The sequence below is a fragment of the Sander vitreus genome, chromosome 1, assembly GCF_031162955.1.
Source record: "Sander vitreus isolate 19-12246 chromosome 1, sanVit1, whole genome shotgun sequence".
In the NCBI taxonomy this organism is placed as follows: Eukaryota; Metazoa; Chordata; class Actinopteri; order Perciformes; family Percidae; genus Sander; species Sander vitreus.
In genome coordinates, this window is record NC_135855.1 from 24,891,003 (window position 1) to 25,023,362 (window position 132,360).

The 132,360-nt window shown below is 39.8% G+C and overlaps 7 protein-coding genes across 10 annotated transcripts; all 7 read left to right on the forward strand.

Moving 5' to 3' along the window:
• The first annotated feature begins 1,684 nt into the window (after positions 1 to 1,684).
• LOC144517702 (C-type lectin domain family 18 member A-like) lies at positions 1,685 to 15,269 on the forward strand. The gene is made up of 12 exons (XM_078249830.1): positions 1,685 to 1,812; positions 2,980 to 3,071; positions 8,262 to 8,495; positions 8,633 to 8,730; positions 8,961 to 9,082; positions 9,438 to 9,545; positions 9,683 to 9,775; positions 10,309 to 10,415; positions 10,491 to 10,620; positions 10,764 to 10,860; positions 11,561 to 11,652; positions 13,751 to 15,269. Exons 1-12 carry the CDS (start codon positions 1,701 to 1,703, stop codon positions 13,786 to 13,788), a joined length of 1,323 nt encoding a protein of 440 aa, XP_078105956.1. The 5' UTR covers positions 1,685 to 1,700; the 3' UTR covers positions 13,789 to 15,269.
• A 21,807-nt stretch (positions 15,270 to 37,076) lies between these two features.
• On the forward strand, positions 37,077 to 85,298 carry LOC144517711 (heterogeneous nuclear ribonucleoprotein C-like 1). The gene is made up of 7 exons (XM_078249842.1): positions 37,077 to 37,300; positions 42,554 to 42,629; positions 76,543 to 76,593; positions 80,712 to 80,878; positions 82,312 to 82,425; positions 83,404 to 83,561; positions 84,063 to 85,298. The coding sequence occupies exons 1-7, from the start codon at positions 37,279 to 37,281 to the stop codon at positions 84,099 to 84,101; spliced, it is 627 nt and encodes a 208-aa protein (XP_078105968.1). The 5' UTR covers positions 37,077 to 37,278; the 3' UTR covers positions 84,102 to 85,298.
• A 1,163-nt stretch (positions 85,299 to 86,461) lies between these two features.
• On the forward strand, positions 86,462 to 88,210 carry uraha (urate (5-hydroxyiso-) hydrolase a). Its single transcript, XM_078257722.1, has 4 exons — positions 86,462 to 86,515; positions 87,502 to 87,641; positions 87,772 to 87,907; positions 88,121 to 88,210. The coding sequence occupies exons 1-4, from the start codon at positions 86,462 to 86,464 to the stop codon at positions 88,208 to 88,210; spliced, it is 420 nt and encodes a 139-aa protein (XP_078113848.1).
• Positions 88,211 to 88,917: 707 nt separating this feature from the next.
• Positions 88,918 to 94,620, forward strand: pdcd5 (programmed cell death 5). Its single transcript, XM_078249851.1, has 6 exons — positions 88,918 to 89,106; positions 90,808 to 90,851; positions 92,096 to 92,157; positions 92,346 to 92,437; positions 92,532 to 92,603; positions 93,685 to 94,620. Exons 1-6 carry the CDS (start codon positions 89,041 to 89,043, stop codon positions 93,730 to 93,732), a joined length of 384 nt encoding a protein of 127 aa, XP_078105977.1. The 5' UTR covers positions 88,918 to 89,040; the 3' UTR covers positions 93,733 to 94,620.
• A 927-nt stretch (positions 94,621 to 95,547) lies between these two features.
• mvda (mevalonate (diphospho) decarboxylase a) lies at positions 95,548 to 100,802 on the forward strand. Its single transcript, XM_078249861.1, has 10 exons — positions 95,548 to 95,760; positions 96,003 to 96,073; positions 97,225 to 97,339; positions 97,451 to 97,597; positions 97,790 to 97,989; positions 98,229 to 98,303; positions 98,444 to 98,662; positions 99,231 to 99,346; positions 99,561 to 99,669; positions 100,118 to 100,802. Exons 1-10 carry the CDS (start codon positions 95,700 to 95,702, stop codon positions 100,196 to 100,198), a joined length of 1,194 nt encoding a protein of 397 aa, XP_078105987.1. The 5' UTR covers positions 95,548 to 95,699; the 3' UTR covers positions 100,199 to 100,802.
• Positions 100,803 to 102,890: 2,088 nt separating this feature from the next.
• cyba (cytochrome b-245, alpha polypeptide) lies at positions 102,891 to 106,908 on the forward strand. The gene is made up of 6 exons (XM_078249868.1): positions 102,891 to 103,031; positions 103,322 to 103,391; positions 104,055 to 104,129; positions 104,250 to 104,333; positions 104,459 to 104,540; positions 104,827 to 106,908. The coding sequence occupies exons 1-6, from the start codon at positions 102,974 to 102,976 to the stop codon at positions 105,016 to 105,018; spliced, it is 561 nt and encodes a 186-aa protein (XP_078105994.1). The 5' UTR covers positions 102,891 to 102,973; the 3' UTR covers positions 105,019 to 106,908.
• Positions 106,909 to 108,379: 1,471 nt separating this feature from the next.
• Positions 108,380 to 129,000, forward strand: tcf25 (TCF25 ribosome quality control complex subunit). 4 transcript variants are annotated; one of them, XM_078249876.1, is made up of 18 exons: positions 108,380 to 108,717; positions 109,924 to 110,076; positions 110,181 to 110,252; positions 110,511 to 110,635; positions 111,889 to 111,954; positions 112,068 to 112,150; positions 114,007 to 114,137; positions 114,634 to 114,733; positions 115,870 to 115,963; positions 116,099 to 116,191; positions 119,599 to 119,704; positions 119,771 to 119,948; positions 123,147 to 123,234; positions 123,574 to 123,732; positions 123,818 to 123,908; positions 124,416 to 124,495; positions 124,635 to 124,710; positions 128,494 to 129,000. In XM_078249876.1, exons 1-18 carry the CDS (start codon positions 108,514 to 108,516, stop codon positions 128,659 to 128,661), a joined length of 2,067 nt encoding a protein of 688 aa, XP_078106002.1. In that variant the 5' UTR covers positions 108,380 to 108,513; the 3' UTR covers positions 128,662 to 129,000. The 4 variants fall into 4 exon arrangements, with proteins under 4 accessions (XP_078106002.1, XP_078106015.1, XP_078106009.1 ...); XM_078249889.1 differs by having other exon boundaries at positions 119,789 to 119,948; XM_078249883.1 differs by having other exon boundaries at positions 109,924 to 110,070.
• The last annotated feature ends 3,360 nt before the right edge of the window (positions 129,001 to 132,360 follow it).

The following is a 132,360-nucleotide window of genomic DNA, read 5'->3' on the forward strand; positions in this document are numbered from 1 at the left end:
TCTTCAGCTGACATAAACAGCAACAGTCAGTACAGTACATATATAATACCATTTGTACGTCTGTGGGTGTGGTGTATATGGAGTATAGAAACCTGTATGTGAATTTGCTATTGAGAAATGTTTATCAGGCAGTCAGGTTGCATCTATCCTGGCTGACAATCCCAGCAAAGTAAATATGGCTTTTAAATTACTTTAGTTGTCTGTATCATTAGGATCTTATTTTAGTCAGCGGCTATGAAGGAAGTAAAATTGCATCAATTGGGAAATCTGATCTTATAAATGACATGGTAAAGATGCTAGTGTGTCTCAGTGTGAGTTTGCAACTGAACTATGCTGCTGCAGAGAAAGTGTGTAGATGGACTTTGTTCAGCCAACACCACTGCAGTTCAGAGAGTAGCCTAATGATGAGGCTCGGGCTCATAAGTACTGCTTTGAGCTCAAGCAGGAAGTACTCTTACGGTAGTTCCTCTGGTTGTTGGATTCACCTGAGAAATCATCTTAGTGGGTGGCCGTGTCTGACTGAGCGCAGATTGTGTGCATAGCTGTTGTTTGGCTCATCTGGGTCAGACAGTCCCTTACCGATGCAGCAAAATCAAAGAGATAAGAAATAACTGGGGACTGAAATACATTCTGCCCACAGGGGAGAGAAATGAGTGTGAGTCTATTGTGTCACTCTGCAGTCATCCCACAATGTGCGAAGCATGATTCATGCTTCCCACACTGGGTCCGTAATAAAAACATTGTCACCATCATATCCAAACAGACATCCAGATAGTTTCATCCTGTACCTTTCCACACTCACACATATCTGGTCATTGTGTACCACTTACTGTAAAGTTCTGCCACCTCATAGTCTGCTACACTTTGGAAGAAAGGGTCATCTGTAGTGATTCATCGAAATGATGGACGTCAGTTTCTCAAAACAAACTTCCCCTCATTTAACAATGATGAACACTCACGCTTGACCAAGAGTTAAGCTCTCTTTTGTCAGGTGTTGTGGGGGGTACATGTACATCTATAACAACACATTTGTAAGCTGATAATGAGATTTGTGTTTTAAATCTATGTATGACAATAGCTGAAAAATAAATGTAGTGCACTCTAAAAGGGGACATATATAACCTTCATATAGATATGCAACAATTTCAGAAACCAAACTATGGTCAGAAAATCATAATATAAGGAAATGAGTATAAGTGCATTTGATTAAATCATGTATACATATTTTTGAAGTTACTTTTGTTAGTTTAATAAAACAGTAGCCTTGCCAAAATGTAGCCTGCAGGTATATAGAATATGTTGTCTTTTTGTCTGAAAACATTTGAACCTGCAATATTCTTTTTTTATTCTTTTTTAAGGAGCGGTCAATATGAACTTTCTATATTATCCTCCATTGTTCCTGCATATTTGGAATCACTACAAAACGTTTAAGATGGTTTTTAACTGGTCGAAAAGCACTTGCTTACTTTCCAAAAAAAGAAGGATTAGAGGAATACACTGATGATTTAATAAAATATTAAAAGGTCATCAAAACTCTACTGTATAATGAATAGTGGACTCTCTTTGAGGTGAGCCATGTGCTCTGCGCTGCAGACCGGCGTGAAAGCTGTTGAAGTGAAAAGAGGGAGGAGAAGAGCAGGAAGGCAGGATAACTGTGAGCAGAGTGGTCACTGTTGTTGGAGACACTTCAGGAGTTCACAATGGGGTCTAGAACAGCGTCCAAGTTTGTCGTTTTGTGCCTGCTGCTCCCGTTTATCCACGCGAACCGGATTATCCCAGAAACACCGGAGCTCCAGAAGTCCGCCATCCCCGGTAAATACACTTCAAGCTGTGCGCGAGTCAGGTGGCCACGAGGGACAGTAGCCTACTCTAGAATTTGTAGTGCAGGATACACTTTATCAACTAGAACACATTGTGACTGCTAAATAGAATTTAGACATTTTTCCTTGATGTTATTTAAGTTATAGCAGTTATAGTAAGTGTAAGAGAATACTGTTTTATTAGTGGAAGTTTTTGCAATCAAGTGTAAGCTGGGGACTCGAGTGGACTTTCTTAGCTGTCCAAATCCATCTGGCAAAGCACCAGCAGCACAACTTTTCTGTCACTGGCTGCTGTGCTGCAGAAGTTTGGCATCAGCTTAAAATGACCATTTTGATGGCATTTTGCCAAACACAAGGCAAAAGTATCAACCCATCACTGGGGAACTGATTCTCTATACTCTAACTTTTTGGTGAAATGTGCTCAGATGTAGGCTTATAAGTAACTTAAATAAATGAAATAAGTTAATTAGAGCAAAGCAGATTAAAGTCTAGTCTGAAATGTCATTAATCCACAATATGTCCTTTAATGATTTAAGGATATCAGGCCTAATTTAATGTAATATGGGATTTATTTGACATTGGCAACACTTAACTTTAACCCCTTTATCTATGAGAAGTGTACAAAGCTATAATACATTATATAACTAAGCAGAAATAAGGACATTTTGTCCGTGTATTAATGTACAGTACACTGCGAAAAAGAACAAGAATACAGAGATAATATTGCCCGAATATTTCAAGACATGATTCAAATATAAATATATACATAGTGGATATTATTTGATCATAGAGGCAGATTTCATGTTCGGAGCTTATCCAACTCCAGAATGGGACCCATTATACTGCTAGAATCTGGAGTTTATGTCAGCCCAGATATTATAGCTAGTGATATGCATATGTAGGCTACATGGCAAAAATTATAAAAATTTAGTTAGGAATTTTGATTAAACTTTGTTTAACCCTGCTGACCCTTGAGTTGAATTGTTAGTGACAGACTGTATTAACCCATGCTCCAAACTCACACACACACACACACACACACACACACACACACACACACACACACACTCAAACATCCCGCCAACACATTTGCATTCTGTTGCCATGGTGACGGCAGTAGAGGCACAGTTACTAAATGAGCGTTTCTGTTTTCTTCCAGTGCTCGGGGTGAAGGAGCACTCGCAGATTGTTGCCCAGCACAATAGACTGCGCAGCCGAGTCAAACCCATGGCAGCTGACATGCAAAAAATGGTTTGTGGCATACATTGTCTGCTTCTTAAGTGTGTGTTTGAATGGCATGAATGCTGTCACATAAATGTGAGTTTATGGTAGTTTTACACTGTCTCCACGGTAACTGCTGATTCTCACACCAAAGTCTTCCTCTGCAGCACATATTTGTCTTTTGTCAAGAGTTACTGTTCTGTACTGTAGACTCCCTCTCCCTCCACTCATGGAAGTTATTTGGCCATGCGTGGCAAACTTAACCAAAATGCTTTTGAGTTCAAATGAGCTTGCAGCTGGCAGTGCAAAGCCCAGAGAAAAACAGTAACGATGATGATGTTGTTGTCAGTAATGATCAGACATGTGTTGTGTGTTGTTTTATCTGGATGTGAGGCAACTGTTTTGAACAGCTTGCAGTGCCAAAAGTCCGGAAATTTGGTTCAGAGCTCTGTTTTTACTGTTTTTCAATCTGACTGCACCAGGTACAGTAGCAGCATAGTCACAGACAAAGCACAATATCAATAACATGTTTACAGTTATCCCACGACAACATTCAAGACCAGGAAGGACACTTTCAAAACCACCACAGTATTTCCAGTGGTGGATGAAGTGTTCAGATCTTTTACTTAACTTAAAAGTAGCAATACCACCTTGCAAAATACTCTGTTACAAGTAAAAGTCCTGCATTCAAAATCATACTAAAGTAAAAGTACAAAATAATTAGTATTAAAATTAACTTAAAGTAACAAAAGTAAAAGTACTTATTATGCAGAAAGGCCCATTTCAGATTCATATATCATATTTCTGGATATAAATTAGTGATGCATTAATGTTTGTCACTTTAATGTTGTAGCTGGTTAAGGTAAGGATGCGTTTGATAACTTTATATACTGCAGAGTAGCTTAATCTATTAAATCGTAATGTATTAGTTGATTTATAATTTTTATTAATTTATGTGAATCTGCAAAGTAACTAAATCTGTCAGATACATGTAGTGGAGTGAAAAGTACAATATTTGTCTCTAAAATGTAGTGGAGTAATGGAAAATTGTACTTAAAGAGATATTTGCAGCGCACAGAGCTCCAAGCAGCTGAGGTCTGCCGAGATCCGCCAGATGGAACGGAGACAATGTACATCAATCAATAAATGTATTATTTGTGTTGCTGCAGGCATAAAGCATAAAAACATAGATACATGTATAAAAAGCACACAGAATACACAGCAGATTACAGTATGGCATACAGTACAAAAATTATATGAGCAAGACATATCATCACCCTATCATCAACAACAACAAGCTACAAGTACAGTGTGCACTCTTACGTTCATCCTATCTTCCTCATAATCATAATCATAATCACATCATCATCATCATCATCATCACCAACAACTTAGTCATATTCCACCAATAGTTGTTTCACAAAATCTTCCTTTTTTTAAAGTGAAATCACTAAATAAAGGCATGGATAAAGGTTTTTAGTTGAACTGTCTTCCTCTGTGGTGCTAATAGCCCCAACAGTGTGAAATAATAGTGTTAGTGCATCATTTGTTTTGCTCTGCTGCAGGATGAATGATAGTGGACAGTCAGAACGAAGCCAAAACCAATTAGCCGCGTGTGGGCTTATGAGGGTCGCACAGTGAAATGAATTCTTTTTTCTTTTTTTTTACCAGAATAAGAATGAAACTAAGCAACATTTTAATTTGTTACTCTTTTAGTACTGATGATCAACATATACAGGTGAAATACTGTACACAAAATAGAGGGTTCAAGTGTTGCTGAATGTGCAGCAATTCTTAATATTCATTTGTAACTCAGGTTCTCTAATCCCGCTCTCTGCAAAACACCCCAGCTACAGTAAATCCTCTCCCTATCTTATTCCATCTATTGCTTCGCCATACAGTACTTATCTGCACAACTGTCTCGCATGTATGTGATTATGACGGAGAGGTAACGATGGATAATGGAATTCACAATGCACTAGCTATCCTCCGGGCCTAATATGAGATTTGTGCCAGGGCAAACTGTCACTTTGTCATAGATTACATCCTCAAAGCCACTCGTACAGACTGAGCCCCCTTTCTTCGACTGCTCTTCAGCCTCGTAGAACTGTTCTCAACTGATAAGGCAGTAATGAGAAAAAGAGGATGTGGATAATAATTCTGCATTCTCAACTCTGCTATTACAGGTAATTTCCCGACGAAAACCCTCAGAGCAAGCTTTGTCAAGCTGAAGAGGCATATTAAAGAGCTTTACTGATAAACGTTAAGAGGCTCAAGGCTTCGGCTGTGTTTGTGAATGTCTGAATAAGGTTTTTTTTCACATAGGAACGAACTAGTGGCGAGATTGTGGTGAAGTGATTATAATATAGACCTTTAGGCTTTGCTTTCAGGGTGAGATAAATGACCAATATTTTAGGAATGAATGATGCTCCTCCCTTTCGTACCCCTGTCTGCAGGGTTTCTTTGAGCTCTTGAGAAAGTATAATGAGGTCACACAGACAGAAATTAAAGTACTTACTTTTGATATGTAAATCATGACTTCTGTTTGTGAGATTGTATTTTATTAATCTCTCTCAGAACTTCTCAAGCTCCAGCACTTCAGTATAACGCAGTTAGGGTGGAAAAAACAGATCTGCAGAGCTTCACAGTAAAATATGGAGCTTTATTGATTTAGCTAATTTGGTACACAACAGTGAGCAGTTGTTGATAGTGCCACAAAGATAGATAGACGGATAAACTCTACTTTTTCTTAATGAGACAGATACAACATGACATGCTTTGAAATGAAATGTCATGGATGAAATATTGCCCGGTGACCTCTGATGGCATCAAAGTGTGAGCCGATTATGGCTGGCTGACATCAGAGAGCAGAGTGAACAATGATCTCGGGGGGGCTTTGCCTTCCTACACCACACATCAGTGTCATACCTCTGATGTCATTTCTCCAAACTCTGTCTAACCGTACACAAAAATACATTTGATTAGATTATTTAGAGGTTCCATTCATTGCTTCTTTAACCTAAAAGAGAGCCTACTGGTTCAAGAGTGTACCACTTTCTAACAAGGTACCATTTATAAAGGGTTTATAAGTAACTACATTTTTCTTATGATACATATACAGACTCCAGAGGTCCCATCCAAACTGTTTAGCTGCAGATTTCAGACATTTTTTCAACAAAACGAGGTGGTTTTTATGGAAGCCCATTTTCTCCACTGGAGGCAGAGAGACCAAAGTAATATCAACCCTCTGTTAAACTCCCATTGAGAAACAAGTTGACCACACAAAGTAACAGAGCGTTACTGGGATTAGGAACGGTGATTATGGAATTTCCACCTTTCACTATAAATTACTGAAAAATATATCACATTACTGCAGTTAGTTACTAAATAATGCGTTATTACCCAACACTACTCCTACTAATCTACAAAGCATTAGTAAATCATGTACTAACCCCTGATGAAGCTATTATTTACAATTGATAAACCCTAAATGAAGTGTGTCTTATTAGAAAGTGCTACCCAAAAGAGTTTAAAGTGGCCATATTATGCTCATTTTCAGGTTCATAATTGTATTTTGAGGTTGTACCAGAATAGGTTTACATGGTTTAATTTTCAAAAAACACCATATTTTTGTTCTACTGCACATTGCTGCAGCTCCTCCTTTCACACGCTGTCAAGTTTCTGTTTTAGCTACAGAGTGAGACCTCTTAACTTCTGTAACATCTCTGTTGTCAGTCGCACATGCGCATTACCTAGGTAAGGATTACATGAGCTAGCTCCAACTTCGGCCTGTACAAGGCAGGATTAGCCGGGAGACTTCTTCTAAACTAAGGCGCACTTCCAACTTTGCGTGGAATACCTGCAGAACAGGGACATGTAAGTAGTTCTATACAATTTATTTTGTAGATTAGGGTGAATTTGTGTGTTGTAGCAGTGTTTTGCCATTGAGAACGAGCTAGCATGCTAGCGCTAGCATGCTAACAGTTAGCCCCCTAGGCCCCTCGTCCCGGCTAGTGACGTAGAAAGCCGTGCAGATTTTTAACAGCTTGCCCAGAGACTGAAGGGAGAACACATTCAGAAATCATATCTTACTCAAAACAGCATGGATGGGTTTTTTTCAAAGTTTGTATGCGTGTGGAAGTACCAGAGACACAAAATAACACCCCAAATCCCAGAAAAAGTGTTTTTTTCATAATATGGGCACTTTAAAACTAATCAGTCAGAGGTATAATACCATAAAATTAAAGATGGTGAAAAGGTGAGAAAGTTGAAATGCAAAACTTGAATCTGTAACTGTCCACCTTTTCTCATGGTGAGAGTATCTGAATGCGATGTTTGTACTACAGCAAATTTGGCCGAGTGATTGATTGTGGAAAGTTTGTGTGTTGTTTATGATTATTGGGTTACAAACCCCCCAATAATCAAAACTGGCCAGTGCAACCCACCCCAAAAACGTATTATCATTTCCTTTACATAAATAAAGACATTTGCACCATATGTTGATGCAGAAAAGGCACACATTGAATGCAGAAAATTATGTGTTTGACGTTCAAAATTTCAATTTTGCGTAAAAGTGGAGATCTCTACCCCCCCAATGTTGAACCCAAAGTTCCCCCCTGAACAGACCCCACTAACATATTTTGATCAATAAATGAGTTGATGATGGAATTATTGATGTGATTGCTAACTAATTATTAATTTCAATAAATAATTGATTATTCATTATTTATGTGGAATTGGCTAGGACTCACCTAAATGTATGTAATGTAATGAATTAAACGGCTTTAGAATTTCCTTCATTAAAGTCCCAGGAATGTGGTGTGGGTGTGAATGCTGTGAAAAATATTAATGGTCTAATCTGACAGAATTGATAACAGAACATGATAAATATACTCTGAAGGTTTGTTGGACCCCAATACTGAAAAGTATACAGGAAGAGTTGAAAACCTTTGATTTTATCAAACAGATCTGCTTTTAAACAATTTAATCAAAATACAGAGAACGCTTCTGAAACACAAAAATGTATTACGGTAATGTTCTTGCTGGTTAGTATTAGACCTCCCCTGTCTGCATGTAAGATCCTGACAGAGAGGGCTAAAATATGTGCAACAAAATTAAATTTTCCCTGAGTTTTACTGTAATTGTTAAGGAGTTTTACTGTAATTGTTAAAAATGAAAGATGTGTAATGATATCATTAAATATTATTATTGTCTTTATAGGAGTGGAATGAGAAGTTGGCGTTACTTGCGAAGGAGAGGGCAGCATCGTGTCACACAGACTCGCCTCCTCAACACTCCTCATCTTTCAGACACGTTGGCTGGAACACACATCTCTCTGCTTATGGTGTCACATCATTTTCTGATGCCATTCACTCTTGGTTTGAGGAGGGGAAAGATTTTCTCTACTTGAGTGGGCAATGTAGGGAGAACGCCACCTGTCAACACTATACACAGGTATTACCAAGCAGATACAAACTGTACCTATGTTTGTGTGGAGTCAAACTTACTACATACACCTCACAGACATTCATATTTGTGTTTTTTCTTTAAAAGTGCTGATGTAGTGTGTCCAACCTTGTGTTGTTGTGTAGTTGGTGTGGGCCTCTTCGGGTCATGTGGGCTGTGCCAGCCAGCTGTGTCTGAGAGAAGGAGACCTCTGGGAGATGTTTGTCTGTGCATATTACCCTGGGTAACAATTACACACTTTTGAAATTAAATGTTAAATTCATCTGGGAACAGCATATTATAAAATTGGCAAATTAATGTAATATTTAAAAAAAAAAAACGAACCGTTTTATCTGCAATCCAGCTCACAAATCATTATGCTTGTTGAAACCCCCCCTGCTGCTACTCTAGATCTTGTGTGATTGTGTGTCTTTTAGTTTATGTGTTCTGCAGTATATATTTGTGTTGATGCAGGGGTAACTGGGAGGTGAATGGTCAGCTGGTGATGCCTTATAAGATGGGCCTGTACTGCTCTCTCTGCACCTCTTCAATGTCTGGCTGCTTTAGACTGTGGGACCATGTTGGTGGATTATGTGGTAAGACATTGGTATGTCATACTTATTGTATTTTAAAGGGATAAAAATGGAATTTACCACAACTACTACTACCTCTAATGTTGTTATGTCCATTACGTTCCTCAAGGCCATTTCTCATCTACCATCAATGTTATGTTTTGTTCACTGTTTGCCATTCATGAAGCATTTTGCGTGTTCCATGGTATTCTGCTTATATCATTCAACTAGAATCACAGTTCTGCTGTGGTGATGTTGACAACTTATTTAGGTAAAATGATCAGATGTACAATTTCAAGATGCTCATATTGCATGTGCATGTTTTTTGTGTGCGTTTGTTGGTGTGCCTGTGTTGGTGTGCATGCACATTTGTTGTCAGAGATTCCAAAGAATCCGTGTCGAATGAGCTGTGGTCAGCACGGCCATCTTAACATCTCATCCTGCAAGTGCACGTGTGACCCGGGCTTTACCGGACGCCTCTGCCAGGGTACCTCTTATCAACATCAAGTGTAGTAGTATTGAGATTGTATACATATTGCTATCAGGCCTCATTAAATTGGTCTGTTTTCTTGAATGTTCTTAGCAGAGAGGCAGGTTTCACTGTACCACGTGTCTGTTTTTCAGTACGGTGCAGTGTGCAGTGTGTACACGGTCGTTTCAAAGAAGAAGAATGCTCTTGCTTGTGTGATGTTGGCTATGGTGGTGCTGAGTGTGCAGGTAAGTGCACTGTACGTCTTTGTGTTTCATATACATACCTCAGCAATTTGTACTCCTCGACACAGGAATGGTTTCAATTTCAAAACGGATGCACACACATCCTGAGGAAATTCATTTGGTTGCTGCTACATTCTGTCTTTATCTTAAGGGATGCCACGTTTGGTGACATGATGAAAACACGGTGAAAGAACCAGCTTATTGACTTGTTAATGGTGTCAACAAAGACCATTTAGCAGTAATGACATTTGCAGTATATATCAAGTAGTGGCACAGTTTTACACCTTACTCTGTAAATTATATTTCTGTGCATCTTCTAGCTCAATAGGCAACAGAATTATTTCCTGTAACTTGATATGGGTTTCTTTTATTAATCTCCCTGGACATGATTCTGCAAATGTCATTAACATTTACATCTGCAAAGGCTTAAAAGATTACAACACATTTAAGTCTGTTCATTGAACCTGAGTCATAATGCATGGTCAGCATCATTATTGTTAATTTTCGGTGTATTTTGGTGGCTTGTGTACCAACAGAGAAAGTGCAGTTTCCCTTCCACAGCTGTGATGTGATGATAGATGGTGATTGCTTCATGGTGTCATCAGAAGCTGACTCCTACTATGGAGCCAAGAGTCACTGTCAGGTGAGAGACAGGTGTGTGTTACGAGGACTTTCATTCTGCTTTCAGTGTGACTATTTCTTTGGTTTACTTCACCAGGAACGAGCAGGTATTCTAGCTCAGATCCACAATCAGAAGGTTCAGGACATCCTGGCGTTTTATCTCAGTCAACTGGAGACAAGCAACGAGGTCACCAACTCTGACTTTGAGACACGAAATTTCTGGATTGGTACAGTCTTTCATCTTGTTCATTCAAATAAATGTTTTCTAACACCGGGAAGTACTACCAGATTAGATTGCAGGCTCTGCTGTCCTTTGGACCAGATGTACTACCAGGTGGAAGTAAAAAACAGCAATGTTTTCACTTCATAGGTTTGACATATAAGCCTCTGAAAGACTCATTTCGCTGGGACACAGGAGAGATCCCTAGATTCAGCAGCTTTGCCTTTGGGCAACCTGACAACCAAGGGTAAGAGACACATTTACTAACAGACATTAGCTACTGCAGAGTACATCATAAACAGAGAGCCAAGTGAAATGGAGCTAAACAAACAAACAAAACACAGATCATCTGAAAGGTAGAAAATTACTTTTTTCGTTGGGCTATTTTTTTTTAATCTACAGATGTAACGCTTTTGGATCTACATGTATGACTTGAAGACTACTGCAAGAGCTACATACTGTAGTTTGGTCTTTCATTAGTTTTCATGTTAAAATGACATTATCCACTGTCTCAAATAAATTACATTTTATATATGGACGAACCAGGACAGTGACGTTGGCTGACCTGCAAAGTTCACTCTGACCACTAGATGCCTCTCTCTTTCTGTGTCTCCCTCACTCCATTCCTCTGTTCTATCTATCAGTTATAACCAATTTCACAATAAACTATTATATCAGTAAGAACTACTTTTAAACATGTAGTTATGCATAAATGACTATACTAATGTCTGATTTCTATATGTGAGACTGAATCTATTTGGCCAAATTTAGAAATCTGTGTTTGTTTGCTTTGTGAGTTTCTGTAGTAAAAACTACAAAATCCTCTGTTTCATACCACTTCATCAGAAATTCAAACAAACAAAACTGGTCTGACATTTCTTCCTGATTTAACTTTACAGTAAAGCTTTCTAATCAGTAGCTCACTCCCTTACTCCTTCTCTGTCTAGCTTTGGAAACTGTGTCGAGCTGCAGGCGTCAAGTGCCTTTAACTGGAACGACCAGCGATGTAAAACGCAGAACCGATACATTTGCCTGCATGGTAAGGCTCCTTCTGTGACAGGGTGGATGAAAGTGTTGAGGTGATGAAGGTTGAGTTCTCTTTTGTACAAATGACCACCCAATGTGATCGCCCTAAAAATGTGACATTTGATATAGGCGATAATAGGAATTCAGAATAGTTAACACTTGCCATTGTCGACTTTGGGCATAAAACCAAATAGCTTATCACTGATACTGTTGCTTTTTCTCTTGACTCTGAAAACTATACACATTTGGCTGAATGGTTGGTTGGCTACATTTCTTCAACTGCAGCATGTCCACTGTTGATTTGCTAGGGAGACTGGCTTGTCCTCTCATATTTCCCTCTAAACTTGGCATTCTACTGTATGTCCAGCTGCAACTGATGCGCAAAACCACCAGGCTCCATTTTCCTTGCCTGAGTATGATTGGTGCTGATGGTGGTGACTGGCCATTCTAGGAAAGGTGCACAGGGATCCTGGGAGGTGGCTGACCTATTCCCCACTAAAATAGATTCTGACTCCTGCAGTCTGTTTCCAGTCATGTTCGGCCATTTTTACCACCAGAAACAACCATCAACTTCTCAAGGGATAATACCTTTTAGCAAACAATTTTCTTTCATTCATCTTTCAATTTTACATCCAACAAAACTATCCAACTGATGAATGGAAGTTTAGTATTCTCTCAACATTTAGGTCCAGTTTGGTCCACCAACTTCTTTTTTTGTTATTGATAATTTTGGAGCATTGTATGCCGTTATTAGAGATGACAGTAGAGAATACCAGAGATGCTGTGGTTTGTGGTCAGTACCTTAACCCCTAAGCCAAGTAGGCGCCCTAGTCCACCAACTCCTGAGAAAAATATGTGGGTGTTTGACTTTTTTTTTGAGAGAGATATGAGACTTAGCCACAAAGTAAATGTGAAGGCCAGAAAACTAAAACAGTGAATCAAAAGTGCGGGCTGCAGATTTGGGTGGTCAGTTCAGCGTTATAAGTAAGTCTTTCACATTACACATTGATTTAATTCAGCGTTTAATGTAAAAAAAATATTACTTATTAGAGCTTTACAGTGTTTTGTATTTGTTTAGATAGTAGCACCTGCTGTGGTCTACTGTGTCCAGACAATTAGTAGTACCTATTTCACAGCCTCTGTCACTGATAATCACAGCAGGGTGATGTCTAAAATGTTAATCCAGTGTGTCCACAACATTGAAAGATCTGTGTGATCCTGCCTACACATTCAAACATGGCACTCAGTCTAAATCAATGAAACTCAATTGCTCGCCATTCAGAGCCTTTGAGCAATCAATATGCGTCAGCTCCACAAAGGCCTGCAGTGTTTAGACACACACATACCACTTACATTGATCGTAAGGAATGAGACGGTGGCAGATATTTAGTTTTATCCACTTGAGTGCATCTTTGCAAGTGGTTGATGTGTAATCTGGTATTGATCACTCATAGCTGAATGAGCGATCTACTTTGAATGTGGTCAGGATACCGTTTTTACAACCGGCTTTTTGAAGACCTCTTAATGTCTCCCTTTTTGTAGTTTGTGTTAGTGTAAAACAGGACTAGCAGATCATGATCAAGAGAGGGTTTAAGGGTCAGATTATATATCAGATGTAGTTAATCTGTAGTAGTATAGAGGTCATTAACAAAGCTAAACCTATGTGAATATCCTTACATCAATCATTTCCCCACCCTTCCTCTCGAGAAATAAAAGCAACCTTTCACTGAAGCAACAAAGAGTAAAATGCATAAATTCAGCTGATTATAAGAATACAGAGCCCTCCTTCTCCCATCAGATTAATTTCCGGCCTTCATTGCTGTGTTGTGTTAATTGGTGATAAAATGATAAGTGGCTATCACACAGCCCGAGGCAGACACTAAGCTATGTTTCTCCAGAGTACTGTGTGTGTTTCCATATGCATTAAAAGGAGTCAATGTCGTGTTTTACATTATTAACAGTTTAATCACTGCCAGATTTGAGTAGAATTGAAGAATTATTGGGGATGTATGAACACACTTAACGGTTTTCCTTTGTTTGGTGCTTTTGTGCGCAACATGCCAAATCCATACATATTTGTATTGTTTCTAAAGGTTGTGTGTGTTTCACAGCTGCAGAGCACATTGCCCGGTGGGAGGATGGCAGGTGACCTGGATTTCTCAAAGGGGGTGAAACTAGGTGTGCAGTATGTGTTAAATGTTGGTTAGGACAATGGCCACTAATGTTTTTTTTTATTTCAATTATTGTACACAGATCAATATAGTTTTGATGTACTGTATATACTGTACATGTTTGAATGTGTAATGCAAATGTGTAAAGGGTTCTACGTTACTTTACAAATTTTACTAAAATTTGTTGTTTCACCCTTATGTTTAAGATATTCAAGGAGGAATCGTGTTTAGTCTATGATAGTATACTGCTTTTGTATTTTCATTTTTTACAGTGTGGTAAATGCAGTAAATGTGTGAAGTAAATCCAGACTAAATTCCAGCCAGGATTTAAACCCAATACTTCTACAAAACAACAGGGATGTTGTTTTGGGTTACCATTACACACCACAGGATTTTTTCTGTGTGTAGGTATACAAGTGTATATGTGATTTGGTTTTGCTTTGTGTGTGTATATGGGGTTTTAAATGTGGATCAGGTCAGTGAGTGTTTAATGGACCCGAGGTATGAGGTCCGACACCAGACTGCCCTCTCAGTGAACAGAGGAGGATCCTGCTGGATGGTAGATGATGATACTCTCAGAGGGAAGAAAGGGATAAAGGCTGCAGATAATGGGGTCACACCAACATGCAGAGCTGCAGCGAAATGGTGCAAATGAACAAAACAGGGATGTGGTCGCAGGATTAAACAGCTGGGAGCAAGAGGAGCAAACCAATACCGTAATTGTCTTTGAGCTCGACTGAGTTTCCACTTTAAAGAACACATTTTAGATTTTCCCTCTGCAAGTTAACAGTGCTTCGACATGATGCTTAAAGCCATCCTCAAACATCTCATGTCACGTCACATGCACCTGGCTCACACTGCATTCACAAAAAACAGGCTGGTCAGGTTTGTTTAATATTAAAATGGGCTCTAATGTACCCTATACGGTCAGCTTGAAGAAATAGTTCAAACTATTTTGGGGGAATTACATTTATTTAGTTGTTTACTGAGAATTAGACAGAAAATCGATACCACTCTCATGTCTTTACAGTAAATATGGGGCAGCAGCCAGTTAGCATAGCTTAGCATAACTGATATCAGGGGGCAAAAAGCTAGTCAGCTGACAGTTAGCTGTTTGACCCGGTTTCCAATCTTTATGCTAAACTAAACTAACCATCCTGTGGGTCCAGCCTCATATTAGTGAGTTGTCTCAATGGCATCTTTGGAAACGTTGAGCTCTTTAGCCTACTAGAAAATGTAATTGCTGTTGATATGAACAATGTGTGGCTGCACAACATGCATTTGTAATGACTGAGCTACTGATGGATCAAAGGGAGAGGTTACATTTATTTTTATTTACACTAAAAGGCCTTTTACAATGTCACTGGTTCAGACATGTATCATGTCCAAGTTGAAGAAAACATAAGATTAATTCAGAATAATGTCTGGCCACACAGTGTGTCACTACTGTATATGAGATGTGCCGTGTAATAAACTTTTTTTGCTGATGTGGTGCCTTTGGCTGCTTTGTAAACAAAGTATCAGTCCTGAATGTGTTTGTGTGTGCCTGTGAGTGTGTACTGTATGTGTAAATCTTCGCCTAAGACACGACGCTCGCGTAGCTTCCTGCTGGTCTCATGGTGCCCCCTGATAAGCTGGTGCTGCAGAGGGTTTCAGAATGGCGCTAGTGGCAGTGGAATTAGCTTCCATTGTCATGATAATGACAGTGATACTCTTGCCCCGTCCAACTCAGACCAGCCATTGTATGGAAACAGGAATGCAATTTCTCCTGCAGCGACAACCGACAATCCTCTATGAGAGTGAAAGGTCCCTAAATGACTCTCCATTCAGATGAGGCTGAGGGGCCAGCAGCCAATTAAAGTGGGAGCAGCAGAACAGTGCCATCCCAAAGACCTAAGGCTGCCTCTAAACACACACACACACACACACACACACACACACACACACACATTAGTTGCTGTATTTTCCTTTTTACAAAGAACATCCAGTCCCTTAAACTATCCTTTTCCTTACAGGGATTCTTTTTGGGAGCACAAGCAGTTTGCACTACAGTAAATAACTTGAGGTTTAGGTTTAATCAGCACAATATGTACACAGACTCAGGAACATGAGTTATTGATTTGAAAATGCCTAAATATGAGTTGGGGGACAGAGTTCCTGAGCAAAGTAGAGTTTCTCTCCAACACCATCCATCATGGTTAAATTCTTTGCTGGTGTTTATGGTATGAGACGTTCCCCTTATGGGCGTTTATCTGGCTGCTGAGGCAGAGTCACAATGGAGGGTGAAGGGGTTTTTAAAGTGTTCACGCTACTGAGCTGTGAGTAAAGTGGATGTGTGCAGTGGGGCTCTACAAGCTTTGAGCTGAGAAGAAGCCCATTGAGCCAGATAAGTTTGTTTTAACCAACACTACTAATAATCACCCACTGCGGCACTAACAATAACTCAGATATTCCAGAGACAAAAAAACTCCTCTTGAATGCCTCATTTATTCTGCAGCCATCTTCCCTCCAAAACGTTTCCTCTCTTTATTTCCACTGCTAATTCAAACACATTTCTCCATCCTCTTTAGAAGCCCCCCAGTTTTAACTATCTGAAAACATTCTGTGATAACTAATAAAATAACTATATGTCTATCTTAATTATTTAAAAGAGCAAATCTCATGCTTGGCCATTAATTATCTCATTTGTCAACCTTTTCAATTTGTGTTATTAATATGTTGACAGGAGTCATATAAAACTAGTATTAGTCATTTTATTTTAGCAATATTAGTGTTTTTGGCAACTTATTTTATTCTATACTTGAAAAATCTCTGGACCTGACTATCTGTCCGGACCTGACTATTGAGAGTATTGAGAGACAGACTAACGCATAGTTGGTGTTGCTCTTCGTTGGTTTTGTTGACAAAAAGAAAGAAAATTAATTTAACGTAAGACCAAATACTGTACCCAAGTTATAAGAGAGTTTGACCCATGAGCTTGCAATATGAATTGAATCAGCTGTTGTATCATCAAACTGCCCCTTAGTTAGAATTATCTGTCAATCATGGCAGTAAAGCCGGACTAATGTTACATCATTCGGTCCTGGAGAACAGTGTTGCCTCCTGACATTAACAGTATGCTGATGTTAGAGGGAAAACACATGTCATTAACAAGGACTTCACGAAAATGAGGAATTGGGCTGTTAAGTTGGCTGTTAGCAGTACGCTGGCTAGCTCAGGGAATAATATGCATGCAAAGGTAGCAAAAGACTAAGTACAAAATAACCATCAGATGATATTACAAGTATAGATGAAAGCTTTCATCAAACAGCAGGGGTTTTTCTTATTATAAATAGGGCTCTTATGTGTTTAAGCATCTTGTGATAGTCATTGAAGGCTGCAATCAGTCTCCAATTATCGCTCTTTACATCTCAATGAGGAAATCCAGCTGCACGGCAGGATTTGATGACACAGGAGGAGTAACCGTGTTGGTTTATGAGGCGAGGTAGATGATACTTACAGACAGAATTACAGGGTGATTTCTAAAGATGTCTTCACCTGTTTTTGTCCTGGGACAGTGGTTTCATCTCTGCCGTGCTGCTTGTAGTGGTTTGTGAGCATTGGCATTTCTCTTTTGACGCTGGATTGAAAGCAAATAACATGAGGGCATTTATCAAAGGGTCTCTATTGTGTGAGTGAGATTGAATTACAATTATGAATTCTATTTAATTATTTGCCCAGGCCAGTTAGGCTTCTCTAACTTCTTTTCCAGCTTCAAAAAATCCAAACAGACAAAGAAAAGTATTGGTTTATAAAAAAAAAACATGCTTATCAGAGTTTCAGATATGAACACAATTCAATTTTAAATCAAACCAATACTCAGTCTAGTCAGAGGACTGCAGTGATTATTCTGCATGTCCTCAATCACCATTAAACCATTGTTTCTCCGTCCTTTATCTACATGATGCCCTCTCTGTCTGTCATTCTCTCTCTCAGCCTCTCTCTCTCTGTGTCTCTAAAGCTTTCTTTGTCTTTTTAATTTTCTCTTTTCAGCGCAGTCTGTATTGAGCGACCAACAGCATTTGGATGCAAGATGAACTTTGATAAGAGTTAATGAGAACACAGCATTGTACGGGGAAAGAATGGCTCGGGCTGCACTCAAGAGCCTCCTCGCCAGGAAATGGACCGTAAAAAGCTGCAGCCACCGAGGAGAGGAGAGGAGAGGTGAGGAGAATCAGAGGAGAGGAGAGTCAGAGGAAGACAATAGAAGAGAACAGGGAAAGACAGGAGAGAATGGGTGTGAAGGATAAAGAATAGAAGAAAAGGAAAAATATGATTAAGGCATGGAAATGTGTGGAATAGATTCCAGGGTAAAACATAATGATAGATAATGTATTTTGTATAATTAGGTAGATAATTTGATATAATAACACAATACAACTAAATTGCATTGTGCTCAGCAATTGCATGTCTCACTGTATTATTAGATTGTACACAAACATGAAATTGAGCAGTTTCAGTGTATTTTCACTCTTCCAGCCGAACACCATTATGTTCAGTTAAAAACAACAGGTGAAAATCTTACTGACTGTAAATGATTTTGAGCTGGTTCAACTTAAAAAGAGTAGTTCCTCCGATGCCTTAAAACATGCTGAGGTTAAATAATTAGTTCAAAGTCTTCTTATGAGTTTTGAAGATGTAAAACCGACTTGAGTTAACTGAAACAGGACGAAACAAGTTCAATACACTTTTACAACAAGGAATTACAGTTGCTTATTGGAGCTATTTTGTACCAGCATTAGTACAAAGACAACATGCTACAGGGAGCATTTATTAACCTTAATGTAACATATCATTTAAAATGATCATGAGCTAAGATTGTGGAATTATAATATACAGTATACAAGTTCCACCAACTACAAATATTGCTGCTTCCACTGACAACCAGGAAGCGCACAAATAATGACCGCTTCATTGGTTAGCAAATTGCTTACCATTGTTACCCTGTCAGACATGATGTCCATTTAGAATTGAACAAGCTTTTCTTGCAATTTCCAACAAAAGAACAGATACAAAAGAAAAACAGTGCTGAACAAATGAAACTCCTGTATTTACATCATGACTGGCTATAGCAATGCCCCTGCATAAATATGCAGCAGTGAGTGTTTTATACACATTTTATGGTGTGTAGTTCATTCCCTATTAAAATACATAAAAACATTTGCATTTTTCTAATATTTTATGGCCCCTAATCTGTTATTAAAAGGTCACACGTTCAGTCACAGTTCAGTGCTTAAAATGCTTTATAAGACTTTAAAAAAAAAAAAAAGGAAACACAGACATGTCACATTAACACCAAATAAAACAAACAACAGTTTGCCTTAAAAGACATCCATCCCAGATCTTTTTTAGCATACATTTGTCAAGAAAGATCTCCAGCACTAATTCACCCACCGCAGTCTCTTTCTGGAGAGCAGTGTGTTTTTACAATCTGCTGCCAATCTTGAACGGGAAAGCAATTTCCCCAAAAATCATATATAATATATTTTTTTCTCAACCAAATTTGGGGTACTTTCCCCATTAAAGTTTGGTTCGGCAGAGTAGCTTGTTCTCTACAGAAAATAATCAGTTCGAGGAAATAGTTAAGACAGCATCCAAAATCATTGGTTAGTCCCAATCGTCGATTTCCTTGATCTATGAAACTCGCCTTTGCCAAAAGAGTTTGAGCGCTTTAAGAGAAAGCTCTCTTTCAGAATCACGCCTTTTGAAGAAATAGCTTCTGAGAAAAGATTAAGACAACTTTGGTTCAAAATGTATTGATTTTTAAAGAAGTATGTTCAACCCTTGAAGGTTGAACTATAGCCACTCTGCAAGTTTGCACTTAATTCTTTCATTATTTTTAATACATTTTCTATTTTACATGAGTTTTACTTTTGGCATTTTTGCATTCCTAAAGTGCTCATATTATGCTTTTTGGCTTTTTCCCTTTCCTTTATTGTGTTATATATCTTTTTTGTGCACGTTATAGGTTTACAAAGTGACAATGCCCAAAGTCCACCCCAAAGGGTCTTTTCCATCTCCAACAGAAAACACTGTTCACAAACTGCTCCAAACATCTGACCGTGCATCACTTTGTAACACATGTTATAATGCTCACCTAGCTGCTAGCATGGCACGACCTCATACTCTGCTTGTGACTGGGTATTACCTAGGTACTGCGCATGTGCGACTCCCAACAAAGATGGATACAATTATGAACCTGAAAATGAGCATAATATGAGCACTTTAAGCATTCATGGGCTGTGATATATTTCAACATGTGTCCTGTCTGCACTACGAGCTTACCAAACAAATTCCCACACACAATTTGTTGTAATGCCAATAAAATCAACTACTTAACTAACTTAATCATGGCATGAGAGTTAAATACACATTTCTTCATATCTTTGTTTGGAATGGTTTATCTAAGAGACAGAGAGGGATGCTGGTAGAAGAATAAGATGCAATGTGGAAGAGAAGAAAGCAAGGTCCATGATCAAGTGGGGAGAAGGGGTTAGAGGGGAACCGACAAAAGGATCATGAAAAGAAAATGTGTGTGTGTGTGTGTGTGTGTGTGTGTGTGTGTGTGTGTGTGTGTATATATGCATATGTATATATTTGTATTCATGTATTTCTCCGAATGATTTGTATATGCGACAGGAAGACGTTTGTTAATTAAGTTTGTGGTGTCTTGTAATCCCATGTGGGATGGGCCAAAATGTTTGGCATGACACAGAAATAAAATAAAAATAAAATTATATATATATATATATATATATATAATTACTTATAAAATAATTATTAAATAATTAAATCTAAAGAGGCATGGCCTGAGATGATTATTACATGTGAGTAAAATAAGGCATTAAGGACTACATGGAAGTACTTGACATCAGAAGGGCCTCCGTCACCATCCTCCGACGAGAAGGATCCCTAACAGCGAGAGGAGAGGAAGAGAAAAAGGATCAGGAGGCAAATGAGTGGAACATCTTGAGAAGGCTGCTGATAAATGAATAAATACAGAGTTGAGAGAGGAGAGGCCTTCTCAAGGATGCCATATCTTAATTGAAAATGACAGCTTCAATTAAAAATGTAATCATTCTGTCCGTTTTTTAATTAAAAGCGAAACGACTGATAGTTTTGACTCATTAACTTCAAGGAGTGATGCAGTCTGACAGAGTGGGGGAAGTGTGTCATTTGCTGAATGGAGAAGGAGCAAAGGATAAAGAGGACTGATGCGTCGGGTGAGGATAATCTGCTACAATTACTTCATATGAGAGAGAGAGAGACAGTGCTTGGTCAGTGGAAGAGTGGTTAAATGATAATAACCAGGAAGCAGTGAGCGACTACGCAGTACTGTCATGAAGGTTTTTAGGCCTGACAAAAAGCAGAGCACTCACAGCAGTAAGTGACAATTATTCTTTTTTAAAAGAGCAGTATCTTCATCATTACTGCTTTTCTGAACACGCACACACGCGCGAACACACGCACACACGCGTGCACACACACACACACCTGACGCTCATTATCTGACGCTCATTACCTGAGTCACACATGTGATGCTGTCATCAGTAGGAGGTCATTTAAGGTCCAACCCACCTGTTGAGAGGTTGTTCGCTCTGTGTGAGGACAACTTAATTGTCAGGCGAGTGAGTCTGTGTCTTCTTGGTTTGTTAAAAACAAAAAGTATATCATTTATACCACATAATCCAACATGAAAAGACATGTTTAACGTGATTGTCTGGCAGATTTGACTGAAAAAAAGCAAATGATTCAGTATTTTATTTAACTTGTCCTGGTGGATAGCCAGGACGGGAAAAGCAGTTTTGATTGGTTAAACCAGATTTGTTTTGGCTATCAGGAGGCAGCACAACAAGCTATAAACAGAAGTTGTCACCTTATAAAGTTGATATGGGGAACATGCTAGCAAATCGTGGCTTACAGAGCAATTTAAGCATTCATTTGGAGACGTGTTTCTGGCCACCTGACAAATCTATTGTAAGTCCTGCTAAATGCTCCACCATATTCACCAGCTAGTTTCTAACTTTGGTTACAGGTAGTACCATGTACAGGTAGTGTCAGTGGAAGTGATGCCGGCAAGATTCAATTTCATAGTAGGCTACGCACAAGAACCGCCAACCACATTCTCACACAATATTCATACTTTCAAATATGGTCAAAATGACTTTCTAAATAAGCCACTGAGGGGCGAACGGGCGTATAACTTTAGATTTGGCAATCCATTTATTCACAGTTCTTACACATGCTCACTGTAATGTTCCACTACGAGTCAGGGACAAGTATAAAGTTCCCGCATTCTTGCAAAACAGTGCTGACATAAAACTTAGAGATGTGTCGCAATGCCTCACAGAAAACAGCGCTCTTACTCAGATTGGAAAGATAATCTGACTGGCTGTCTGGATTTACCCTGCAGAGATCTGAGGAGCAGTTAACCATAGTCCTCATAAATCGACCGGAGTTTCAAATTCCAACACAAAGAAAGCGGAAGGTAACGGGACAGCCGAAAACGGACATCCAAAAAGAGTGATATCCGGCGGAATTTACAGCAGAACGAGAGCAATCCCGGGAAGTGGAACGTCGTGGATACAGACTAGTTGTGAGGTGATGAAAGCATGGATGAGCATTTCAGCGGCTGAGAAGATGAGGAAGGGGCAAAGATGGGCAACGTTTTAAAGATGAAAAACTTGGCCTAAACAACATCTGTAAGGAGTGTTCCAGATGTCAGTCAAGCTTATACAGGATGTGATATTTGCTCGTTTAAAATATTAATTTGAATAAATCATTATTTCTTTCATTTGTCCCTAGTGACATGCCAGCAGTCTTGTTGTGTCTTGCACCAGCAGACATGTGCTAAGACACTTCGATTGTCATGAAAAGGTGCGTTATCAGACGCCATGATGATTTTCAGCCCTAATACCTTTAACAGTATTTCTTTATCACATATAAAACCAACACACTGATTTTTACTTTGCTCTGTAAATCTGTAGTTGCAACAGAGAGGAAAACAATACGATAAGCAAACTGTGTACTCGTATGTAATGGCTTCATATTTCTAAACAAATCAACTCAACAAAAATAAAATTATAGAACCCAGATCAGTGCCAAATTAAAGGCATTTTTAAATACTCTAAAGTAAATGTGATTCTGCATAATTTGTAAAAACTGTATTCATCCAAGGCTTGCTGACCTTGTTTGCTCTTTTTTTAAATAATTTATACTTCACATAAATTCAGTTATAGACCACCAGTCCTCTGGTACTGGACACTGAGCAGCTCCACTGGAGCAACAAAGAAGAGAAGTAAACAGTGTTCTTCCCTTTTCCAATAGATGTTACACATTTCTAGCATTTTCAACACTTGGATTGGCAAAACCTTAGTTGCATCATTAGTAAACCTATTTTTGAACTGATATCCTCAGATACATTAGTCCAAAGACAACGGCTCATTCCCTTTTTAGTTAGTTTTTGAGGATATATTATGACCAACCACTTTTAGATGTGCCTAACATGACACATCTAAAAGTGAAGGAGTTCAGTGATATGTTCTCTTCATGTTGTTTCTTGAAAATACAAAAACACCTCCGTGCAGCCAAATAAGTGCACATTTTTAATGCATCTTATAACTCACGTTATATATAACTCGTTTAATTGGTGGTTTTTTTTTCTGAAATGATATATCTTTTCATGTTGTGTTCAGATTTTTACACATTTTCTATATTGCCTTTTTTTCCTTTTTCTTCATCTGTTTCTGTAAGTTTACTTACTTTATTACCACACTGTTTCTTTTCTTTTTAACCAGCAGGAGACATTTGAAGGACTTTCTGCTAATTCCAGAGTACAACAATAACTGTATAACCATATTCCAAGCAGGATGTGATGAATGCATGAATAACATTTTTAGGTTTTTATCAAACAGGAGTTTTGTCTTCTCTCAGTACAGCAACCTTGTTTACCCTCTGTGCTTCTAAGGGAGGGGAGTGAGTCTGGCCTTCACTTTCTGCACAAATTTCCCCATCCAGATTTCACACTGTGTTAACCTCACAAGCTGCATTTTTTCTAACTATCAGAGTCCTGCTGCCCACAGATACCCTCTGGTCAGCTTGTATGTATAGTCCTTTATTTAACAGCATTTTGGAATATTTTGTTTGCATGAATTTAATGAATCCACTCAGAAAACAAAATACCACTTATACACCACACACACACACACACACACACACACACACACACACACACACACACACACACACACACACACACACACACACACACACACACACACACACACACACACACACACACACACACACACACTTTTTAAGAATTCAAGTCCACTTGAAGGAATAATTTACAGGGACATAAATATTATAGATACACACACACCCACACACACACACACACACACACACACACACACACACACACACACACACACACACACACACACACACACACACACACACACACACACACACACACACACAGAGTTTTGCAGTGTTTTTAAACACTAATAGGCCCACATAGCCTAGAAAACTCCATTATGATCCCAAAACACTGACCTTAAATTGAAGCTGATGGGTAATCATTCACAACAAGCAGGGGAAACATATCATTACACCATTAGCTTGCATAATGTTGCTATGTAAGGTAAGTGGGAAAACAGGGCTTGACTGACCTTCATCTGCCCTAAAAAACACAGTTTTAGAGATAGAAAGAAGAGAGGACAAAATAACTATCATATTCAGTAATTATCTAGTTTAGTGTTATTGTTAGGCCAGAGAAAATCACCAGAAACTGAATGATAAAATATCCATTACCGTAAGTCATGTATTTGTTCCTCTCTCTACAGAAGAACAAGTAAAGTGGGGTGTAATTTGCTCTGCAGCTGACATCAGTTGCAGTTTATGCTCTGCAGAGTATCGGCTTTCTCTTATATTCCCCATTCACAGAACCAGACCTGTGCAGAACACCAGATTTGTTTTTCAGCGCACACACACAGAACGGACAGCTAGTGGACCGTGAAGAGATAATGGGTGAATTTGATAAAAAAAAGTGTATTGGATTAGAATCACAGACTCCACCTTTATGTAAATCAAGAATGAACAATGTGTAAGTAGTTTGCTTATGAATCCACTCTGAATTATCAGCTGACTCTTTCAGAACATTGTTTTGGGTTTTCTGGCATGCAACTACTGTTTTGGTTCACTCTCTTCAACCTCTTTTCCACCGGCAGCGGTTTTCAGAGTGAAAAGCTCTAAAGAGCCACTGTACTACCTGCCTAGCACCAAACAGCAGACAGACATTTAGCACCTAGCTGGTGAATATAGAGAAGCATTTAGTAGCTTAAGAGCCAGATATTCCTCTCAGAAGTTTAAATCCATGGATTTAATCTCATCAGGTTGACACAAACACAACTCCAAATTATGCTAATATCCAAATTAGGTGAATTGTCCACAACTAATATTTTCAGGTCTTACCTCATGCAGTAGACATCAGAATAATTTACTTTTGCATTATACTCTTGCAATACACATTATAGATCATTCAGCTGGATTTGGGAGTTGATATACCAGTATATGAAATAAAAATAAGTCACATGTTCTGCAGAAATTAATTGTGCTCTTAATGCTTGCAGCTTCTTCAACATCCAACAGTTAAAAATCAGCTGTTGCACAAACATATTTATTTCTGTAGCGTTTGGAAAGAAGAAGAAAAATTTGTTGGTGAAAAGGAATAGCAAATTCAACATGCATGAGGGCAAATATCTTACAAACATGTCATCTAATTGTTTTTCATCAGACTAATATCATGTTATTTTGTTCAGGTATGTTTTTGTGTGTTTCTCTTTGATTTCTGTTAGGGCTCTCTGGCTGACGCAGAAACATCTAGTTGGTTAAGAGAGTATTTTTTTATTTGTCACAGCTGGGCAGTCTGACTGAACAAGGCTGTCCCCGATGCAGAAAGATAGGGCTGTGGAGGATGATGAATGGGGTTGTTTGAGAATGCTACTCAGACCAGCCACACTCTCATTGTGTCTATCTCATTGCATGAGGCAAGGAAAGAGACGCTCATGCGAAGTTAACTGAGTTTCACACTCTCACTATCTCTGAGTATAATTGAATCATCCTTCTAATTGCTTCTTCAGAGACTGGCCAATATAAGTTGGATTATCCTCTGAGGACCCTGCTCTGTTTCTCGTCGAGCCAGCTTTCTTTGTTCAATACATCACAAGTTTGGAAACGGTGTACAGTCAGTGTGTGTTCTGTATCCGAGACATGCTCCAGGGAGAGACAGCTTCATCCAAAACTGAGATCAGACTGGACAGAGGAGACACCGATCTCTCACATTCAAGTTGCCAGCATTAAAACCAGATCCTAACAACAAAGACACTGTCTAATTCCATGTTATACAACAGTGTGCACTGGCCCACAATTTTCAGTCAAAGCAGAAAATAAGATTTGATTCCAAGGTTGTTGATACTTCTCTATTATATCTAAATTTAAAAAAAAGAAAAATTTACAAAATAAAAGCAAATAAAAAAAAAGAAAAATGAATCACAAGTTCCCATAGTTATATATCTATGCACATACTGGATGAAAAAATACACAGTTGGTCTAAATAATGTTTTTTATTGAAGCTTTTAGTGAAGCTCGTGTCCGCGCTATTCTCGGAAATGCACTCTACAATCACTGCTGATAGACGGCTTTTTGTACACGCTCCGAAACGGACATAAAAATATCACACTTTCTCTGTAGTCTACCGTTAGTTAGCTACCGTAAATGTAGGCTACTTTTAAAATGGCATATTTTCCCTCTGGGCTTACCAAAACGGACGTAAAAGCATATTAACCATTCACTGACTGCACGTGATCGCTAGTAAACATATTACACTTGCTCTGCCGACCCTGTAGCCTGGTAGTGGGGGAGGCGGGACAGCATCCCCAAATTGTCTGCCCTTTCAAACTCATACCTGTGTGTACAGGCCTCTTGGACACCATCTGACATGAGCGTAAATATGATATAACAGTAGGGGGGGGGACAATAAACATAAAATTTCTGAAGAGCAATTTTTGAAGGGGACACAAATAATACAGCCACAATTATACTCATAGAGGACATGTGTACACAGATGAAAGCCTTGATACTATCATTAGTGTAGCATGGAGACTGTACCATTATCCTTCTTTTCAGTGTTTCTCTCGATTCAATGAAAAAGCTGACTAAATTGACCAAAATATTCTTCTTTAAAACCATGTATTTATTTTTAAGTTGTTTACAATCAAGCCACAACAATACCTTAAAACATAATGACTTATTTTGAAAAATGGTCCCCATATAAAAGAAATACAATGCTTTTGTACACTTGTTAAATTAGCTGATCATAATGTAAATGAGTGAGCCACTAGTAAAGCCCATCTGCTAACCCTGACAGCCACACACCTCCAAAAATAGGAACTAAGCTCAACACACTTACCTGAGACTCTACACCTGACTTTCCCTGGTCTCCCTGTTCCTCAGTTCTTTGTCTCCTTTGCCTGTGACATAGTGACGTTAGTATTTCCATAAGCACCCATTCTTATAAAGATGTTACCAAATTGTCTTGATATGAGGACTTATTGTACTTGGCGTTTTGGTGTAAGCCTACTGAAAAAGGATCTTATGTCTGTTTTTCTTTTCTCTGTCATTTTATCTGAGCAACAACACAAATCTTTAACGTCAGATGTCTAAATATGAGTTAGGTTCATAGGTTCACCACCCAGTCATATTATAATTATAAAATGATCTTGCGTCCTCCTCATAAATATTAGGTTTCTTCTGGGACAGAGGATATATATTTAACTGATCAGCCACTTAACTTCATATTCAGCAAAACACAACTCTAGATCTTCAATATTAACCCTAATATCAGTTCACACACATGACGTAACGTTAGTTGTAGTGGGTGCATTTCTATCCAACAAGCTATAAGCTAGGTAACGTTACATTATATTACACTAACATAGCAAACTTTTTTGTCATGACTAATTTATTAATCACTCAGCATCATTTCTATTTGAGAAAAGAACAACTTCATCCGATGTTTAATATGAATAAAACAGCCTTGAACCACCTATTTACTACATACCTGTCACTACCCGATGTGACTGTGAGTCTAGTGCAGATCCTGACGTACAGCAGGCAGTGGACCAAACCACTGTGAGGCAAGGGAGGGGGGTCTCAAAATGTTTCTAAACTTAAAAAGCATTTTTGGGGGTTTGTATTGTTTTACTACTTACACAGATATTTTAAGTATACATCATTATGTTATTTACAATACACAGCATTGTTTTAATGATATTTCTAGGGGGGGGGCAATCCTTAGATAGGGGGGTCCTGACCCCCCCGCCCCCATGGGATTTACGCCCTTGCCATCTGAGAGAGTTTTCTCCTGTGCAGGACATGCCATAAGTCAGGAGAAGTGTAGTATCTTGCCAGAGAAGGCAAATATGGTCATTTTTCTGCAAAAGAACTGCTAAAGTTTGAAGCTGATTGGCATACCAACTCAACATTTTTGTTGTTGTTACTTGTTAATAGTGTAACTGTTATTTGTTAAATTATTGTAGTTATGTGTTAGGTGACTTAGGTTTACTTATTATATATTTAAGTACTTTAAAGCATTAATATATATAAAAAACTCCATAAAAAAGCCTTTCTTTTTCAGTTTTTCAAGAATCGGTTTAGGAATCGGTTAGGAATCGGAATCGTTTTAAACGTACCGGTTCGGCATCGGAATCGTAAAAATCCAAACGGTACCCAACCCTACTGTCACACTGATGGAGCCCTGTCTGATTTATTAATCACTGATCACACATACAGGCTGCACACACACGAACAGGCATGTATGCAAGTGCATCCACACTCACACAAAAACCCAGTGGCTCAAACCAGTACATAATGAAGTTTTTACACTGATACTGTATCTCTTTCACACCAATGACCAGGGTTGAACCAGGGTTACCTGACCAGTGTTCAACCCTTCTTTTGTCAATTCAAACCAAGCCAGTCAACACAGGTTGATCCCTGGTCATGACAATTCAGATACGACCTGGGTCACAAGCCGAGAGCGGTGCATATTAATTACCTCACATGCTGGAACTGGGCGGGGCTTTACACATTCATATTCAATGAACAGCTATTGTTGTTAAATACTCCAGTCCAGTATACTACCAGAACTAGTGTTTGTGTGTGTGTGTGTGTGTGTGTGTGTGTGTGTGTGTGTGTGTGTGTGTGTGTGTGTGTGTGTGTGTGTGTGAGAGAGAGATCTAATTGTTTTACAGTGATTACATTCTAAAGCACAATTAAATAACTATCAGACACTCAACAGATGATTTTGTGAGACAGACACTCTTATCGTTTAATTCTCCTCCTCTGCATTTCATTAATTGCATAAAATCTATGTTGCTGTTTTTTTCAAAGTGGGCTGCGACCTGTGACGATATGTGATATCTGGTATTGGAATGAGGAGACTTCATAGATGACAGATTTGGATGTCTTCAGATTAAATACAGCTTTATTCAGGCTCAAAGCACACACGGCCGAGCAGGAGCCTCCCCATTTCCAACCAATGACATAATTTGTCATTGGTTGTTAGCGACCCTGGTCCTGTGCAATTCACTTTGATATCGACCTGTGTCCGACCCACCATCGACCTGTGTCCGACCCACCTCTCGACCTGGGTCGCGAAGCAGAATCGGTCAACGTGGGTTAACCCTTTCAAACACAAAGTCAACCCTGGTTCAACCCTGATTGAGACTTTGATGTGAAACAGGTATGAGACACTCCAGCTATAGAGAGCAGCAGGAGAGGACGGTGTGTGTGGTAGTCATTGGGTGTGACACGGAGAGAAGGGAGAAGAGAAAGAGAAAAGAGAAAAGGCACTCAATGATAATGTATGAGCTGTCGGCTGTGCTCTATGGTGGGGGAAAAGAGTGCAGTGGTGCATTTAAAAAGAAGATTATCATGTCAAGATACAGCAATACCTTGGTGGGCACTGATTTTCATTGGGTGTTGGTGCTCTGCTCCGTCTGTCTGGGTGTTAGCTCCAAATTGTCTCATAAACTGACCAAGTTGAGTAGGGTTGGGCGATGTCTACCAAATTGGCATATGACGATGTGGGGGGGGGGGGAGTGAAATCATATGGGCACAAAAAAACTCACTATTCTCACTTCAGCAAAGAGCATGCTCAACAGCTTGACCCAGCTTTATATCTACGTTGTATCTGCTTAGGCTAAACTACAGAGCCTGGCCCCACTGGCTTGAATAACTTTGTGGCCCACTTAATTGTCCAACCACCATCACTGAATATCTGGTTTCACTAGACTTAACAAATACAGTATGCACTAGTAAGTTGGTCAGAGAAACTTTTCATGTGTTTTGTCTGCAGCATCACCAGCTACCACCATCAGCTAACAGCATGCTAGCTAACAACAACCCTGCCATACCAGGCCCTGTGCTGTGATTTGTAGGTGTCAGACTCATACTGAGATCTACACTTTTGATCTTATTTTCAGTTCTCTTCAACCAAATTGCATTTCAATCTTTATGAGAATTCAGCTGTGACTTGGTTTTGAATTACTCTGTTCCTGAATGCAGCAGTAGTCGGTGGTTTCAGTGTAAATGAGAAAAAGGGTGTAAGGATCTTAGTTATCAATCTAAATTTAGTACTGACTTCTCAAGATCCATCACACAAACATCAACAAAAACAGCCTGTTTTTCATACACTTAAGTTTCCATGCAGGAAAAGGTTTCACATTTTTTGGAGGGCCTACATGCCAACTTTTTCTTTTTTTAGTCATTACTAGCTGACTGCTGAACCTCAGCATGGCTGCCTTCCTCCTCATGAGAGTTCATCAACACTATACAGCCCAGAGCCTATATTCTTTGCTATGTGGTCGATTTGTCAGTTGGCTAAGCACAGCTTGAATGCGTCAGCTAAAACAAACCTCTTTCTGCCGGCTGATAGTCTAGTTTCAACATAAATGCATAAGTATATTATAGCTATAACACTTCTTTCTCAAATTTTTTTGTGAAATAACAGAAAAAATTGCATTTTCGTAAATATCTTCAACCTTGATGTTTTTTAATTTTTCTATTTACATGTAAACCTGCTTGTTTATCCTAATGTAAGTATATTCCTCAGCTAGGCTCCATATCAACTTTAGTTTTTTCTCCTGCATTTGGTTTTTCATTTCATTTTCTCTTATTATTTAGCCCTGTTATATTGTGTTCATATTCGATCTGTTCCCTGTACTTTAAACTCATTCCAACCATTTCCTCAGCCTGCAGGCTAATTTTCTATCTCTTTGCTTCCGCCATCACCCTCTTCAGCCTTTTCTGTTTACATGAGTCAGTCAGCTGGGCTGCATCCAGCCGGGTTCTGCTCCACTACCTTTTTCCCTCCCTACTGCCCCTTGCCTCTCTGCTGTTTCTCTTTTTAATTCCTCTGATAGCTGACAGTGAACCCAAATGCACCTATCTGCAAAGACTGGATGAAGCTATAACAAATAAAGTAGGAGGATAAACCTTTCTTCCACAGTCTGGAAATTTATAAATAGTGAGTGCATTTATGTTCTTGTACATATATAAAAAAATCTGTACATGTTGTTGATTTCCTGTTTGCTTAACAAGCTTCCAGGAGCAGTGCTGGGCTGTGCTGCAATTTTAGCACTCTGCACACCGTAGCTCATGTGATGTCATTAATGTTGCAGCTGGTAAAAGTGGGGGTAATTTTAATTACTATATACTGCTGGGTATCTAAATCTACAACAATATATCACAATTTCTTACATATTTTGTATTCATTATTTGAACATGCAAAATAACTAGGAACTAAAGATATCAAATAAATGTAGTGGTGTAAAAAGTGCAATACGTAGTGTGGAAGTATAAAGTAGCATAAAATAGAAATATTCAAGTACAAGCATCTGATCTGATGTAGCCTCCCCAACTGAATGATGGTGTAACTCTCAGACTAAAAGCTCCAATAACATGCTGTGAACACTAAGTGCTAAGAAGAAAAACAATTTTTTTTTAGCATTTATTAACAAAAACAGTCGCACATCACACATAAAATGCAGCTCCAACCATCCCAATCCAAGAATGCTTCTCCCCATATAATGCAGCTGCTGCAATGCTGCTAATTTCCATAGTACGGCATTTCTTCAGACTACATGTAAAGCCAAGCAATGCTAATTGCTTCAGTAGCGCCGAGATCTAAAAGTAGCTGATGGTTTGCCACTAGTGCAGGGGCGGAGTGGGACCAAAAAATCTACCGGGAAATTTTCGTAGACCAACGGCCCTCGGGGGGCACACAGCACAGCAACACGATCCACACTAACACTAACAGAAGTAGCGCATTGGAACTGACTGCCAAGCTAACTTATGCCACAGTCAGCCAAATTGAGAAAAGGAAAGCCACTGACCTACTTTACAGGTTCCAGACAAGGCGAGCGGAGGGTCCGAGTTTTAAACTGATTAGGTGTAATGTTTTCATAACACAATGTGTACTTCTAGCTTTGGTTGCTCAAGACAGTAGGCTACACACAGCTGCGGATTCAACCAAAAACAACCTAAGTCCTGCCTTCCACTTCCTGTTAATGCATGTTTTTATTTTGGAATTTTGAATAGAGTACCGAAACGGCAGTTTCACAGGATCTAAACAAACTTTTGAAGTGATAGACATGTGGCATCATTTCTAGTTACCTAGTACATTGTGTTTTAATAACGTGTTTTGCCTGCTAGGCAGCAGCTTAGCCACATATATACCAGGGCTATGCCATTTGGGGAGGTGCCGTTTACTGATCCCCCTATATTTCTGAAAATCCTAGACATGGTTGTGACTTGCACTTCGTTAGTACTTTCTGATTAGCCTGTGTTTGTATTGAAATAAGAGGCTGTTGCGGCCCGCCATATGGGTTGAGCAGAGGCTGCACAGTTTGACCAGCGGGCAGCGGCCGCACACCAGGCTGCCGGATGGTGTTGCTAAGAACTTGCAATGTATAACTATTATCAGACCAGCCCTCGCAGCCTCGAAACACTACCGGCCCACCGGGAAAAGTCCCGACTCTCCCGATTGCCACTCCGCTACTGCACTAGTGAAGCATATGCCGATCCCTCTGTGGCTTATGTCGCTCACTGCAGCAGCATGTGCCTGCCGCTTGTGTTGCACCGGTACATACGGTTTCCTAACAGCAGGTGGAAGTGGTATGCCACTGTCAGTGACAAACAGTAAATGTATTTATATATCCTTGCCGATGTAACCAAAGTTAATAATAGAGTTAGCTTTAGCAAACATGGCTATTGTTATCTACTACTATTACACATGCCAAAAATAATGCCTTTTATCGTTGTGTATAGTTTTAGTTTGCTCTACAGCATAAGGTTGTTGGCTCTAAATCTCTGTTATGGATTAGTCACACTGTTAGCTAAGGCAGCTCTAATAATAATGTAGGGTAAATCGACAATGATATATGAAATTACTTTACTGTCATTTCAAAAGCATCGCTTATATCTCAGCAAACCAAATGGAGGAGAGAAACGTAACGTTATAACTTCCTTTTATTTGGTTAACGTTAGTTGGCTCTTTATTTCTGTTACTGATTAGTCAGACTGGCTACGGTGGCTAAGCTAACAATCGCCATTTAGCTTAGGGTAGCTTTAATATTAACTTCAGTTACATCAGCAAGGATATACAATTGACCAGACAACTAGTGACAGAAGTAAATAATACTATCATTTGTTTTGTAAAAATGTCATGGCTAACTGTTGTGATGCTCAGGCACTCCTTTCCTTGCCTCCTTTTCCAACTGGTGCATATGACCTAAAGCACGTTACTGAAATAATAATTTAAAAAAAACATGAAAAAACAAGACCCCACGTTAAAAGGTCAATGGAATTGACCATGTTTGAAAAATAAAACATTGTTTGGTTATGTTCAGATCAGTAATAAAAATGTGTCAATCATTATCTCCAAAATTTAAGTGGTTATTGGTAGGAAGTAAATAGGGACAATATAAGCTGTTCTGTGTATATTATATTAACACACACTTTTCTCAATTAATTTCTTCTCATTTAGTCACAACTCATAAGAAAAGCCTACTGCCATTTTATCCTCATGTTCTTGTTTCAGGCATTACATATCAATCAGCAAATACATCCGCGCTGAGAAGGCATGCACCCAAAAAAGGCAGCAGGAGCCCTTGGTTACAACCTGTGCATTTGAAGGGAATACAGCAGCTCATTATCTTTTTATGCAGACATGCCATGTTTTCATTATGCCAATATGGTTTTATGTTAATCTTGGTTCAGATATTTGGATGTGTCATTCACTCACATGGTAGCTTAGTTTAAATATGGAAACATACAAAAGACAATTTCTGAATCCAATTGTTCCCATCAGCATTAGGATCACAAAGGTCTTTGCATTCTATAATAAAACAGAAACAGTATTCTTCATATTATATATTTCTAACTCAGTGCTATTGTACCTTATAGATCGACAGCCCAGGACTAATTTAGCTCCTTGTCACACGACTGAGAGCAGTTATCCAAGGGTTAACAGTTTAATAATGCAATTGTGCCTGGGTTAAGTGTAGTGTGAAAAGAGGTAATAATCATTTTAGAGTTGACCAAGATTAAAGTTTGGCTTACAGCCAGTCTTACTCTGTGTTGGTTGTTAAATAAGCTAATTAAACCCACATGAAAGCCTCACCTCAGGAGCCAGAAAGATTAAACAGCCTCAGGTGTATTCTCTCTCCAACTACAGCACAACAAAAATGGAACGATTAGACAGCGTGCACAGTTTGCAATATGTAAAAAGTGATTCAGCTGGGTTGGTTTTTCAGATGTAGTGAGTTAATTATAATCAAGATCTCAGTGATGGAAATAATGTTGTGATATGTAATAATAATGATACTGCTGGAGATGTATTAAAAGCTTCAGTTTGTTTACATGAAGCTCATCAATATGGTTCAGGTTTAGTGTGGAGATTCAAGTCACTGTTTGAGTATTCAATTTATAATTGCTTATTAGTTCAGCAAATATACTGAAGTGAGACAGCAGTTGTACTTGTCTTTAATCCCTTGTCTCATGTCTTACAGAATCACACAGGACATGTGTGTGCATGTCCTCAGTGTGTAATATTCCATGAATGCCTATCTTTGAAATCCTCATTAATCAGGTCCGGATTGGCTAATTGGGAGCACCGGGAGAATTCCAGGTGGACCGGTCTGTTTTTTTGGTTGTGAGGGCCGGGTTGAAATCATAGTTGAATATCATAGATACTGTCCCTAGGCTGCCTGCACTTGCAGCCCACTCTTTGTATTTACAGTATTTATTTTTTCTTGCAGCCCACCGTTCTACATTCATGCAGTCCACTCGCAGAGTGCAGCCTGGTTAATGATGACGTATTTATGTTTTGAGTCCTCTGACGGCAGCACCTTGCTAAAAAAACTAACAAACCGTCTGCATACATTTTATACATAGTGATATTTTACAAAAATACACTGAATTATGCCTCCCTGCTGGCCGACCAGTGATGCTCACAGACACTGCTGTCAGCTGGAAGTCTCTCAATAGAATCATGGACAAGTTTATTTCCTGAAATATGGCTCGTTTTCCGTTTGAACACATTGTCATCAATATTAACAAGGTTTAAAATGACCCATTTTTCAAATTTGGATATTGTTTCAAAATCGGAAATCAAATGAACGAAAAAGTACATGGGCTGTACAAAAGGCTGTCAATCAGGAGTGATTGATGTGAGTACATGTCGGAGAATAGCGCAGACACGCACCTCACACCACGCGCACCACCCGGAGAGAAGTTGTCTCCGTCCGTGTTTTAAACAGACACACCTGGGGCGAAGTTGGAAACCAGACTCAGCTTTAAATACAGTCCTAATCTAGTCCTCACTAACACGGGCCCAATTATAGTAACTACATGAAAACTTCACTGTTGTTGCATGAAATGTCGTTTGTGTTTAGCCTACATCATCAGTTTCTATCATGTGAAACAAGAGGCCAAGTCAGCCTGGTGGCGAAGCTGCAGACAGATGCTCCTCAACAGTGTGCTCCCCAGCAGTCAACTCCCCCTGCTGTTCATAAGGTGCCTCTGCACCCCATTCGTTTCAGACCCTCCCACCAGCCTTTGGGCCACGCCTCGTCATTTACATTGACATGTGTCAAGTCCAAATGAAAAGCCAATGTTAAATCGAAATTGAAAAGCCAAATGTTAAATTGAAATTGAAAAGTCAAATGTTAAATTGAAATTGAAAAGCCAAATGTTAAATTGAAATTGAAAAGCCACATATTAAATCCAAATGGAAAAGCCAAATGTTAAATTGAAATTGAAAAGCCAAATATTAAATCCAATTGGAAAAGCCAAATGTTAAATTGAAATTGAAAAGACAAATATTAAATCCAAATGGAAAAGCCAAATGGAAAATTCAAAAGATAAATCATTTTACATATCAACTTTGCTTTTTCAGTTTCCTTTTTCTTTTTTCAATTTAATTATGGCATGATTTTTCCTAGTAGCGTAGTCAAATAATAATATTTTTTATTTGATCTTGCTTCGTTTTCTCTTTGGACTTTAAATTTGAATTATGAATAAATATTTAAAGCAGGAAACTCCAGGGCTGAAAATGAGTCCCACTCCGGCGCTGTCATTAATCAATACAAAAATGTTCCTCTTAAAACATGTCAAGTCACCTTTTTCTTCTGAATCCCCTTGTGAGCGTGTGCAAGTATAATTTAGTTTTCTTGTATGAGTGCATAGTCTGTTAGTCAGTACATTGTCAGTGCAAACTTTTGCACAGGTGGCTTGAGGTCCCTGCTCTTTGACATGTGTATAAAAGACACACACACACACACACACACACACACACACACACGCACACACACACGCGCACACACACACACACACACACGCACACGCACACACGCACACACACACACACACACACACACACACACACACACACACACACACCGGCTTCCTCTTCGCCTGGCAAGAATCTGTGAGCCCTGAGCTCCAGCCTAGCTCCTGTTGCTGAGGGGAAACCAGCTGCACACTCATCCAATCCTCCTGCCAGTTCTCCTGCTAATGGAACAGCCCAGTGCCCCCCTATCCACCCCTGACTTTGGAAAACATTTGGTACATTCCATTGGTGCTTCTCCAGCGGGTTTGTCACACTGACTCAGTAGTATCGCAGCAGTTAGCCAAACGCAGTCAGAGCGCGCGCACACACACACACACACACACACACACGCACGCGCGCGCGCACACGCACAGCAAGAGTAAGGACGTAACAAGAGAGAGTTGTAAGAGAGAAGCAAATAAATCCTCGGCTAGCTTCTCCACTCTCAGTTTCCTGGTTGTTTTGCATCCCTGATATGACCCTGTTCAGCCCAAGATGTGAGTATATGGGGGTTTATCCCTATGAATGTGTGTTTATGCATGTGTAAGTGGATGTTTGCATGCAGCACTGTGTTTCTGAAAGGCAATATTTTCCACTGTGCTTTTAAATGTTTATTTCCTACCCTCTTATTTTCTGCCTTTCCCTCTGTTCATAGAATCAGCCTGTGTTTGATAGTCCGAATCCCAGGTTCCTTTTTACTTTTGTCTCAGATCTGTTTTTCTGTCTTTCTCCGTACCTACCCACTGATCCAATCAGATGGCGGTTTTGAAAAAGGATCTGTGGGATGTTTGAGGTTAGGATGTCAACATTGTGATGCATTAAGAGGTATCTCTGACAACTTCACCAAAACTGTGCAGGTACATATGATCAAACCTCTCACATTGGCAAGGTCAGCAGTTGCTCTCTGTGCATAAATGCTTGTGAAACAGAAACGCCTGAAGGTTTAATTATGTCTAGTGATGGACTAAAGCATGCGTTCCCCCCCCAGCTGTTGAATGAATAGTGCATCTCGTTTGTGAACAATTCCTAATCTGAGCTGCTACATCTTCTCGCAACTTCCACACTAGTTCAGAAACAGCACTCTACTCAAAAAGATATGCGTCTGTTGGGAAAGTGAAGTCTTCTGTAGAGTTCAATACAGGATGAAAGACTCTACAGCAAAAGTGAAACTCATTTTAGGCTGTCTCTCTGTGGTTTTCCATGATGTGGGATCTTTTCAGGGTGTATAACTCCGATCATGTATAGTCACTGTAATGCAAGAGCTTTCATCCACCTCCTTTTTCGCTACTGTGGTGTACAGATCCATCTTCCTGGCTCACAGCACAGCTCTCAACATGCCACCTATTTACATCAACCTTCCCTATCTTTTCTATCTGCTTTGCTTTATTTATTAATTCAATTCAAGTAAATTCATTCAAATTCAATTTTATTAATAGTATCAAATAATAACAAGAAATATCTCAAGACACTTTACAGATAGAGTAGGTCTAGACCACACTCTATAATTTACAAAGACTCAACAGTTGACTGCATTTAGCCCTGAGAGTGGAAACTAAAGCTTCATGGTTGCCGCTTGGTTCAGACCTGAGGTCATTCGCAGTGCAAGAAATAAAGAGGATGCAGCATGACAGAGTGCAGAGCCTATCGTGAGGTCCATATTTTGACAGACTACCTCCTCTTCATATGTAGGGTGCCAAACTGTGGCCTGATTAATACACTTTGAGGCAACTAAGGGCTAAAAAGATGTGTGTGTATTAAAGTGAAAATAAGCCAAGAATGGCCTCTTTTCTAATCTATAAAATGTATTAAACATCAGCATAATGCACAGCAGGGTGCAAATAGAAAGTTTGATAACAGAGCATACAGATTATCTAATTAAATGGAAGTTTAAGTCTAAATACAAGGCAAACAACCTTTGTCATTTAAAGGATGGAACAAACTCAGGTGGACGAATGTATGGTTTATGTGTCTCTTTCTGCTGCTTTATTGCAAATAGTGTTTAATCTTGACAACTTTGTTCTAAATACAATAATCAGAAAGTTATAGGTTTTAGCAATATCATTACCAATTCGATTGAAAGAAGTGGCAGTAATAAACGGAAATGTACAATCCAAAAAAAGAAAAGAAAATATATCTTACTGCAGCTTCATTTTTTATCAAGGTATGTCAGTTTCTTAAATCTGCCAAAGCCAGTTATAGTGAAATCAATTTTGCAGTCCCAGTTGCGCTAGTTTAAATGATTGTTGCAGTGTTGAAAGGCATTCAGTCATAATTGCTTCATTTTTTATCTTTTTGGGTGGAATGTTTGTGAGCATTGCAAAATGTTGTTTTTTGTTAGATTGAAGTACCACTGAAAATATTTGTCATTGGCTCGTGTATTTGTGCTCTGTTCTGAAATCAATTGTGTGATTTAGAGATTAACTAAAAAAAAAAATATTTTTTTAAATTAAGGATGTGGTTCAACCATTGCATGAATCAGGAAGAAAGAATAATGAAAGGAAAATGGGGCGACATTTTTATCTGATCATGTTATACTGTATATCCTATCTCCCACACATCAGTGACTTCAAAGTGCACAGATTGATAGAACATACCATAGTAAATTAAATCTTCTTGTGCCGCATTACAATGTTAACTATTTTCTGTGTGTGTGTGTGTGTGTGATGAGGCTGCTTGCCAGACAAGGTCTGTGAACATAAAATGCATGCTGTACACGAATTCCCCCAGTCTTTCAGCAGAGTCCTTGATGTTTTGTTCTTGAGTTTTACGGTTGCATACATGAATCACCTGAAGCATAATTAAAAGCAGTGATGTAAAAAAGATGAATACAATTCCTAATTGATCCTGATAGATAGAGAGGTTGTCTTTTCAGTGTATGCAGGGAGGTTCAGACATAGCAGCTTTCCTGGAGCTGGTGGAGAACTCAAGGACACTTCAGTAGGGGGGATGCTGACTGACTGGGGTCTTCAAAGGCCGTCCGGTCTCCTGCCTCCTCTGGAGATTCAGAATCATTTAGAATAAGAAAAGCCTTTTCTCATTGTTGCTGTGTTATTTCGTTTCCAGTTACTGTGATTAAGCCGGCTCTCACTTTGGCCTGGTATGAAGCGACAGTCTGGCACTCAGCCTGACATCCGTTGGTACAAAGCACAGTGACAGACTGTAGACCGTGGCAGAGGCGGACGCTTTCTAACTCATTATGGCTGATCACGTGTGACCTTGATTGTGTCCTCTGGTGCCCTTTGGTCCTATTTTACAAACATGCTGCCTTTTATGCTACTGTATGATCTCCCTGTACTGGAGTCTCTTGGGTTTGCCCCTTATTCAGCTGACCTGTAGTGAGAGTAATGGCTTCCCATACAATGTTATCATTACATGCCGCCCATTATTATAATACTGTCCCCATACAGACAATTTTGTGATATACAATATAACATACAATAATTGTCTTTGATGCATACCACTGTAATCAGTTCTCTATACTACTCCATGCTGTCATTTGTATGTTGCTGTTCCAACGATCAATCGTTTTTTAATGATTTATTTATGTTAGAATCAAATGTCCTTTCCTCCCTTTTTTTTTCAACCTTTCACCTAACTAAAACTCTACTAAGGAAAAATAAAGTAAATAATATTAAAATTAAGGTGGAGTCTGCAATTTTCTTTTTCTTTATACCTCCATGGCCTTTTCCCTGTTCTGTGCACAAGCACAAACCGAATAGAGCTGTGTGGCTCAGTCCAAGCTGCTTTGTTTGTTTCCCATTTACAGAGCCATGGCTGTGAATGAACAACAGATTTTTTTTTTTTTTACAGTGCGCACACAGAACAGACAGCCAGCAGACTGTGAGGAGATATTCTCTAAATTTGACAAAGTGTATTGGATTAGAATCTTAGCCTCCACCTTTTAAAAGAATAATTGAAATAAAGTCATAGATGAGGAACAAAAGATCAGATGTTGGTAACACTTTACTTTAACACCCCCTATTTAGCATCTTTTATATATTAAATACATAAAAAAAAAAAAACATTTTTCATTAAATAAAAAAAGCAAATGAAGTTGATCAAACCTCAAAACAAAAAATCACCACAACAAATTGCAATTTACAATGTAGATGTATGGTTGTTTGCTAGCGTGCGTGTGTGTGAGTGTGAAGTCTGCACTAGAGAAGCTAATTGTAGCACATAGGATTTTGTTTACCAAATAACTGTCTGATTACCTCCTGAGGTTTTACTCCCGTAGAGCAAGACAACTGTGCTCAGCAGCATCATCCCGTCTTCCTGTGTAATGGCTTATTCATGCAGTCAATCATACAGTCGTCATGTTGCTCAGCAAATGCATTATAAAACTCAGTTTTCTTTCCTTCTGCCCTACAATCACTTCTACCCCAAAATGTGAAGACGAGGAACTGTCCAGCATGTTTTTAAAGATTTGTTTGTGATACACATTGTTCTTGTCTTTTGTCGCCTTAGTGGAGAAATATGTAGTTACTGTCACATGAAAATATTACACTGGCGCATAAAAAGTATGCCATATCCAGTAGAGGTGGGCAGCATGACATGAAACTAGTAATCAGAGTGAGTTACAATAATATTTGTAATAATATAGTAAATTGAGTCATTTTCTGGTCTTAGAGACTACATTACAACTTTATAAAATAGTTGAAATAACTGTTTTCCTGAGTGAAATTAAATATTAATGCCTCTACTTGTTTGGGCATTTCCAAAAAAACACATTTATCATATTTTTCACATATCTTTTGAAATGCCAGTACTATTCCCCCAAATATTGCCACTTTAATGCATTTTTAGGTATTTACAACATATCTTTGGGTCTATATATTCCTCATATCAACAACACAGTCATAGTTTTCTGGGTGTGGATGTATGCACGGCTCAGGCAAGTAACAGTTAAGGTGTCAGCAGCAGGGGCCAGTTCCTAACCAGCAGAGTTGGCTGCAGAAAAGCCATCCAGCAGGTCACTGTTTGACTAAAACTGCCTGCTGTTGGAGGTAAAGGCATACACATGTCTAAATTTCTTTCCACACATTCAAACCCATACTTAATTAATTGTAGCTTCCAGCCATTTGACAGTCACGCTGTGTGAGTGTATGTGCAGCTGGCCCAGTCACACTCCATTCACCACCCATCTGTCCATGTCAGACTGGCCTCCTCTCCTCCTCTTTTTGCTCTTTCACTTTTTTCTCTCTTTTACATTCACCTTTGGTAAATAACTGCTGAGCAACATGAGCAGTGAGCTGTTGGCATATCCTGTAATCAAGGTGGCTCGTGGTTAATTGGCCCATTGGAACGTGTCTGCAGAGGTGTTTGCAGGAGAGACATACGAAAACAGACCACAAGAGATTGGGTGTGGCTTTTGAGACAAGTCTAAAGCTGCACCAGGTTTCTGATGCACACTTGCAGACCTGAGACACAAATGGAGGTGAACAGCTGGCTCGTAGTGGCAGAAGCAATCAAAGAAGAGTGATGAATGATAGATGTATGTGAAAAACAGCCACAGTCGGTCTTAGCCGGCCCTTTAGTCATTATCATGTTACATGATGACAACTACAAGAGTTTAGGTAAATTTTGCTCAAATAAAGATGAAACTCAAGTGTAGGATAAACATGACCAGACAATGTGGAGGGTTTGCAGGTTAGTGTATATTCTTTTCTGGGCTTTGTACCCCTGCTGTGTTGTGTTATGATGCTCTTAACTGTATCAGTACAAAGTTAATTGGTTGCTCTTCCATGCAGACATGAGCATGAGTGGAGAGTTGAAGTCCAGCCGCTCCAGGGCAGCGAGTAAGAGAGCCAGCAATACCATTTATGGGTGAGTAGGACCTCCCCTTTCACACACACGCACGCATGCACGCACACACATACACACATACACACACACTCCTGCCCCCACACACTCTGAGATAATCATGCACTCTATTATTTGCTGCAACCCTTTATCTGTAACTCAATGGCTGCACCTCGGTGTTGCAATCAATGCAGCATTATTATTATTAGCTTCATACCAGCTGTGTATGTAAGCTGCTATTGATTTTAGCCAGAGGTGCTGTCTCCATCCGTCAATGTTTTAATCTCTCTGTTGATGTAGTGCACACATATGACTGAAGCTGATTACTGTTTATAGCTGGCGGTTCAATACAGCGCTGTGGAGCTACACTAACATTGTGTGCAAAGATAGGCGGCGAAGGGAATGGAGGGCAGTGGGAAAGACGACAGTGTGTGGGCTTGTTTAAATTCATTAATGCCTTCATTACTCTTACCTCCAACTCTCTCCTTTAACTGCATCTCTTTCTCGCTTAAGATCTTCTAAGTACTCTGACGTTTGTGTGAAGGTTGAGCTTTTACCACACTTATTCTGACATTGCATTTTCTCCTACATGTCCTCTGGAAGTCCATATATCGTCCTTCACACAGCAATGGACAAGGAAACAATAAGCAACGCCCTTAGAAAACATCACATAATCAGAAAAGACAAGGGAGACACCATTATTGCAAAACAGGTCAATATTTATTGGGTTCCTGAAAACATATTTTTTGTTCCACTTCCAAAGATGCAAAATAATTAGGGCTGTCAGCATTAACGCGTTAATCGCGATGCAATTAAGGGCCGAGCATAACGCGTTAATTTTTTTTAATCACATGCCACCATTTATTAATTTATTTTACACTTCACTTGGCTTCGCGTTGTGCCTAACAACGCCCCTTAGCTGTTCTAAAATCACTAGAATCTAGCTAGGCTACTATTTTGACCCTTTGCCGCACCTTTACTTCATCAAGTAAACTATCATCAAGCTGCCATACTTCCTCGTAACACAACCTGCTGCTGCAGGCTGCAGGCATGATGGAGAAAGACAGCAGAAAACACAATTCTGAGTGGCACTTTTTATTTTCCAAAACTCCCGGACGGCTCAGTAGACAAGTCGAAAGACATATGCACATTGTGTAAAGCCGAATTAAAATATCACCGAAGCACGTCAAGCTTGAACTACCACCTACGAGCTAAGCACAGTACAGTTAACATGACTCAGGTTGATGCTAGCAGGCTCAAGCAAAGCACTATTTTGGAGAGTGCTACTTGCCGACCTGTTGATGAAACCAAATCCAAAAATATTACTACAGCTCTTGCGAAATGGGTGGCAACTAACTGCAGACCTATCAGCATCGTAGAAGACTCGGGTCTTAAAGTCGTACTACGGTTGGCATGTTCTGACCCGTCTCATTACCGTCGAGGGGGACAGTAGTTTTCACGCATACACAGCCTGTACGACACGGAGAAAGCAGCCAAACTGGAACAGCTGCAAAGTGCAAACGCTGTCTCATTAACCGGTGATCACTGGACGTCAGTGAGTAATCAAAATTATTTAGGAGTTACTGCACACTATATTGACTCTGGTTGGACTTTGCACTCGTTTGCCTTAACGATTCGACATAAAGAAGAACGACACTATGCTGAAACATGTGCCGAGCACTTCAGCGGAGTTGCAGAGACATGGGGCATTGCAAATAAAGTTACAAAATACAAATCTTAAAAGTCAAGTTCATAAAGTAACTTTCTTTGCATTCATTTGATTCCCAATCAAGATACACTGGTAAGAATTGCTTTCCATTGTTAATATGTACTTAAAAACAGTTCTGAAATGCAAAATAATAGAATTTTAATCATGTGATAAAACATTTTTTATTAACTATAGAAATTCAGCGATTAATCGCGATTAAGAAAAAATGAATTGTTTGACAGCCCTAAAAATAATATAATAATGAAATTACTGTGAATAGCTGCACCAATACAGGCACAACAGGCTTTTTGCTGACAATGGAAATAGTGAGAGTTGAGATACTCACATTAAAGCAACTGGGGTGAACATGATAAAAAATATTGAAATACTTTGCAGGGCATCCACATAGGACACCAGAATGCAAAATAGGTTGGGAATACAAACAAGAATAGGAAATGCATATTAACAGATGTAATATTATTGATGCCAACTTGTTTGTCCCAGGCCAAATCAGCAAATCTCATTATTATTCTGCATAAATGGGACTCCACATATGTTTGAAAATGTTCATTCCTGGCAGCACCATATCCTGTCTCTGTGCTGGTTTCATCATAGCATACAGTAGTATGTGTATTGCAGTATGGGACATTATATATTATGTCCCCAGCGTGTCCTTCAAAACAGTTAATCCAGCTCTCTTCCATGTGCACCCTCCTCCACTCCCTCTGACCATCTCTGAATAACCCTTAAACCCCCAAACGTTATTTGCCCATTCCACCACGTAGTTATTCAACACTGTGTAGCCATGCATTAATGAGGTTAGTCATACAACACACACACACATACATGCAAAATGACTAACCACAAATGGACGCACCTGAGGTAGCAGCCCTGATAAAGACTGCGATGACATGAATTTAAAGTTGGTGCTCTGTGGCCATTTCAGGTTAATGGTCACATTCAATCAAGTAAACCAAGCTGAGAACCTGTCCAGCCTGTACACACACAGAAAAACAGAAAAGCAAAACTAAACGTTTACAGCCATGTTAGCGGCTCTGTGTAGGGGTTGGGGGAAAAATCGATACAGCATAGTATCGCAATATTTTCCGTGGCAATACTGTATCGATACACAGACGCCGAGAATCAATCTTTTATTATACTGTATATGTGTTGGTCAGTTTGTCTGTTTGACAATCCCATTTTTAAAATGTAAGTGAGATGAACAAACAGAGAAATTTATCTTTTTAGATAAAACAGATGTTGACAAAGTTTCCTTTTGGGGACATCATTTGAAATTGGGAAAAAACTGAAATTGGAAAAAAGGTAATAAATTGCAATATATCGCAGAATATTGCAATATGTTTAAAATCGCAATAATATCGTATCGTGACATAAGGATCGGGATGATATTGTATCGTGAGGCCTCTGGTGATTCCCGCCCCTAGCTCTGTGAGGCTGTACTATTCTTAGTCTAACATGGTGCAGCAGTCGCTGGTAGGAATGCTGTTATATTAATAGAATTTTGAACTGATGGTGGCGCTATAGATGAAAAGTCTATTAAGTCTAAAGTTATTATTAATCATCCTAAGGTCAACATGAATGAGTGTACAAACCTTATGACAATCTATCCAATAGATCTTGAAAGATGTCAACAAAAACACAAATTACAACCTCATGGAGGCCCTAGAAGAAAAGTCAGTAGATCACCAAAGTCATTCATCGTCTATGCACCATGAATGTCTGTACACAATTTCAATGTAATCCATTTGCTAATTGTTGAGATATTTCAGTCTGGACCAAAGTGGGCCATCAAACCGACATGCCATCCCTAGCTATGCTGCTAGCATTGCTAAAAACATTCATGTGCACATGTGAAACTGCAAAAGGTTCTTAAATTGGTTTTGCTCTCATGTTCATTGGAAGGCAGCATCTAAATGTGTTTGTCCCTTTCCCTGCATAGCACTATATGGATTTTGAGTTCTAAGGAAAAGATAAATAAATTATAAGACAAGCCAATATGCATGATCATTTCCCAGTAACGGATACTACAATGCAGCTGAAGTCACAAATGTAAATAATGGCGAGACAGGCACCAAAATTCTCTCTGTCCAAACTCCCAATAATCCTGCTCTATGCTGCTGGCAGCAGTGTGCCCCGTCTCCTCCCTCCTCCCGCTGTTCTCACAGCGCTGGCCAACAAACACTACTGCCTGTGGCCTAGATTACTTTGTGAACAAACTTTCCAACTCGTGTCTAAGACGCTAAAGCAATGTAATCTGTTCGTGAAACACCATGCGGGTTTCCAGCATTTTACTATTGCTAGAAAGTTGGATTATTTAGGTCAATAAATAAAATCTATAGTTAAACTCAATAAAAGCTTTTTTATTTTTTCTCAATGTACCCCCCCCCCCATCCACTTCCTCTCCTCCCACTGCCACTCTGGCATAAGTCTCCCCCCAGGCCATTTGCTCCCTGACAACATAAGGGTTTTGTTATAATTTATCGTCCTTCTGACTATCACAGGTCCCCTTTAGCTTGGCGAGTCCCAGCTGTGGAAGAAGGGATGGGGTAGAGAGAGGCTAGCATTTCACAACCCAGATGCTGCAGCCGTGGCCTCTGTGTGCTCCAGTGCACTACTACAAAAGCTCACTGTACTGTGTGGCCTTTTTAAGGAGGCTCAGGTGCCAGAAGAAGGGCCCCTGTGTGTGTGTGTGTGTGTGTGTGTGTGTGTGTGTGTGTGTGTGTGTGTGTGTGTGTGTGTGTGTGTGTGTGTGTGTGTGTGTGCAATTATATAATGACTTAAATAGCTATATGGGTTAACCAGGACAAAAGACTGCTGTAGTTAAGCAGTTTTTTTGTCTCTCCACCCTGTTTCACTGTGGAAATATCCGGCCTGTGTAAAGATAATTATTGCTCATTTTATTATCTGCTCCATTTTGCTTCTCAGTGAAGAGGGGACTGGCCTGAACACCAAGTGGCAGAGCGTACTGAGCATCTGGTCTCTGGTATTTCCGTCTGCTTTCTCCATGCGCTGCACTCTTTTAATATTCTCTCATCTGTTTTAATTATCAGAAGGGCTGGTCATAAAGGAGTTTAAGTTAGGATGGAAACGATGTAGTCGGCCCATGTGTCATATAGGCTCAAAGAGACTAACTGGGGCAGGAGAGGTGGAGGCATTAGGGTATGAAGTCTGCAGTTGCCAGGAGCAGTGGGTAATGATGTCCTATCTGTTTTGTGTGATTAACAGTAACTTAAAGGTTAATCTGATGGCAGATATTGATGGGAAATAGCATGACAGGAAATGGGTCACATACTGTAAGTGGGCTAGTGCAACTAAAAAGACAATTCTGGTTTATTACAACTTGGGTCTTTATTGTTATGGTTTTGGACATCATTTTTATTAGTTATGGTTATTGTATTCATCACATCAATTGCTATAATAACTAAAAAAGTAGTCAGATCGGACAAGAAGAATTAACAGTTTGACCTATCATGCCGTTTTTAAAACAAAAAACAAATAAGTCAAACTTATTTGGAAAAGAAGACAAAGATGTAAGGTAAAATCCAAACTGTTAGGGATGCAAACATCCATCACCGTTTACAGACCGACTTCCTGTTTCAAATTTGACTCATGCCTTACTGTAGTTGTGCATGGCTTACCTTATCAGACTTTGTTATAGTTATAACTACAGCTCAGCTGTTAGTTTGGTGAGTGTAATGTGGCCATAAAATGACAAAAACTATGAAAATAAATACAGAGGTTGTAATAAACCAGAATTATCATTTAATATTTTTTTAGAGGCAGTATGGCAGCATTGGGAATAGATCAGTAAAACGCTACAGTATGCAGCTTGTTTTACTGAGTGTATTTTTAGTCATGTCCTTCTTCATCTCATTTGTTCCCATGCAACACTTGTCACTTATTTTGTCAGATTGTATATGTGTCTCTAGCCTGAGGCTCAGCTGGTTACATCTGTAAAATCCACCACGAGCCGGGAAAAAGCAAAGGGCAAATGGAGGCAATCTGCAGTTAGGAAAGCAATGTTGAAGTTCACCCATTTTTATGAACGACCTCTTTCTGCTAGACATATTTCTGTGACATCACTCTGATTGTCACAACACAGCTGACTGCCAGCTGTTATGACACCCACCCACAGCTATATCTGTATGCACAGCATCCCCATCATTTATTAAAATAATGACAGTTTTAAACATAATTTAAAAAGAGGGGGTTGGATAATGTGCAGGGACACTGACTGGCAGATAATAACTCATATGTATGTGTTGTTAAGGGGAAAATAGCATGTTGCTTGTAAAAACGCTTAAATAAAAGTATGTAAAAAAGATGCAACATAGTGTTGACTTACTCTCTCCCTCTACCCTTTTCCCAGTGTGGATATTGGGTTATGATGATCACAGGTTGCTCCTGATCCATGCAAAAGTCTAGTGTGAGCTCATACCTGGGCCTGTGTGGCTCTGTGAATTGTACAATAACCATCCTGCAGGCTACCACATTCATTTCCTTAAAGTGGCCATATTATGCTCATTTTCAGGTTCATAATTTTATTTTGAGGTTGTACCAGTATAGGTTTACATGGTTTAATTTTCAAAAAACACCATATTTTTGTTCTACTGCACATTGCTGCAGCTCCTCCTTTCACACGCTGTCAGGTTTCTGTTTTAGCTACAGAGTGAGACCTCTTAACTTCTGTAACATCCCTGTTGTCAGTCGCACATGTGCAGTAGCTAGGTAAGGATTACATGAGCTAGCTCCAACTTCGGCCTGTACAAGGTAGGCCTGGCAAACTCGATTCTTTTTAAGGATTCGGTTTATTCTGAGTCACTCACTAAACTGATCCGGGTTGTGCGAGTCACTTGAGTCACTTGAGTCAGTATTGTATGCTACATCCAAGGCGAGCTTTTGATTTGGATAAAATGCCATGTTTTCATTTAGAATCTTTTAATTTGATTTGGAAAAAAATTATATCCATAAATGTAAAGGGTCTGAATGAAAACCGAATATTCATTTAAAAATGACATGAAATTATATTTTGAAACTTTAATAGGACTGACAAATAAGAAAGCCATCCGGACTCTGAACATTCACAATGACTTACAACCTCTTTAATGTAAATTCCATGCGCCCCTTTTTCATGTATGTATGCATGCATTTAATGTTTTCAATGTGTATGTGTATCTGTACTTGAATAATAAAGTTTTTTGAAGACAAAAAAAAACGTGGCGAGGTGAGCTTACGGACTATCTGCTCGCCCTAATTGCATTTTAATATACTACATTTATACACCAAACCTACAGTAGGCCTAGCTAGGCTACGTGCAGAACATTGTATGCTATTTCAGAAGTGAAAGAATGGCTTCTGTTGTGGATTTGCATTACCCTGAGCTCGAGGAGAGACTTCACTCACTCGCTATGCTCGCTCGTCTGAATCAGATCCACTCATAACAACGTAGCCGGCTGATTCGGCTGAAGCGCGGGATTGACTGACTCCCACGAGAACTCACGAGTCATCAACAACTCAGGAGTCATCGAGGACTCGTGAGTTGTCGGCGAGCCAGCCGAGCCGAGGTGAGCTTGTAATGTTTTGGACTGTCTGCTCGACCTAATTGCATTTAACATACTACATTCATACACCAAAACCTACAGTAGGCCTAGCTAGGCTACATGCAGATCATTTTTTGTTATTTCAGAAGTGAAAGAATGGCTTTTGTTGTGGATTTGCTTTACTCTGAGCTCAAGGAGAGACTTCACTCGCTCGTCTGAATCAGATCCACTCATATAGCCGGCTGATTCGCCCGACAACTCATGAATCACCCGACAACTCATGAATCACCCGACAACTCATGAATCACCCGACAACTCACAAGCCCTCGTTGACTCGTGAGTTCTCGAGTGAATCCTACGGTCTGCGAGCTTCCGGCTCTGAGTCTGCGGGTCGGGACTGTCTCTCTGCTCACTCAGGCGCTTGAGTTGACTTGTGGAGTTGCTGTTGCCTACGAAATTGTAAGTTATAAAGCTTTTTGCAGCTAAGATGGCTAGCATAGTAGAAGCTAATGTTGCAAGAGGTTTGTGTGTGGCGCTGTTATCATTTTAGATTGAATTGTAGTAGGACTCAACTGAACCGGGTTAATGATACTAGAGACTCGCGATTCGTGAGTCAATTTAAAGACTCGGGTTAAAGATCCGAGTGAATCACGACTCGAACAGGTCTAGTACAAGGCAGGATTAGCCGGGGCGCACTTCCAACTTTGCGTGGAATACCTGCAGAACAGGGACATGTAAGTAGTTCTATACAATTTATTTTGTAGATTAGGGTGAATTTGTGTGTGTTGTAGCAGTGTTTTGCCATTGAGAACGAGCTAGCATGCTAGCGCTAGCATGCTAACGGTTAGCCCCCTCGTCTCGTCTAGTGACGTAGAAAGTCGTGCAGATTTTGAACAGCTCACCCGGAGACTGAAGGGAGGACACATTCAGAAACCGTTTCCCACTCAAAACAGCATGGATGGGTTTTTTTTCAAAGTTTGTATGCGTTTGGAAGCACCAGAGACAATAACACCCCAAATCCCAGAAAAAGTGATTTTATTTCATAATATGGGCACTTTAAAGGATATAGTAGATGTCCTGTGTTTGCTGACTTAGCTAGAAGTCATTAAAGCATGTATTTGTTATTTGATAGTTTATGATTCAGAAAATCATCTAATAAAGGAAAACAAGGCAAAATACAGATAGAATAAACAAATCACCTACTGCAACATGACTTTGGTTTTGGTTGTTCATTTGTTGTATATTGAAAAGCACTCCAGTTCACAGTGATGAATTTTTCCCCATTTAGTTTCTCTTTACAAATAGCAAGAGTGTTCTGCTTGTCTGTATCTCAGTGGAATGAAGTTAAATAAAGTGCAGAGAGATTTCCAGGCCTGTGTGTCAGTGTTATGGTTGGGAGTGGCAATGTTTTTCTAGCCATGTCACTATGCGACCAATCAGGTCAGTGACCGTAGAGCAAGCATAAAATCTGTTGCTTGGTGCATGTTTAAGACCCTGGCTCACTCCCAGCTCAATACAGCAAGATTTTGTGTTGTATCACATAAATCTATAATTTTACCCCCCACACACCTTTCTAACATTAGCATTGAGGGGGCTGATTATGACAATTTGTTGTAATTTTCCAAAACCAACAAGCTGATCAATGTGTCCACTTGACACAGCCACTGATCAGATGTGCGGTGGTGAGAAAGTAGGCAGGATGTAAACGTGTCTCTCAAGCTCTCTTTTTTTTTTTATCCTTACAACTACTTCTGTCTCTTTTTGTTTTAGTTCACAGTGTGTGCCTGTATCTCCATTTGTACAATTCATCGCATCTTACTCCGCCTTCGAATGTGGTAATTTGGAACAGCTATAAACACTTGCCTTTAGACGTATTGGGATGACACTTGGTACACACTAGTTCATTTGAAGCATACCAAACCCAGCATCCTCACACCTCATTTCTGAGTGAGCAATTTGCCACCATTGGCAAGAAAGTGTATAGCTAAGGCCAGCTTTTGCTTGTGCTGTGGCAAAAAAAGAAACAGCCCACTAACTATTCATCAAAGCCCTCTGTACCTTCTCCTTCCATTTCCACATCAGTTTTACAGTGTCACAGCTATTTTCATTTTTCTGTCTAGCTTTTCCTTCTGTTCTTTGTCAGCTTTCTCTCTGCGTGGATGCACAAACAATGTGCTGTCTGCAGTCCATTCCTCGGAAAGATGACGGGGGGTGTACTGTTAGGTAAAGGTCAGTGCAGTCAGAGTTGGCAGTAGTGCAGGGTAAAAAGGTCACTCTGTGTAGAGAAGAGAGGAGAGTGGATCAGCTCGTTTAAGGTCCACTGCCATAGCTTTTAAGGCAGCAGAGAACCAATGAAGATAGGAGACGGGTAGATAGAGTGAGAGGGGTATGAGGAAAAGAGGGAGAGAGTGATATGGATGCTGTAGACATGATAATCTGTAGAGAAAGGTCATGTGTCCGCGGCGGTGACACCAATGGCTCAGGGCATGATGGCAATAATGACCATGATCGCATAACTGAGAAAAAAAAATGTGTGTGTGTGTGTGTGTGTGTGTGTGTGTGTGTGTGTGTGTGTGTTTCTATCCATATATTTGCATTACCCAGCCAGATGAGTTATCTCTCCTGTCCTGCAGGCTTATCACTCTACAGGGGTTGGTCCCTCTGCTAATGAAGTCATCTCTATCCCTGTTGCCTACCCGCCACTGGGAAGAGAAAAGTAAGAGAAGATGGGAGAGGGAGAAAAGGAGGCATGAATAAGGATTGATGCAAAAGACACGCAGGGTGTAATACAGAGCAACATTACAACAGTACAGTGTGAAACAACTGAAAGAGAGAGGAGTAGATAGGAGAGAAAAATGCAGAGAGAGAAAGAAATAACAGTTGGGGAGTGTGAGGGGTGAAGAAAGCAAAGGAGGGAAAGCAAGTGAGCACTGCACTGCGTGTCATTGCCCCCCTGGCGTGAACAATCCATCTCAAATTGATCTTCCAGCTCGGCCCAGCAGGGCATTCTGAATCAATCTCAAATTGATCTCAGTGCCAGAGGTCGGGAAAACTAGCAGTGGAGCTTATCAGAAATATAGTAGTGTTGGGAGGATCTGACAGGGAAACTTATCACACTGCACAACAGGAAATGGGCTCTGAGTCCCCGGGGCAGCAAGAGGACGAGTCTGCTCTCTGTACACACACACACACACACACACACACACACACACACAAACCACACATACACTCAGAAGCACACACAGATTCAATGTCTTTGCATATACCCAACACAACCATACATTGACACATGCTCCCTAGTGTTCAGCACAGAACGGAGAGGGTATACTGTGCATAAAACACACACACACACACACACACACACACACAGCTCAGGTATCCGTACACACCTAGAGGCTACGTAAAAAAATAAAAAGTTTGTCGGAGCACAATATGTCAATATATTTTAAGTTAGACAGGTGAGATTTGAGGCCTGGAGCCCTAAATGGCTTATAACACATTTAATGTGTCCTCAGCAGGGCTGTGAGAGGAAGGACAATCAATACCAGCTTGCATTTAGACAGTCAGTCAGCTTAGGGGGGCAACCTGCCTCTACAGGCAGAGTGAAAAATAAAACCATATAAACAACTGTTCAAAAGTGATTTTCACCACATAGTATCTCTAAAAACACTTAGAAACAAATCCAGTCCAGGAGTGTAGGAACTCCACACACAGCTTCTTAAGCACACTGAACTGGCATACTCATATAGTTAAACACTAATGAAAAATCAACTGGCCGCTGATATTTGGCAAATTTTGGAGAGTGTGCTGTTAATACTGTCTAGTGGCCATTGTTCCCATTTATGATTCTAAGGGATTGTGGAGTGTTTTTTTCTCACTTCTCATCGCTGCTCTTGTCACCAGATTGAAGCTGACAGCAACCTTACAGAGAAACACACAGAAAACTAACTAAAAATTAATTTGTATTACAGAGAGAGCTGCAAAATGACATAAAAAGGGGAGCAATACAGGTAACGAGAGACTGAGGGAGTGCAGTGAAAAAGAGTGAGGATGAGGGGAGGGGAGGGGTGTCTTTGGGCATGTCAGCGTTTGGGAGACAGCAGGAGAGCCTTTTTTGTGGCCTGGACTGGAAAAGCTCTCTGTCAGCACAGAGGGGTAATGGGGGTTAGCGGGGAGAATAGAGGGAGTGAAGATGAATGTGTGAGTATATATTAAAAAAGTGCATGTGTGAGTACAAGTGGTTGCATGTCCTAAGGGGTACTACAGAATATCAGTGACCCCAGTGACCCTCAGGACAAATACAGTGTAGGAATGCACTCACAATACCAAATAATAATAGTCACTCTCTAGAAACTTGCATATATGCATTTAGTGAATTCAATATAAAAGGTTTCTTCCAGAGTGTTAGGCAAAAAAAAAACATCCCATAGGAGAGGGAAACCAGCAACTGCGCAGAATCAACTTCCACGATGGAAAGACAGATGATGATTTAAAGAGAGAGATCATTAAGTGGATTCAAGATTCAAAATTCAAAACCCTTTATAAATCCCACAATGGGGAAATTCACACTGTTGCAGCAGCAAGGGATAGGAGGAAAAGTAGAAGACACAGATAAACAAACAAATGAATATAAGAGAATAAATATTAAAATAGTAAAATGTATTTACAGTATTGCACAGTCACATTTTTTATTGCACGGTTTATCAGTCCTGGTGTGTGTGTGTGTGTGTGTTGTGTCCCTGTGGTCCAATGGGAGCAGTGCAGATTGTAGAGTCTGACAGCAGCAGGCAGGAAAGACCTGTGGTATCTCTCTGTGACGCAGCGCGGGTGCAACAGCCTGTCACTGAAGGAGCTGTTCAGTGCTGACAGTGTCCTGCATGGGCTGGGAGGAGTCGTCCATCATGGAGGATAATTTAGCCACTATCCTCCTGTCTCCCACCACCTCCATGGCGTCAAGGGAGCAACCAAGAACAGAGCTGGCCTTCTTAATCAGCATGTCCAGTCTTTTCCTACCTGCCACATTGATGCCACTGCCCTATCATAGCACTCCATAGAGAATGGCTGATGCCACCACAGTCATTAAATGTCCTTGGTAGAGCCCCCTGCACCCCAAAAGACCTGAGTCTCCTCAGCAGATACAGTCTGCTCTGGCCTTTTTTTGCTGTGGTGTTGTCAGTCCAGTCCAGTGTATTGTTCAGGTGAACACCTAGGTACTTATATGGTTTAACCATATCGATGTCTGTACCCAGGATGTTCACCGGCAGGCAGAAATCCACCATCAGCTCCTTGCTTTTCCCAGCATTGATCTGGAGGTGGTTCCGCTGGCACCAGTCCACAAAGTCTTGATTAAGTTCTCTGTACTCCCTGTCCTCCCTGGACACCCAGTTGTGGCTTGGTCTTCCTCCGGCCCTGTGCACAAGCACCAACTTATGCTAATGAATGCTTCAGCAAAAACAAGCCAGACCTTTTTTAACCTTTGGCCTCCATGACACACACACACACACACACACACACACACACATACACATACACATACACATACACATACACATACACACACACACATACACATACACAAACAAACAAACAAACAAACACGTGTGACAAAGTCACCTCCCTTCAGATTTACTGTACAGTACACTCCATTTATATTGTTTCAGTCTAAACTGTGATGACCTGTTTTATTACGTTTAGACTTCTCCGTTCACTTAATTCATGGACCTTTTTTAACAGCAGACATTTGGACTTGTAGCAGGAAAAGCACAGGTGAAACAAATTTCATTAACGATGGTGTGGTTCCATCACATGTCCCAGCGAGCCAGCATCACCCTGGACTTAGCAAACACAGTTGTTATTAATATTATCAATTACACCTGTGCTTTTCCTGCTGCTATGATAAGCCAACCGTGCTGCTGCTGTGAAAAAGGTTTGTTTGCATGCTGGCTCGCTGTCATGGATTACTGGGACACTTGAATAGAACGGAACCGTTGAGTTATGAGTAACACCTGCGATTTTCTTGCTATGAAGAACCAAAATGTATGCTGTAAAAAATGACCTATTCCTTGCGATATGGATGAAATCTTCTATCAAGATATAATGTAAATTTATATCATGATATCAGTGTATATTGAGAATAGGGTTGGGCATCGTTTGGATTTTAACAATTCTGATTCCAATTGCGATTCTTCCCTTTGATTCCGGTTCTTATCGATTCTCGATTCCGATTCTTTGAGGGGTGGAGTTGAAACGGGTCATGTGCTTATTTCACAAATAAGAGGAAAGTTTTATTTTGATTCAATGGTGGGTTGCAGTTTTACCAGGCTTTTTCAACTTATAAAAAATAAAGCCACACTAGAGCGCCGCTTACTGTGCTCCAAGGCTGCAACACAACAAGCGCCTGGCCGCTACGGAAACCAAAACTTGCGCATGTTAAATTTGGAACCCATGATCAGATTGGAAACCAAATCCTCCAAACGATTCCAAACGATTCCAATAAAGAAACAATTTCACTGGAATCGTAATTTTTGAAACGATTCCAAGTAGGAATCGGTTCTCGATGACCAATCCTAATTGAGAAGTTGTTAAAAGGGGAACCCCACAGTTCTTACACATCGGAGTCTGTTTATAGGTCTTGTGTGAAAAACGTTGTATAAAGCCTTTTGTGGCTCCACAGGGAGCTGTGTGAAGTGATAACACTTGAGTCAGCATCAGGTTTGAAAATGAAAACAATCTGGAGATGTGGACTTAGAAAGAAGTTAACTTACCAGATGTATGTAACCCGCTCCTCATCTTTATTTGAGGCTACAGTAACTACTACTTAGTCTGGCTATCACCAGACCAAGCTCAATCTTTTAAGATTGAACATTAGTCTGGGGAGTCTGCTCTGTATTTTCTCTGCACAAGAGGCGTGATCAACGGGCATAGTTCAAATGACTCTGTACACTATTGGATAGTCCTTCAACCAATCAGACCAACCATCTGGCTGATGTACTTTGCAGAGCGATGCAGAGCGAAAGCCGGTCGGTAGTAAAAAAAAAAAAAAAACCCGTGGTCGGTAGTAAGGCATACACATCCTTCTTTTGTAGGAATTGTTCCAAGGCAAGTTTCTGTTCCGTTTTCAGAGAAAACTTGCCTTTGAAATCTTTTAAAACGGCAGCAACAGCGGCATCAACGGGTTGCTGCACTTCGGTGACCGTCATGTTGAATGTAAACAAAAAGCGGCTTGCCTTCACTTCTCTATCGTCATCGTGTTAAACCCGCCAATAGCGCGCCAGGTGGATAAGCCAGTTTGTGATTGGTTCCCGCAAATTTGTAACGGAAGCAGGATAGATAAACGTACAGGTTTGTAGCTTGAGCTGCAGGGCGAAATCAAATCGCCGGCAGATCGGGCTGGGTTTACCCAGTCTAGCTACTACTAGCATAATACACCCGAATCTCTGACCGAACTGTCGAGTTGCATTGTAGGTAATGTAGTGTGTGTCAGGCTTTGTCAAGGAAGAAAAATGTGTTGAATCAAAAACACAATATCTCTGGTTCTGCTGTATTGATTTTTTTTTTAACTACCCATTGTGAATCCGATAATGTTAAACTATAAAATTGCAAAGCTAAATCACAACAAAAATTGCATACAAATCCAATATTGCCATCAATCAGTCCTTTTCATTGATAATGACCTAAAACACCCAGAGATAATAAAGGGATAACTAGCATTATATAAACAGAACGAAAAATAATCTGATGGTAGACAAATTTGTATTCTGCTGTTTATATCACTAAATGTGACTACATTATCATATTCAAAATCTGTGAAGGTATGTAATAATTACCTTTTATTTTTTAATTATATCTTTAAAAATACTTCAAACAGAGTCTATTGAGCATTTAGTTCTGCTGCATTACTATTGGAAGTCCTTAAGCTTCTGCTAATGGCTCCTTTTCTGCAGTACCAGCTCACTTAGTTTTTGCCTGAGCTGTACAAACACAATGTCTTATACTTGTCGTATACTTGTCCCCCTCCTTAACACGTCCCTATCTCTTCCCTTTCGATTTCTCTTTCAGTCTCTATTGTAATAAAAGTGAGGCAGATACAGGGAGTTTGTTGACTTAGCGTAGCTAATGTTAGCTGAGGTTAAAGTTTTGTCCAGTGAGGATTGCAGACTGCAGTCTGACGTTGACTCTGCAAATTTCAGTGCTGTCGATCACAGTTAAAACGGCTCTTCTGAGGGCCTTTCTGAATGGCAGCTTCTTATTTGCCATCATCATTGCCTAAATGTTCAGATCCTCTCTTGCTGTCTGAAGAGAGAACTGGATTTGTTTGCTCCGTGGCTGGATGACAAAGTCTAACTAGACAAAGCTAATCACAGACACACACACACACACGGACGGACGCGCACACGCACACACACTCTTTGGTTCTGTGACAGTGTCTTGTCATTTTTACTTTCCTTTTGGTAACGACCAAAGAAGTTAATTTTAGCTCGGTGTAACCATGCTGCTTTGCCCTTCATGGAGTTGAGCTAAAGTGACTTTTAGCTTTTAATTCTTCAATAATTTCAGGACAACAGCATAGTTCAGGACACGGAAACCATGCAGGGGCTTGACAGAGTTGAAAAGGCTGAAAGGATTAATTACTCCAGGCAGCCTCGGGTAACCTTTTAACTTTGCGCTCTAAGTTGGTTCTGATGTATAGTCTCCCCCTGTTAGAGGAAGAGTCTTGATATCTGTGCTCGCCAAGCTCTTTACGGGTAATGGGGGGAAGGGTCTCTGTGAGTGCCCTGGATGTCACCTGTCACCTTACTGCTGCAATGCTGCTAATTAGCACTAAATAACCTGAACTCTGAAATTTCCAATTACTGCTCCCAGCGAGACCATGAGCTTTTGATGCTAAAGCAGTTGGCCTTCCTGGAGAGAAGCCACACATATTTATATTCAAAGAAGTACATGCACTGCATCACTGACAGGCAGATGAAATGTTAACCAGCACCTGCTCCGTCGTGAGCTCCAACAACAAGCTTTAATTCAAAGGAACCTTTTCAAAGTTGGTAATAAAAAATAAAGTGGCATTGTTTGCTTATTTTGTTACATGTTGAGTTGTGTGACAATGGTCTCAAGTCATGTGGAAGAATTGGACTTATCCACTCCAAACACTCTGCCTCCAGGAGGATTAGGCCACATTGTCATCGCTACTGAGGGGTGCATGTTTTTTATACCACATACGCATCGAGCTTAACCCACACATATCTACATGTGCACATATTTATGGTCTGCTGCAGACATACCTACACCCACATACTGTGCACGCACACTCATACAGAAATTACTGCAGCACACACACAGACATAGATTACACTGTACTGTATACTGTCTTCTAGTGATTTAAATTCAAAGGTTGGAGTTTTTGGCTCTGTGATCTTATTTTTAGACTTGCTTTGTATTTCTGTATCAAATAGAGGCTAAATGTATCACCTGATCAGACTAAATTATATATATTTCACTGTGACAACAAAACTTACAGTATTATTCATTTATTCATATGCTGTTCTCCAAGAGTGCTACATTTGTAATTATTATAAAAGCTCTCTGGGCTTTTAATCACAGCACACACCTGTAAAACCACCTGATTCTAAAAGGCAGATTATGTTAATCTTTTGTTTAGACAGTCCAGGGTCATTTAGAGTAAGCTCTCCTCTCCTTCATACAGTATCTGCAACATCACTGTTTCCTCTCACTGATATTTTTCTTATATGTATTTTAGTGTTCTTAGAGCTTCTGTTCAACCTTGTGAAACTCCTCAGTTGCTGTGTGATCAAAGCCTTTCTGTATAATAATGTTTAATGGCTACAGACTGTAAAGACACTTCTGTCTTCTGTCCCTTGTGAGAAAGCATTTAAAAACACTCTTGTGACTTAGTTTTGTCAAATATGTACCACGCATCCAGCTAAGATGAAACTGTCCATTTTTCATCACTTTTCTCTAGTAATAATGCTAAAAACACAGGCTGATTCATGGGACTCGCTCATTATTTCCAACTCTGACATTCTTTGGCTAATCAAACAGTAACCATACCGTGTTACACCCGCCTCGCCTCTGCCATGGCTGATCCTACAAGCCTGCTGCATCAGTCAAGAATGTCCACACCCCGACAGCTGTAGGAGAATCTGACTCATTCCTCTCTCTGTCCCCATCCTCCTTGTCTCTTAACAAACGCTCCACTCCACCATTTTTCACTCTCTCTGTCCTTTCTACTTTATAAGCTCTTGTTTAAGAGCTTGGTGGCTGTGCCTCCTCCTGCCATTTGAGTGTTAGTTTACCACTGATGAGTACACTTATGAGAGGACAAGAGGGATGCATTCTGATTGACTAAACTAAACATCTTTCTCCTATGGGACACTCTTTATTAAGTCCCCTGCTCCCTGATGCATGTCTTTTGTCTGATATGTATCGCCTGTAATGCTCCAGCTCTAGTCCTGGCTCCTGTTCAATGCCTTATTGATGCAGCAGCGCTGCCCAGCTCCTCTCCATCAATGCACTACTCCTCTGCTCCACTTTCTGACAATGTGACTGCAATCAAACCTAAAGGGCTACTTAAACTACAATACGGTAGGATGAGTGCAATCTGACACATAACTCTTATGTACCTCTATTTATCCGACTGAATAAATTGCTCTCAGGCTATGATTTAACCTTGATGCATGTAGGATATAAATTTATGAGCTCCTGGAGTTGTCATTACTCTAGTACCTCTCATGCTCCGGCCTGTAGCTTTGCATCACCATCCTGCAGTACATACAGTACATCAAAATGATGCAGACCATTGGGCAAAGCAGTAATGGATGTCAAGTAGCAGATTACTTGGTAATGTGCTATTGATCGGCTACTGTCCTGTGCACATCATTGATTAAAGTAGCAGAGTGTGTGATCGTTGCATGTTTGAGTGGGATCTCAGGAAAAAAATAAAGATGCCCTCAGGGTGTGTGTGTGTGTGTGTGTGTGTGTGTGTGTGTGTGTGTGTGTGTGTGTGTGCGTGTGCGTGCATTGTATACTGCAATATTGATATTATACATAAAATAATGCAATATTGAAATTATAAATAAAATAACCAGATGGGAATATCGAATAATGTCAGATGGTAAAATCAAGGAACTTCATTACTAAATATTTATTACATTTATTTATTACATTACATCCAATATTGCCATGAAGCAGTCTTGCTCCTAATTTGCAATATTGCCTCCTGGGAACCAGATATATTAAATGGATAGTGTGGTGTGTACCACAGTGTAACCCGTATAGAAAGGTCACTGGCAGTTGACACATATGACAGTATATGTCTTTGTGTGTGGAAGCCCCCACCAGAGCAAATTGGTGTATGTAGCTAATGTGGCATACAAATAACATAATTCATATGAATCCATCAGAAACAATATACAGTTTTGTTGTTGTAATCATCTTTGTCTGTGTGTACATTACTTATATGCACTTGTGTGTTGAATGCAGGTAGGTGTATCTGAAGCATCACTTGTCATTTTACAACAATAAAAAGGCTCAGAGGAAGAAATTGTGAATGTAAGTAAAATTGAGATAACAGCTACAGTGATTAAATGAAAGGGAAAGAGGGAGTAGATTAGCTCAGTCTGTCCTTAGAGAGTGTCTGAGAGAGAGGAGCTGCCAGCGCTCTCTTCATCTTCCCCTCCTCCTCCATCAATGCTGCTCTGCTCTCATCTTGATCACACTCACCCTTAACATCCCATGGTTTCTCTTTCTTCTCTCTCTCTCTCTCTCTCTCTCTCTCCCCTAATTGACAATCCATGAACACAATGTAGTTTTCTTATTTTTGATGGGGTAAGAGGAAAAATCCCACTGCACAGTTTTAACGCACAGTAATCCCATTTCTTCTTGACTGCATGCTGTTGTCAGTCTCTCTGTGTAGATGTGGGTTTTATTCCAATGTGTTGTCTCTCGATTGTTCTGCTTTATGTTTTTCTCATATTTTACTGTGACTCTGGATAGGGGGCCATGTTGACTAGTAAACGCACCCTGTTTGTAGTAGAGATGTTCCGATACCAGTATCGGTATCGGCTCCAATACTGCCTAAAATGCTGGTATCGGTATCGGGAAGTACTGGAGTTTATACACCGATCCAATACCACGTAATAAAGCCCTAAAGAAAATCTACGTTAAAGTAGTTTATTTATGTTGTTTTTCCATTATAACTGACTGTCAAACTGCAGAATAAAAGAAGGTTCTGGGGCGTTCATTGTTCATGTTTCAGAAAGAGTTTAACCTGAGCCAGACTGACAACAAAGATAGAAATAATATCACATCCATACAGAGATAGTAGTATACAGCTGTTATACATCATATCATCCATACATTGATAGTAGTATACAGCTGTTATATATCATATCACATCCATACAGAGATAGTAGTATACAGCTGTTAAAACATAATAAAATATATGACACACTGGTGTCGGATCGGTACTCGGTATCGGCCGATACGCAAGTTCAGGTATCGGGAAGGAAAAAAATGGTATCGGACCATCTCTAGTCTCGAGTTTTCGGGTTCTAGTTAAGATACTTTACATTTTCTTTACCACCAAGGCCATGGCAAATACTTGCTTCTGATGTAACAAGTCTTTCAAATCAAACAACTAAATATGTTGTTTGTTAATGCCCTACAGAACAACACATATGAGCATTTGCTAGTGCCTTAAAATCTATAGGCACTAAAACAACTTAGTGGAAAGATCATTAAATTAGGGGTTAGGGGACCATCATTGTCATAGTTATAATAACCACTCGGTTAAGTTTAGGGAACAATCGAGGTCATAGTTAGAAGGAACCATCATCGACTGTGGGAAGACATTTTGTTGACCCATCGAGACATCATACAGCTACTTGAACGTAATTGCATGTATTATAGTTTTGTATCATTTGCTGAAACCAATATTTTTATTCTCTCTTCTGATTGGCTAGCAGGTGTGTGTGTTAAAGTTATACCATATATGAAAACCTACTGTTGTTTAATCATGGCAAAGAGTAACTGTTATTTGCCCTCAACAAATGTTCTACTCTGCAGTGTAGCCTCAGTCTGTCCTAAGGTTTCATCATCTGGATTTTCATAATGTAACAACCTTTTTCTGACCTTTGCACCTCACTATTAAGCTATTAAGTCCATTAAATTAGATGATCATAATAGAGGTAAACTATTGCAGATTATAGGCAAAAAAAAACAGCTAATGCATCATCTCTCTTATGTTGGTACATGTACTTGTACACAAGCTCAAGCAATGCAGAAATGTACAGGTACTTCACCCTGTAGAACTACTTGAAAGGTAATTATCAAGTTTTATATTTAACTCTAAACTCCACTGGTAGATAATGGAGAGGGGGCAGCATTGGAGTAATGTGCTCCCAGTCTTTTCTCTTTGTTACAACGTGAGCTGCAGTGTTTTGAGCCAGTTGAGGGCGAACTGCAGCTCCTTGGCTGAGGCAAGCATGTAGAGAATTACAGAAATCTAAGCATGAAAACACAAAAGCATGGATTAATTTCTCAGCCCTTTTGAAAGGAGGGAACATGTCTCATCCTAGAATTATTTCTTAACAGGAAAAAGCATGACTGAACAAGTTTGTTAATATGTGTGAATCAAGTCAGGCAGGAGTTAAGACAAGAAGTAAAAGGGACAGAAGCAGGTAGTCTGCCTGCTCTGATCTTATCATTCTCACTCCATTTTATTACATTATTTTTAGCAGCTGTCCCTTTTTGTTTTCCGTGGGGGGGGGAAGCTCATGGAAATCAGGGTGAATAGATGCTTTCAGTGTTTAGACAGTAATTTGATAAACTGGGATTCATAGGTCAGAAGAACTTAGCGGCAGATTTCAACTTGAACTGCAGCTTTATTGTTAGCAACAGGCACACCATAAGCTCAACAGTAAACCCACCTTGTATTGTATTCACATAGGTCACCAACTGTCACACAGCATCCCCCTAATCTGACTGCATTTGCTCATATGACTAATTGTCTAACAGGTGAGATGTGAAAACAATGGCTTTATTATGGAACACAATGAGGAGCACATTAACACTATTAAAAATGAAGGCACACACATAACATGAGACTTATGTTCATTAATCCTTTTCTACAATGCATGCTGGGAGGCTTCACTACACACTTACCCCCTGTAGTGCTACAAAAAGAGAGTAAAAGGTGCATCTATATTAATAAATAATAATAAATGAATAAACTCTGTCAGCTTCAGGAGTGATGTCCGTAACTGGCCCAAGAGCTATGATCAAACAGAAGTCAATGTATGAGGTAAATAATCTGTATTCCTGAATTCATTCTGAGGCTTGTGCTGCTCATCATTTACAATATACTGTACTGGTGACTTGTTTTGTCTCTTTTTTGCAAAATTTCATTTTATACAGATTGTGATAATTTACAAATACACCTGTATGCTGACGATACCATTTTATCCGATATTGCTAATTTTATTCAATTAGCCATTTACTTGATGAATGAAATAATCCTGTGGTTGGTGTTGGATTATGGTGTGTAATTTAACACATGCTGCTTTAATTCAGTTGGTTATTCTACTCAACGATTTATTTTCCATTCTTCACCTGCTGCGACGACTAGCTGCTGCTTCAGGAACCCTGCAGAAGTGATTTAGGAAAGACTTCCACTGATAGCACAGTGGAATAATCTGCAACACCGCATGCCCTCTGTTATTTCAAGACCATTCTCTGTATTTTTCCAGTATTGGCTTCTGTCATTCTTATTATTCTTAACTAAACCTGCATTCTGTTCTGTCGTAAATCTGTATTCTCAAAGGAGCACAAGATATGAAACATGCCTGTCCTAAATTGAAATATAAATCAATGACCATCACATTTCCGGGAGGTGGAGGAGAGAGAGCACATAATAGGTGTTGAAATGAAGTAACTGGAAGTAATTCCTTCTTTTCATGCGACAAGCATGCTTTACAAATCTTTGTACTATGCACAATGAACGATATCTAATTGTTGTTCCATTTCATTTATTCTGGAATAGTTTAGTTCATTGCACACATTGCTTCATGGATTGTGTGAGTATAATGGAGTGTGTGTAAATGTCCATGCACACCTAATTTCATGCAGTCATGAGTGTGTAGGTACATAATGTACATGTATAAAAAATTCTAAATTCTCAAGCTGTTAGACGTATTTTTCACATGATGATAATTTCAATAATGTATTTCTGTTGATAGGCCTACTTTCTCCTTAAAACATTCTACAGTGTGTGCAGGGTCCGAAATTGACACTCGCCAGTCGCCAGATGTGGGGGCGGGCCGACATGCACACACACAAACATTGGCGCACACACCAGACACCAGCCACTACCTTCTATTTACTGATAGTGTGGCGGGACAAGAATGGACCAGAATCAAATTGCAGTGAAAACCCACTAAGGTGGGCGCTTTATTTTTCTTTGTACAGCAAAATAAAGAGTGCAGCGGTGTAGCTCCCTTGTGGTGTGGCTAGTGTGCAGGGTTGGGTTAGGTCTTAGGGAATTCTGCTGGGTAGGCGAGGTGCAGTAGGGGAGCTCACCGGTGAAGTTGGGCAAGGAGGGGAGAGGAGACCTTGAGTTCCAGTGGAGATTGAAGAGACATCCGGCTCCCGTTGTCCTCGGCTTGATTTATGGGCTTTCTGGGTGCAGGAAACAGAGCAGTGGTTAGCTTGAGTGGCAAACGCAGACTCACTTGCCTTAGTTGGTGTGGATCCTTTTGTCCTGGCCTAACGAGGGCAAACGAGAGGCAGCTGGAGGCGGTGATTAGTGGTTGCCAGCCGTGGCTTGTTGTAGGCTGGCTTCTTGGCCATGTGCTTGTTTTGTCAAACACAATGGGAGATCTTTGAAGGCGTGTACCCGGCATGCCATTTGGCCACATTACCCCCCCCAGGTGTCAAGCCAGGTCGGTCAGGAGCTCTGAAGGAGACCAATGCAGACAAAAGTGAGAGTGCACAACGCTGACAAGAAGCAGTAGCCCACCCTGACCAGCAGCGGGACAACCCATCAGCGTTGCCATTGGCTGTGCCTGGACGATGCTCGACCGTGAAATGAAAGTCTTGGAGAGCCAGGAATCACCGGGTCACACGAGCGTTGGTGTCCTTTGCCTGGGCCATCCATTTGAGGGGAGCATGATCCGTCACCAGGGTGAACTTCCGGCCCAAAAGATAACGCAGTTCCAAGATCGCCCACTTGACAGCCAGGGCTTCGCTTTCCACAGCTGCATATTTCTTTTCGGCTGCGTTCAGCTTGCGGGACAGGTAAAGGACTGGGTGTTCTTCACCCTCATGCTCCTGTGACAGCACTGCCTCCAGACCGACATCAGATGCATCTGTGCAGAGCCGGAAAGGCTTAGAGAAGTCTGGGGCCCAGAGGACAGGCTCACGCGTCAGGGCCTCCTTAAGCCGGACAAACGCAGCTTCCTCAGCAGGACTCCAGCAGATCTTCTCTGGCCGTCCCTTCTTGGTCAGATCTGAGAGGATGGCAGCTGTAGATGAGAAGGAAGGGATAAAGCGCAGATAATACCCCGCCAACCCCAAAAACGCTCGTACCTGGCATTTGGTGGTGGGACGGGGAAAGTCTCGGACTGCAGTAACCTTTGCTTCTTGGGGCTTGATTAGACCTCGGCCTATCAAATATCCCAGGTAGCGGGCTTCAGTGAGGGCAGTTAGGCCCGCTTGGCGGAGGGCAGCAAGGACTTTCCTGAGCCTGGTGTTGTGTTCGGACCAGTCCTCTGCATGGATGACCACATTATCCAGGTAAGCAGCAGCATAGTCTCGGTGTGGTGCCAGGATCTGGTCCATCATCCTCTGGAAGGTGGCCGGAGCTCCATGGACACCAAATGGGAGTACTCTGTACTGCCAGTGACCACTACGGGTGCTAAAAGCAGTCTTCTGTTTGGCCTCTGGGCTCAAGGGTACTTGCCAATAACCCTTGGTCAAATCCAGAGTAGATATGAACCTTGCTCGGCCTAACCATTCCACCAGCTCGTCGACACGGGGATGGGGGTAGCTGTCAAAGCTTGAAACTTTGTTCAGTCGGCGGAAGTCATTACAGAATCTCCAGGAGCCATCTGGCTTCGGAACCAGCACTATGGGGTTTGACCAGGGGCTGTGAGATGACTCAATCACCCCAAGCTGGAGCATTTTCTGGACTTCCTCATCCACCGCTTGTTGTCTGGCTTCAGGGATTTGGTAGGGCTGTTGCCGAACAAGGGTCCCAGGGGGAGTGTGAATCTCATGCTGCACAATGTTAGTCCCGCCTGGGTTGGAAGAAAAAACATCCCGGTGTTGATCGATCAGCTCCCGGAGTTCCTGCAGTTGGGCAGGACTAAGCTCCTCACCACAGTGGACTGGGGGTTGGTCAGCATGGGCGCAGGCCGTCAGCAGAGGTACAGGCTCAATCCATCGTTTGAGTAAGTTGATGTGGTATGTCTGGACCGGATGTCGACGGCCTGGTTGTTGGACTCGGTAGTTGACAAGCCCTAGACATTCCACCACGGTGTAAGGACTTTGCCAGGTAGTGAGGAACTTACAAGATGTGGAGGGGATGAGGACCAATACCCGATCGCCGACCTGGAACTCCCGGGGTTGGGCTGGACGATTGAAGGTCTACTGTTGGGCCCGCTGGGCCTCCTCCATGTGGGAACGTACAAGCGGCATTAATCCGGTCTTGCATCTCCTTAACATGCTCAATGGTGGTACGGAAGGGTGACGGCTGCTGTTCCCAGGCCTCCCGGGCCACATCCAGAAGGCCCCTAGGCTGCCGTCCATACAGCAACTCGAAAGGGCTAAAGCCAGTTGACGCCTATGGAACCTCACGGATGGCAAAGAGAACACAAGGGAGGAGAAGGTCCCAGTTTCGTCCGTCGTCATCCACCACTCGTCGGAGCATTCTTTTCAGTGTTTGGTTGAGTCGCTCGACAAGCCCATCTGTCTGGGGGTGGTAGACAGAGGTGTGGAGGTGATGGACCTTCAGAAGAGTACACAGGGCTTTTGTCAAATGGGACATGAAAGGGGTACCTTGGTCAGTGAGGATGTCCTTTGGGATTCTGACGCGGCTAAAGAGCATGAAGAGCTCCCGAGCAATGTTCTTGGATGTGGCTTTACGCAGGGGCACAGCATCAGGATACCGAGTTGCATAGTCCACGATGACCAGGATATACTCGTGTCCACGACCAGATCTTGGGAGGGGGCCGACTAGGTCCATGCCAATACGCTCAAAAGGTACATCAATGATGGGAAGGGGAATGAGCGGACTTGGAGGTGGCATACGAGGAGAAGTGCGCTGACAAGTGGGGCAACGTTGGCAGAAATTCCTCACCTCAGCCGTCATCCCAGGCCAGTGGAACCGATCACTAATTTGGGCTTCTGTATTCTGGGCTCCCAGATGACCAGCCATTGGATGGGTATGAGCCAGGGTCATTACGGCGTCAACCTGCGTGTGTGGAACAACCAACAGGTCCCGACGTTCACCTCGGTGAACCGCACTGTAGTAGAGGAGCCCATTGTGCACCTTGAAATACTGATCTGGGAGGGTCCTAAGTCGCTGCTCACTTCGACTTGCAGGACCTGTCGCCAGGCATGTTTTAGTCGGTCGTGCCCAGGTGGCTGTTACTTCCCGGACATCCCCATGAACACAGGAGATGGGTAGCGTGACAGTTGGTCCAGGGGGTACTCCTTCCAAGACGTCCGGGCGAATCAGGGAGACAGTGCTTCCAGAGTCGAGTAGAGCTTGGACGGGTCAACCCTGAATGTGCACCCGACGGGTGGGAACCTGTGTTGGTTGGGAAGTATGGATAGCACAGCCAGCAAGCCATGTCCGGGGGGGGGGGGGGGATAACGAATGCCTGGATCTGTAGGCATGGGCTCATCTCTTGGTTGTGGTGGGCCACGTAGGTTGGTGAATGGTGGGGGAAGGACAAGGAGGGGGAATCCCTGCGTCACGTCTCTGGGACCTCATTGTTGGGGCACCTCGTTCACTGGGACCATCATGCATCAGGGCATTGGTAGCAATTGCTCGTTCTGTGGCGTCAGCCATCTGAGCAGGGTTTTCAGCAGCAGCCAGGCTCACAATACGGCGCGCTGACTTAGGGAGGGCACGTAAGAAGCGATCCATCGCTACTCGTTCTGTGATCTGCTGGGCATTCAGTCGATCTGGTTGAAGCCATCTCTGGGTAGTACGTATGAGGTTAGTCATTTGTACTTTAACAGGTATGTCAGGCAAGTAGGACCAGGACTGATACTGCTGGGCTGCTGCTACTGGAGAGAGACCGAGCCGGAGCAAAATTTCCTGTTTCAGGGTGTCATAGTTCCTTGCATCTGGCTAAGGCAAAGTCTTATAGGCTCGTTGCGCTTCACCCGTAAGGTATGGGGCAAGAATATCTGCCCAATTAGCACGAGGCCACCGTTCTCTGGTGGCAGTCTGTTCAAAGGTGTAGAGATATGCTTCCACATCATTGTCCACAGTGAGCTTTGTGGGGTGGGAGCGGGCGACATCATGAGCGGTTTGGGGGCCCAGAGCTCCACCGGGGTCTTGCATTCGCAGGAGTTGCTGAGTCAGGGCACCGAGGGCTGTTGTGATTTGCTGTGATTCCCGCTGGCCCTGGACGAGCGTCTGCAGGATAACTTGCATGGGGTCCCCCGCAGCTGCGGCCGCAGGACGGGAGGCTGTCTGTTGGGGTTGTGAAGCAGTTGGATCCATTCTTCTCATGCCCGCATTCTCCACCAGTGTGGCGGGACAAGAATGGACCAGAATCAAATTGCAGTGAAAACCCACTAAGGTGGGCGCTTAATAAAAAAAATAAAGAGTGCAGCGGTGTAGCTCCCTTGTGGCGTGGCTAGTGTGCAGGGTTGGGTTAGGTCTTGGGGAATTCTGCTGGGTAGGTAATCATTGGATGGGCTTTCTGGGTGCAGGAAACGGAGCAGTGGTTAGCTTGAGTGGCAAACACAGACTCACTTGCGTCCGGGAGGCTCTGACGCACTTTCTGCACTCCGTGTCTGTGGACAAGCTGTATAGGCTTGTACCGGTGTTGACGTTTTGTGCATTGTTGGACACATGCAGCCACTTTTTGTTGGCCGAGAACCACTGCTTTGCTCACCAATGGAATGGAATAAGTTTCTGCAAATGACAAAGATCATTTATTATAATATTGGCAAAAGAGTAAGAGAGTTAATAATGAAAGAGAAAGCAAATAATGATCATATTACAGGAATACAGTTACCTGATCTTCTCCTGTTGGAACTGTTGGATGCTCCCTTTGATATGGACCGAATCAATGTTCTTCTTCTGGAGAGTATGTGTTGATTTTATGTCACCTCTTCGATGTGCCTTCTAATGCCAATCCTGTAGCCTTCATCTAGTTGTTCAGAAATGCTAACTCTGCCAAAAAACATTAACTTCATGCTCTTATCAAGATGGCTGCGACTACTTTTATGACGTTTGCATTTTTCAGAGATGTTTTAGGTCTCTTACCCCCGTTGTTGTCCACAAAACCTCAGTGCCGACACTTTTAAATAAAAGACAGGGAAAGCAAAAAAAGGCATTGCTAACATCACATCCAGCCAGCCAACTCTGTTTCGCATAACAAGAGCGGGTGAAGCCCATGGTGAAGCCCCGGGTGTAGCTTTGTCCTCGGTCACTGGCATGCTGCTGGATTTGTAAATCGGGTTGGTCCGGTCGGAGATCCTTTATCCTCTTTTTTTCTTCCAGCAAATGCCTTGTTTTTTTAGGGCTGTCACATTAACGCATTAATCGCGATGCAATTAAGGGCCGAGCATAACGCGTTAATTTTTTTTAATCGCATTAATCGCATGCCGCCATTTATTAATTTATTTTCACTTCACTCGGCTTTGCGTCGTGCTACAGGCTACTATTTTGACCCTTTGCCGCACTTTGCCATACTTCCTCGTAACACATCCTGCTGCTGCAGGCTGCAGGCATGATGGAGAAAGACAGCAGCAACACAATCTGAATGGCATTTTCTATTTTCCAAAACTCCCAGACGGGTCGAAAGCCATATGCACATTGTGTAAAGCCGAATTAAAATATCACCGAAGCACGTCAAGCTTGAGCTACCACCTACAAGCTAAGCATAGTAGTACAGTTAACGTGACTCAGGTTGATGCTAGCAGACTCAGGCAAAGCACTATTTTGGAGAGTGCTACTTGCCGACCTGTGGATGAAACCAAATCCCAAAAAATGACTACAGCTCTTGCAAAATGGGTGGCAACTAACTGCAGACCTGTCAGCATCGTAGAAGACTCGGGTCTCAAAGACTACGGTTGGCATGTTCTGACCCGTCTTATACATTGCCGTCGAGGGGGGTAGTTTCACGCACGCACACAGCCTGTACGACAGGGAGAAAGCAGCCAAACTGGAACTGCTGCAAAGTGATGCAAGGTGATCACTGGACGTCAGTGAGTAATCAAAATTATTTAGGAGTTACTGCACACTATATTGACTCTAAATTCAAATGTGTGACTAGATTCACACATTTTTCTTTTGTTTACAGTAAATAAATAAATAATAAACAAATAAAAATCTTAAAATCAAGTTCATGAAGTCACTTTCTTTGCATTCATTTGATTCCCAATCAAGATACACTGGTAAGAATTGCTTTCCATTATTAATATGTACTTAAAAACAGTTCTGAAATGCAAAATAATAGAATTGCAATTAACTATAGAAATTCAGCGATTAATCAAATAATAAAAAAAGAATCGTTTGACAGCCCTAGTTTTTTTTGTAAATCAATGAATTTGGTTTAACTGCTGCCATTATCTCTACGAAAGTGATTTGTGTGATCTCAGCTTGCAAGGTTTTAGCAGAGTGACGGTATCGCCTGCCCGTTAAGACCAGCTTTAGATCACATGCTTGCCAAAAGTTCAAGGACTTACATAGATGTACATTTGTCCAGCGTCCCTCACCCATGGAACCGCATGAAACATCTTGTATTTACAAGGAAAATAGTTAACTGATTAAAACCAATATTTATTAAATGCTGAGGCGATTACTACCAGCTAGCACATCATATGAGTAAACTATTTTATTTGTTATTTTTATATTATTTTTGTGTTTAAGTATACATTTATTTTTCTGGAATTTTGATGAGGGCGGCGCCCTAGTGCCCTCTATTAACAAGCTATCACTGATCGTGCAGCCCTAGTCTCTAACTCAAAACTCAACATTTACCTTAAAAACAACTGGTCCAACTGGTGGTCTATGTTATATAGACCTGCTCCATGTCTATGGTACAGACATAATGACGGTATTGTGTTGAGAAACCTTATTGTCAGTGGCGATAGCATGTTTGTGGCATGTTTATAGATTTTCACCAACTCTATAGATGTGATTACTTTCAGGCAAGAGCTGAGGTCCGCCATTATTTATTACATAATTTGTATTGTATTAACTTTAACATTATTTTAACTGTCCAGTCTGATAACTAAACAAAGAACTTTTGACAATGTTGTAAATTGATTGTAAAAGAAGTGCAGGACAAAAGACTACAGCAGTGATTATTTATCACCAAAGATTTTACCACAATCGAGAAAACAAGAATCTCACATAAAATGTCACTTTGATTCATTGTTATCGAGATTTAAATTGCATCTGTCAAGGCTCTAAGCCAATTGAACTACATCTCTAATAATTCAACACACACACACACACACACACATACACGCCTTCGAGGTTCTCCCATAGATTCGGCTGCGGTGAAACTGATGGTTTTGTGCCTACGGCGGGTGTTGAGTGTGCAGCATGTTGGAGGAAATCTCTGGGATGCTTTGTTCACAAAAAGCAACTTGTCATTGGCTAATACACACACAAACTCACACACAGACAGATGGGCACACTGAGGCTGAGATGATTTATAGCCAGCCATGTCTAATGGATTGCTTTGGCACTTGAGAAATTATGAAAAGAAATTAATTAGCCTTTAGTGACCCTGCTGTCTATCTCCCTCTCTCTCTCTCTCTCTCTCTCTCTCTCTCTCTCTCTCTCTAAAACACACACCCAGTGACCCAGGCACTTGGCTGCTCACTTTGGATGTAATTACGGTGGTGGTAAATGGGCTGTGCTAACCTGTCACAGATTTAGCTTTACTAAATCATATGAAATTACCTGTTTGTGTCACATCATCGGTGCACCATGGTGCCATATTTAGTGACCTGACCATCATTAAAATATAAATAACGAAATATGTATTATTCAACATTCAGTGGTTGAATAACAACAAACATAATGCATGTGATTTATACTGTTTACATTTTTATATTGAATTATTTATTATTCATTCAAATCTTTTAAATAATGTACTGTATATTAATTACACTATAATGGATAATTACATTTAAAGGGATTATAATATAGTAATAGAGAGATAAGTGACTGACAAATATAAGGAAAGTAGAATTTAGAAATTAAAAACTATTAAAAAAAAGCATGCAGTCAAATGTATGAGACAAGAAAACACAATAAATAACGTAAATAAGAATTAAAACTAAAGATTACAAAAGGTCTTTACAAAAATAAGTGTTTTAACAAATGATAATAACCCTGACTGCCACAGAGCCCGCAACACTACTATGATGAAGGTAAACCAGTGAACGCCAATGCGAAAGAAACAAACGGAGAGTTAACAGCAGCTTTGTTCCCCCTCAGTGAGGATTCCGGTGAATCGCTGTTATTTTCTATCTCTCTTCTGGCTGAATTCACTCAAGTTTTTTGTTCTCTTGTCCTTCTGCCTCTCAGTATGTTCTTAATGGGTACAGGATGTACTGTAAAAGGACAATTTACTAGAAATGCTTTTTTTACTTGTGTGTCCTCTAACACATAAGAATCAAGACACAAATGAGCTAAAACAACATGTAGCCCCTTCATTTCAAATGGGATACCAGAAGGCAGTCTTTAAATTTGATTGATATTAGGCTTTGCATTTTTTGGCAAGTGTGCAGCTCAAACATAAGCGTCAAATTCCTGCCTCCTGAGCTCTGAAAACCAGCTGGCGTGAGACAGAGAAGAGTCCGCTAAAGTAGACGTGATAACGGTCCACTCCAAAATAAGTCACACACAGTTTTCTTCAGTTTCAGAGACCCACACACAAGCACACAGATTCACACAACCCGGTGATGTTTGTCTGTCTATATTTGTACGAGTGTGTAATTCTGAATGTGGAGAAGTATTCGATTAAGTCCCCTGCTATTTATCCTGACATACAAAAATCATCTCTTCTTTGAGATGATCTGCATGACTACAACCAGGAGAATCACTGCCTCCCTGGGTGACAGATAAGCAGATGGTGAGGACTGTGGGTGTGTTAGTTTCCCAAAATATGTTGGAAGTTTCCTGAAAAATGGCATCTTTTTACGAATATATTGTCTGAAGCTGTCACTTGGATATGGTAACAAGTCACTCTAAAAGGTCTCAGTGATCTGTTATTGCAAATTACTTCATAGTGTTTTACTTTGTTGTCTTTGTATGCACAGTTTTTTCATGTTTGCTTACTTCAAAATGGCTATAAACTATATTTTTATATTAATAATGGATCTAAAGACTACTCTTGTATGTAAAAGGGCAACACATATTAATATATACAGTGTATATATATATTATTTTTTTTACTTTCTTAAAAAGTATCGGTTCAGGCACCGTTAATTATGTATGCGATTAATTTCGATTAATTAATCACAGAGTATGTAATTAGATTATATTTTTTAATCGATTGACAGCCCTAATATATATATATATATATATAAAATATTACTCGATCTGCAGTTCCTCTTAGCCCTACGGGGCATTTTAACGTCTTTCAGTTAATTGTTTTGACTTTCTAGCCCGAAGCTTTGCTGTCTTGGTTTTTGGTCTTGGTTCTCACTGCTCTCACCAGCGTAGTTTTTGGCAGCAGTTTTCAGCAAAAACATTCTAAAAACCCACTGTGCACTACCTGCCCAGCATCAAACAGCAGACAGACTCAGCGACTAGCTGTTGAACCTAGTGGAGCATGTAGCAGCTAAAGAGACAGATATTTCCCTCAGTTGGAAGAGACCAAAAATAAAGCTAAGCTAAGAGAGTGAATGTTGGACAGGTAAACAGAAACACAATTTCAAATATGATCAAGTTAACCATATCAACTTCAAAGGTGATATGTCAATGTTGTGTTCACAACTTGTTTCCACTCCCCCCAAGTGGCCAAAAAAATCAATTACTGCAGGTTTAAGTCATACATGTACAGATTAAATATTCTTAGATGCAAGAAAGGTATGCAGGAATCTTCATTTTTATCATAGATCTGCTTACTTTTACAGTGCAAATTATCAATTATCTTGCAAGTAAAGCTTTTGAATTGAATTGAAGTGCAAGACTGATTGAGTAAAAATGGAGAGAGTGAGGTCAGTTTAAACAAAGGGGGTGAGTCAGAGAGCGAGAGACAAAGAGAGACAGAGGGAGGGTGAGAAACATGGAGGGATTATTAATGACTGTGTGTGGATTAGAGAGGAACGTTGAGGTCTGACACACCAGAATGTGATCTCGCTCTGGCTTAATGTCACTTTTCTGTCCTCCACTTCCTCTGGTCTGTTCTGCAGGTACACTCCAGCTACCAGCCCATATACGTTCACTCCTGTCACATTACTCACCTGCCTCACTGCTTGCCTCACCAAGCCCACACATGGAGATGTTCAGTGAGTGGTACTACGGTGGCCCTGAAGTGCAAATCACAAAAGCAAATAGAAAAACGCAACGGCAAATATGAAAACACGACAGCAAATATGAAAACACGACAGCAAACATGAAAACACGACAGCAAACACGACAGCAAACAGGAAAACACGACAGCAAATAGGAAAACACTTCAAGAAATCATAAAACAACAGCAAATCATAAAACACAACGGCAAATAGGAAAACACAACGGCAAATTGGAAAACACGACAGCAAATAGGAAAACACTTCAATAAATCATAAAACAACAGCAAATCATAAAACACAACGGCAAATAGGAAAACACAACGGCAAATTGGAAAACACGACAGCAAATATGAAAACACGACAGCAAATATAAAAACACGACAGCAAATTGGAAAACATGACAGCAAATAGGAAAACACGACAGCAAATATGCTGTCGTGTTTTCGTATTTGCTGTCGTGTTTTCGTATTTGCCGTTGTGTTTTATGATTTATTGAAGTGTTTTCCAATTTGCTGTCGTGTTTTTATATTTGCTGTCGTGTTTTCATATTTGCCTTTGTGTTTTCCTATTTGCCGTTGTGTTTTATGATTTGCTGTTGCGTTTTTCTATTTGCTGTTGTGATTTGCACTTCAGGGCCACCGTATGGTACAGTTGGCACACAAGACAATTTTTTTATAGATTTTCTACCTTGGATGCTGCAGCAAATCCAATGTCTTTTTCTCGCTGGCTGGAGATCATGAACACTGATTTCTTTCTAGATGAAGTAATTGTGCGATATAACTTAGGCTTACACACATTTATACACCAACCAAGCTTACTGTGTGTTAAGTGAAATGTGTGATCACCCCAGTAAAATTGCGCTGTGTGGATTTGACAAATACTTTACTTACCACCTCCTCTGTATCCATCTCTTTCTCCACCTCTCCTGCAGATCTGAGTTTGACCTGGACTATGACAGCTACCACGAGGACTACTATGACAGGTACTGTTAGAAAGCCACGCATGGTAGCTCACACACCTTATTGCTTGTCTGCGTGTCACACGAGGGTAAAGGAAGAGGCAAGAATGGATTCTTCATCCTTGCTGTCTCCAAAAGTCTCTGCTCCCCCTCGCTGTCTGCCACACAGCTGTCAGTCATCCTGTCTTTGCTTACAATGTTGTCTGTTACTACTAAACAGCCAGGAGCTCACTCGTCACACACATACACACAAATGCATTTTTTCTGTAAAGACACCCAGATTGTGGATTTCTAATGTGTGGTCCCATTTGAGCATCCTAAATCAGGCTTACTCTCAAATGACTCTGTGTTTAGCAGACATTTGCTTCAGCTGCATCCATGTGGTTAAAGATGTTGCTTTGAATTCTAGAAGCATTATATTAAGCATTTATAGCAGCATATAGCTCTAAATGACTATAGTACTGTATATTGAGTGTTAAATATCAATACAAGTGATCCATTGTTCACTCTGTTCAATTCACATCAGTGTGCTTTATAAAAATGAAAGCTAATAACTATATTTTGTGAAATGTTGCAAGATGAGACATTATTGGTACATACAGATATGTTGTTACCGTGTGTCTGTCTCAGTATGTTAACATTGAAGGAAAAACCTTCAAAAGCGCACTCTGTAGACCCAAACTAACAGAAAATCTATTTCTCTCATCTCTGCCTGAAAGCAAACAGAAAACTGCTTTCATTTACTGGAGTCTATACTTATAACCAAATTGAGGGTATAAGAAATAACTAGTACTGGACCAAAATAACCAGATGTTCACTGAAAGACTAAGAAAGCTAAAACCCTTCATATTTGAATGACTAGGCTTTTGTAGCTGACTAAATATGTTTTGTTTTTTTTCAATCTCGGAATTACTAAAACTGAAATGAAAATCACTGCCAAACATGGCAATCTCTGTTGTGAAAATGTCACAGTTTACAGGTAACTTTCTCAGGTTACAAGATTACGTTGTCAGTAAATTTGCAGTCTCTACCAGATGCCAGAACAGGATGACAACAACCATACATTAGGGTTACGAAATGCCCTTTAAAAACACTGAAATTGAGCATATTGTTTGGGATTGATCATGAACTCCGTTAGTTTGCAATATGTTTACCCTTCCCATGTTACTGCAAAATACACTCTTGTTCAGTGTACAGTTACAGTTAAGTGTAGTGGTTAGGTAGATGAGGTAGTTAGACTGAGAGTCGCTCAGAGTGGTTCTCTATTATTGGTCCTCCACTGAAATTGCATAGGGACCTTCCTACATCACCCAAGAAGTACTCATAAACACTCCACTCAGCACATCTGAATAAAAGTGCGGCAGTCACACACACACACACACACACACACAGAGAATATAGACCTCATTCCAGCGCCTTTCTTGCACATATCGATGCGTATGAGTATTAACTGTCATCTTTTCTTTTTCTTTTCTTTTTTTTGCATTGGGTTAGCTCGCTCTGCATTTTTCTGTCTTTGCTCAGGGGGGAACACTCACCACTGATTTTCAATTTGTTTTTAACACAGTGCATGATTATTCCTCATGCTGTTGGCTAGCACTACTGACAGCTGTGTGTGTGTGTGTGTGTGTGTGTGTGTGTGTGTGTGTGTGTGTGTGTGTGTGTGTGTGTGTGCATGTGCGTGTGTGTGTGTGTGTGTGGGGGGTGGGGGTGGAAGCGTATGTGTTCATATTTATGTGTGCACACGTGTGTGTGTGTGTGCGTGTGTGTTTCTGTTTTTGTTGTTTTGTGGAATATCAATATGTGGGAAAGAGAGAAATTACTTTTTGTCGCTGTCCTCTTGTGCGAACACGATAGAAAAGTGTCTTTCAACACACCGATAACAGCTCGAGCTGACAAAGCTGTTTTCCGTGTGGGGTCTAATCCATAGAGACAAACACTCCCTCTCACACACACTCACACACTTTTCTGTAAATCCTCACTAGTCTACAGTCTCTCATTGTCTGAGCTTCCATTCTCTGAGATGACACTTCAAAGCCAGTGTAACAACACATTGTCTGTTTATTATCTGCCCCTGCAAACTGCTCTAAAGGACTTTAAACTCCCATAAGTCTTTGCTCTCCGGGTCTCACCACACGGACCATGCTCAAAGCCTCTAATCTCGCACACTTATGGTGGCCTAAAACACTTCATCCTTATGTGACATTGTGTGTGTCATCATGTGTGTGTGTCTGTAGACTGAAGAACACAGTCTGTGCAGAAATCTCAGTATCAAGTAGAGAGGCTTTAGAGAATATAAGACAACAGAAGACAATAGAGAAAACTTTTCAGTAAGTCGGGCTGCGTCTGACTGACTGGCTAATAGCTCAATCAGTAAATCTACATTACCTTTCCACTCCCAACTCCTTGGAGATGGCAGCTTGCCTCCCTGTTGTTGGCTGGTTACATACAGCAGGAAAGCTGTTCACTGTCAATGGCTTTGCAGAAACCATTAAGGCTGTACTCAGACTGTCCTCGATCCAGATGTGTCCAAATTGAGATTAGATTGAGTTTATCAGAATGATCAAGATTTTGTTATCTGCAGGTCTGAAAAGCACTCAATTCAGTTCCCTCATAAAAAAGTCTAAGATTTAATTTGCAAAGGTCTTGATGTATTTTATATATTTTTTCTTTGTATGTGGTTGCGGGCTGTCGAGAGACATTATACATTGTGCGTACTGTACAGTAAGATATTGTTTTTTTTGTTTCAGCCAGCACCATTAGACCTAAAACAAACACTGTCAATACTGCTAGCTACAGCAGGAAGCTCATCGTCTTTTAATGGGCAAGTGTCAACTTTAGCAAAAAGTTCAAATAATTAAATATTAAAATTGGTGGTTAACTCATCCATCAATTTTCTGCCACTTATCTAGACCAAAGTCACGTTGATTAATTATACTATGAATTATAGTTATAAACACCTGAGAAGTACTGAAAACATTTACATAAATGTCAAAGAATTAATGTCCAGTAGATAATCGTAGGTCCAATTGTCCCTACGTCATTCTTTGAACGGTATGACCATTACATTTTATTCTATGTGGTATTAGAAAGGTCTTAAAAAGTCTAGTAAGTAAATTTAGTTTGGTGAACACAGCAGAAACCCTGGCTATACGTTTTGGTCATTTTTTGATCCAAATCTCTCTCTCAATGCTACATTTAAATAGAAACATTAGTAGAATAATTCATAGATTTGATTGGCCTAGTTGCTGTGTTTCACCTGGTCATTGTGTCCATGAGTGCTGAGGTCAAATGTGAGATCAAATCACTTTCTGCTGCAATCACGACATCACCTCTATTTCTATTGAACCATACATGCATGCACACATACACACGCAGTGTCGTTTCTGTAAGCACTATATAGAGTTTGACTACGATACACCCCCTGTCACCAGCACTGCTAGCGTGGGGGAGAGCTACTGATTGGCCCTGACAGAACCAATTACATTCAGTGACAGATAGAGACATGGAGCTGTCCACAAAGAGAAGGCAACACCAGCGCAAGAGAGACAGAAACAGAGATAGAAAGTAAAAGACAAAGGAACATAGAATATAAATATCCATATTTATCTATGATTGCTTGTACAGATTATTTTCTCTCAATGGCACATATTTCCTTTATTGCTTTTTCCCAGCTTGTTTCACCTTCTTGTTTGAGCTCGGGCTGGGTTTGCAAATGTTCAGCATGCTAATACAGTACCTGAGTTTCAACACTGACAAAACAATACATTACATCAATACTTTATGTTTATTGAACAATTTTATACATAAACATACATTCAAGTTGTTACAATATTTATTTTGTTTTAAATCTTCGATGCCTTATTTTAAGAAATATAAACATATTTTTCTACAGTACCCTTTCTTTTTCATGTAACTAAAGCCAAAGTTCGCAAATTTAAGTGTTGCCTAAAGACTAGCTAAATAAAATACAGTCTAAAATTGTCAGAAATTTGATTTAAATCACAAACTCCATCCTCATGCACAACCCTCTCATGCTTGTGAGCAGGCTCTCTTTCATCTTATTTCAGTCAAACACTTGGATTGCATAAAATCATAGTTAAAGGTGAGTTGTTTTAAAATGATATCTACTGAATTTCTAGGGTCTATGACTACCAGCGTGTGCCGGCATCCCTGTCTCCTCTGCCCCTGGGACCCAGTCTGGCCAAGCGATCCCGTTCCTCCTCCTACTCCTCCGGGCACAGACGCAGTCGAGACAGAACTCACTCCAGAAGCTCCAGAGCCCACTCCACTTCAACCACAGCCAAGTGTGAGTAATATGAATGGAGTAAGTCACAAAAAAGGTTGCATTAGATGCTGCAGATTTATACTGTTTGTCTAAAACTCAGGTAAGGGGAATGCCTCTCTGTATGAAGTGATAAATATAAAGCTTAGATCCAAAGATATTTTGCCTCTCATCTTTTCACTATAAAGCAGTCACAGACAAAATTAGCTATGTGTAGTTTACTAGAGTCACAGCACACAATTACTGGGTATTGAAGTTCAAACAGTCAACGGTTTCTTTTTCTGTGATGCTACAGTACAGTACTCTGATGAGAGAAACGATAATTAGCTGTATTCAAACCACAGCTCCATGACACCTAAATCTGAGCTTGAGTGGCAAATCAGAAATGCAAATTAATTCTGCACATGCTGCCCAGCCCAAGTAGTATAACATCAAATAATACCAATATGCCCTGATTTAATATTAAATACCCCAAATGGTTTACTTTGCAAGCACTTTTTTCTTTCTTTCATTGTCACATTGTTATAATAACATTTTAGGACATATGCTTATTTGCTTTCTTGCAGAGTTAGATGAGAAGATTAATACCACACTCATATATGTATCAGACTGTGAAGCTACAACCAAAAGCCAGCTACTTAGACTTGAAGCAGGGTGAAACAGATAGCCTTGCTTTGTCTAGGGCGGCTGTGGCTCAGGAGGTAGAGCGGGTCACACGGTTGGCGGTTTGATCCCGGGCTCCTCCTGTCTGCATGTTAAAGTGTCCTTGAGCGAGACCGTGAACCCCAAGTTGCTCCTGATGGGCAGGCCAGCACCTTACATGTCATCTCTTCCACCATTGGTGTGTGAATGAGAGGTAAATTGTAAAGTGTTTTGTCCAGTAACACAGAATGGTGCTATATAAATGCAGTCCATTTACTGTACATTTGTCGAAAGGAAAAAAGAAATTCACTTACCAGCACCTCTCTAAAGCTCACTAATTAACACATTAAATCTTGTTTGTTTATGTAAAAAACGACAAGTTGTGGTTTTATGGGGGGGGGTTATTATTTCTCAGTAACTTCCTGGAGTCTCTGCTGGTTGCCTGGCAACCTCACAGTCACGACAAGACCAAAGAAGTCACTGCGCCCAGTTTACAGATTTCACACTTCAGTTTTGGGTACTGATTAAACAAACAGGACATAATGTGTTACTCAGTGAGCTTTACAGGTGCTAGTAGGTGAATTTTGTTACCTTAGAACAGAGCCTTTTCCCCGTGTTTCCAGTCTTTTAGCTAAATTAAGCTAACCACCTGCTGAGGTAGCTTCTGGTATAAATCTTCTCATCTAACTCTATGCAAGAAAACAACTTAGTGCATTTTCCAATATGTCTAACTATTCCTTTAAAGCTCTCCCTAAAGAGATTTTCAGCTTGTGTAATTTCCTAATGTCCTTTACGAACTCTCTTCATCCCTGCAGTAGGCATGGAGGAGTTGCAGGTGATTAAAAAGGAGCTGACTCTGATAAAGACACAGATCGATGGGCTGCTTGACAGTCTTGACAGGATGGACCCACAGAGGAATGACCACAAAGGTGAGACACTCATTCACAAAGACAGTGTCGGCAGGTAGGTGCGAGATCGAATGATAGATAATCTATTCGCACATCAAAAACATTTTAAGGTGGACTCCGCTACTTTCAGATTTCTGCTTGATTAGCTCCACCAGTCACAACCCCAATCAAAATGATTCAGGATCTGTGCCGCAGGGGAAACTGGGGGATGGGAAGGCACTGCACCACCAGAGCCACTCCTATTTTACCTGACAAATCAGTTATTTCCCTCCAGTCAGGGATTTTTTTAAAGTTGAATGAAGGCCGATATCAACTGGAATGCGGGTGTCTGAATTTATGGTTGTGAGCAAATTATGGAACATGCTGAACAAACAGTGCGGTTGAAGGAACTGACTGATGAAGCCTCAGAAAACAGACAAATATCAAGGACTGAGAACAGCAGAGCAGTGTGCATGGAGAGAAGAACTGCTGCTGCCCTCATGTGGACATTTGAACACAACACAGTTCCTGCACCTGCCAAAAACAGCCAAAGAAAAGCACAGGGCAAAGCTTGATCATCCTTCCTACGGGAATTGGTTTTACTGGATTCTTAATTAAACTGAAACACAGTTTACACCACTCATTTGGTGTAGTCCACCCTCCTTTGAGCACTATATCTTCAGTGTATGCTAAATTAACATGTAGGCTACTACTTTGAATGACCTTGGACTAGCTTATTTAAAAGCACTCATCTTCATATTAAGTTATCTCCGGCTCTACTTGATTCCCCAGTTCCTCACTATCTAGCTCTGCTGTCTCTCGCTTCCCCCTCACTATCTCTTCATCTATCCTTCATCCTGTCACTCCCACTCTTGCTTTCTGCCTGTCATCTAGTGCAAAGTCCCCAATATTTTCATCTTTAGCCCACAGAAATGTATTTTCTTCACACTTCAAAGGAAACAGGACCTAATCTCCACACCTAAACTCCATGCGTGAATCTGTTTTATTCCTGTGTCGTAGGGTCTCCCCTGAGAGAGGACAGTCCAGCTGGCTCACCGTACGCTCTGTCTGCCAGCAGCCCCGAGCACTCCCTCTCCTCCCTCTCTCCACCCAGCTCCCGCCATCGAATCCACAGGGAAAAACCTGACCTGAGGGAGCCAGATGATGACCACCACACGGTAAATGCCTCTGAAGTTTGTCTGCACTTAATCAGGAATGACTTAAAAGTGCAGCTCCTCTTGCTTTTATTTTCCTGTTCTTGGTGATATTATTGAGATTCAAAATGGGTCAAAATGGTGTTGCAATTGTTGTTAAGTATGTCTGTCATGGCCCAATTTTGTTGATAAAAATATATTAATACACAGGAAAACTCAGTTTTCTCCGGAAATTCAAAACATCCAGAACAGATTTTAATTTTTAATTAATTACAGTTACATTATTTATACATTTATTTAAGAACATTTTTCTTTGGCTTTAAAATGACACAGACAAGATAACCATCTTTCTGTCCTGTGAGGCGAGTGGACGTGAAACAACTACAGAGACTCTACTACTGTAAAATCAATTTCTACTTGCACCATTCAGTTTTACTTAGTCATCGTGAGCTTGCAGGTCAATGAAATGTCTCTTTGTTTTGTTGCTCACTACCCTGTCTTTGTCTGTCTGTCTGTCTGTCGAAGATGAGCAACCGCAGCTCTGACCCCGAGGAAGAAATATGAGGGAGGAACATAAGAAGACATAGAAGACATGGGTTAAGTGCCAAACATGGAGGAAGAGAACAACAGACACCAAGCCAACACTCATATCAATGGCTCAACAGGGTGTAGCCTACATATCAGATAACACAATGCATTTAATTGTATCACAGCAGCTTGGTTCCTGTGACTTTTAAGTAAAACTAAAACACTGACACAAGTGACTGATAAAACCCAAGTACACATAGACAGAGTAATTATAAAGGACAACTGGAAGCACAGTGGCGAACTTAACTTTTCATTGGCCTAAGCAGGCATTCCAATTGAATTGTATGAGATGGTTTGCACCAATGCCAATGTTACAGTATTAATCTGAATATTTCAGTATTAATCCAAATGAGACAATAGGGTTATCTGATTAAAACCATGTAAGCATTTACCAATTTATCTTGTCCACATTAAAAGCTTTCTGAAACAGGCAGCACATGCCAGAATCAGACCAATTTAGGAATTAGGAATTAGGAAGGAACAATTTATGTGTGGTCTTATATCTTGAATTAGATAATGTACAAACATTATAGAACTGGGAATATTATTGAAGCAGTTGTACACAATGTTAACAGCTTACTTAAATATAATTACTTTCAGAATAAGGGTAAAACTGGCATATTGTGTGCATGTACTTTAATGCGGAATGAAAATCCCTTTCTGTGGATCACAAAGTATTTTGACTTGTGAAAGCAAAATAAATTGGTACACTTTCATATTTGATCTTTCAAGAAGGCTTTTTGTTGACGCTCAATTCACCTTTTCTATTTATTTTATTCTTCTATTAGAGTTTAGCTACTCAAAGTAAACCACAGTAATCTTTGAGAGATTGAATAGTCACACTGATCATTCTGCTAGTATGTCTTTTCTCTACTTTAAATGTATTAGAGGAATGTTACTACTCTCTTCCACCATGTATTTGGCACTTTTAAGACATGCAAATGCCCAAGTCAGGGTGTAATATTGTGTATTATTGTAAACTTTACTGTAATTGTTGAACTGTCTGATTTTAATCTTGCTGTAGGACTTCTCATATGTTTTTTTTTAAAAAGAAAACAATTATGTTATTCTTATGATGTTACATGTTTTTGTTTGCATTCTTCAGATTAGCCAAGTGGAAATACTCATTGTCACAGTAATAAAAGTATTTTCATATTGAGTATACATACAGTAGCCTACATGGGAGTGTGTCTTTATTCTGAGAGACCCAGATAGACAGAGTAAAAACTTGAAAGAAAAACTGTGGTAGAGAAATAGAATAAATAATGTGAAGAATCCATAGTTATCTTTAATTGATCAATTATAAAATCATGAAATGTTGGAAGCACTGCTTCAAAAGAGGACCACTTACAGTGTGCCACTAATCCAAAGTGTATAAGTCGTACAATAATAGAGTCCATCCCGAACAGAGGAATGCTGATAAATATGCTGTAAATATCACCTTGCATGCTAGAAGTCAGAGTGGACCGGCTAGATGTGATCACAGGTCTCTTTGAAGTCACAACAGCTCGTATCCTCTGTGCACGGATGGTTTGACCTTAGGTCAGTCTCATCCTCAGGGAAAATTGTGCACATTCTCATCCATTCCTGCCTGGTTAAGGATGATGCCATCAACACTGCCCAGACTGCAGCAGTTTCCACCTAGAGCAAGTTGTCCATTGCTGATGGGACTCCAAACTCCTGTGACAACAACATGGCAGCCAGGACAAAAATAGATTAAGAGATACATTTTCTGCAGACAGTTATTTAAAAATCGTCGTACTGTACCTAAGAAGAAAATAACTTGTTCAAAGTTATAATTTTTCATTAAGTTTTAATGTGTTTACAGGGCTGTGCTTTTCAGCATTTTGCTCCAAAAGATCCCTCATTTTTGAAAATATTACATTGAACACTTAATTTCATTAAAATTAGAGATTGGGGGGTGAAAGGAGGTATGACACACGCAACATGTCTGTCAGTGGAATAACTTGTGGAATGCAGGAAGTTGTAGGTTGTGTAGTGTTCATAAACCCAGCAGTCAAACATAACAGTCAGAAAATGAAAACAGACTTTGTTCCTTTTTATTCCATCAATTGTGCTCGTCTGCATGTGCTTCGGCCTCTGAGCAGTCCACTTTTATCATCCCTTTCCACTAAGTTCAAAGTGCTGAAAACATAGTGTGCACAACCAGTCTTCTGTTGACAAAAAGATAAGCACATGTGTACTGAATGTCATGCTTAATAGTGTGCACAACTGCAGGAGGACAATGTGACAAACATCTAATACTGTTTAATAAACCATAAAATTAGTTTGATTTGGTTAAAACTGCTGAGTTTGGATTTTATTCATCAGTGCACATGAGTGCATACAGGCTGCAGCAACTCAAGGGTCATATTGTGCCTGGAAATAAGGTAAGCACAAAATGTATAATACATATGTGAAGTGATAAATATTCAATATGTTGTATTGTACCGACGTACACTATTTTATAGCAACAACAGAAACTCTGTGGCTGAAGAGCTATTTTGTGAGAAGTGAGAGTCTACAACAGCAGTCAATAATTCAGTCACTGAAATAAAAAACATTTGATTTATTAATTGTTAAAATGTGGAATGTAAAATCTTATATCCAGGGTTTCTATTCATCAGTTAGATGTTAATAATAGTAATCAGCTTTTTGAGATAATTACATGACCTCTTATATGATTATTCTGAGGATTACTACATAACAAATCACAACGTGCATGTTCAATTTGCTCAATCCTTTTTTTCCCCAGGATTTCAAATTTCAATAGATGACAGACAAAACTATAAATCTGCAGAAATCAGCTTATGTGCAGGATTTTTTCTCTGCATTCCCAAATACCTCCAACATATTATTTGAATACATTATTTTAATTTGAATACATCCATATTTGATGGTTCTCCCTTTAAATGTCTAACTTTTCATTACTGATGAAGGAAGCAGAAAGCACAGTATTAAAATTAATATATACATCAAAATACTCCCATATTTCAACTTAGTTTTTGACATACCATTGTCTTAAAACTTTGAAAGAGCTGTGCTATATAAATTTAAGATAGGGTGTTAAATTGTGTATCTTCTCAAGTTGGAATAAACTGCCAAAGATAATTAAAAATCCTGTGAACTCAATGTTGCTTTAAGAAAAGTAGGCCGGCATGAATATTTTTATTTTATTTATCTTGTATTTAGCCAGAAAGGTCCCATTGAGATACAATATGTCTTCTTCAAGGGAGTCCTGGTCAGTATATGTATACAATCGTATGTTTTTGCCAGTAGTCAAAAAAGTATTCGTGGAATTTTTAATATTGTGGGCTAATGTGATTTCTTGAGATTTAAGTAGATCCATTTAAAGTCGTACTTCCTTGTTCTGTAGATCACAGCAATGGCAGGCTTGCCTAGTCCTCTGACCACCCATGTGCTGAACACTGCAATGGGTGTCCCTTGTTCAAACATGGCCCTCAGTCTCTATCGACAAGACCCTTCCACTAATGCCTGGAGTTTGATAACCACTGGGTAAAAAACTGAGAACAAAAGCCATATAGGCAAAATACCACATATAGTCACAAAGTTTGATTACAGGAAAATTTCAAATAACACTACTGGACAATGTATATTTTTATTCACCCATATTTTTTCTCAACAGGACCACTAATGCTGATGGACGTTGCCCAGGACTCATCACAAAACAAACATTTACTTCTGGTGTGTATAGAATGCGTTTTGAGACTGCTCAGTACTGGGAGAGTATAGGGGAGACCTGCTTTTACCCGTATGTTGAGGTGAGGAAAGGCTTAAAATGTTGTGTGTTGACATGTTGACCTCAGCTTTCATTCTTAGGCGTAATGCTGCTTTACGTTTGTAGGCGTTACCATATTTTTGTTACTAGATCAGTGAATTTGTATCCTCATTTAACCTGTCATATTCATGCTGTTAATAATCCAGAGACTATCAGTCAGTTGTTGATCTCTTTCATGTTTGGTGTTTTGCTGCAGATTGCCTTCACTATAAATGACCCAGGCCAAAAGTACCATGTCCCTCTACTCCTGAGTGGTTTCTCTTACAGTACATACAGAGGGAGCTAAAGATCAAGTGGGATGAACCTCCTGCAGCTACCTCCATCTGTCAGCTGTTGAACACATCACAGGCAGAGGCAACTCCACCAAGAACATTAATCTCAGCACCCTTACAGTCACACCTATTAACAAAACAATACCCCATTTGAATGATTCTTGCATTTAAATAATGATGTTATAATCAATAAAAGATATTTTGCAATTAAAGAACCATATTACTCATATAGACTACTTATTATGCTTCCATAATATGTATCACTTATTTAAACAGTTAAGACATACAGTGGCTCAATTAACCTATCAAATAAGAGGCCATGATAAAATCAAATGTGTATTTTATCAGCACACTCTCTCTGTACTTTATATGAAGTGAAACTGGTTAAAATTCACATTTTATATAAATAGCATTAAATAAGGTCTATTAGTATTACATATACACTGATTTTGAAAAGAAGACCTTAAAGTCAAATTCTGTCACACTTGGGGCCATCCCCATTCTCAACAGTATTAGGCTACTTATTGGTCAAAACATTGAATACATTGGCCTATAATACGAGACATCATTTATTTGTAATAAAATGAACATTTATTTAATTTCCAGAAATCTGTCCAGAAAGAGTATCCTACACCCCAAACAAACCTCGTTTTCTTATGTGATCCCTACTCCGTGCTCGATTGCTTTACCCTGGGTGTTGGATCGGTTTTTTCGATGTTGATTACATTCCCCTAAACTAGGTAGGGCCTTGCCACTGATGGGAGTTTAGGGTGCATTTTACTACGTTACCTCATCCCTTCTAAGTCTATTAGGTCCATCTTACTATTATACATAATAGTAAACCATGGCAGACGACGAATTAGATGCAATTAGGCGGCAAAGAATGGCGGAACTACAGGCAAAGCACGGGGTAAGGACAAAACATGAGCTGAAGCGTGTTTGCGGCCGCCTTAAAAGGAGATGCTGAGTTCACAATGCTGCTAGCTAATGTGGCTAAACCAGTCACCACAACTCAACTAGTTTAACTGTCACTCAGGGGATATACATAGCCCACTATTCAGAGCCATGCTCAGTGTAAATTAACCGTAATTTACTCAGTAGTTAGTTCGATAAATCACAGTTATAACCAACTCTCTCCAAGTCTGTCTCACTGGCACTGCGCACACCCCTCTGTGACAATGACCGTGTTAGCTGAGCAAAATTGATCAACGACTAATAAGACATGAACCTTAAGAGTGTTTCTGGCAAATTCAGTACATAACGTTAGTAGACTGGCGAGCAGTTGGGGTTGAGTATTTTCTTAGATTGTCCGTAAAATTAGATTTCGGTTTCCTAGCCACATAGGCTAATTACTGAAACATTAACATATAGCAAAAGGTAACTACTTTATCATATGGTGGCATCCTTTATAAATTAAATGTGAAAACCTGGATTTCTTGAAGAAGATTCCAATCATTGCAGTCCAGTAGTCAACTAACGTTAACTGAAACACACACATAATGCTCAGTAAAGTTACAAACCGACCGATGAATTGTCTGGGCCAATATTTAAGACGATATTATCGTATCACAAATCAACTGGTACCAGTAGATTTTGCCAGATTAATAAGACATTACAGTACAGAAAGACTAAAGATATATTTGAGGTGCTCAGGGCTCTTGATCCCATCCTTTCTTCAGCTTTCAGTTCTCGAACCAAACCAGAACACTTAACAGACTTAAAATCAGAATTGGCTATACTATATATATCTATCTATATATATATATATATATATATATATATATATATATATATATATATATATATAGTACCAGTCAAAAGTTTGGGCACACTTTCGAAAGCTTGTCCAAACTTTTGACTGGTACTGTATATGCATAAAAACTTTTCTGGGAATGTGCCAAATTCTTTTGAAAAATAGGATACCATGTGGGTATGGTTTTCTATGGACAACATTCTGATATATTTATAAAATAGAAGGAGAAGAAGAATGTATATGTATGTATTGTATCTGTTGTTGTGTTTGTACAATCCACCACTCTTATCAAAATATATAAAAAAAATAGGAACTAGAACTATAATAATATGAACAATCACTAAATGTTTTCAGAACGGTATCATAAAAGGTTGTAGGACATACGGTATTTCAAGCTGCAAACATATATGGATTAAAAGGTGAAACAGAAAAACAATACTGCAGCACATTATGATATCCATCAAGATTAAGATAGTGCTTATATATCTATATAGACATTAAGATATAAGACGAACTTCCTGATACAATGTGGATGGATGTTAACATTATCTTTTAAACTAAAATATAGTAAAACAGGATTTTTAGAGATGTCTCTTGGCTCCAACTGTGCTCCTTATTTTGAACCGTGCAGGTCTTCATGATTAGTGTCTCACATGAAAAACGTCATTGAAAAACTCAAATAATCAAGAATCATGAAGAATGTCATTTTGACAGTTATTAAGGTCATCTGTGAGGCCGTTACCAAGGGGAATATTGGACTGGCATTGAAATTGTTTCTTTTAGGTTATGCATCTTCTAGTTAGCTAAATGCAGAAATACAACCTATATGTGATGCTGCTGTCTCACATGTTCTTTCAGGATGCTTCAAATAATCAGCAGCAAGGCGAGGAGGCCAAACAAAGGTAAGATATGTTAATTAATTTAAAGCAGACACATTTAGTGATTAAATTGTACTTATGTACAGTACAGTTTCTTTATTACTTAAATAGAGTTTAAATTAAACAACACCTGTGTACTGAATTATCTTAAAACTATTGTGAGATGATTACTGTTACGGTTGCAGTATATTGGAAAGCAAAGTTAAAGCGTAACTCTCGCCAAAATGCAACCTAGGGTCTTTTTGTGAATGTACCCGAGTCAAACTTTTGTTTAAAAGCATATTTAGGACGGAATCGCCACTTTTAAGATTTACCGTATTTTAGTTTTTCGGTCAAATGGCCTTTTGAATGGGAGAGCTAGGGCCACTTTTATGCTAGCCTCAAAATAGCTATTTTTAAAACACTAAGAAGGCTCGACACAATATGAAACTTTGCTCAAAATATCACCAGGGTCTCTACACCTTAACGAAAGCATTGACAACATTGTTTGTCTACCCAGAGTTCACTAAAAAAGGTTTTGAACAACTCACCGTAGCTGTTGTTGTTTCCGGCTGCTACCACCTCGGCAGTCAAAACGAGTCGAAATGCGAATGAACGGACTCCATATGAGGCTCCTTTTTCAACTACGAGGTCAATATTGTTTTTCAATAACGACAAAACAAGAAATAATCCGTGCATTAATATGGAACTAAGCTTTAGGAGCTTTCCATCTTTACTCTCCTCCCTGTTATGTTGCATTTGGAAATCGATTGTTTTTGACTGATGAAATGGCTGCGCAGGAAACAACAAGAGCTACGGTGAGTTGTTCAAAACCTTTCTTTTTAGTAAACTCTGGGTACATAAACAATGTTGTCAATGCTTTCGTTAAGGTGTAGAGACCCTGGTCATACTTCGAGCAAAGTTTCATGTTGTGTCGAGCCTTCTTAGTGTTTTAAAAATAGCTATTATGAGGCTAGCATAAAAGTGGCCCTAGCACTCCCATTCAAAAGGCCATTTGACCGAAAAACTAAAATATGGTAAATCTTAATAGTGGCGATTCTGTCCTAAATATGCTTTTAAACGAAAGTTTGACTCGGGTACATTCACAAAAAGACCCTAGGTTGAATTTTGGCGAGAGTTGCGCTTTAAGAACACTTTATATAAAATGTTTTGATGGCTTGACAGTTTAATGTATGTATTTTTATGTTTTCCTTTTACTGGTCTCAGTCTTAGATCCAAACAGTAGTAGGTAGTGCTGATGGGGTAATATTGTTACTTTTTATTCACAGAGAAACAGACATGAGGAACTCTATATTGGCTCAAGTTCTCGACCAGTCTGCCCGTGCCAGATGTAAGTGTGCTCTCAGATTTATTGTTCAGCCTGTTGAAAGGAATCCCTTTAGAAATGAATCATGCTCTTGTAGACCAAAAAAGGATTATTTAAAATGTGTGATGATTAGGCTGTGATGTATACCTATACTGTAAATACCACTCACATGTAAACACAAGGTGGTAAAATCAATTTCTTTTTTTTTTCAGTGAGCAATCTTGCTTTGGTGAAGCCGGAGAAGGCCAATGCAGTTGAAAACTATCTCATTCAAATGGCTCGTTTTGGAAAATTGGGAGCAAAGGTAAAAAGACCTTGTTGTGCTTGGAGTACTGATGTTGTTAATATTCTTCCTAATGCCAGGAGTGCAATGAATAGATGTTTTCTTCTTTTGTCAGATTTCGGAGTCAGGCTTGATCGAGATTCTAGAAAAAGTCAGTCAGCAAACAGACAAGAAGACGACTGTCACAGTAAGTTCCATTAAAGGCCCTGACACACCAAGCCGACGGTCGGCGTCGGCTGAACAGCCAATTCATCTGATTGGCTGTTAGGGGTGTAAGAAAATATCGATACACTTGAGTATCGCGATATTTTATTTAGCAATACTGTATCGATTTTTATATAAAAAATATTCATGTAAGACAGTGGTTCATGTTTATGTTGTGTTTAAACCCCCTACCGCTAGATGGCTATGCTGAGACGCACCACAAGTGTCCTTGCCTAGCAGTGCCTAGCAGTGCCTAGCAGTGCCTAGCAGGGCCTGACTTTTTGCTATAAGCTAACAATGTAGCTATGGCTGAACTTTGGCCTACTTTAGCATGTAAAAATTTGCTCACTAAGAACCTGTGAACCACAATCCCAAACTGGCAGTTTGGTTTTCTGTGTACTGAATTGTTTACCTAAAGTAAACTTCTTTGACTTTTTCTAAAAATACTTTTAAAAAAATCCCAATATATTGCCTTACGCACAGTATCAAAATGCATTGCAATATATTGAATTGTGACCCATGTATCGTGATACGTATCGTATCGCCAGATTCTTGCCAATACACAACCCTATTGGCTGTTCAGCTTGGAAACAAGAGTGAGGAAAACAAACGACTGTAACAGGCACACCCATGGCTCCTTTCATTTTTCATCTCATCTAATCAATTCAATACAGATAGAGCTGTCAAAACGGGTCAAAAATTACGTTTGAATGTTCCTTCTAAAAACACACAGGTTCGAATTATTGGAATAACTATTTTTGCACATTATGTCCATAAGATGGCAAACATAACCTACGAGATATACATACCTACTTGTTTAGGCATATTTATTCCAGCAATAACATGTCTTTTAAAAGATCTCTACATACCTACACATTACAAAATTAACTAACATTAATAAACTAATATCATACACTGTGATATTTAATATAAAGACCGTAATAGACCTCTCTCTGCGCCCTCTGCATCGCTAAACAATTAACCCCAAAAACGTCACCTATATTTGATTCATTATCAGTCACTTCTTACCTCCATCTTACATCTTTATGCTCTGTACTTGTCAGTTCAACAGGCGGAAGGTGATGGACTCGGATGATGAGGATGATTACTAACTTTAAACGGGAGCCCAGGAACCGGCCAAGAAATCTGGAGAGGATATGCTTCACTGGGACTCTGATGCTATCGTTGACCTGTTAGCTGAATCTGGAATGCCACACTAGCTTCTGTGTGTCTTTGGAAACCACATTACCAAGAGGGAAGAACAAAGTGGAGTTGACATTGTGGGGGGATGTTGGGGGTAGAATACACACATTGTCAAATAAGGGGCTCTTTTGCGATCTCTTTTCAATCAAGTAGCTACTAATGTGCTCTGCTTGTGTTTTACCCCTGACTGCTCATGGCACTGTTTGACTCCTCTAGTCCGTTTTCAAGTTATTTGAAGTAGTTGCTCTCTTTTTCTTTATTTTCGCAATGTTTGACTTCTGTTCTTCAATCACAAGAAGCTAGACACAATGCAAAACGCACTGCTGCTGATGCATTATATCTAGACTGAATACAGTACATTGTTCTCTGGTCAGGGCCAGCATCCCATTAACTTTGGATGTTGCACTTGGATATTTTCTTTTTGCTGACGTATCTTAAAGGTTTACATAAAACAATTTAAAAAAAAAAAAGCCTTACATTTAAATGTTTGTTTTTCTAGTGAACCACTTCTAAAATGATTATTATATGAAAAAGTGTTCAACCATTTTGAAAAGGTTTATTTGTTTTTATAAAGATGATGTTCCTTGGGTCAAGGCACACAACTATCACGGTTGTGACTAGGCTCAAGTCAAGAACAGGAAATCATCACACTGTATCCTCATTAGCATAGAAAAGGTTGACTTACTGTTTCTTTATAAATGATTGACTATTTCTTCTGAATCAACAATTTCAAGAGTTAACAGATTGCCGAGTGTATCCAACTACTTTTAAAATAAAAAAACAACGGAGAAACGTGATCTAATTTTTTTTCTGTAAGAAATGCACTGAATCAAGTCCTAAAAGCAAGCTTTTTTCCACAATAACGGGTTGCATTGCCTTTATTAGTTAGCTGGAGTTAGCATGGCTTTACAGTCAACATTCATTTTTACAAACACGATAATTTAGTGATACTTTAATTCATGTTCATCATTGCTTTGCACTTATGTCTTGCTGCATCGCCAAGACAAACATCTGATTCTACAAAGAGTGACCTTATCACCATTGGTGGAAGAATTTTCAGATCTTTCATTAAATGCTCCATGACAAAAGTCCTGCATTGAAAAAGTTTACTTAATTAAAGGTAAAAGTACCTTAGTATTATCCACAACATGTACTTAACGTAAAGTCTATACTGCCATGTACGGCTTAGTTTAATGTATAGCAATGCATAGTTCATAAGGTACATTTCATTATGTACAATTTGCCTCTGAAATGTAATGGAGTAAAATGAAAAAAATAGTTACAAAATTGGAAATACTTAAGTATAATTACCTTAAAATTGTACTGAAGTACAGTACCAGAGTACTACAACATTTACACAGAATTTGAGATTTTCCTTGTAGGAAATGTACTTTTGATATAAAATTACAATATTTACAGTCAGATTTTTTTATTTAATTGTTTCATATTTATCATTTTATTCCTTAAGCTGTTACATGGATTTGGATTGAATTTTGTAATTCATATACATTTCGTATAGATAAGAATAGAACATGTAATAAACTATGGATGAACTAACCCTACCCCCTGTGGGATGGTCCCTGTCCTTGCCCCACTTTCGCACGACCGTGGTCAGATGATCTCTCATTGGCTATTCCGACTCTTTCATCAAAACGGCTCGACTCTGATTGGTCGCGGGGTTATCCACATGTCAACCCCAGCCAATCGGGAGACACCTCGAGGAAAAGCAAGGTACGGTTGTACAAGCGTTAGCTAGCTTAATTGTTACTGCTGCTAAACACAAGCAGGAGTTTGGTACAGTGTATTTCAGAGTGTTCAGGTAAAGTTTCCTCAATATAAACACCGGTTTACATACACAGCTCTAACTGGGGATAGTATGGACAAGTCAAACACAGTTACTTGCACCGCTCCTGTGAACATAGCTGTCATCAAATACTGTAAGTAACGTTAACGATATTACCTCGACTTATGCTTCAGGTGGTTTAGCTCTAGGACGCTAAGATATCTAAATCCTGTCTAACATCAAACAACAATAGCGTTACATGTATTTCTTGTATGGTGACTTGTGTATCATGTAATACTGGGCATTAAATGGGTGGATTAAGTGTCGAGCATCTTCAAGTCTGCTTCAATCTAATAATACTTCAGTTGTGCACTTTGTATAAAACTTACTTTTCAGGGGGAAAGAGAGATGAAGAATTAATTCTACCCATTAACTCATCGTTGAGCGTCACATTGCATCAAGACCAGGTATTTAAGTAAACAGCAATGTCATCAATCAGACTATGAAACAGTTATCTTTATCAAGTGTTGTTGCTCCTGTCCAGAGCAGCTATAACGTCTGGGTTTTCCTGCCACCTGCGGACGGTTTTGGCCTCCCTGTCGTCCAATAATACCTGCGAATGGACACATTGTCGGCTATTTACCCTTTAAAGACTCTATTAATAAAAGTGAAGAGAGGGGGGGATATTTTCTCAAAAGCCCCGAATTCTTTTAGGTTTTTAAAGAAATCAAATATGATTGAGTAAATATTCTTCTGTTTGCCTACTATTCAGTTCAGAGTATTGAAGATCCCATTTACTCGGCATTGTTGGGGTTCCTTGATTTGCAACTAGAGCAGCCCATATTACTATTGCATTTCGATTCAAATGTAGCAGGTTTGTCAGCTAAACATTCATTCTGTGAAATGTACTGCAGCATAGTATAACAAACATAGGTTTTAAGATTAATAATGCTGTTTATTTCATATTCCTACCTTACCTGTGTTATGTACCTCAAAAATAGTAACATCTCACTTTTTAGGTGGCAGGAGTGAAACTTTGTCATTCTCAACATTTCAAAATGTTAAAGACAGTTGTAGAACAATTAGATACAAAATAGGATGTAGGCTCTACGAGATGATTTTTTTTCCTTGGCAACTATCATGTTTTCCCTAAATGATGTATAGATTTTTAGGCATTCTATTATCAAATGGCTTGATAAATAGTTCATATAGCTGCTGTAAATGGAAAAAAAATCTCCTAAGTTTGTGCTGAGCCCAGAATGTTTACAACATCTGGCTCTGACCCTGGTCACTTGTGCTATGTCATGCATTTTGTAGTGAGAAACTTTGTAGCAGAGCTGGCGTTAGAATATAGTGTCAACATTTGTGTGACATTGTCGCTGTAAAAGATTTCTTTGAAATATGTAATTGAAACATAGCAAGATAGTACAAATGCATGATTCTGATTGTAGAAAGTATTAACCTTTTCGTTGAATTGTGCCTGGATAATGGGTAGCATACATGTTGTCATTTATGATGTGCAGATCTTGAGGCTAAAGTTTTCTAATCTGGCTTTGTATCAGTGATTAGATGTCTACAATTTGATATAGATCTGTGTTGTCTTCCTCCTTCTATTCAGCTGAAAACAACTACAACAGTTGCAACCAGCAGATCATTTCAGGAAGATCGAATATGGCTAAATGGCAAAGAGGAGGACATAACCCATCCTAGACTACAGTCCTGTCTGAGAGAGAGTGAGTCCTGTCTGTTTTATTTTTCCTCTTAAAAAGCACACAGAGGACAACAACTGTGAGTTTGAGAGAGCGCAGACCACCATATCCTTTTTCTGTGTGTTCTGTATTTAGTTCGACGACTAGCAAGGAAGAGAAGTAATGACGGGGACCCCGCTTTGGATTCAACTTGTTTGTCTCACAAAGTCCACATCTGCTCTGTGAACAACTTCCCCACTGCTGCCGGGCTCGCCTCCTCAGCTGCTGGATTCGCTTGTCTAGGTGAGAATGTGCCCTACACTGATGCCACTAGAGTACTCATTTTATTGGAAGCTCAACAGCTGATCTTAGAATGACAACAGTTCAAACTTGTGTGCCCATTCTTCAATAAAACATGTCTATCTGACATTTGATACATTTCCATTTTACCCAGTCTCTTCTGCTCTTAGTCCCTCTTTCTTCATTGCGTTGCAGTTTACACTCTGGCTCGGGTGTTTGGCGTAGAAGGGGAGTTGTCGGCCATTGCTCGGCAAGGCTCAGGCAGCGCATGCCGTAGTATGTATGGAGGGTTCGTCCAATGGATCATGGGACAGAAAGACGATGGCAAGGACAGTCTAGCCCAGCAGGTGGAGCCGGAGACTCATTGGCCTGAGCTCAGAGTCCTTGTACTAGTGGTAAGTCAGTCTGTGTGTGTTTGAGAGAGAGACAAAGGAAAAAAAAAAAAAAAAAGTATGTGAGTCAGTTATGTCTTGGCACATTCATGCTCTATTGTGAAAGTCACATACTATTTTTTACTTCTATAAATGGCAATATATTGTGCAACATGGAGAGCAAGCATCTTTACTAGTGCACACAATGCACACTTTAATTGAAAAAAGTAAAATGTTATATCAATCAATGCACTTTTTCACAGGCCAGTGCTGAGAGGAAGCCGGTGGGCAGCACCTCTGGGATGCAAACCAGTGTGCAAACAAGCTGTCTCTTAAAGGTACTTTGTTCACTTACATTATTCAGTGCACTCATATTACTGTCAATACTGTTGGGGCAAGTAGTTCATTTACACTGTATTTAAAGCTAACTTGTTGTTACTCACAAGAGGGTCTATGTCACCTTTTTCTGTGTGTGCAGCACCGGGCCGAGTCTGTCGTCCCAGGCCGGATGGCAGAGATGATTGAAGCAGTGCAAAGAAAGGACTTTGCTGCATTTGCTGAACTAACCATGAAGGACAGTAACCAGTTCCATGCAACCTGCCTTGACACATACCCTCCCATCTTCTACCTCAACAGTGTGTCTCAACAGGTTATCAATTTGGTGCATCGGTATAACAGACACTACGGGGAGACAAGGGTGAGAAACTTTATACTTCTGTATCTCAGAATAGCAGAACATATCAATGTAGTTGTCCTTCTGGTGTAGTGTTGGACAGCTGTGTATTTACCTTTTACCTTCTTTTTTTTTATACTTGTAACTGCATTATTACGCAACAATGGCACAACTCTGACAATTAAAGAAAGCAAATCAAATTTAGCCTGCATAAAGAAATACAGTAATAAATGGAAACTGCTTTAAAGGTTAGAGAATCATTCAAACAAAATGGAAAATAGCAGTTATACAGTACATGATTTGTAGTTAATAGAGCTAAAACATGTAAACTACAAACATAATTAAAGAGTTCTTCAGATCGTTTGTGGCAGTGTGTATGTCTTATAAAAATGTACTCCATACATCATGTATAACTGTAGCCACCTCACTTTTGTATCACTGCTATTAAGTGGATGCTCTTTCTTTCTTGTGTTAGAAATGTGCTTCCGTTCATGCAGTTGAATTTCTGAGATGGTGTAATGAAGATGTGAAACTTGTGGGGTGGTTTTCAAGCTCTTTATGTGACGGTCACGGTCTGTTTGTTCCCTTCTAGTTGGCCTACACATTTGATGCAGGACCAAACGCTGTGATCTACACTCTACAGCAGCATGTTCCTGAGTTTGTTCAGGCCGTTGAACATTTCTTCCCCCCAGAGACAAACAGAGGACAGTGAGTTGACAGTTAACATACTTAATTTGCTTTAGCTCTGCATAATATGACTGACATACAAACTAATTCATTCATCTAAAAATGTGATTTATATACATAAATACACAATGATATATGGGTGTTTTTTTTGTGGCTCCTTTACACTTTTGTTTATTAAGGTGTATTTGCTTTCAGCCTCTTTGAAATGAGTCATTACATTTTTCTATCTCTGCAGGTTTATTACGGGTCTTCCAGTTAACCGTGTTGCTCTTTCTGAGGAGCTGAAACAGGCAGTTGGTCTAGAGCCCATGCCAAAGGGAATAAGCTACATTATTAGTACCAAGGTACACATATACACACAGATGTTATCACTCTGTAGCTCAGTTGTTTTTATCAGTTCACTTTAAACAGCAACTGAAAATCAATGTTATCTGTTTTTGATTTAAATGTCTTGGTGTGTCTATCTCAAAGCTGCACATTATACAGTAGAAAATGTCATGTATAATTGTCAGATTGCGAGACACCTTCGATTTATGTCAACATTTTCTTTTAACATTTCCCTTTAACGCAACTTTGTGTTGCACTACTTCAGTTGGAAATTGTGGCACATATTGTGCTATACAGTAGTTCCTCTGCTTCACGGAGTCTTTGACCTTTTGAATGTTTTATTAAACAGGTTTAGACTTTATTAGAACAAGCTTGTAAAATTGCATTTTTACATGTTAACCCACAGACAGACTTACGGACGATAAATTATTTTGTATAATGATCTTTTCTCGTTTTATGTTTAAGGCTGGACCAGGCCCTTGTGTTGTGGAGGATCCCACTCAGCATTTACTTGGATCTGATGGGTTGCCTAAGAAAACGGTGTGATGCCCTGCAGCCCAAAATGGACAAAGTTCCACTGAGCAATAATGAAGCCAATTCAGCAGAGATCAAATCTGCAGTTAGTCAAATGTAACTAGGTTTTTACAATCACAGCAACAGCAGATACCTTCCTTACAGTTGTGTACAGTTGTGTTTATATGTCGGCCTTTAATTATCAAACTACTGGTGTGCCTCTCCTCAGCTCTTTATTGCTCATTTCTCAGTACCTACAAGTGAATACTGTTTCAGAGGTATTTGACTTACCTGTTTAGTCGTAGACATGAGCATGTGCTCCACTTTCAAGCGGTAAATAAATGAACATGCTGGCATTGCTCAAAGGCACTGCCAATGTGCACTGAACCATAAATACAGTTTAGAACCGCAGCTGCAGTGTGCTCTCTGCCCTATCTGAGTACATGCTTATGTCTATAAGGTTTTTAATTTATGTATGTATCAATGTATTTAAGGAGGGAGTTATAATTATCGTCACTTTATTGTGTTTTCATTTTTCATCTTGTGAAAACATAATTTCAGACTTACTACAATACATACGTAAATGATGTCAATTTTATTCTGTAACATTAAATAAAATATATTTTAGTCAATATAATTGTTTATTGTTTTGTTTTTTGACATTTACAGATTCAAGCTTTTTTTTCAAGTAAAACCTGCTTTGGTCAACAATCTCTTCTACAAGTGAGAAGACAACAGCTGAAAAGCTGGTTCGACTCGCCCTGCAGCCCTTTGCTGCATGTCATTCACCCTCTCACTCCCCTTTCATGTCTTAAGCTGTCCTATATACATAAATGCCTAAAATAATCTTAAATTTTTTTTTTTAAATACCTATGCACAGTGACCAGTACCAACCAATGTATTCACCATTGTGTTTAAGATCTTTAAAATCAGGCAGAGACCAAATCTCTTAATTTGAAGTATTATTGAAGGCTACTCCAAGTGAAGGGAGCAGAGCACATAAAAGCTTTCTTTCCCAGTTCAGTCTGTGCACTTGGAACAGACAACCATGACCATATCTTATGATCTTAGACTGTAACTACAGTTAGATTTCTATGCATCAAAGTGCACATGTATAATGGGAGTTTACCCAGAATGGCTTTATAGATGAATAAGTACCATTCTGAGCCTATGAGAGTAAAGCATACAATGATGAGTGAGGGTTTTACAGTTTGTAACAAATCTCAGTGCACTGTAATATGCAGTATTTAACGTGCAAACAACAATATGTAGCCCAGCAAGCACTACAAATGTGCTTTAACCCTTGTGTTGTCTTCCCATCAGCTAATGTCAGAATTGACCCAGTCAAGTATACATTATCACCCAATTCTGTGTTATATCGTCTTAGCCAACTTCATTCCAACATATCACTGCTAGTTTTACACTTATTTTTGGAATTCATGGTCAATAAACCTAATTCATATTAAATTATGCCTAATTTTTTAGTTAAAAAGAAATTATGAATTAGCTAGTAGTTAAGATCAGAGGAACGTATGTTGATGCATAATTACAGCCTGTTTCGGTACGACGGAGCATTAGGGCCACATCAAAGGAAAAATAAGGAGGAAGATATTTTTTTTTATTTTGCATTTCGAGAATAAAGTCAACATGACGAGAATAAAGTTGAACTATACCATTTCGAGAATAATGTCGAAATGTCGAGAATAAATTCAACTCCTTTATCACTTAATCACATTAGAGTGACTGTCCGCCATGCCAGCTGCTATGTAGGCAGCATCATAGATATGGGTTACATCCTTGGAGTGCCGCGCTCGCCTGAGCGCCACTCCTTCAGGATCATCTTATTGTGTATTGTGATACAACATATCCTCTCTGTATTGCACGTAGGTGTAACCATCGATACCCTTGCATCTGTCCATTACAAGCTATTTCAGTTTGCAGGAATACGGCCACCCTCTTCCAAGTTTGTGTGGTTTCTCCTTCTGAAGAGACGCAATTTTCGGCACAATCTCTTCAAAGTCCTAATACTTATCGCCATACTGTGTTTATGCGCTAAAAGAGAAAGAGTTCATGCACTTTGTAGAATACTATAGGTAAAGTTAGTAGTTTGGTTTATTCTCAAAAGTCCGACTTGATTCTTGAAATATCAAGTTTTTTCTCGACATGTCGACTTTATTCTCGAAAAAGTATTTCAACTTTATTCTCGTCATGTTGACTTTATTCTCGACATTTCGACTTTATTCTCGACATTTCGACTTTATTCTCAAAATACAAAATAAATAAAACATCTTCCTCCTTATTTTTTTTCCCTTGATGTGGCTATCCATGTTATTTTTGGGCAATTTAGTCGCAAGAAACCCAGATTTTTTTATATAAAAACTTTGAAAACGAGTCAAATTTGGCCCGAGGACAACACAAGGGTTAAAAATCACTTATGAACCAACTATGAAAACATGAGATCCTTCATCTATGGCAAACAGACGTCGTTGAAGAGATTTGTTCATAAAAACGTTATGACCTCCTTAAAACAATTAGCAAGATGTGTAAATAAGATTCACGTACGGTACTGCCCGTTTTATAATTATTTTCACCTGTCTTGTGATTGGTTAGCCCCTCCTCCCACTGTATTCACTACAGTATTCGGAAATGACGACTGAAACGGGGATTGGGTAACGTACGCCCTGCCTACCAGCGTACACACACACCTCACATCTCATAAATACATTTTCTTCCTTGTAGAAGCAGCCAAAGCTGTGTTTCTGTGTAGTGAGTTCCAGCAGTTTGCAGAGGGCTGTTTAAGTGAACGCAATGGGGAAAATAGAGTGGGCGATGTGGGCCAATGAGCAGGCTCTGGCTTCAGGACTCAGTGAGTACGAAAACTGAGGTTCATAGAACTTTTACAGGAAATTGTGTTTTTTTTAGCTACCTTTACTAGTTTTTTTTTATGCTACATATTTATTTTTGATACATTTATTTTTACAGAATTATAACATTAGCTCAATCAACTGTAAAGTCATGCCTGTTTTAAATAGAAATGAAACCGCATTTCAGAGCCAAGTCGATGTACAATTTAACAATGGTCTGTCTCTTTGAGTGAAATCATAAAAAAAAGTATGTTGTTTGTTAATAGTTTTAATGTTATCTTCCTTCTTTCAGTTCTCCTCACTGGAGGCATTGTGGGGGTGGCTGGACAGTTCAGAGGCTGGCCGTTTGCTGCTTATGCTGTGTATCCTATCATACTTTGCATAAACCAGAACAATAGAGTTTGATCTAAAGAAGTGACACTCAAGTTGTCTCTTTGTGTAAATGTTCACTATCCAGTTCCCAGAGTCCCACTTTAACAGATCTACTATCAATAATGTGACATTTATTTACCAAAACGGAAGTCTGTGCAAAAGGAAATTTTAAACTATATACCTTGCTGCTGTTTTTCACCCTTTATATGACAGCCTTTTAGTATAATTGCATGCTGTGTAAGAATTCATAACTCAAAAGCCTAAAAGTAAAAATGTGATATAGGAAGTTGAGTAAATTAAAGCCAGTACCGGCATTTACTTTTGCCAAGTTAACTTTCAAACCTGGCCTAATATTCTATTTAACCAATATATAATTCTCAAATGTGTCTGCTTAGGGTATATCTGGATACATGAATCATTATAGTTTTTCATTAGTGAAAACACAACATAGAAGTAGTTTTTTCATTTGATATTCTTAACCTATTCTGTGTATATTCTCTTTTATATTAGAAACAATCAGTCCATCGTGTTCAACACCTACTGAACCTGCTCATGGTCACAGCTGTTCATTTAAACCAGCTTTTATGTCCTATCATAGTCATTATTTGGCTTAGTGAACCTTGTGAGATGAAACAGCCTTGACAGATAACTAGTGCTGCTGGGGTGTTTGTGTGTCTACTTGAGTACCCCAGAAGCAAGAGGGCCAAGGGCACAAGTGTAGAGAGAACGTAAGTGATATAATTTTCATTAAATATTTTTTCATCAACATGTAGGCTGTACTTTATTGGGGTTCTGTGATGATTGTCAGTGAAACTTATTGCTCCCTCCTGTCTTTTGTTTTCCCTCAGGGGCCAGTACTGCTTCACCGTGTGTGTGAAATCCTTTGGGCCATTGACAAGGAACTATTATGTTAGAGCTTTTATACATGCTGCGTGAGTTCATTATATCACCTTTGCTAGACAGCATTCCTCTCATTCAAAGTCAGTCCCTCCAACATGAGACAAATGACTTGTCATTATAGCATTTGAGCCTCACAATCCCTTTCTCTCTTTGGTAGAATCTGTGTACCTGGAGGTTTTATGCTTGCAACTGTCCTCGGGTGTGTCTGCCTCGGCATTGCTAGCCTCATCTACCTTGCAGTAAGTTGGCAGCTTTTACCACATGAAGTGGCCAGCTGACAGAAACAAGGAAATGGCAACAAGGAAGAGATTGTTTCATTACTGGTACCTCTGTTGAGACATAGCCCTGCACTTATGAAATCTGACTAGGGGTGTGCCTGAATTCTTCAACAGTACTAGATGTGGCAACCAACGTTTTAAAGCTTTCCAGGCTGCACAGTTTATCTAATTATAATTATGCTTAACTTAATCTTACTCTAGCCAACTATTACTAACTTGTATTCTTTGTCATTTTCTTGCTTTCTAGGCAGCTATCCGAGGTGAACACTGGGAGCCCATTCTTCCACAGAAGGAGACGACTCGAAAGACTGACGCAGTCAGCGTGAGGAATCCTCCGGAGATGCCACCACCGAGACCCCCCCCTGAGGTGCGCAGGAAACGGGTAGACGACCTGGAGGGAGCAGCCTATGACAACCCCATCCCTGTTAGCGACAAATGAATAGTGAAGCTAGTGACTGGACTACATGTTGGGTCCACACCATACCTCAACCTGCAGAGAAATACTTTGAAAACAGAGAAAAATGTTTCTTAGAGAGAACTGAGAATTCAAAGGAAGATGGGTAAAGTGAATTTTACTTTTGAACAAAAAGACATGCCAGAGAAGATACAAAAGTTGTCAAGTCAAAGTAGGTGATGTAGATATTTTCTACTGTTATGCAAACCAACTTATGCAACTTGTAACATCCAAGTGAAAGATATAACACCAACATGTCAGAAAAAAATATAAAAAACATAATCACTGAGTTGGAAAAAGGATCACCCCCTTGTTTCAGTATTTTGTTGAACCACCTTTTGCTTTAATTACAGCCTTTAGTCTGTTGGGATATGTCTCTACTAACTTTGCACATCTAGACGTTGCAATATTTGACCACTCTTCTTTGCAGAACTGCTCAAGTTCAGTTAAATTTGAAGGTGACCGTTTGTGGACTGCTGTCTTCAGGTCATTCCACAGATTTTCAATGGGGTTTAAGTCTGGGCTCTGACTAGGCCATGCAAGGACATTCACCTTTTTCTCCTTCAGTTTTGCTGTGTGCTTTGGGTCATTGTTATGTTGGAAGGTAAATCTTCTTCCCATTGACAACTTTCTGGCAGAGAGCAGCAGATTCTCCTCAATAATTTGACAGTATTTTGCCCCATCCATTTTTCCTTCTATCCTGACAAGTGCTCCAGTCCCTGCTGCAGAGAAACAACCCCATAGCATGATATTACCACCTCCATGCTTTACTGTAGGAATAGTGTTATTTGGATGGTGAGCTGTATTGGATTTTCGCCAGACATATTGTTTGTAATTCAATTTTAGTCTCATCTGACCATAACACTTTTTTCCACGTGGCCTTAGAATCTTCAAGGTGCGTTTTGGCAAAGCTCAGTCGTGACTGCATGTGGCCTTTCTTGAGGAGTGGCTTTTTTCTTGCAACCCTCCCATACAAGCCACATTTGTGGAGATTTATGATATTGTTGTCACATGCACACAATGACCACTCTTTGTCATGAATTCCTGCAACTGCTTCAGAGTTGCTGTAGGCCTTTTGGTAGCCTCTCTGACCAGTTTCCTCCTGGCTCTTTCATCCAGTTTGGAGTGACGTTCTGACCCAGGGAGGGTCTGTGCTGTACCAAATACCTTCCACTTCTTAATAATAGACTGCACTGTGCTTCTAGGCACTGATAAAGCCTTTGACATTTTTTTGTATCCATTTCCTGACTTGTGCCTGTCCACAACTTTATCCCGGAGATCTTTTGACAATGCCTTGCCACCCATAGTCGATTGTTTTCTTCAGTTGCACTACCAAGGACTGAAATGCTTCAGGAAAAGCTTGTTTCATGCTGAGCTAATCAAAATGTCCACAGCTGATCACAGTTGAAATTCAATTGGCTTTGTGTGCTATTGAGAAGGTGATTAACTACACCGGGTTGGGTTTACAAGTAATTTTTAGGAGGGGGGTGATTCTTTTTCCAACTCAGTGATTCTGACTCAGTGTTTTTTAATTTGTAATTTTTTTTTTTTCTGACAAGTTGGTATTATATCTTTCACTTGGATTTTATAAGTTGTAAATACAGCTGAATAAAACAAATTGTTTAGTATGTTTTCATTTCAGGCTACAAAGCAACAAAATGTGATATTTTAAAGGGGGGTGATTATTTTCTATACCCACTGTATTAGTGTATTTCTTGAGGGCAACTGATCAAAATAATGTAGGACAATGTAACACTGTTTGCGACGATTAAATTGACATATTACGTTTTTGCTGTATCAGGCTGATATTATGCATTTATTATATTGTGTCTGTACTTGGATGTCTTGTAAATAAAAACCCTTGAGCCCCCTGAATCATGATCTGTCCTGGGTTTGTACATTCAGATGTCATATTTTACACGTTTCCTTTGGATGGCTATTTTAAGTAATGACATTTGCAACTTCCCCCTTTCACAGACACACAGAATTTCAATACATCAGAATTTCCCCTTTCTCATCTCAGGTGTTTCTTTGCTCTCATTATTTGTCACATTGCTGTCCTGTGTTGGCTTATGGTGGAAACAATGGCTGATTAATACATCTGCCTAGTTTTCAGACAAATTCAGCGTGTTTGTATCCTTTCTATTCTCATGTCTCCAGATTTTCTTGTTGTTGGTCACAGCTGACCTGCTGAGCAACTGTAGTGTGGATACCACAGAGGTGCAATGAGACTTCCTCATTGTAGTTTGTGGGGCTGTGGCATGTGAGACACACACCAATATACAGCTTTAATTGGATTTACATTATTATTAGTATTATTATTATATATGAATGCCTCTTATGCACTTCTAAGTAATATTACTGTAGTGTTGTGTAGTTCTGTGTTTTTTTTAATGACCATTAATCAACACAATAAGATGTAGTTTTCTAAATGATGTGTATTTTCCAGCTTGTAGTGCTGAGCTCATAATAAAAAATGGAATTTAAGACGTGTCTGTCTGTTCAGGCAGTTGTACTTAGGTTAATGTTGCCACCTTCTGCTGTATGAGAAAACTACTCACACAGACTGAGTTGATTTGGAGCAGTATGTGTTGCATTAGAGTTGTAGGCAAAGTGAGGCAAAACAAGTTCATTCATACAGCACAATTCATACAGTGAGGCTGTTTCAAAGCACGTTTAACTTTAGAAGAAATAAAAAAAAAAGACTACAATACAAATTTCAATGATAAAAACTCAAAGTGCATCAACGAAATGCCTATTTAGAAAGACTTAAAAATACGAAAGAGAAGGGAAATTATAACATTTTCAGAACTTAAGTAAGTGACAACCACCAACTGAAAGGCAATTACAGTTCCTAAATGCTAGGACGCTATGAGTATGAATAGTACTGTCTTTATGGTTTTACTTATACTGTGCCTCCTATTATTATTTGCTTGTGATATTTGACACGTTTTATCTGATTGCACCAAAATGTCTTTGTATGTATCAATTGCTGGCATTGTGTATTTCCTACTATGCACCTTGATTATCAAACGTCTTAGCTCTTCATCCTATAGGTACTCTGTTTAACTGCGTTATGTAGGCTATCACTTGCCTTCTCCTGTTCTTATTTTGCATATTGTCTGTTTAATTGTTATTTTAATAAATAATTTCATATTTGGCCCTAGAGAAAATAGTTGAAAATTTGACCTTTGGCTAACATTGGCACAACACAGTACAGGTACTGGTACAGTTTTGCTGGAATGAACCCTTTAAAAATCCAAATACGCTCCATAAAATGAATGAATGCTCATTGATGCAATTTCCCATCTTTCCTGTGGAGGGCAGAGACAAAACCGGAAGCGTTGAAATATTTAGAAGAAGAAGAAGAAAAACGAGCCAATGGAATTGATTCCTTGTTGTTTTACTGTGTCTGTCAGCTAACTTAAAACTACTTTCATCGCAAATATTGTCGTGTATGTGTCCCATGAACAGTGGACAATGTCTACCCGTGCCCTACGAAGGCTCAAAGGAAAACAGCGGGGTCAGGAGGCCTTGGACCTCGGGAATCTAACTTTGGGTGACAGCCCGGAGGAGCAGGCTGCGGGTGAAGAGGAGCAGCTGGACACGGCTAATAGCAAAGCCAGCACCCGAAAGGCAAAGAAAAACAAGGCTCCGAAAAACGTTAGCAACATTTATGAATTGGTAAGGTGACGGTGTAATTCCCCAAACTAACTAACTAACTAACTAGCTAGCTAACTTACATGTTACTTTTAACATAACGTTACGTTTTTCTTCCGGCAGATGATATCAGCGAGCTCTCTGTTGATAAACCTTGCTAACAAGAAGCTAGCAGTGTATAGTTAACGTTAGCTCGTTTCTCTGCTGCTTATTTAACTAAACTAGATACATTAAGGTTAAAGTTAGCTAGCAAGCTGTCTATCGCTTTAGAAAATCACTGGGAAGTAGTCTACAGCACCAACCTGAAGAACACGCTGACAAAAGAGGTCCAGTGTAGGCTACTGTACAGTGCAACAGCATGTTTACTAACGTTAGCCTTTAAATCGTATTCTTATACTGTAAGTGACACAAAATAGAGACATAGAACGTTAGCTAAAAATCTGCACAGGATGCAACTTGTCTGTCCTCTCTTTTTTGGTAAATACAAGTATCTATCTATTCATTTTTGTTAAATGTTGGACAGATGAAAATGTTCAAAACTAATAAGGTAAAATTGATTGTGGATTCGTACAAGCCTTGCCTTTGATCAAACTAATATCAATATGTAGTGACACTTGAATTTAAAGTACGTAGAAAGAGTTATTCTCATTAAAATTAACTATGAAAAAGAAACTTAGACAATTGATTTGAGCAGTCATGAAACGATATGTGCTTAGTGTTAGGGATCCAAGGATCACTGTAAATCTAGACATCACCTCGCTATTATATCAAACTGAGATCTACTTTATATTAACTTTTTAAAAATCATAAAGCATGACTGAATGCATTGATGACGTTTATTTACTGTGTAAAATCAAACGATCAATTATGCAGGTTAATATTAATAGTTGTAACAACAGTAAGCTCATTTAATGTGTGAGCTGTTTATATCAAGACCTATTAAATCTGTACCCTAATCTTACTATTTATTCACGCCACAAACCATCCACAAGCTATGGTTCACAACATTGAGTATGTATTTCCTTTTTCTTATCATCTTGAACACACGGATCTTGTCCATGAGTAGTGCTTGGCATTGGATTGTTGTAACCATGACATGATTTCAGGAAGAGATGATGTTGTCTTGATATTGAAGTCTGTTGCGATGTTCCATCTAGCTATGGGGTTTTTACTCACTTTTAGCACTGCTTTACCCAACACACTCTCTTGCCAATGTCACCTTTTTACTAGATTGGTGATGCAGACAACGAGGCAGAGAACATCTCACCTGATGAAGAGGCAGAGAAACCAGATGGAAATAAAACAAGTGGCACGGAAAAGAATGATAACCCAGGCATTAAGAAACCAGATCAAAAGCAAGATGATGTGTCTACAAAGGTAAAGGTGAAGCTATGTGAGAAGGATGTCTTTCTGTGATTCTCTGATTTGACTCTCTGATTCTTCTGATCTAAATTTGCATATATTACACTGTCATCTCTCTTAAACAGCCTTTATCTGGAGACAGAGTTAAAAAGAAGAAGAAAAAGAAGAAGACGAAGGTGACACTAGAAGGTGGACAGGTAAATTTGTTGAAAAGGGATTCTGTAACTGCTCTGGTAAGACATTAAATACAATAAATGATAACCCACACTATATTCTTAGAATTAATGACCACTTTATTAATATCATTCATTACATGTAATAAAAATCATTTTACTGATAATAACACTCTTGCAATCAATCATAAGGGCCAGAAACTACACACTATATACAAACTGTAGCGTCTTTTGGGAAGTGAACAACAAACAGTCACACTCTTTTTTTTTTTTTTCTTTCAGGAGGCTGTACCAGATGATAACATTGATTTATTGCTGGAGAACCTGGATCAGACCAATGGTCTGAGTTTGCAAAATGAGGATTGTGGCGGCTCTGACAGAAGATCTGTGCTACATGTGGAGCACAGGTGAGGAGCCCAACATCTTTCATGTACACAAAATGGATAGATTCAGATCAGATATCTTGGTCTGTGGTCAGTCCAGTAGCCTCACGTACTATCACTATAATATACATGTCTGTGTAATTCTTAATTGCCACCATGTGGTGGCGCTTGGCTCACACAAGAAAAGCCAACTATTTGGAGACTGTCTGTCTGTCTGTCTCAGGAGATGCACTGCATTGAATCAACACAGAATTACAAAAGGTTAAAACTTGTTGAAATATGTTAAACATCTGGCCACACAACCAGTGATGTCAGAGCAGATTATTTCAATTAGCTACCAAAGGCAAATTACCTGTGTTGATAGCAAAGCACGTGATGTCATGTGGGTGGCTGTTTTCGAGTTTGCTCACCTGTTGCAAAGCATGACGGCTGAAATTAAATGTGCAAACTTTGCACAGCCATTATGCCATTGATGGATTGTCCATAATAAAATATATTAAAAAAAACCACACACAAAGACGTTTATCACTGATATGTACTTTTCTTATAACCTCCATAGAAACCTTATTTGCCACAATTTTTGTTCATTGGCAGAAGATACCATTAAAATGTAAAAGTTGACTTTGCTAACCTTAAAACAGGCAGAATATTCTGCACACTGACAGTCACAAATTATTAGTCTTGGATTGGGTGTCCCACTGGTATGATTAGTTACCTAATCATGTCAACGTTGCCTCATTCTTAATGTGACAACTATTTTAAATCACTACTGTGACTGGTTGCCTATATTCCTTTTTAGATTTCAATTCCAACCTAAGTAATGAAGTTAGAGTTGTCCATGTTTATATAGCCTGCATGAAACAACACAGTAAAAACACGGGAAGTATCTAAGATGCACTTTTAGTAGTCCGTCTTTGGGTCATTGTAGTTTCACCACGGCAGACCCACATCAATAACATCCACCGTTGCATAATTACAGAGCCGAGTGGAAGTGCAGTCGGAGTCTTTTAGCACCACAGTTGTCTTTTTCTAAGTCCTTATGAATTCTGTTTTACTTGACCTTGTGATGTTTTACATCGAGGTCAAGAAAAATATTTAGGAAAAGGCACAGGACGTAGTTTCTTTTTGACTATTCGACCGCAGCCCCGGACTGACGCATCTAAAATATCTAAATCAAACAGCCCCTATGTATCCCTTGGAATGTGTTTCCTCAGCAGGCCCACTTTGTCATTTAGGCTGTAAAGATCTGAATGTCCTTTTCTGTGTCAATACATTAGGAACCTCAACCCAGAGACGGAGCTGAAGAGATATTTTGGGGCTCGAGCTGTTCAGGGGGATCAAAGGTAAAAAAAGAAGTGAAAACGTTTGAGATTGTTCGGATTAAAATGGCCCACGTCGTCTGTATGTATGCAGTATTTTCTCGTACTCAATTTAATGTTTTTATTTTTTTTGACAGACCTCGACAGAGAAACAGACAGTATCACCGTAGCACCTGGATGACCAGTCCTAAAGACAGCTGGCCTCGCTTCAGCCGCCCAGGTAGGCTTTTCCTCACGGTCAGCTTTTTTAAATGTATCATTTCAGGCTGAAACTGACTGACATTTTAATGACTGTCCTCTTTGTTGATATAATGAGCTTTTGCACAAAACGGTAGAATAATACAATACATAATGTAATATTGGCTACTTTGACCCCACTTGACTCCTGTTTTTCTCTTAATACATGTTGTTTAAAAATGAAAACACTATCGGCGTCATGGTGGCTAAGTGGTTTTAAGATTCATACACCAAAACACAAACGCATATGAAACATTTATATGCCTCCGCGCCAGTTATCAGTCTGTCCCATTCTCGTGAATGCGATATCTCAGGAAGGCTGTGAGGGAATTTCTTCAAACTTGGCACAAACTCAAAGATGGACTGATTAGAATTTTGTGGTCAAAGGTCTAGGTCAGTTTGACCTAACAAAACACGTCTAATAGGACAAAATTATGAAGTGATGACATTTTATATACCCAAAAGTTCAAAGTTCAACTTCACTCTGACATAATGTTCCGCCATAATGCTTTTCTGGGCATTTTTTTTAACGCCATAACTCAGGAACAGAAGAGGAGATTGTGACTATATTTCACATTTGGTCGGATACTGAAATGGTGTCACTAGTCTTGAAACTATGGTAACTGTACAGATCTTCTGTGCTGCCGTGTTAAAGATGTGTGTGAAGCATCCACGTTTTAGAATTTGCAGCTTCTTTGCAGCGACATCCATATTTGAAGCATTGTCGTCATTGCTGCGACTTTGTGTTCCTTCAGAATTGGCCCTTTCATGAATCATTTCTGTGACGTGAACAATGCAAGGAATTTGGGTTCTGTTTCTCTAAATTAACTTGCAGAATAAGAACAACAAAGCTTAACAAAGTCAAGTCAAATCAATTTTATTTATATATCACAAATCAAAAATTTGCCACAAATGGCTTTACAATCTGTTCAGCAAACCACATGCTCTATCCTTAGACCCTCGACTCGGATGAGGAACTGCTCACAGGCTTTGATCTTGTCCCTCCTTGTGTCTGCAACGATCTGCCAATCTGTAACAGCTTATTGTAGGGAAGGTGAGAAGCGTTATCCAAGATGGCTTTGTCCTCCACACGGTCCTGTTCCAACCTGATCACCCAGCTGGCCTTCCTTGACAGCTTGTTGAGGCTGCTGACCTCCATGCATTGATTCCACCACCCGTGGCACACCAAGAAGAAGAACAGAGCACTGGCTACTACAGACTGATAGAAGATCTGCAGTGGCAGTTGCATTTCTGTTGAATCTCCTCAACAATAACACTGTCCCATCCTAAAGAGGGCTTCAGTGTTGTAAGTCCAGTCCAGTTTTTAATTAATTTGGACCCCTAGATACTTGTATGAGTCCACCCTCTTTGCTTTTTTTCCCTGGAAGACAACCAGCACAGATTCCAGTTCCTCTGCTCATTGATTTAGCTGATAATGAGCTTCAGGTGATTGTCGTTGCACCATGTGAGGAAGCTCTCTATCGGTCCTCTGTACTCCTCTAGAAAAAATAGTCTCTAAGTGAAGACAGCATGTTTTCACTGGAAATGATTCACTGGAATCATATAGTGATAACTTCCATTTAACCGAAAAATACACAATGAAATTATTTTAAAGTCTTCACTTCATATATAATATGAGTCATGGACAGACATGGATGTAAAAGGCAACTTGACTGGTAAAGCAGTAATTCTTCTTACACTATGATATCAATTGCACAAGCTCCATTTGTTATGTACTCTTGCTTATTCAATTAGTGTGAACTAAATATCTTCACCGTTTACCACACTGTTGTGTCTTCCTTTATGTGTTGTTCTTAACTCGGTTTGATGTCTCCATAGGAATCTCAATGACCTTACTGCAGTCAAAGGATGGCATTCAGTTCTTCACCTTTGAGCACGGTCGGGACTACCAACAAGTACAGTTCAAGTTCCTGGATGCTGTCGAGTCCATGGATCCCAACAACATTGTGGTAAAAAAGTTAATTTCTGCTGTGCAGTGGCAAGAATGGTCACGTAACATTGCATAGACAATGTTATCTATTATAGCCTTTTTAACCATTGAAGCAGCATGAAAACGATTCTTTTGAATCATCAACTGACAACTGCAATTAAAATAGCCTCAGTCTAAGTCATATAAGACTGTGTACCTAAAACCATAGGAGAGAAGTCCTAGTCCTAGTTTCCTGAGGTGAAGCTAGATGTTGAGTTTTGTCATTATTATTCATGTGTTTGTGTTATTTTACAGTTAAACCCAGGCCAATGGCAGTTTGCCTGTGTATGTGTGTAGACATAATGAGAAATCTACAGTTGCAGAGATAGTGTAACCAGATGCATTTTTAATAAATTTGGACTCATGTCTTGTAATCAAACTTCTCCTGTTGAAAGCATTTTCTCTCTACTGACTTTATGTCTCACTCTGTCTATCTCTGTCAATTTGACCGTTGTCTCTTCTCTTTTTCTGTTCAGGCATTGCTACAGCTCAACCCCTACCACATTGATTCCTTGCTGCAGCTCTCTGATGTCTGCCGCATACAGGAGGATCAGGAGATGGCCAGGGACCTCATCGGTGAGGATCATAGGCTCCTTCTGTAAATCACATCAACTCTAAACCAAAGACTGTAAATGTATTTAGGGTCCAGCAATGACCCATACTGATGCTATTTGTTGTATTAATTGCATGGCGATGATTTCTTCCTATATATTCTTAAGCTATTGGCAAATAGTAAACCTAGACCAAGTTGTTCCTGGCTCCAGAAGAGCTCCTTCCGTTCCAATTTCATCAATGTTATCAACTCTAGATTTTGGAGTGTGCTAGTTTCATCAGTGTATTGCTAGAGCATGGTGTTAACTTATAAAAATGACTCAAGATGTTGATATGAGATGCAAAAAGGGCTTTAGTTAAATTACTGATGATTCCTAATTTTTATCAGATTATCAAGCTTAATAATTATGGTTACTTTAGCATCAGTAACAGCTCAGCATCAGTGTGCTTTTGGAAGATGTAAACCAACCAGACAGCCATTGTTAAAAAGTCAAAAGTCCTTGCTCCAGGAAAAGCACAATGCTACATGTATTATCACAGGCCCTCTCCTCAACTGAATAACTGATATTATTAATGTAATGTAGAAAACTAGAGGGATAATTTAACAAAGTTTTTTTTTTTGTCTTATTCCCTGGATAATTTAGTTTTGTGTAACACAACATCAGTTGAAATTTAACATAAGAAGTAAGAGGTTTTCCCTTCTGGTCTTTGGGATGCAAAGCCCTGCTGGTGAGGTGATTGTCGGACAGAGCCCAGCACCTGCAATGTTATGTATGTGTTTGGTACTGCTTTCTAGGGGTGAACGATTCAGAAAATTTCACGATTCAATATCGATTTTTAGGCTCACGATTTGATTCATAATCGATTCTCAATAAAAAAAAAAAACGATTCACAGTATGTAAATGTAGTTACTTTTCCCATATGATTGCAGTAGACATACAATAAAAAAAAAAAAATTTAATTTTTTTTTTTTTTTTAAATATGAATCGATTTTTGGAATTCTATGAATCGATTTTGAATCGGTAGAGCTTGAATCGCGATTTGAATATGAATAGATTTTTTTGCACACCCCTACTGTTTTCTGTTCATTGTGCCCAGTTTTCTGATGCTTCAGTGACATTCTTTGTTGTGAATATAAAGAAATTATGATTTATTTTCAGAGCGGGCCATGTACAGCTTTGAGTGTGCCTTTCATCCTTTATTCAGTCTGACCTCGGGTACCAGCAGACTTGATTATCTGCGACCAGAGAACAGGTTGGTCATTTTTTCCCCTCTTTTTGCTTTTGTTAGACACCTTGCTTTTGTGAGACAACTCTAGATTATCGTTTGTAACTTAAATTGTGTTTGTAGAACTCAGCCCTTCAGTGATTTACTCATCTCTGTTTGCAGGGCATTTTATCTGGCTCTTTATAAGCACATGATGTTCCTGGAGAAGAGAGGCTGCCCACGGACGGCTCTGGAGTACTGCAAACTGATCCTGAGGTACAAAGGGAAAAGCTCGAGCACTGGGAAAGACCAGCTATATAGAGTTAAAGGGAAACTGAGAGATGCATAAAAACCTCACACACATCTCCATGGTGTCTTTATGACTAACTCATCTACTCTGTTTCCATTATCTCTGAACACCACTCTATTCCTAGGAGAAGGAAGGGGGCAGTTTAAACGGTCTTTTCTCACTGTTGTGTCTGTAGGTTCTGTATTGACATCACATTGAATAGTATTGCATATTATCACATGCTAGCTAAACAAAAAGAACTCTTCTTTCCCTAAATAAAGTACCCACCAACAGCAGTCATCAGACTTGGAACATAGTCTTCTAAGACTGTTAACTTAACAATTAGGTTTGTATTCTGACAGTGGTTATTCTTTTTAGGCACGGGGGGAAGTCCAAAAGTAACTTTTTGTTGTTAACTGTTTGTTCTGTGACATAGTTATGTGTTCTATTCCGTGATTCCGAGTGTGACTACTCATAGCGATCAAGGATGTATAAGGTGGTAAACAATTGAACGTGTGTTTCAGACAAGACCTTACAAATTCCTTGGATCCATGTGCTATTTTATTGATGACGAGATGTTCTTTAAATACATTGAATGCTTTCCCCCATTTAATAAACTATAACAGGGATATAGTGAAATACAGGCTAATGCTAGATAAAACATTGATAAAATCCCAAAGCAATATAAATGTTAAAATCTCATTACATAACATAGAACCTTCCGTATCTCGATCACTTCCGTTAGGCTTTATAGGGACGTTCCCTGGCACTGTGTGGTCAATGGTCAATTCTTATCTATGACTTTCATCAAACTCTGGTTTCCTTACTTAATGACAGCTATGTTCTGGTCCTTTTGTAAAGCAACAGTGTGGGAATGAAGGATGACAGCTGTCCCTCTCTTACCAGCAGTGAATAAATCACTGTTGGCTTAAAATGGCAAGATGATAGATAACAAAATCTGTTTGAAGAACGGTCTCACATATATGATGTGAGTTACACTGTCAATCTTGTGTTTTAGAGAAAAGAAACAATACTTGGGAGTATTAAATGCATCATGGTGGATTTTGAAGGAAACCAGAAAAAATAACTTATTACACTATCATTGCAAGTAGCAATTTGTGCACAGCAGAGCCACTCCATTGTTACTCAAGCTCAAGCTTCAAAATTGACTCTGAAAGCAAATGGCAGAGCAGTGGGATTTTTGATGCTATCTGGTTTCTGATGTCCTACTTACAGTGGTGTGAAAAAGTGTTTGCCCCCTTCCTCATTTCCTGTTCCTTTGCATGTTTGTCACACTTAAGTGTTTGAACATCAAACCAATTTAAACAAAAGTCAAGGACAACACAAGTAAACACAAAATGCAATTTGTAAATGAAGGTGTTTATTATTAAAGGAGAAAAAAAATCCAAACCATCATGGCCCTGTGTGAAAAAGTGATTGCCCCCCCCCCTTGTTAAAACATACTATAACTGTGGTTGTCCACACCTGAGTTCAATTTCTCTAGCCACACCCAGGCCTGATTATTGCCACACCTGTTCACAATCAAGACATCACTTAAATAGGAGCTGCTTGACACAGTAAGGTCCACCAGAAGATCCTTAAAAGCTACACATCATGCCGAGACCCAAAGAAATTCAGGAACAATTGAGAAAGAAAGTAATTGAGATCTATCAGTCTGGAAAGGGTTATAAAGCCATTTCCAAAGCTTTGGGAATCCAGCGAACCACAGTGAGAGCCATTATCCACAAATGGCGAAGACATGGAACAGTGGTGAACCTTCCCAGGAGTGGCCGGCCGCCCAAAATTACCCCAAGAGCGCAGCGACGACTCATCAAGAGGTCACAAAAGACCCCACAACAACGTCCAAAGAACTGCAGGCCTCACTTGCCTCAGTTAAGGTCAGCGTTCATGCCTCCACCATCAGGAAAAGACTGGGCAAAAAATGGCCTGCATGGCAGAGTTCCAAGGAGAAAACCACTGCTGAGCAAAAAGAACATCAAAGCTTGTCTCAATTTCTCCAGAACACATCTTGATGATCCCCAAGACTTTTGGGACAACATTCTGTGGACCGATGAGACAAAAGTGGAACTCTTTGGAAGGTGTGTGTCCAAGTATATCTGGCGTAGAAGGAACACTGCATTTCATAAAAAGAACATTATACCAACTGTAAAATATGGTGGTGGTAGTGTGATGGTCTGGGGGCTGTTTTGCTGCTTCAGGACCTGGAAGACTTGCCGTGATAAAAGGAACTATGAATTCTGCTGTCTACCAAGAGATCCTGAAGGAGAATGTCCGACCATCTGTTCGTGTACTCAAGCTGAAACGAACTTGGGTTCTGCAGCAGGACAATGATCCTAAACACACCAGCAAGTCCACCACCCGAATGGCTGAAGAAAAAACTAAATGAAGACTTTGGAGTGGCCTAGCCAAAGTCCTGACCTGAATCCTATTGAGATGTTGTGGTATGACCTTAAAAAGGCCGTTCATGCTCGAAAACCCTCTAATGTAACTGAATTAGGACAATTCTGCAAAGATGAGTGGGCCAAAAATTCCTCCAGGGACGCTGTAAAAGCCTCATTGCACGTTATCGCAAAGCGCTTGGTTGCAGTTGTTGCTGCTAAGGGTGGCCCAACCAGTTATTAGGTTTAGGGGGCAATCACTTTTTCACACAGGGCCATGATGGTTTGGATTTTTTTTCACCTTTAATAATTAACACCTTCATTTACAAATTGCATTTTGTGTTTACTTGTGTTGTCCTTGACTATTGTTTAAATTGGTTTGATGTTCGAAACACTTAAGTGTGACAAACATGCAAAGGAACAGGAAATGAGGAAGGGGGCAAACACTTTTTCACACCACTGTATTCTTTTATGTAAAGGTGGAGTCTAACAAAAAGTGTATTGGATTAGAATAGCTAATTCAGCGATTATCTCCTCAAGGTCTGCTAGTTGTCAGTTCTGTTTGTGCGCTAAAAAAAATCTGGCATTCATTCACAGCCCTGGCTCTGTAAATGGGAAACAAACAAAGTGGCACAGACCGAGCCGCACAGCACTATTCCATTGTGCTCGTGCACAGGACACGGGAAAGGCCATGGATGTATAAGAGAGGCAGTGGGAGCGAATCTGGCACATGCTAACATGCTGAAGGAGCTGTTACAGGAGGGGTGCATTTGTTTGGGTGTTGAGTTCAAATATCAACAATCTTTTTACAGAATCGCAGACTCCACCTTTTTATTTTTTAAGGACAGAACAGTGTGTCACACGGGTTCTTTTTAATGTTACATCCTGGAGTGTGGGATGAGAGTTTTAATTTTACTTGGTTTCAGATATGCCTTTGGTTCAAGTGTCTGTAGTATTCATTTGCTTCTGTTCTTGTCTGCCACTCTTTTAATTAGTTTGGACCCAGACTCTGACCCACTTTGCATGCTCCTGTTCATCGATTTCCTGATGCTGCGCTCCAGAGAGTACCATTCTCTCCTCCAGTTACATCAGGACTGGGAGGTAATGTGTGTGCGTGTGCATGTGCGTGTGCGCCAGTCTTAATGTTTCAGTCTGATACAGAAATAGTTTGTTTTTGTGTTGCAGGAGCACAGAAATCTTTCTCAGCTGCCAAACTTTGCATTCTCCACTGCACTCTGCCATTTCCATCTCAGTCAGCAGGAAGATGTGGACCCTGAAGAAAGTGACAAAGAAAGACACAAAGCTGACCAGTTGCTGCAGAATGCTCTCATCATGTTCCCTGGAGGTTAGACTCTTAGAAATTAACCACTTCCAGTCTATGACTATTTAGACATGATTGCCCTTCAGTCACTTCCTCACATTGTTTGTTTATGGCATCACTAAAAAGATACTACAGTGGTTTATGAACCCATGCTAAAGTTGACTAAAAAGAGAAATAAAAAATTATCTTTTGGAAATTGATCTTAATGCCTTAATTTTAAATCTTTTGAACAATCCAACCTTTAATGACACCAATTTTCTTTGTGAATGAAAAATGTATTGTAAATCAATAAATCCATCCATCCATCTTCGTCCGCTTATCCGGTATCTGGTCGCGGGGGTAGCAGCTCACACAGCCCAAACGTCCCTTTCCCAAACCACATTAACCAGCTCCGACTGGGGATCCCGAGGCGTTCCCAGGCCAGGTTGGAGAAATAATCCCTCCACCTAGTCCTGGGTCTTCCCCGAGGCCTCCTCCCAGCTGGACGTGCCTGGAACACCTCCCTAGGGAGGCGCCCAGAGGGCATCCTTACCAGATGCCCGAACCACCTCAACTGGCTCCTTTCGACGCGAAGGAGCAGCGGCTCTACTCCGAGCTCCTCACGGATGACTGAGCTTCTCACCCTATCTCTAAGGGAGACGCCAGCCACCCTCCTGAGGAAACCCATTTCGGCCGCTTGTACCCTGGATCTCGTTCTTTCGGTCATGACCCAGCCTTGGTGACCATAAGTGATGTTAGGAACGAAAACTGACCGGTAGATTGAGAGCTTTGCCTTCTGGCTCAGCTCTCTTTTCGTCACAACAGTGCGATAAATTGAATGTAATACCGCACCCGCTGCGCCGATTCTCCGACCAATCTCCCTGCTCCATTGTCCCCTCACTCGCGAACAAGACCCCAAGGTACTTGAACTCCTTCACTTGGGGTAAGGACTCATTCCCTACCTGGAGAAGGCACTCCATCGGTTTCCTGCTGAGAACCATGGCCTCCGATTTAGAGGTGCTGATCCTCATCCCAGCCGCTTCACACTCGGCTGCGAACCGATCCAGTGAGTGCTGAAGGTCACAGGCCGATGATGCCATCAGGACCACATCATCTGCAAAAAGCAGCGATGAGATCCCCAGCCCACCGAACTGCAACCCCTCTCCACCCCGACTACGCCTCGATATCCTGTCCATAAATACTACAAACAGGATTGGTGACAAAGCGCAGCCCTGGCGGAGGCCAACTCTCACCTGAAACGAGTCCGACTTACTGCCGAGAACCCGGACACAGCTCTCGCTTTGGTCGTACAGAGATTGGATGGCCCTGAGAAGGGACCCCCCTCACCCCGTACTCCCGCAGCACCTCCCACAGTATCTCCCGGGGGCACCCGGTCATACGCCTTCTCCAGATCCACAAAACACATGTAGACTGGTTGGGCATACTCCCAGGCTCCCTCCAGGATCCTTGCGAGAGTAAAGATCTGGTCCGTTGTTCCACGACCAGGACGGAATCCGCATTGTTCCTCTTCAACCTGAGGTTCGACTATCGACCGAACCCTCCTTTCCAGCACCTTGGAGTAGACTTTACCAGGGAGGCTGAGAAGTGTGATACCCCTGTAATTGGCACACACCCTCTGGTCCCCCCCTTTTTTGAAAAGGGGAACCACCACCCCGGTCTGCCACTCCTTTGGCACCGTCCCAGACTTCCACGCAATGTTGAAGAGGCGTGTCAACCAAGACAACCCCTCCACACCCAGAGCTTTAAGCATTTCTGGACGGATCTCATCAATCCCTGGGACTTTTCCACTGTGGAGTTGTTTAACTACCTCAGCAACTTCCACCAGGGAAATTGACGACAATCCCCCATCATCCTCCAGCTCTGCCTCTACCATAGAGGGCGTATTAGTTGGATTTAGGAGTTCTTCAAAATGCTCCTTCCACCGCCCTATTACCTCCTCAGTTGAGGTCAACAGCGTCCCATCCTTACAGTTTGGATGGTTCCCCGCTTTCCCCCTCCCGAGGTGGCGAACGGTTTTCCAGAAGCACCTTGGTGCCGACCGAAAGTCCTTCTCCATGTCTTCTCCGAACTTCTCCCACACCCACTGCTTTGCCTCTTTCACGACAGAGGCTGCAGCCCTTCGGGCCATTCGGTACCTTGCAACTGCCTCCGGAGATTTTAGGCAGATTTTAGTTTTTAAAGGCCAGTTATTTCATGGATCCAGGATACTATGCATCCTGATAAAGTTATCTTGGCCTTTGGAATTAAAATAGCCCCACATCATCACATACCCTTCACCATACCTAGAGATTGGCATGGGGTACTTTCCATAAAATCATCTCTCAATGCAAATCAAACCAGCTATTAGGCTAACTGAAATAAAACCATGCCAGTCTCTAGGTATGGTGAAGGGTATGTGATGATGTGGGGCTATTTTAATTCCAAAGGCCAAGGGAACTTTATCAAGATGCATAGTATCCTGGATCCATGAAATAACTGGCCTTTAAAAATAAAAATCTGCCTCTATGGGAATTTAACATAGGGGTGTACTTACTTATGCCCCCTGTATTTTAATGAAGAACATTTATTTATTTACAATACATTATTCATTCACAAAGAAATTGGTGTCCTTAAAGAGAAGGAGTAAGAGCAGCGGTGCCGAGAGAATTAAACAAAACGTATTTTTATACATTTAACGTTCTAATGCTGGGTTTTAACAGGGAGTTTTGCCTGTAAAACTCTGCTACCACTCTGCAAAAGGCAGACTAGTGAACATCAGGGAAACCACTGGAAATGAATTGAATGAGCAGTTGAAGCTGCCTGTTAAGATCCTAGTTTTATACAGTCTATGGTGAAAACCCACCATAAAGCACAGTTAGACAAAATTTAAGTTGTTGTTTTTTCAAAGTGTGCGGCGACCTGTGATGACTGTCCCAATGTCATTTCCAACCAATTACATAATTTGCCCCCCCCCGGCTGGTAGTGACCCAGGTCATGCGTAATTTACAATGAAATCGAGCCTAGTCTACCCTGATCAAACCCACCTCGCTACCTGGGTCGCGAAGCCGAGTAGATCAAGGAAGGTTACCCCGTTCAAACACACAGCCGACCTGGGTATAACCCTGATTGAGCCATTGGTGTGAAAGGGGTATAAAATAGTAGGGATTACTTGCCATTCACATCAAGGATGTTGTAAATATGTACTTTCACCTACTTATGTTGCTGTAAATGTGTTTCCTGCAGTCTTGATTCCTCTACTGGATCTCTGTACTGTGCAGCCAGATCCCACTGTCACCTCACATGCCTTCTTTGGCCCAAAGAGCCAGATAGGGTAATGCATGCTCCCTTTTGTTTTTTGAAGTTTTGCAATGAATCAATTTAACCACATTAATTTATTTGTAGCATGTCATCATTCAAATTCAATACTGTATAGTTAGACGTTTGCTAAATAACTAAGTTTGTGGTGTCTTGTAATCCCATGTGGGATGGGCCAAATTGTTTGGCATGACACAGAAATAAAATATAACTAACTATTAGTTCAACCAATGTTTTATATTATTGCTATAAATCTTTTTTATTTTTTATCCCTATTTTGTATCCACTTTGCTTTTCCGTTATGTTTCTGTTACCCTAACTTTAAAAAAACGTATCCTACCCTCTTTGTCTCTAGGCAGCCCCCAGCCTTGGCTGAACTGACTGCTCTGTATGTGGGGAGAACTCACACCCTGTGGAGGGAGGCAGCAGTAATGCTGTGGTTGGAAGAGTCTGTGAAAGAGGTGCTGCGTCGAGTTGATGCCAAAGACCCACTGGTGGAGGACTGCCAAAACAAGTAAGATCTCAATGAGCTGCTCTGCTGACACATTTCTGTGAAATTATGCTCCATATCTTAGCATAACTTCCTCACTCTGTTTTAGGAGAAAGCAAAGGTACCAGAGTGCACCAAGGAACATCCATCGTCACGTCCTCCTCTCTGAGATCAAAGAAGCCACATCAAGTCTGCCTCTGGTAAGAAACGATCAGCAACCACACTTAAACAAAATTCACTTTATGCACAATGTCCTCAGTCCACTCACCAATAGATGGTAGAGGTGTGATGGGCATCAAAAGGATCACAATCTTATTAATTTGCTTATGCACTTTTAGGTTTTCCAAATATCCTAAAAAGCCAGATATTTTTAATGAATATATAATCACACTACAAGAAACCAGCCTCCTTGACTGGAAAATTCTACCACCGTGGAGATATTAACACAGAGACCAGACAGTTATACAAGAAGCATATAATCTGTGCTATACATGAGATCCTCACAAAGACTCCAATGAGGGTCTTGAAGTGTAATTGTCGGGATAACAAAGATGATAAAATTAGCCTCCATAACTTGATTCCACACCTGGCTTTTAGGTAGTACAATAGTATCAATAGAATGCTGATCACCTCTTTAAGTATTCATGTATCTCTGTACTCATGCATCCCTGAGGAGGTGAATCAAGGTATTTGTTTGATACCCTCAGGAGGTGACCAGTCAGCCTGTGATGGGCTTTGACCCTCTACCCCCACTGGACTCAGTGATGTCGTACACCCGACCAGAGAGGTAATGGAGGAGCCATACAGCTGTGCACATGAAATACAGTCTCACATATTGTGCTTTACAAACAAACAAACAGGCTTTTATATCCTCAATTTGCTTTTACACTATAATAAGACTTCTGTGTGTTTTTGTGTACATATAGGCAGCACGTTGGTGCAACCAATGAGAGTACATTGTCACTGTTTTTCCGGTCTTTGCTGCCAAACTTCAACTTTCAGGTGAGTTGCACAGATTGTGCAAAATAGCTCTGGCAGGAAATAGGTCTGGGAAAATCAATTGATCAGGAATTGTACAGTGCATGGGGCAAAAAAAATAAATAAATTGGTTGTCTTCCATGAAAAAAAAAAAGGGCAAAACTCCTAAAAACTGAATTCACGTATGTTATTTATATTATGCTTCTTAGCATCTTAGTTATAATTTGTGAATTTCAGCAAGTTCCTCCTCAACCTAACTGTAGTGATGTCATCTAAAGACGAATACTGGTGCTGCTGCATTGAGGTACAATAAAAACTTCTGTGAACTCTAATAATCCCATGGTGTGGATGTGGGCACATCATATGATTAATAGCTGTAAGCACTATATTCAAATAAAACTGATCTGTAACAACTTGTATAAGCTCCCAGTCGGTGAATGATTCACTATGAACTGACCTGCTCCAAAGCACCGTAACTGATGAAATGAGAAATGTTCTTCATGTCCTTTTTCATTGAGTTTACTTTTCAAAATCATTGAATGAGCACAGTGTTGATTGTGTTTATGGTTGGGGTTTCTATTTAACGATTACTAAAATAACACACTGTGCTAATTAATAGCAGGACCCTCCAGGGCTGGTGGAAACATAAACTGGTAAAAGTTCTTGGAAAAGATCTTATCACACATGCTTGAATGATGGAATATTTCCCCCAAAGACTCATGGGTTACCCTAAGGGGATGACAACTGCAAAAGATGAAAGAAGGCTTATGACCATGTGACTGTTAATTCTGTCCACCATTTCCCAGTGCCACTGAAGAACAAAACAATAACAATATTCATGAAGTGCAAAGTTGTTTGGGTCTTGGCTTTGCTGTCTGTTTTCCTAATAGTGATTTTTTTATTTTTTTATTAGAGCCTGACCGATATATCGGCGGGCCGATATTAGGCATTTTCCAAAGTATCGGTATCGGCATCTATAATGGCTGATAAATGAATATTTTAAAAATGAAATAAAAATGGACGAAACACCCTTCAGCCATGTTCTGAGTGTGTACAGTTTGTCCACCAGAGGGCGCTCTACAACAAACCTGTTGGCAACACTCGTCTTTAACCCTTTAAGTTTCATATCTTAAGTTTGTATTTTTATACATTTTATTTAGCAGAACTTTAATATATTTTGATGTTCCTCTGTTCTGTTGTGACAATAAAACAAACAAGTTTATTTTTAAACTGCATTATCATATTATTTTAGTGAGGACTTATAAATAACTACAAATAACTAATGTTAGGGAAATCTGTTTACCTTATGTTTTTTTACACGTTTCTGGATTATTATTTTTTAATATACATTGGCCGATGTATCGGAATATCAGATTTTTAAATCACCAAATATTTGTATCGATATCGGCCTTAAAAATCCTTTGTCGGTCGGGCTCTATTATTTATTATTTAATTTATAGAGCCAAATCAGGTTTACTTCCCCATAATTATTGTGGGACATTTTCTCAATCTTGAATGTTACCTGTATTTACAGGAACAACATCCATTGAATAATGTTAGTTAAGCACATTCCATGTTTCTGCTTACACTTGAACATCAAACCATCAACCACTCCCACAATAGCTGGCCTTTATTGTGATGGCTGAATTTTGCTACGCTGTGCAGGTAGTACTGCAGCCTATATTTCAGTTGGAAATATTTTAAAAAAGGAAATTGAGTGCAATAGACATCAGAATATGTAGCTCATCTGTGTCTTCCAGTTGCTACCCTTGTGGAATCATGTGACGCACATAGGAAGTTTGACAGAACTTTGTGTTTGAGACTGTACATTTAAAAGAAAGAAGTGGATTATTTAAGATCTTTTTGTCAAAGAAGTGGATGTTACTTTGAGGCTACCTAGCCAGTCCAGTGGACTGGAAAAAATGCCTCTCTTATTTTTTTATTTGTAGAAATCCACTCAGTTAACCAGAGTTATAATTAGGTTCATTCATTATTTTAAAGCAATATAATGGTCAATTTGAGTTGGTAATTACATAACTTAAACTGCTGCAATTCTCGAGTCATCCTTATTGTCCTCAGCAACAAATGAGTGTTTGCTCTTTCTGGTCATTCACTCCACATCTTCAGCACCACAACTTTGATGTTTAGGCATGAGGACTTGTGGGACATCCAAACACACACTTTGTAACTGATCTGCGTTTTTGTCATATTTGCCAGGTTTCGGCCCCATAATAAATATGGCTTATCTGACTTTTTTCTGAAAAAAAAAAGAAAGTGCCACCAATCTTTGGTAGATCATCACTGTTTCAGAGATGGAGAGCGATGTAAATCTATGGTGTTTTACAGCATCAAAGGATGACTTTCTAAAATGTTCCAAGAGGAAAAGCCATTCAGGAGCTTGTAATTTCATCATATGTTCTCACAAAATTCAGGGACCGACTGTATAAATCAAGTCTCAGCACTTTATAATAACATGTATATAGATGTATATCAATATTGTAATGTGAGTAAATCGGTTTTTATACTGTATTTCGGCCTGAATGGTACAGTCTCGTGCCCATGCATGAGCATGTGGGTGACATTTTTGCCAATGGTTTCACACTACTCTACTGATCCACGGGTGGCAGTAAGGCAACAAGAAGTGCAACAATGCGCCCGCAAAGGCTGGGAAGAAGATGGCAAGCTAGTAAACATGGATCTACACAATGCACAATTCATGCATTTTATTTACTTCGATTGATGAATGGGCTGAAAGCAACAAATAGACTGAACCCATTTTCAACTGGGCTCCTTTCTATTTTTCTAAACCTCCTGTGATAACAAAGTAAATGTCTGTAATGGTCCATAAAATTGAATAGTGAATAATGTTAAGACTCAAAGGCTACTTTGTGCTGGGAAAGGACTTTGATGGTGCCAGAGCAAGCACGTTTGTGTGGTTTATGTCCAAGCAGGGCTAAAACAAGCGAGCATTAAAAAGTTTATGATAATTGAGTTGCAACATAAATGTTATTTAAAGAGTTATATGTTTAACTCCTCATGGGTCTATCGGTCCACTGCCAGTGTCAAACCAACTGCAGCCACATTAAAATACATACGTCAGGTACACCCACACATTGAACATCCTGTGGGTCAGCTATCCATGCTTAACGTTAACAGATGGGCCCGAGGCATGTTTCCATTAGGACAGTTCCATCCGTCGTGATCATGTTATCCACTTACGTAGAGGAAGAGATACAATATGGATAAAGGAAATGATGTTAAGACTAGGGAAGATACGCTGCCCTGTTCTTTTACTGAAATAGAGTTGCATATCTGCAAGCAACAAAATGTTGTAATATAACACAACCCTAAATTATCCCGGTATTGTTCTGTTAATGTCGAATGTTTCATTGCGTTTCTAAAACCATCGTCAACGTACTTTTAAATGGGATCGTTTGGTGTTAATAACTTACTAAATAAAATAGAAAAACCGTAGGACCAAATCCTTATGGTCTGACAGCTTTAGGTGTCTTTCAACACAATCTAAGTGCTTCCAGCGAGGTGGGACTGTGGTAGTAACTGTTGCAGGATTTTCTTAAAATACACTTTGAAAAAATTATAAAATACAAGAAAAGTATTAGATATGTAAGTGCTTGCATTGTGATAGCCATGTCAGCAATTAACTGTCTATGAAGGTGACACAGTCAAGGATAGTAAAAGGGAACAAATTGTCAGTTTGAGAAATTGCCAAATGCTAACCTCATGGGTTAGATTCACAGTTAGATTCTAGATAATTGTGTATGAACTGATGCCTCTTTTCTTAATAAGGGTGGACCGAGGCAGGAGGATGACATGGAAGTGGCTCGAGCCGGACAGGAACTGAACCAGGAAGTGAATCGTCTGATGGTGGCAATGAGGGACATGCTGGCAAACATCAGGTTTCAAGAGCCACCGAGAGAGGACAACCCCTACAGAGATGAGGAGGAGTGGGACTGAGAGAGGAGGGAGACAGAGGTGGAAAAAAAAAAAAATGACATTAAGAAAAATTTAAATATTTAATGTTTATAATAATTAAGAAGACATGAAATGGGACTACTGAATAGTAGTTTGTTTTAATTGTCAGAATTTCCGAGTACTAAAGTGAAAAGAAGAGATGACTTGGTGTTACGAGCCTGTCCACTTCTCTGCTTTAGTGGCATTGATTTAAAAACATTGACTCTGGAACAATCCAGACAATTATGAACATGGGGAACTTTGTTTCCAGAGTCTGAAAACGGATCTCTTATGAACCTGTCCTGTCGCTGAAGTGTTATTTGTAATAAACATTTAGCAGTTCCAACATCTCCAGTCATTGTCAGTAAGCAGCACATAATAAGCACACATAATCGGCGCTACTGTTCTTCTGGTTTCTGGCTTTCAGGGAGTTTTTCATGTTTACAAACAATTGACTGATTTATAAAATAAGTTTTTTATTCCCTTTGACTTTAGGCCACTAGCTCTTGTCACTTAAAACGCATCGTTAGGAACTCAGTTCAACACTTTGGTTAAATTCTGAGCCAGACAAGCATTTTGTTTCTGGGATTTTGTGTTGGGAATAGCACATATTCAGCAAGTCATACCCCTCCCTTTAGGTCTTTAAACACAAACATATAGTTCATTTTTGAAACCCACCCAAACATTTTGAAGAAATTAAGTTGCATTTTTAAAGGGATGCTGTAACCAAAATCATTTTGTTCAGATTTTTCTCTGCTGAAAAAAAAAAAGAGATGTTAAGGAAAACAAATCAGGTAAAAAGCCAATATACGTGAAGCTCTTTTTATAAATTCTAACTAGGTTTACCCTCTCCTCAGACCACGGTGCTTTCCTACTAAATAATTAGCTAATACGTTTTTAAATATATAGCAAGGGACTCCAAAAAAGAGGATATCAATTATTTGACTACTAATAACAAAGCTATAAATTGTATTATAGTATTTAAGAAGTCACTTCTGATTGGGAAAAATAATCACAAAAAATGTCTTGGTGAGATCTTGCTGATGCCTTGCTTCTATTGTGACCTGTTGTGGATGCATTTAAGCGATGAGTTGATGGATCTCACTCTGTAGGCTTTATGATTAATTTAGATCTAATTTTCCACAAACATGAATGAAGTTTAGTCCTACCTCCTGCTAATTTCAGCATTTACTAAATCCAAACTATCACAATGGCAATCTCTTCTTCGGCCTTATTTAAGAAGAAATATGGTGGTTAAATGGTTATTTTGTCTAAAAGTCATTTTATTGAAGAAATGCAGTCTGAGAATCTTATAACTTTTTCTTGGGCCTCTTGCCTGTGTTTTTTATTCTTGTGTAAGTCTTATCATTACCGCAGGAAGTCTGCTGTTGTCCTCCTCTGTTATGCTCGCTCGCTGGAACTGATTCTCACATTTCAGTATGAGTTGACTTGTCAACATTTGATTATTTGTGGCTAACTCCACCCAATAAAACAGTACAGAGAATTAGCCCATTTTTTCCCAGTAGTCTGCTATTGTCCATCAAGTTATATTCAATGCAAGAGTATGGCAGATATTTTATAAATTTCGCTTAAGTTGATTTTAATATTTTCTTGCAGGTTCAGTCAGATACTCATGACCTCACTCATGCTGGCTACTTCACTGCAGGTTATAACTGAGGCTATAACTGTACAACTGGCAACTTTTCAATCTTGTGTTGCTGCTTTTTAATCATAATTTTTCAGCTTTAATGGCCAAGTAACACTGTGTGAACACATACAGGGAATATCACTCTGGCTTTTCTCAAAGTACATACACAGTAATAGACATAGCTTAAAACAAGGACAACAAAGCTGAACAAGGTAAAAATAAACATTTGACTTCTATGTACAGATATAAGATTATATATAAAAAGTGTATATTTACACATGCATATTCATATATATATATATATATATATATATATATATATATATATATATATATATATATATATATATATTCATATTCACAAACGACTATGAGGATTGTGAACAGTAAGACAATAGGACAATGCAAAAGTGCAATGAGATACTGAAATGTCTCGGCCTGACAGTCCGCAACGACCTTACATGGTTTTCATCTGGCGGACAGAAGAATCTGTCTCATGACGACTTACTTATTTTGTTTTCCTCTCAAACCTCTCGGACAAAAAGATGTCACATGAGCATACCAGTCAGAGCTCCTAGTTTTATTTTTATGAATCTTTACTTTTTAGTCACAATTAGCACACCAGATTTTCATTAAATATAAAACATTAAATTAGAGTCAACCTAAAGGCTTCTTTGACACAAAGAGGACAAACTTTGGGGACACCGAACACATCACCCTCTACACTCATGCCAACTGTTCATACATCTATGTTACTCAGCGAGCCACATGAACACAAACAGTGACTGCGCTTGATTTTCAAATGATGTCATTGTTCCAAGTTCACCTGGAGCTATGGGTAAGTTTGTGATAAATTTGCATGTGATTGTCAGCAGTATAGAAAGGCTTTCATATCCGTGCCTCAGAGAGCTGTGTGTGTGAGGCTCAGACTGTCTGATGTGACTCCAATGGTGCCACCACTGCTGCACAGACTATTAGTAATTACTGTATACTTAATGAAAACGTCAAACGGTACAGACCTCAAAAGTTGAAAAAAAAGACATGTAGCAAATCAAAATAAATAAATGAATACATGCTTTATATATAATTCTAGATTTAAGTTTGACTCGGTCTGAGAGGTCAAGAAACCAAAGGAGTCAAACTGGAATTATATAAAGCATGTATTCATTTATTTTATTTTTTTTTACATTATATATTTTTTCTTTTAAAACAATACTGACATGCCCATACACACATTTTTGTGTTTGCTGTAATTGTTTCTGCTGTTCATATGGGCCACAAAGAAATCCCCTTCTTAAAGCAATTTTATTGTAAGTGATGGAGGATATGTGGTATGTGAGTACTGTATTAAAATACACTTGGAAAAATATAAACCTATCCTATAATAGTGATTTAACTTGGATACAGGAGGAGATACTGCAGATACAGGAGTGTATCAGGAGTGGGCTGATATGTGAAGTGGTCACATAGTTGCACATTGTACGTACAAGGGTTCTAAGTCCTAAACGAAGTCTAGTACTGGTTGCTAATACGGCCGATTAGGTTTAGACGTGCGCCCAGTGCGCTCGAACATAGCAAACGGAGAGTTCAATGTTACAATTATCTCGCACCGTTTATTTACCTCCATATATCATACAGCGGCAATAACTTTGACTCATAATACATGTAACCAAAACGACAAACCGAATTGCTCACCACGAAGGCAAGGCACAAAGGCACAGTCGAAAACTGTTTGCTTCCCAAATCAGCAACACCTGTCTCTGGGTTTCCTTTAGGGTCAATGGCCTACCTGGGCTGACCCGAAGTCAGCTGAGCCACAAAGCACATACAGCCCCCTAGTGGCACAGGACAGAATTACATGAAATAATACAAAATGAAAATGGCTCATACAGAGAGGATTAATCTATTACTGTCATTGTTCAAATTAACCACATTCATAAAGCTAATTGGAAACTGTAGCCAGTGGTGGAAAAATTATTCACATTTGGCGTCATGTGACCATACATTCTGAAGGACTCCATTTTGCTGTGAAGAGGAGAAACACATGGGACAAG

What these genes read in the sequence shown, in the direction of transcription:
- tcf25 (XM_078249876.1), top strand. Translation starts at nt 108,514, where the DNA reads ATGTCTACCCGTGCCCTACGAAGGCTCAAAGGAAAACAGCGGGGTCAG. An exon ending in TTAGCAACATTTATGAATTG is followed by an intron (nt 108,718 to 109,923) that starts GTAAGGTGACGG and finishes CCTTTTTACTAG; the next exon opens with ATTGGTGATGCAGACAACGA. An exon ending in CCACATCAAGTCTGCCTCTG is followed by an intron (nt 123,909 to 124,415) that starts GTAAGAAACGAT and finishes TGATACCCTCAG; the next exon opens with GAGGTGACCAGTCAGCCTGT.
- cyba (XM_078249868.1), top strand. Translation starts at nt 102,974, where the DNA reads ATGGGGAAAATAGAGTGGGCGATGTGGGCCAATGAGCAGGCTCTGGCT. An exon ending in CCGTTTGCTGCTTATGCTGT is followed by an intron (nt 103,392 to 104,054) that starts GTATCCTATCAT and finishes ACAGATAACTAG; the next exon opens with TGCTGCTGGGGTGTTTGTGT. An exon ending in GGCACAAGTGTAGAGAGAAC is followed by an intron (nt 104,130 to 104,249) that starts GTAAGTGATATA and finishes GTTTTCCCTCAG; the next exon opens with GGGCCAGTACTGCTTCACCG.
- mvda (XM_078249861.1), top strand. Translation starts at nt 95,700, where the DNA reads ATGGACAAGTCAAACACAGTTACTTGCACCGCTCCTGTGAACATAGCT. An exon ending in ACAGTCCTGTCTGAGAGAGA is followed by an intron (nt 97,340 to 97,450) that starts GTGAGTCCTGTC and finishes TTCTGTATTTAG; the next exon opens with TTCGACGACTAGCAAGGAAG. An exon ending in TGCTGGATTCGCTTGTCTAG is followed by an intron (nt 97,598 to 97,789) that starts GTGAGAATGTGC and finishes ATTGCGTTGCAG; the next exon opens with TTTACACTCTGGCTCGGGTG.
- uraha (XM_078257722.1), top strand. Translation starts at nt 86,462, where the DNA reads ATGAGTGCATACAGGCTGCAGCAACTCAAGGGTCATATTGTGCCTGGA. An exon ending in ATATTGTGCCTGGAAATAAG is followed by an intron (nt 86,516 to 87,501) that starts GTAAGCACAAAA and finishes CTTGTTCTGTAG; the next exon opens with ATCACAGCAATGGCAGGCTT. An exon ending in TGGAGTTTGATAACCACTGG is followed by an intron (nt 87,642 to 87,771) that starts GTAAAAAACTGA and finishes TTTTCTCAACAG; the next exon opens with GACCACTAATGCTGATGGAC.
- LOC144517711 (XM_078249842.1), top strand. Translation starts at nt 37,279, where the DNA reads ATGACCCTGTTCAGCCCAAGAT. An exon ending in CACTTCAACCACAGCCAAGT is followed by an intron (nt 80,879 to 82,311) that starts GTGAGTAATATG and finishes TCATCCCTGCAG; the next exon opens with TAGGCATGGAGGAGTTGCAG. An exon ending in CAGATGATGACCACCACACG is followed by an intron (nt 83,562 to 84,062) that starts GTAAATGCCTCT and finishes TGTCTGTCGAAG; the next exon opens with ATGAGCAACCGCAGCTCTGA.
- LOC144517702 (XM_078249830.1), top strand. Translation starts at nt 1,701, where the DNA reads ATGGGGTCTAGAACAGCGTCCAAGTTTGTCGTTTTGTGCCTGCTGCTC. An exon ending in CCTGTCAACACTATACACAG is followed by an intron (nt 8,496 to 8,632) that starts GTATTACCAAGC and finishes GTTGTTGTGTAG; the next exon opens with TTGGTGTGGGCCTCTTCGGG. An exon ending in TACCGGACGCCTCTGCCAGG is followed by an intron (nt 9,546 to 9,682) that starts GTACCTCTTATC and finishes TCTGTTTTTCAG; the next exon opens with TACGGTGCAGTGTGCAGTGT.
- pdcd5 (XM_078249851.1), top strand. Translation starts at nt 89,041, where the DNA reads ATGGCAGACGACGAATTAGATGCAATTAGGCGGCAAAGAATGGCGGAA. An exon ending in CCAGTCTGCCCGTGCCAGAT is followed by an intron (nt 92,158 to 92,345) that starts GTAAGTGTGCTC and finishes TTTTTTTTTCAG; the next exon opens with TGAGCAATCTTGCTTTGGTG. An exon ending in TTGGAAAATTGGGAGCAAAG is followed by an intron (nt 92,438 to 92,531) that starts GTAAAAAGACCT and finishes TTCTTTTGTCAG; the next exon opens with ATTTCGGAGTCAGGCTTGAT.